Raw genomic sequence first — 143949 nt, forward strand, 5'->3', positions numbered from 1 at the left:
GACATCACAGAACTATCGAAGCCTATTGTCCAATTTTCCAAAACATACATTTCGGTGTACAAGAGCATATTGTATGTGGTTAACCGATGATATTGATGTGATACGACTGATGGGGGTATACTCTGAAACCGGTAGTCCTTGTATATTTCCGTCACTGTTCGTTGTAATCTATTTCAAACTATCGTCAATACAGCAAATACCAAATTGTCAGGTGTGTTTGTCAGATTTCAAAATGGAAATGGTTTTGTTACTCTAGGAAAAGGTAGATGACCAAGAGAAAATGTATTGTAACACTGGGTAAACGCCAGATCTCCAAAGGAAAATGATATTTTTACTCAGGTAAACGACGACCCGCCAGGTGAAAATGGTTTGTTGTTTGGTGAAAATGGTTTGTTGCTCAGTGAAAAAGGTTTGTTACCCGGAGAAAAAATATATTTCCAAGTGAAAAAAGGTTTGTTACCTAGAGAAAAAATATATTTCCAAGTGAAAAAGGTTTGTTACCCAGAGAAAAAATATATTTCCAAGTGAAAAAGGTTTGTTACCCAGGGAAAAAATAAGTTTCCAAGCGAAAAAGGTTTGTTACCCGAGGAAAAAAGATATTTCCAAGTGAAAAAGATTTGTTACCCACGGAAAAAAATAGATTTCCAAGCGAAAAAGGTTTGTTACCCGAGGAAAAAAATAGATTTCCAAAGAAAAAAGGGGTTTGTTACTCTGGGAAACGATGGACCCCCGTGTGAAAATGTATTGTTACACTGGGTAAACGCCAGATTTTCAAAGGATAATGGTATTTTTACTCAGGTAACGGCTGATCTCCAGGTGAAAATGGAAATTTTACTTGAGTAGGTATCGTATGTTTAGTGTCGTTGGTATTGTTAAACGTTGTCGCCGGTAGCCGTTGGTATACTATTACGAGTGTGAAAAGGATTTGCACGTCCTGTGCAGAGTATCGCGATAGTGAATATATTTTTCCACGTGATGAAACAAGATCGCTGTTTAAATTTTAATGCATTTCGATTACCGAGTTGCTGTACAATAGAGATGACTCTACATTAGACCGTACTGTGTACTTCGATTAAAACCACAAGACCACATGTAAATCTATTCGCACAGCTCGATGATGTTGATATAGTGTTACTTGAATTAATTATTACCTATTTACACAACATAAAATAACAATTCATGTCGTAGTAAGTAAGTTTCTTGAACTCGTGCTTGATGAAAACGAATGGCGACAAGTAGGTTTTTGTGTTTGAGTGAAAAATAATTATTTAGAGTAGTGACATTTTGCGGTCAACGAATACAAATCGATCATGATATTACAATATACGTCTTCGTCAACATAACGACTTGGTGTAGAAATACTTTCACGTTTTTTGAATAACTGGATTCTCGAGACTTGTTACTTGTACGATGTACCATTGGTGACTATAACGGCCATTTTGTATGATAGTATGTTTTAGTTGTATTGTTGTGAGGACAACCATGTGATGACTCAGCACTTTTCGTTAGCAAAGTAGATTGATTTGTGTGTAAGATGTAAGCACCGTAACTAGAAAACATATGTACTCTGTTGTTGGAGTAGCTGATTTATTGCTATGACATGGACATATCCTGAAGCCTTGGTTTGTTGTCTTACGAAAGATGAGGCGACCTCGGTAGCGTAAATTGTGTTAACTAAATCGGATGGATACCACAATTGTGCTGGACTTACACATGGTATTCGCATACTGTACACATACAAACTTTTGTGTAAACAACTCTGGTGTTTCTGTTAATACTAGTTCTGTGTTGAACTACTTGATTATTAAGATACGTGACCAACCATTCAGACAATAAAGTTCTTGAGGTATCGAAACATTTTGAAAGCGTAGTCGACCATTCTCTAGTATCGAATGACGTCGAATATTTTTGTGACGTAAATATTTTTCATATGCCTTTGGTAAGAAATGAGTTATGCAGGATAATCATACACAACCTACAAAAGTAAAACTTGTTGCGTTTGATTGTATACTTTATATCGATGTCTTTGTGATGTTGAAAGACGGCTGTGTTTACATTTGAATATAGTAAGCGGAGTAACTCAAGTAATAAATTTTACTCGTTTGAAAATACCGAACAAGGGATAACAGTATCAATATGAGCGGTAATTATTTTTCGTGATATACAACCAATCTTCCAAGCATAACTTTTCCAAAAATCGTCGTGTCATAGTCGGTTGTTACGAACTCGAAACAAATGTACTTCGATTATCACGTCAAAGGGGATTGAGATCAACGCAGTATTTCGGAGGTGAATGTGTATCGTTTGGTATGTTCAGCAATCACTAAATGACAAAAAATATCGAACTGTGCATACAACTCGGTTAGGTAAACGATACAGTTACAAATCGGATGTAAGCTTGATTTTCAGATGACAGCATGATGATGTAAAGCTCAACCACTCCATTGTGTTTATTGCAAAGTATTTGACACAGACAAAATATTGAACGAAGGCCCACCACTTGGGTTCATTACAAGGTGAGTGAAAATTGTTTTCTGTTGGCTAGGTATGATTTGCATTTAGAAAAAACGATCTACGCCGATTAAGTGACGCTGTTTAATATCCGATGAGTGAGTGAAATTTCCTTGTGGTTTGATTTAGCGGGTTAATTACCAGCGATTCAATCACATACAAGTAAGATCTTTTACGGGATGAGTATTGTGACAACATATACTTTGATGAATGACCATGTGGGGAAATTTCCGATTTCTTTGGTCGTGAGCGTTCTACAAATATTTCTGGCGTACATTTAGCAAGCAACCTACAATATTCTTTTGTTATGGTAATGACTTTCGCAAGTTTGGTTTTATGATTACAATTACTTATTCAAATGATAATTTATGATCACTAACAACAATACAAACACATTTTGTAGATTTCAGTGTAGCGCCTATTGCGATTTTGTTAATGCTATGAGTTTTGTGTATTACTCAAGTCTAGTAGAATAGGATGTATCCAGTAAAGATACTCCAAATTGTTTTTGTGTTGATCAAAGTCTTGAAGTGTAAATCTGTAGACTTCACAACGCCTTAGAGAGTGTGAACGGAATTATGTATTGATCGCACGCTTCAAACGGTACTCGATACCCAAAGTGATATTTTCACACTCTGTAAGTTGTGTATGTTTCAATGCGCTGTCACAAATCCCGACAATAAATCGTATCAATTGCTGGATTCAATAGTAACGACGTGTCATTGTAATATACTGACTCTACACTTAGTCGTTTCAATTATCCGTTGTGAATCGGGATAATAAAGCATTTTGTATCGGATGTATGAATACTGGAATAATTACATCTTTAGCGCTGTTTATCGCAAACGATAGATTTTAATAATTGTACTGATTGTTGAATGATACCGATATTGTCGTTTCATCTTTAGTCTTGGTTACTGGAAATATTTTCTGATATCCGCGATACGCAGAGTGATTTTTACCAAGGTGGAGTAATTTTCCTATCAAGAACATTTCAGACACACATAGTTTTACAGCTTAATATGTTAATAACATTGGTACTGAAAAGTTTGTTGCTGTCATAACATTTACCACAACGCGGGGTCTAATTAACGCAAATAATTTAATAATCAAGTCATGATAAACTATTACATATGTCAAATCATTGTGTCAATCCTTATGTTCACAGCATGATAACTTTCAATGTAACACCGGCGTTTGATCGTAAGAAATGAATTCTTAACTACATTGGTCAGACATTCAAATATCATATACTCAAAACATATGTTAATCCCAAGTCACCGACACCGAGAAGTAATTACTTTTGTCTTACAAAATATACCAGATAGTAATTACTTTATCTTGCGGAATAGTAACGACTTTTACAGTTGAATAAAATACGATTTGGCGGTATATGACTACAACCGAACTCGCTATGGATTTTGGATTGTGGTGATTACTCGCGTAGTCTTGTCTACTTTTCATAAGGATACTTTTTGTTTTTGGTTGGGTAAGTTACAAACGGATTGACTTGACAAGGCTTTTTGTATTTTACTCTTTTGAGTATGGGAAGATGTTGAAATGTTGAGTTGTCATAGTGATAGTATTTCTGAAACTCTATTTTACAACGGAAACGGAGTCGTGAATAGAGTTGTCAGTTTCAAGGATTGTTTCAAAGTATAATCTTGAAATGTGACTGGGTGAAAGTTCGTAGTCATGTTTGTCAAACCTATTTCAATTCACGCAATGTCAAAGTCCAAATATTTCATTCTGGATTATCTGGATTTAGCTTTAGTACATCCCACGAATGGATTCCGACGCCGCGCTATAACATTTTTGATGATAAGGACTCGAGGATTTTCATGATAGAGTTGACGAGTGATAAGATGCGTGTTTTTGTTAAGAGTTTGATTTCATGTTGATAAAGACAATAACTGTATAATGCACATACTTGTGATTCTTGATTTTCATACAACTAGTTGGTATTGATTCTATAGGCGAGAAACAGCGGCGTGGAATGTGTGAATAATTCGATGGGGCTGAAAGTCGGTGTCGGTAATATTCAGGTTACGTACGATTCAAAAGATCACGAAAAGATTTCTCAAAATAATTAGAATTGTACCGAATTAACACATTCAGATACGAATCAACTTGGTTTGTGTAGTAAGTTTCATTTCAAGTTGACAAATTGACACATTACTTGTATATTCACATGATTCTTATCATACAACTAAAGTCAACCATGTTCCGAAGTGTCAAAACATATAGCAAGCACCAGAAATTGTCAAATTGTTGGTTTTCGAATCACCGTCTGCGACGGCTCTGTGACAAACTAATTACCGAAATATTACCTTGTGAGCGATCGGTATGTCTTTAACACCAAGTCACTAAAATGGTTATGCCCGAGACATTATCTTGTTAGTGATCGCGGGATTTGCAATCTATTTTACACTTTTTGAAGTGTTAATTTACGAGTGTGGTTATTTGCTGGTTGCTTTTTGTGTCACTGCTGAATACTGAATACTCCTGAATGTAATAGTGCTGACTGGATTAGTGTAATAATCGATACGATAGTGCGCGTTCGAAATCCTCACAACAGATCGCGTTTCCAAAGCGGACGTAGTTAGTGGGTCACACATATCAAAACGCGGTCGCGAACATCTGTTTTTCAAAATCGCACATTGTACTGTGGTTTAGTGAATTTCCTGTTTAGCGATACTCGTGACTATTTACTTGATACATATTCAACACCGTGTGAGAGATGCCTATACTAGAAAGTACGATTCACGACCGCACCCATAAGAAACAATGGCACATCACCAGAGATCACGTAAGAATACATGACAGACACATTATCATCGTTAGCATGTCACCGCACGTATACCTAAAAACATTAGCATGCGACCGATCCCTATCTCCATAACGCTATCATGCGACCGGAGCCTATACCCGAAAGTACGAATCATCACCGCACCCATAAGAATAACGATATATCATTGTCGCACTCACCGTAAACGTTAGGATCAACTCGAACCGGTCATATTTAATAATTTTGGGTAAACACATTAGGTAACGATCAATCACGTGACTATTTACTTGATACATATTCAACATCGGTCGAGAGATGCCTATACCCGAAAGTACGAATCACCGCCACACCCATAAGAACACATGGCGAATCACCACAGATCCCGTAAGAATACACGACAGGTGAATCACTGCCTCAGTCTATACCTGAAATTACGACTTACCAACACGAGTATTTCAATACGGTTCACCGCTGCAGCCTATACCCGAAAGTACGAATCACGACCACGAGTTTTCAATACGAGTCACCGCCGCAGCCTATACCCAAAAGTACGACTCACCACCGCGTCCATAAGAACCCATTACGAATCACGGCCGAGAGGGGGGTCTGAAAGTACGAATCACCACCACGAGTTTTCAATACGAGTCACCGCCGCGCCTATACTACCCCATGCAAAAATCACCAATGTGCCAGCGATCGTATATACTACTTTCCATTATCATCATATCACAAACTGCAACCAGAATGCTAGCAATCCCAGCGAATAATTTGATGCCATGGAAGGTGGGGACAGTTGATAGTTGAATTCTCAAACATGCAATTAGGACTATACACAAAGCAAAGAGCAATCGAATGGTCGTAAATCGCACTGAGAGCGAAACAAATTTGTCAGTTGGCCGCAGCTTCGCGCCCCCCTTCAGATGCTTTCACGCCCCCCATCCTAGTTTGAGAACCACTGCACTAGCTGGTCGGTGCGTGGCATATGTTTGCTCACAGCGCATCGAAAGTCGTGCGTGGCGCAGCAAGTCGGTTTCGTTTCGTCGACTTGATAGTCATCAGAGAAGAAGTCCTTGCTGGCACTACCACGTAGAAGGGTAAATTAGCTGGGTAATAGCGTGAGAAGCTAGAGTAGAGTACCAGGAGGTCATGCTAGGCCTGAAGTTTATTGGAGAACAATCTTTGTGTTCAACCCCACCTGAACTAATAACTCTCTTCGGTCGAAAAAAAATAAAATCTACTCGCGTACCACCTGGAAGACTTTCGCGTACCCCAGGTTGGGAACCACTGCCCTAAAGTAAAGGTTAAGAACCACTGCTCCAGGATCTAGAGCCCGAATACAATGCTTGCATTTTTACCCCGAGCAATTGTTTTAAACGTCATTTCTTATCGCTTGACACGCTATGTCATCGGAATTTTTTGTTGCGGCTACGGACCTGCTTGTTTACACACTGCATAATACTGCCAAAATAAGAGTCCAAGAATAAGTTCAATTTGGATATAATGATATGAAGTGAATGAGTTCGTATACGGACTTGAATCGGGGATAGGGTTAGTATACTTAGAAATCCTACACCTCTTTTCTGTGCTACTCACTATTCAAATAAACTTGACTAATCCTTTCCTGGGCTCTGCCCGCGCAGATTCGAATCCTGCCGACGATGTGTATTTTAGTACATTTGACGTATTCCTCTATATTTGTCAATAAGGCATTCTTAACCGTTAGCAGCCTGTCAAACCCTACACTAATCTGGAAGCCTTCTGCAAAGCACATATTTTCGCTACTAGACAAAAACCAAAATCGAACACATTATACATATGCCTATAATCAGGGTTGCCATCGACATTGGCCCAAAAATAAGGACAGTCGAAAATTTAGATTACCCTTAAAAAGTGTTTTTGTACGTGCTTTGCATTTACACGAGCCGTGGCATATCATATTCCATACTTTTTGCCAGAAATAATCTACTCCAGCAACTCCTTGTTATCAGAAAGTGCTTCATGGATCTCACGACAGCTCAGGTCTAGATTCACCTTTAATTGTAGCTGGGATTTGACTGTCATTTCACTAAGTACGTTCCTTCCATTGGTTCACTGCGCCAAAACAAGAGAGAATACACTTTCCGCACGCGCATTGTTGACAGGAAGGGGAAAATGATGCTAACTATCTTGTAGAGCAGTGGAAAAGAGTCGTTTCCGGTAAAGATCTTCGTCCTACCAGTATAGCTTTTGAAGTGGCTACCAATGTTCCCTCTAATTTTGCGCGAGCCTGCGCGCAATCACCAACTCACGGCGCGCTACCTTGGAGAACACTGCGTAACGACTGAAAAAAGGTCATCATTTCGGATTTTTTTTGTGCGCAGCATAGACTTTCTGGGCGCAGAGACCGTGTCAAAACTGCGCAATTTACCTAAATCACGGAAGATTTAGTCCTACAAAATAAAAATTTTGACATTTTTGACTTGATTTTGACATAACGAATGCAAATTAGGTGTTTTCCCACATAATGTTGGAATTGTACTACTTTTCTTCATTTCTGGTTGGAAATGTCTGTCCTTACTTAGTAGATGGAACTGAAAAAACTTTTTTGAATAAAAAACTGACGAAGTTTTGCTTGAAAAAACTTTATTCTACCAAAATATGGCCCTATGAAGATTTCCAGTAGTTACATCACGTATTATTGTAGAAATAATTTAAATCTTTTGCAGTACAACGAAAGATACTTTCCTACATTCTCGGATAGAAAGTGCCTGCCAATAATGGAGAAAGAACGTTCAACAGCAGCAGTTGTTGGCTGACAACACCGAAGTTGTGCGTACACTGCTGGTGACACACCGTGTTGCTTCATTCTGACAATGTTGTCTACACTACATCACAATTTTTCATCAAGCACTTCTTGATATAAGAACCATGCCATGCCCACGCAATCTTGCTTCAGTTAGGATATTGCGGTACGTTGAGCATAACACCATGTCACCCAATTTGTTTCTTTGGAATGTTTATGATTCACAATGAGCAGACAATAGGCAGGCCGTGTTATTTTTGGCATATGCCAAAACTGCCAAAAATAACTTATTTTTGGCATTTTTCGATTTTTATTTTTGGCAGTTTTGGCATCGTCCTCTAAATAGATAGTTTCAGCCTCGAATTAGTCACAAAAACGCTTTATTTGGGCTAGTTTGTCAAAATCACCACAAAATGTTCAGCATTCACGTATAATCAGTGCCAACAAACAATACGAAGTAGAAAAAACCTAACGATTTCATAGGTTAATAATATCAAACGAAACCACAAAATGTGCAGTATCCATCGGAATCGGTGCCAATAAGCAAAAAAAAGAAAGAAAAGCCTAACAAACACGCTTAACAGCTGATTGTTACAGCTGTTGAATAGACTTAAATCGTTTGCAATGTAACACATTGACAGTGCTTCCAAACTCAGGTCAGCTAAGTTTCTCCTAAATTCTTTTCTCGCCCAGCGAATCTGGGAAATATCGGCTTCAACAGTAGCCGTTGAGGAAAAGAACGTTGCCAGTCATCCACAAAAGGTTTCCAGAGCTTCAAAATCTTTGGAGGGCCGAACCGGCTTCCATGCATCATGAAAAGAGATCACTTCGCCAGTGCCATCGATCTCATCGCGGAAAGAATTTTCTTCCCGATCCTTTTCCAGGAGTTTCCTGTGTTGCCTCTCAACACATTCATTTAGCAGCCCGACTATCATTTCTCCTTCAGTCTACCGATATATTTTCGGAGGACTTTTGCCACTTCAGGTGGCTTTAATATTACCAACTCCGCAACTCGCATGGAAGAGTCCTGGGAAGGTTACTAGGTTAGCTTGTTTAAGAACATTGACGCAACAAGACTGTCTGGTACAACGAGACTATGCAGCTCCGAAATAGCCAGACAGTTTGTGGCGTCACAATGTTCAACTCGATCACAATGCAAAAATTGTGGTTGATTATGGGGGTTCCAGTTCCACGAGCAGAATATAATTTAGATTTTAGTATACAGTACTGCGGCAGCTTCTCATTGATACCCGTTTTATCAAATTTAGTGCTCGACAAGCCGGTCAAAAATGGTTGTAAAATTGCCTTTGGACAAATGGAAAGTATGACGTAAACCAAATGCAGTCAGCCGTTCAATCTCGCTGTGCCCACACCATTTAGGACACCATGCTTTCACCCCTAATGGGTGGGCTGGACCCAGATTAAGAAACCTGCCTTTCACAAACGCTCTTCTCGCTTGTAACGAGGTCCTGCTATCACAACACCATGAACGAAATACACTATTTGGCAGGCCGTGTTATTTTTGGCATATGCCAAAAATTGCTTATTTTTGGCATTTTCAAATTTTTATTTTTGGCAGTTTTGGCATCTGGCTCCTGAAATGCCAAAAATAACACGGCCTGACAATAGGTCTACAACGGTAGGCCTATAAAGTAGGCTACAGGCTGCAAAATGTCAAAAGATAAGTTTGCTGACAATGCGAAATCTACGATACAAACGAAATGCTTATTGCGAAATTTTTTTTACTTTCCAAACAATTTTGACATTTTTGACAATTACGCTATAATTTTGACTTTTTTGGCATGTCAAAAAAATCGCCCTACTGATGACTAGAGGAAATAGTTAACAAAGGCTGCACACCGAGTTCAGACAAAATCATATTGAGCGTATCGAGCAAGAACTCCAGTAGCAATGCTTGTAGCCTTGGTCATGTCCGAAACAAACATATTTGCGATGTGCAATCGTTGGTGAGGAATGACTGCTGGTGTTTGACAGTATGTAATGCCCAGGTTCCAGGTACCCTCAGCAGCAGCTGCCTCGGTAGTCTGTGGTCATTGGTGCTGATCGGCTTGTGAAAAATTATTCATCGACTGACTCGAATTAATCAATATGAGACACTTCTTATGTTTTTGGATATCAATGTGAGTTGAAATAGCGGTCTTTGCTGTGGGCTCCAGGTTATAATGCCACAATTGCACATATTGCAATGTGCGAAACACTCGCCTTTGAGCTCCGTCTGATACCGTTGAATTCTCTCTCAAAATCGTCACGAAAAACGCTTTTACGATTGCTCTTTTTATCTTATCAGATTAGCGCTATTAGTAGCTAAAACTATACGTGGAAAGTAAATTAGATACATTTATCAATGATTTATAGCTTTACTACTTTTAACCCAAGTGTCGACTGCACTGCGCCCCTTTTCACTACCCAATGAATGCTATGCCTTCCCCACCGCTTATTCTGCTGTAGACTGAACAACTGAAACATATACTGCTGTTTACTGATAAAACGACGTCCGCTGCGATGGCTTGGTACAGCCGAAACTGCTATAACACTCACTGCCCCGTGGAGCTCCTTTCATTTATGCTGTCATAAAATCTCGACGCAAAAGCATAATTTTAAAATATTATGCAGCACGGATGCCCGGGGAAAACGACCGAAGTTCTGTACTTGTGGAAAATAAGACAAAATAAGGACGCAAGTCGGAAACAAGGACATTTCTTCGAAATAAGGACAGTTGAGTTTTCTAAGACCTGGCCCTTCGGAATAAGGACAAATCTTAGAAATAAGCACGGTATGGCAACCCTGCCTATAATACATTACTATACAATACAGATGCACAAATTAAACTGTGCATCAACAACAGTGCTAAAAGAACGATATTGTTAAAACATGATTTCCACGCATAAGCAAAATATTATGTTGAATATTTACTGCAGATCAGTGTGACTTGTGATGTTTGAGTTGCGTGTGCCGTGACCTCCGCAAAACCTCCGCGACTCCTGGGGTTCCTTTAAATCCCGGTTAAGAACCATTGGTCTAATATCGTCAGTGGATGAGTATCCACGACAGAATATATTATTGGTGTTATATATACAATGTATGATGTGTGCTGAGACTACACAGTAATTTGCATAGAATGCAAAATGATGAAATAGCTGGTATCGAAAATAATCTCTCATTTTGCGACGCGATATAGTATTTGACTATAGAAATTAAACATGGAACGGCAACGACCGATTTTGCAGCTTCGTTCCGCTTCGCTGAGGCTGGAGTGGAGAATTGTTTTGCGTAAGCGACTGTAGGATTTCTGGCAATCCCAAAGTTATCTTCCAGATCGCAGAAATTACTAAATCTGGTCATAATAGAAAGCTATTGTGCACTGATTCCAAAAATATGAATAAAAATATGGTCACGCTTCAGTCTTTGACGAAAAACCACCCTCAACATCTGAAATGTGCATTGCTCAGAACAATCAGGTAACCGCGACACAATGGCCATAACAATGACCCGTTGCGACTCTCCGATTGTTCGAACAATGCCGATATTTCAGACTTGGAGGACGGGTTCTAGGTAGATCAGTGCCTGATCATATTTTGATTTATATTTTCGGAATCGTTGCAACAGTAGCTTTCGATCAAGACCAGATTCAGTAATTTCTGCGCTCGGGATGATAGCTTTTGGATTGCCAGAAATCCTACAGTCGCTTACGCAAAACTATTCTCCACTCCAGCCTCAGCGAAGCGGAACGAAGCTGCATGTTTAATTTCTATAAGTTGACGCTGTTGCTGTAGTACAGGGTGGGCGAACTATTGAGCTCGGCGCCGCATTAAATATTTGACTTTATTCGCGGGCCGCATTACATAAAATTGGGATACTAATCCAATATTCTATATCATTATTTGATTATATGGTCACCGAGGACATGCAAATAATATATACGTATTTGTATATTTAAAACTAACCCAGCATTGATTTGATGATAACGAACACGAGAACTTACAAGCTGGCCGTTCCCACTCATAATAAGGTTGAAAGTCGGGTGCCCCGATTCTTAGAAACTAGATATAAAATTAAGTCTGTGAGCAGCGATTTGTCCATAGATTCGCTGGTTGTACTTTTGGTTTAACCTCAGAACACACAATGATCACAGCATCATACCCACGTTACCTTTAAATACGCTTCTACAATATATATATTTTATGAATGCAAATACTTCTACACAGACAAAGAACGAATCTATCTAACTAACACACTTGGGAATCGGGATTTCCAAGTATAGCACTGACAATAATAAACTTGCTCGTGTAACGAATCTAATATCACACTCGTGGTCCGAATTACGGCATTTACGTTTCACTTTCTGTGATGCTTAGCAATAGAAGCCTTACAAAATACATGGGCCCCGAGGTCGGGCTATAGCGCCATCAATAAAATGAAAATAAAGAATACTACGGAAGGAATATACCTTATCATTATCATGTTGAAATATAGTAGGAAAAGTTTAACCCACATCAAGGACAAAAATAAACTACGTCCTTTCCTTTCCTTCCACAGTAATTTGATTTTAGCACGCATTTTATCAATAATTTTACAGCGTTTCGTGTGGTTTTCACGAGCCGAACAAAAGGTGTTGCGGAGCGCATGCGGCCCGCGGACCGTAGTTTGCCCACCATTGCTGTACTAGTTTCCCTGGCCCCTGTACACACTTTCGCCATATAATGTAACAATCAACCAGTAATGTGCAATACGCAAATCTATTTCTCGCATGCATAGCCCGTGTTCAATTTCAAACACGAGGGAAATGACACAAGGAAATCACCGAACATAGAAGGCGCGGTATATAGGCTATATATGCGTCTGGCGAGATAGCGTAGTGGTTAATCTACAGCTATCACACCAATCGGTTGTGGGTTCGAATCCGACCGAGCTCCACTCCAGAATTCCTACCTCAAGTGTTGGGGGTTTGTTTAGGCTTCACCTCGCGGTGTCTTACAAAAAGCCTGAAAGTGGGCCGTGCTACAAGTCGTCAGATACGGAATAAAAAATAAGGAATATCGGCCTGGCGTAAATGACCATAATAGCCGACAAACATCATGAACACGACAAACGAACAACATAGGCTACACATATGCACAAATGATGAGAGATACCTTTTCGAACTGAGCAAGCAAATATAGGGAGGGATGCAGTTACATTTTTCGTTCGCGATGCCGTGGGTAACATGAAAATAGATTCACTGAGTGTATTTTGAGGAAAGTCCATACAGTTCGTGCATCTCATGTCGCAAAACATACTGTAGTTGTGGTAGTAGGTAACGAAACTTTTTCACGATGCGTGCAGACGTTTCACCTTGTTTGAATCGTCGGATTCCATAACATAGCATGGAGCTAGCCTAGCTCTAAAACACCAACGCACTGAACGGGATGCTATCGGGGATATATGTGTATTGCGTATCCTTGGACGTTATGCGTATGTATCTAAAATTCGCATACAGCCATGAGAGGTGCGTTTGACTCCAATTTTACACATCGAAGAAGCGACATTATTTCATCACATTTTGTGCACGTCCCTGCCCTGAATAATGTTGATGGTCACACCCAGAAGACATTTTCTGCGCGTGCTTGTCAAGTTTCGCATTTGATTCTTTAACATAATTTTAATGGTGCTCCAAGAGTGACAAACACGTCGCACTATAAACTCGACGCTGATTGCAGGATATATACCCGAGAATATTGCCTATCGCGACTGTGCGGTTATTCCATCAACGACATTGCTCAGTTGATCGTCTGTGCCTTTTCGTTGGATTCCTCCGCTGGAAGTATCTTGCGACCGTCGTTTTTCCGTCGAGTTGTTTTTGATTGCAACGCTTGTTAAGCACGGAAGCTTGAAGAACATACGTTTGCAAGCCTGCTGCAGCCCGCCCATGTACTTGATCAATATTATGGGCATGATTAAGACATGTGAAAACAAAACGATGAGAGTGGGGTTTATGTCCCGTATTGGTCCTGTAAGAATTACAAAATTTTTGTTAATAACGGTCTGTGTTTCAAGATATCCTATTCTGCATATAGTATTGTACTCTTGCTGTAGTTTGTGTATTGTATAGTCTTGTTTGGGGTATATAATCTTCCATGAAATGGTTGCAGTTAGCTATGCCATTTATTGGTTTCATTTCTGACTTCGGTCCGTCACGGGTATGTAAAACTATGTCGTATAAGTCAGACTCAAATTGTAGAACTATAATTGAAGGGATAGTTCCAAAAATAAAGTATACTAACCTTCTGGCGCAACCACGTCCGCGAAACATACCGATATACATGGAGTCACTGACAAGATTACACTTACAGTGAGTGCGATCAGAAGCTTTACTGTGGCGTGAAATGACACATGCGTCCAACAGCTTCCTGAACCACCATCAGTCTGAAAATATCCGACGTTACTGTGACTGTAGGCAGATTCTGACTCGTTGCCCTAACTGTCACTACGGCAGGAATTGAACCCATAGGCTACAAGGTAAGACTATATGGGGAGGATTTTTCGTTTCGTACCGCCTAAATGTAAGACTTCGTGAGTTAACTGTGGAATGTGGACGCTAGTCACGGTTGAAAATTATGTTGTCCGAGACCTTATCCTTGGCTTCGGTAACCGGTTACTCTTGTAACGCATGTTGTATTAGGAAACGCACCTGCGTTATAGACGCGATATTCCCCACAAAAAGCACTAGACTTACTAATATACTAACTACATTACCTCTGATCCAAGTCTCGATGACATGCCATGTTCAGATGGAGAACCCGAACGTGAACGCACCTTTGCTTCAACAGGATCACGCGGCTCTGCAAGGAACAAAAGTACGATGTTGAGATTCTGCGTAGCTCGTGTGCATCGTTTATTTATATTCACCTGCTGAATTTCTAAGAGATGCCGTCCCTTGATATTGTCTTATCACAAACATCAGTGTAATAAGCATATATATCACAGTTACAACATAGATTGATCCCAACACAACGAAGAAACTCCTCCTCATTGGCAACCAGACACGTGAACAAACAACGGCTGGATCGTCTGAATAAACAAGGCGAGGAAGCTATGGAAACACTTATGCGTTTGCAGGTTTGATTATTCCATAGGTGGACAAACTAATGCCGCATGGCTCATGTGAAAATATTCCTTGCAGTTCGCAAAAAAATCTAGTAAAATGCAAAGAAATGCTGACGAAATTGAGTTGAAATGTATCAGCTATATACAACTTATTTCCAAACATACTTCATTTTGGTGACAATTATTTGCAATCCTAATCAGATGTGTCTCCACCGAAACTAGGAAATGATGTCTATGAGGCGTAATTCATATGCGGGGAGCAAATGGGATAACAGAAAATAAACTAATGTGATTTCCTCTTATCACACCGCATTGTGAACAATGCAGCCAGAAGCGTCGTTCTGATTTCTTGAAGTCTACATTGCCTTGGCAAATGTTACTTCCAGGTAATGACTAGCCCTTATGAAATTCGAAAACCGGTGCTTTGGCTGCTTGTTAGTTTATTTTCTCTTTGTGGTCACCAATTTCAGGGGTAAATTATTTTACGTGTGAATAATATCACCATCGTTCTAATTGGCTATTTCAATGCAGTTGACAAATTTTCAACCAATCGGTTTACAACTATGTCTCATGCATTAGTGATTTCTATATCCAAACGCTATCACAGGCCCTATTCAAAATGGAAAGTCATCGAAAAGGCATCACTCTCGATGCAGGCATGCGATTATGCCATAATTTTACAACTTAAAAAACACAATTTTGTGTTTTTAAGAAGGCCTCTGTTTAAAACACTGTTTAAAACATGCTTTAAACAAAGTGTTGCAAAACATCGTTTGTTTTAAACGCAACCCTAATCATATCATATTAAATAAAATTACAATACAGTGTCCGGTAAGGCTAATTAATTCACGACAGTTAATTGAAGCTTGAATATAATAGCATGTTTTCCTGGATCTCAACTCTCTAGACCAGTGGTTCTCAACCTTTTTTGGACACGCCCCCCGCCCTTTATGATAGTGAAACATTCGCGTCCCCCTTATCGTCATATCACAAAATTTAACGGGGATGCTAGCAAACCCAACAGATTGTTTGATGGCATGGACGGTTAAGACTGTTGATGAGATAATTAAAAAATATGAAAATCTGTCTATGTATAAAGAAACACACGTGAATTGGGGGTAAATAACGCAGAGCGCGAATTTATTTTTAAGTTGAACGCTACTTCGCGCCCCTTTTCAGATGCTTTCACGCCCCCCCCCCCCTCTCCAGGTTGAGGACCACTGTTCACATGTTCAGGGTCCAGGGAGACGGTGATAGTGATCTTTGATTCTCTACCATACATGCATCGCAGGGGTGTTGCTATTGAGTCAATTCAAAGGATGATGCAGGGAGAGAGAGAGAGAATCCACATTGCAAGTCAAATCACACACAACGAAAATGCAATACGGAGAAATGCGACCATGCAAAGTAGACGGAAGGCTCGATATGGCGTCTTCTTCAAAGCCGAGTCACCCAGGCCGGGAGCAATGATCACAGTAGATGTAGATAACTAATAAAAATAACTGCGATATAAAAACTTGAAGAAAAAGAACAACAGCACACAGCGTCATGGAGCAATTCGGAATTAAATAGGGCCATTTCAAACACAATTTAGCGGCAGTTAGGGATCAGATATTTGAAATATTCATCACAAACCTGATTCACATTCTAAGATCTCCCTGTAGCTGGGAAGGCATTTGCAATGGTCGATACAGTTCCACTCGAATGCTGTTGGAATAGCAATACCAATGGGAACAAGCCATGTCACTGTTATTATCAGAGCTGCCTCGCAATCTTTTGAAAGCTTCGCTGTCTGAAAAAAAGGTTGGCATTTTTATATTAGTGTTATGTTACTGAATTCATCCACGAAAATCAATCACTACCACCCTGCTCTGTGGCCCAGCGCGGGGAGGTAAAACGTTCCTTCTTCTCCAGAAGAAAACATTGACTAATGTATTGTGACGGCCTTTGTTCGGGGTACGTCACATTGAGCTCACGTAATAAGAAGACGAGTCACGGATAGACGGAGAGGTTGCGAACAAATTGAGGCACCTCTGTTCGAAATATTCGTTTTCTGAATATATTTACGCAGCCTTGTGCAAGTGCGCAATTGCGCATGCACAAATATTCCTGTACAGCTAAACCCCATCAATGGGTATAGAATATGGGATATGATATCTTTTCACTGTGCATCTGTGCATCATTTGTAGCGGAGATTAGAGTACACAAATTGAAGTATTTCCTCATCATATTCAGTTCAAACGCGCAAAATTTACTTCAGAACTTTCTAGGTGCTTCGAATTTTATGAAATTGTTTCTATTCTTTTGTAGTTCTATTCCAGTGATTCCATATTCACTATACAGTCGACTCGGGTTAATTCGGACACCGGATGACCAAGATAACCACTTTATTCGGTAAAAATGCTCGGGAATCGAGCAAAAGTAGAAATTGCAGTTATAAAGTATTAATTCGGACACAGTGTCGCAATTCTTGTTTTTAGGTGGTCACTAGGGCATATTTTTGTTGCACAAAAATCGCGAGAAAGTTGCACTTAGTTTTAACAAAAGTTGCAATAAAATGATGCATTTATAATTTTTTTTTCAATAATCAGGGTATGGGATACTCAAAAGGTTCCGTTGTATAACCTAACAGTTTCGGATTTGCAGGAACTTACATTTTTTCCGGTACACAGCAAGAAAATAACGCAATGCTGAAATAGGTATCCCCAAAAAGTCAAACAGCATAGCGAAAACCTATCCCCCCAAACAAGTCAAATACCACACCCCAAACCCCTAGGTCTGCAAACTTAACCCAAGTCATTGCAGCAAAACTCACTGTTGGCAACTTTAAAAAACAATAACCTGTAAAAGGTGACCCAGTGAAAAAGTCATTTTCGGCGGTCTCGCATGGACGTCTATAAAATTGAAACTACATTATAAACTACTGAATTACACTCAAGCACACCCTGTCCATTAGCCCAGCTGTAAAAGCTGTAAATTATGACGAATTGCCAACAGGAGGAGATTTAGACGTCATCGGGGGACATTTTCAATATAATTTCCTGAAAGAAGAGGAACAATCCTCCCAAAGGAGGTCGTATGGCGGTATAATCCACAGCAGCAACACCAATGGGTTGCGGGTTCGAGTCCGACCGAGGTCGACTTCGGAAGTGTTGGAGGTTTATCTAGGCTCCTCCTCGCCATATCATCCGTGTAAGCGATGCCTTATAAAAGCGTAGAAGTGGGCCATGCTAAAAGTCGGCAGCTACGGAATAAAATTGAAGAATATCGGCCTGGTGCAAATGACCATAGTAGTCGACAAACACCATGAATACCATAAACAACAACAACCCTCTGACATAACAACATTATTTAAATCACCTTGCTCCAAGATGGACACTAACAGTTAGACTTGGACAACCATTAGAATTAGAATTACAGCTGCACAGTAATTTATAAATTAGGAAAAATAGAATTATAGCAACATGTTTTTTTTTAATTAGATTAGAATTAGAATTACCGAATTCGCAAAACCTTGAACATAGGATCAAGCTCCGTTAATGTCAAATCATAGCTCATTGTTATGAACATGAGAATAGCAAATGTCTGTACAGCAAGCTTGGTTAGTTTCGCAGTATACAGTCTTTACTTTTACAGGAATCCCAGGAATTTGATTAGAATTATAGCGAAGAAACATTTCACAAGTTAAATTAGAATTGGTTAACCGACATTTCCGTCGAATTAGTCTAATTGGACAACTAGAATTATCTAGTTGACAAAGTTTGCTGAGAGTAAGCCTATCACCACACAAAAATATGCATTCCGTGACAGCCTACATAAATCGTGAGTAACTAAATTCATATTTTGGATTTTGTGTATTGCGACTCTTTTAAAACTATATTTTGCGATAAGCTGCTCGAACATAAAACAGGTCTAGTCATCCCTGGTATATATTGGGTTGCATTTAAAACAAAAATCAATTTATAACAAACCTATTTAAAACAACGCCCTAATTTAAAACATGTTTTTTGTTTTTTCTAAGCCATGACGTCACGAATATTCAATTGTGACGTGAAACTGGATTAGCATTGACAGTTGAAAATATAGGGTAATTACAGCTCATTTGATGAAATATCTGTACTATTAATGTTGAACCGGCTATTTTGAGGGTTCCAACCATCCCATATCGATCGGCTATATCGGGTAGTAATTGTCCGTATGCTCATACAACATGTTTTTGGGAAAATATTTAGACAATTATGGTATAATTTTACAACTTTAAAAAAATACAATTTTTTAAGGGCCTTTGTTTAAACCACTGTTTGAAACATGTTTTAAACAAAGTGTTTTAAAACACCGTTTGTTTTAATTGCAACCCTAGGTATATAACTTACCCATTTACGCATAATGCGATTATACAACACGCTGACTCTGCTTTGTCCGGAAACTGAGTCATCTTTAATCACAGCGGCCACTACGAATAACGACCTCTTTGCGGCGTATATGAGCACCACAACATTAAGCTCGATGACCAACTGAAAGGAAGCCGTGAGACCCTTACGGAAACTCCATGATCGCATCGCCCAATTATGACGAAAGTCACTCCGGTTGTAACTGAAAAAGGAAGAGATTTCACTCGAAAAACAATCTGAGGACTGCGTTTCTAGAGCTATGTGCCGGATAGGTCTGCCGTTTGTGGACAGTAGCTATTGTCTAACATAACATAACATATAACATGGTTGGGTTATATTTTTGATCTGAACAAGTCACACACAATGTACAATGCGATAAGACATAATGCGATGTCATGAACAGATAGGAGGATGTTGAACGACACGCATCAGTAGCGATCCTTTACTCTAACATCCACCTCGGCCTAGAGTGCCCGATGTCACAGTTCTTTTTTCGATGTTGATCTCTTTGAAGCCGCGGCCCTTTCTACTGGTTCTTTCCATTCACTGTGGGTGCTTTCTTTTCGTCGGTCTCGGGTCGGGTCTATGCCGAAATTCAATTCGACATTCATGTACAGCATGGGTTCTTAATCTTTTTATACCCATGGTTTCCCTGGGCTGCTCATCGCCGACGTCACTACTATACGGTAGTGCATTGAAACGTCCAGACTGAAAGTGAGCCGTGCTACAAGTCGGCAGATGAGACCACGATTGGGGCGCATGTTAGTGAGAGAGACTGAAGATTGACTGGGAGAAGAGGATAAAGCAGTCCCCAAGATTACGAAAAAGCAAGGACACTATGAACATTATCACAATTCTTGTCTTGGCAGCACATAACTTGAAAAAAGCGATAAGCGCCACTGTGTTGTACCAATAATAATAATAATAATAATAAGACCCCGAAACAAATCTGTGTTTTAGTGCCACCTCGCGATTGTTACGGGCATGTGTGGCATGGAAAATGCGCAGAAAACAGTTGTACGAGGCGCAGCTCTGTGAAACACAACATGTCTGGCACAAGGGATCCCAAATGCGCTTTCATTATTTTCCTCCGTGGGTCGCATTTGTGTTGCGTTTGTGCTACTGTCTGCCCAGATTACAAGGATGGGACTATTCGGTGCCGGCCATTTCGACGACCGGACTTATCAATATCGAAGGTTTGGTCAACCAGCGACTGTCATGTTTGTCCAAGGTTTTATGGCCGCCGATATTTTGACATCGTATTTTTGCCCAGTCGTTGACCAAAACTTCATGCTTTCATGCGTCCCGGTGCGGAAAGGGTCGGCCCGGAAATACCAGAAGAATGAATGTCGGACAAATCTTATCAGGAATTCAAACTAATTTTTGCGATACAAAGGTCGGCCGATTTTCATTATCAAGCCGTATTGTGGTAACTTTTCTAAGTATCTCGCTTGTTGGTTATAGTACCCAACGCAGTGCCCTGGGGTGTATACAAATTAACCACGCATTACAGGATATCGCGAGAGGCGAGAGACTTTTTTTGCAATAAATTCAACAAATACTCTACACATATTAAAAGATAGCTCTAGTGTCTTTGCGACCCAAATTATACCCTTCGCGACCCCTACTTAAAGACCTTCAATATATAGCCTTGTGTTGTGTGCCTCGTAACTTGGAGACAAATGAATAGAGGAATTCCTAGAGTGTGAGTGACTCATAAATACATTTAGAGAATGAGAGCAGTGTTGAACAGCAGATACGCCACAACTACGAAGTATTAGCTGGTTTATTGTCAAGGCAGGAACGCGAGTTACTCACACAGCAGCAGAAAACAAGGAATAAACACGGTGTTAAGATAGCACGTGCGCAGTAACGAAAAGGGGCAACACTAAAGGTTGCTGTCCAGCACAATCAATTAATCATGAATCATTCACATTACAGCAAACAGTTTTCGAAAATCTAAATAACACGGTAACTAATATTATCACCATGATATACATCCTATTTCAGTTCCTGGGTGTCGTATATGATGAATTCATACCTTCGAAAGCATATGCAGAACAAACTGTATATTATATAGTCCTCTACTGCTTACCTAAATATTAAACTGTGAACTGTATTAGCATTTTAGTATACAGTTTTGGCTCGTAGATCCAATGCAGAAGACACTCACTTTATTACCAAATATTATGGCGTATACCATGATTCCTGATTCATGCCTGCTATAGCCGTGATAATTACCGAAAAACGAAACAAATAAATCTTACTTTTGCAAAACTCCGCCCGCAATGAACCCATCATCAAAATGATAACGAGTGTGTAGTATTTCATAAAATGCAATGATGCTGAAGCTAATGACCGAGAGGAGGCAGCTCAGCAGGTAGACGTATATTCTGTTTTGACGCAACGTTGCCCAGTTACAGACAATTGTCAGAACTAGCAGACTGTTCCATACAATCTGCAATCGATGATATTGTAAGAAATATTGGGAGGTTAGAATTATGGGTAGCTTAAATACGAGTCCGCCTGACTACTATGGGCAAGAAGCGCCTAAACGTCCGTTCTTAAAACGAAGTTGTAAGGTCCTGGGAATTCCACATCCTAGTACACTTTCTTAATTGGATGTCAGTGACCAGAGGCTTTTGAGCCATTCTCACATTGCTACTGCTGCTGATGCAGGGGTTGTTCCTACAGCTATTGCGAGGTCTTTTCACTATAGTTAGCGTGGACCTTTCGGTAGCTCGCGCAGCAATACTGAGCATAGGAAATATGAGACGAAAGGGCGATATTAACACCAAATCTAACACGACAACCCAAACTAATATTATGTGAAGTAATTAGTTACGAGCTGCGTGTTGACCTTGTTAATTTATGAATTTATTTCGGTCAGCGAGCGCGGGACACCTGAACTAATGTAATTTGCCACCAACTGTATGCTACCATGCAACTTCACTCTGCGTTATAGCACGTCAAAAGTGATGTGGTTCACTCAACAATAAGTCCGGTCAAAATACCCGTAAAAAACATATTCCGGAGTAAGTGATAAGCTGACAAATCAAGTTATTGTCTGGTGCTATATTTCTGCCCTGGGTCTTTTTAGATAGCTTTACAAAAGAGAGACATAACAGTCTTTGTCATTCGCGTCAGCACAATTGCAGTGCTTTGATGACGGAATGCGATAGAACCTTTATGTAAGTTTATCGAGTTAGCACCAGCATTTTCCTCCTCCATGCTGTTTCGAAATCATGAACGTCTAGCGCAGTGTTTCCCAAACTTTTTTGAGCTACCGCCCCATGGACAATGTATAAAGTGCCAGCGCCCCCGACCCCCCTCACCACACCAATAAGTCACAAAAGGAAAGTTGTTCTGAATTTATTACAGCTAATAATGTGACGGTTGAAGCTAGTGTATTATTACCACCATCCTCGTCAGATTGGGTTTACGTTTTGATAAGAACAATCTCATTCTAAAATTTCCAGTCTCCACGTCCAGTAGGCCTACCGTCTAGTCGGTTTCTGCTGTGAGTCAGAAACTTTGTCACCGCAATGAAAATACGTTCCATCAACTATGAGCTGCGATGGTCAACCCGACTCCAGTACTGGGAAGGAAAAAGTCAACCCGACCCCAGTGAAAGTATTTCTATTTAATTTAATTGTGTATCCAGAACGATTGATTGGAGATATTGAACTTAAAATTGTTCTACACTACAATGTAATCAGTTAATCGATCATTTCATGCTCGGAAACTTTACAAAATGGTGTGATTATTATTATTATGACATCAGGTACAATTGCAAGGCCAACCAAAATTTGATTAGCATGACCGCGAAATTTGATGATGACTAAAAGAACAGTTTTGACGCATTGACGTATATCCAGGGGCCAGCCACATTTATCCCAGATCTTCGTATACGACCATAAAGTAGAATATTTCATAGCAGATTTATTTGAATTGAAATTTTTCTCGGTACTTCGCATGATTCATTGTTACAAGAATTTTTGCATTCAGTATTTGAGCCCCCATCTGAAAATTATAAATACATATTAATCACAGAATTGAGTCTAACTATATTCGCAATTAGGAGATAACGTGTCGTCCAACATGCGGCTTCGCTTGTGCACTCGCAGCGAGGTCGACAAAACATTTGCACAAAATGATAGAGGCATGTTCACTGATACCGTCGATTTTGCTAAGTCTAAACGTCGAATAATTCTGTCCTTGTCAAATGAGCGCAGTGCTATACAGATGCGACCCCCAATGTATGTTAGCAACATATTTATTGATATAATTCAGTAATTGTCTTGCAAAAATTTCGCGCTTCGTGCGACCAGGGCCTGATTGCGCACTGCACAATTGCATGACATATTGTTATCAATTTTAGAGCGTATTAATACAAGTCTCGTTTGCAATGTTACCTAATTCGGTTCGCTCCCATAGGACGACTAAAAACAGGTTATCAACATTCTAGTTGCCCGCGCAATGGTTCGTAAATCTCATGGGTCCCTTTGGCCGAAAAAGTTGCCCACCCCTGATATAGATAAAATTAGATATTATGCAATATGCGTTTTCTCGATGCAGTCAAAATTGATGCAATTTTTGGAATTATACCATGATACTGTGACAGAGCAAATGCATCGGCTGGGTTTGTAAAATTGTAAAAATTATGTAAATATGGACAAAACGATGCTTCCCACTTGACAAAATTAAAAATATTTGTAGTGTAGCTTAGCTGTTTGGGTCGAACGAATGATTAAGAAAGACTGCAAGTCCCAATCCATGAATATTTGATTAAGTACATGTAGACTAGACATAGGATATGGTATTTGACTACTTAACCAAATTCCATTTATGACCAATGTCTATTAGTAGTAAGAGTGTGTGTGCTTGTAATCAGGATAGTGTGCAATTACAAAATTAGTAAGTTCAATCTCTTTATTAGTTGCTGACTCATACACAAGAGCTACACTTTGATTTTTTATCTACATTTTTATTATACAGGATTGGATATCTGCCATAATTGAATGATTCATATATTTCAGGATATTAGAGAGTCCATGTTACAAAAACTTGAAAAAGGAAGGATATTTAGGAATTCTTTCTTTCATGGTAATTGCATAGTGGATAATTCGAGGTGTGCCACAATGAAACAATTTAGCATGCCACCGTTAATCATATGTTTAATGGTTGTATTATAGTTATTCAACCGACAATGTTGCATATAATTTTCGAAGTAAATTGGTAATAATGCTGGAGTCGGAGTCGGGAGTCGGAGTCGGTACGTTTACAGACCCAGGAGTCGGAGTCGGTACGTTTAAAGACTCAGGAGACGGAGTCGGTATATTGAATATGTGTGGAGTCGGAGTCGGAGCCGGAGTCGGTGGTAAAATTTAACGACTCCACAGCCCTGCTTGCAATGAGCAATAACTTCTCAAATGCTTCGTAGCTCTAACAGCACACAATGAATGAACCACGCTTTCTAGGGATTCTGCCGACTGCTAAATTAGTCCATTGATGAGCAGGATCAACATTGTCTAGTAACAATGAACTTTTTCCGAACAGCTGATTTAAATACACGGGCGGCCCTAAATTGACTTGACACTTGACTGAATTGATTTTGCATTTTACTGCGTATTTAGGTGCTTTATTAATCAATCGTTTCACCACTACGCAGCAGTTGCCTTCTAAACCTACACGGACCCCATTTGCTCTCGGCGCCCCTGTACCGGTGAATTTTATAGCCAGCGCCCCCAATCGCTCATTTCATGGCCAGCGCCCCTTCACGCCCGCGAATGCCCCTAACCGGAAGGCCGCGTATGCCAGTTTTACCTTCAAGTCTTTAGTCTGGCTACGCCAGGGATTGAACCCACAACCTACCAATCAAGCTGAGAGTGTTTCTATTGTATTCAAACACTATCTCCATATAAATGCAGCTTACCAGAAATGCTGAAAACGACAGAAATATGGCAAAATAATAGCTTCTCGGATCCTCAGTCAGACACGTCTTTTCATTTGGACTTCCTGCGATCCCGGGATCATATTCTTTAGCGGTAGTATTCATATCGAATCGCTCTTTGAGACACGAAATTGTTATGGAATATTTTGCTGTGAAGGATAGAATAGACATATGCAGGTTAGTGGTATGCAAGTGTACACATTTGAGTAAGAAATATCCAACTTCAGGTAGTGTTGATTTCGTTTGGAGGAAATGCTAGCGATAATCATTTAAACGAAATGAATCAAAACCAGGTATGGTAAGTTTAATTTGAAGGATAATTAAAGTTAGGTTAGGATTGCGGGCTTGCCTACGTTACGGTTCGCATAAAGGGGTTGCGCATGGCGGTTAGATTCGATTAGGGATTGGACTCGAGTTTTCGAATAGATCTTGCCAAAGGGTCACTCGAAATATGTTTATTTCTGTCACTCAAACGGTTACTGCGATACTTTTCAACATACCACATAAATGAGGAGTATTTATATCACTCAAACGAGCTGCGACTTAGTTGTTGAACAACGTTATGCAAGGTAATACTCCTGACACGATCACGAGATTCAAGAAATGTATAACCTGAGTGCTAAAACTGCTGAACCAACGACGATGTCGTGGGTTATAATCATTCTATATCGTCCACGTTGACTAGTCTTCCAAAGAAGTGAAAATTGAAACTTTGTTTTGAATGGCATTTGTTTAAAACATTGTTTTAACTGCAACTGAAAATATATACCAACGCAAAACGCAAACAACGCTTATACAACTTTGACTCTTTCACGATATGGTATCGTTTGACACACAGAGATACTGCGAATCGAGAGCCCTTGCTGAATGCGGCAGAGGAACTTGATAGCGCATGAGAAACCAGACGATTCAAGCCATGCTTTATATTAATACAATGATTATGTGATACTTAGAAATTCAAAGCCCCTTTTCAAGAAAACGAGCAGTCGCATAATACACAATGTGTACATTTACATTTAGAGTCATGGCAAGCCGACAAAAATAGTGACTGTTCACACGAACAACATGAGTATATCTAATTCAGGAAAGAATTCGTAAATGAGAACAACTCGTGTAGATTATCGTGATGTGATTGGGCGTATATATCGACGAAATTATCATGACCGCCACGCAGTTTTTCACGTCAGTCCATTCTATTCCGGTAAGACATATTCTGTAACTCGGATGACATTATAACGCAGAGGTTCCTAACTTTTTTATGGTCGCTACCACAAATTTCGTTTTGAAAATGTTCCGCGACCCCACCTGGCGTGCTGATTACTAAAAACTGGTCAGCACCTTCGCATAAACCTACACACGGCCTATGTGGAAGGAAGCTGGCAACTATGTGCGCAGTAAAAACATTTATGCAATTATGAACTCGTCAACATCCGTCAATCAAGACGATAGTAATGTGTATAGGTCTTTTGGAACGATTTCTATCTAGATCCTGTCGAAGTAGTGAAGTACAGTCACATGAAATTCTGCCGTCTTCAAGTTATTCGGACACGTTGAGCGAGTTTGTGCTGTTAACTGCTAGCACTACCGGTCACATGAAGTTTGTGGCGCTTTAAAATGACGCTTCGACTGATCTGTTAATTGTTATTGTTGTAACTGTTATTGCTATTTAATTATCGTCTCCGCGACCCCAGAGAGCAGGCAAACGACCTAAGTGCGGTTGCGAAACATAGGCTGGGAGCCCTTGTTCTAGCGCCTAGGCATTCGTGTCTTACATCTGTTACTTCATAGTTCATACATCACAGACGACAACCTCTCCGACCACGGAACAGTGATGACTTTTTGTCTGTATCGTTTACGCGTATACTTAGATGAGTAGTCTGCCTGTACTGTATAAGGACAGGATCGGAAACTTTTGGGTGCTGATGACCACATTAATAGCATCAAAAGTTTCGGCGGTAAACATTATTTTTCATTTTCAAATTTCGTATAAAAACGTCACGCACATGACTGACGATATGTCGAGCGGGAAGAGCATTATATGTAAATAATCATTAAATGGGGTGAATCATAGCATGTTTGCACTGAACACGTTGTCTTTTCAATTTTCATTTTAACATTCTCCTTTATGATTCTGTAGCGGAACAGATATGGAATGGGACCGCGTACGTACATTGTATATACTACACTAGGTTATTGAGACCGAACCAGAACATTGATTGCAGCATGGAGCATAGGTTTATAGCACATATTAGTTTTTCCATCCCTTCTCGATGACCTCCTTTCCTCGCCTCGGCTATAGATCTTTCTGTTTGATATTTTCTCTTTCCGGATTCAGTACAATCTCATGATCCTGTCGGGGACATGGTGGTAGGCTACCACCGACCCCATATCAGGCTAACAGATCAGATTCTAAATTTCTCCAGATGGCAATAACAAAACATATATTTTGAACTAAAGCATATGGGGAACGATCTGGCAATCGAATATTGTGTTACTACTTTTGCAATCCCTTTGAGACAGACATTGTGCACGTGGTGAATGACGCTTTGTTGCACGAACAGGAAATCAAGTCAGCCACTTTTATTCTTAGAAATCAATTATAAATACCAACAAGTTGCGTTTATTTCGTGGGCAAATTTATACAAACATAATATTACGCTATACCGAATACTTTTACGGAATAACGACGTGGGTCACATGCCACAGCACGTTCCCCGCCCATAATTGCAATATGCAACATCTCTACTTGCACCAATTATATATGTCCAATCAATGCTGCTATACACGAAGGCGCAACAGGTTGAGGTAGGGGACTCATGTTTTCGAGGTGACATACAATCACAATGCCCTTAGAACAGTGGTTATTAACCGGTGCACCATGGAACAGTAACGGGTTGCTGGTTTTAGTCCGACGAAGGTCGACTCAAGAATTCCTACCTAAGTGTTGGAGGTTTATCTAGGCTAGGGTTGCCATACGTCCGGAATTTCCCGGACATGTCCGGAATTTCACTGAAAAATCTGCGTCCGGGAGGAATTTCTAAAATATGCCTAAATGTCCGGAATTTTGAAGGCTTGAAGTAGGCTCAAAAGTTTTTCGTAAATCAACATAAACAGTATTATTTGCAAGCATATTTATGCTATTCAAAATTCTTCTTCGCACCGCGCGCCAGTTAATGCGACGTTTATTGATATTAGTATAGGCACCAGGCATCACCCTCGCCAAAAATGCAATCAAAATAAATATAATAACCATCATTTACTGAAATAAAATCTGATTGTGGTGGGCCGAAAATCAGTGCTTTTCGAGGCGGAAGGGGAAAGAAAAATTGTTGTTTCGGACCTGATTAAAACAAACAACTGGATAACCGCGCCGATCTAACAGTATAACAGGGCTGTCAAATATCATCCCAACACGCCGGACGATTTCATCCTGCCTGTGGCGAAATTTATTGCAGACCCTGAGCAAGTAGCAATCACCAAAGCTCACATTACAGATGGCCCAATTCATGACCTATGTTCCACTCCATTCGCATACAGTAGATGGCCAATGCTTTGCTTGTGTGACTATTGACTATAGATAACTAACCTCCGTGGGTTAGTTATCTATAGTGTGACGTTATATTGATAGACCATGTGTAACATCTTATTTTGAATCCGCTAGTGGGCACCAAAGAGTGTCCGGAATTTGCTTCACGAAAATATGGTAACCCTAATCTAGCCTCCTCCTCGCCATCTCATCCGCGTAAACGGTGTCTTGAAAAAAGTCTAGAAGTGGGCCGTGATACAAGTGGGCAGATGCGAAATGAGGGATGCAGAAAATCGGCCTGGTATAAATCACCATTGTAGTCGACAAACACCATGACTACCCCAAACCAACAAACAACCAACATGGAACACTAAGGTTTCGGGAGCCTGTCTCATGGGTCTGCTGGAGGTCGAGACACACTCTCCACTCATACATATGATATGTGATAATACGCCCGTCTTGGCCCCATCAGTACATCCAGTAGTCTAATTGTGACAGTGTTGGCGGTAGGTTGTGTGCAGCGGCGTACGCAGATTAGGTTGGGGTTCGAACTTGAATCCCGTCCTTCTGAAATCGCAATTCTATATCCAATATTTATAAGGCTCATTTATAATTCAGTAATCAGTATCACGCTGCTGAGTTTCGACAAAGCAATATACGATGAATCATTCTTTCCTGGGTTTAGCCTCGCTTATCTGAACTGATATCTGGAAGGGAACAACGAAACTCATTCCGATTTGCAATAAATATTCATTAAAATGATTTCGCGTTGTGTTAAATTATTTTTTATTGGTTTTGTTCATCAATACTCCGTCGCTGCAGAGTTAGTTTTGTAAACTTGTAAGCTACAGTAACGTATTACATGTTTATTGTGTGGGATCTTTGTTTTCATGACGGTGAAAATGTGAGCTTCAGCGGAGGCTTGCGGATTAGCGTAAGTGTTCCCCTGGTTAGTAAATGTATTAGAATAAATCTGAAATCTTGGCGCAGAGGCGAATAGAATGATTTAGACTAATGGCAATTATTGTAGCCTTTACTAGTTCCAACCTCAGCCTCTCTAGTGATAGGCCTATATATACATATTACTAAAATAGCACTTCGTCAAACTACAGTAATCACAGGACTGTCATTTACACAAACCACCTAATACAACTTATCATTGTATATAATTTCGCACATGCGGGCATCATGATTTCATGAATCTGAGTTCCTGACAATAAGCTCATGTTGATATCTGCTGTGATTATACGCCGACTATCCTACCACTATTGCTGCATTCGCTCCGGTCATAGAATAAGCATAATGACGTCGAATTCTGAGAGAACGATACGATCTTAAAATACCAACTTGATATGGAGCCTAGCATGAAAATGTTATCTTATCGCTACATGCTACTCAGCATGTTGGTGAAAAGGTCACTTCCGTAAGTAATCTTGTTGGAGTTGGAGTTTCCCGCTTGCCTTTGCTGCTGTTGTTATTGACATCTTTGTGTGTCTCTATCGGGTATAGTCTACTTTACGTGTGTGTGTGTGTGTGTGTGTGTGTGTGTGTGTGTGTGTGTGTGTTTATGGGGGAGTGGGGGTCAGTCCATGGGGTTCCCTGTAGGTGACGCACTCAACTTGTACATATGATTTGTGATGATGCGCCCGCCTTGGCCATTATAGGTTGCAGGCAATTAACCCTGGTCAGAAGACTTCACTACACAGACATTTGGGGGTCCGCGAAGGCTTGTATATTTACTGTATTAGCTTAAATGGCCCGCAAGTTCGTAAAGGTTAAGAGCATCTGGTCTGGAGCCAGAAGTTGAGGCTAAGTTTTTACTCTGAAAATCTTTTCATTGTGCTTTCCTAACGCTAGGCACGAAATGTTATCAGATAATTATCAAATATTTTTCTAATTCGTAATAAACTTCCTCGAAAAGTAGGCCTACCGTCGGTTTCGTAAAATGGTTTCGGCACCAAAACAATCTCATTCTAAAATTTTCAGTGTCCACGTCCCGTATAATCTCATGTCGGTTTCTGCCGTGAGTCAGAAACTTGGTCACGGCACCGAAAACACGTTCTATCTTATATGAGCGGGAAAAGGCAACGACGAAAAGTAAGCCCGACCCTAATAGGAGTATTTGTATCTGATTCAATTGTGAATCCAGAACGAATGATTGGAGAAATATAGAGCTTAGGGTTGAATTGTTTTACACTACAATGCAATCAGCTTCTCGAATATTTCATGCTCGGGAACTTCACAGAATGGATAGATTATCCAATGAGGAATTTCTAATTGGAATATCTACTGGAATCAAATCACCATCCTCGTGCAATTTTCTGAAATTATGGAGTTATGTCTCTACATCAAAATCGGGTATTCGAACGGACTTCTGTTCGGTTTGCTGATTTTTTTTCGATAACTCGTAACCGACCAGACAGCAGTGTTGACTCTAGTCAAGTAAAGTCATTTTAGATTTATTAAAGTTAAGTCACGAGTCAAGTCTGACCAACTTTAAATGTTACTCAAGTAAAGTAATCTCATATTTTCGGAATTTGAATAAATTTCAAGTCGTTCAATATTCTCTGTTGCTATCGCTGCTGCATGATGTTAATGTACGGTTTCATCTGCATAATTGCATATCACATATGTAATAATCCACGGTAAACTAGTAAACTTGGTTACATGCAATTTCGAAATTAATCATCCTAATCACGTCGCGGGCTGGATTTATCCCGCGGGCAGTGAAATGCGTGAAATGTGAGTTCAACGTAATCGACGTATATTGACAGTGATAGTGCATGTAGAATGAAGACTATAAAAGCGGCGCCATCATCATTATTGTGTAGGAAATAGTACAATATTTATCGTCTGTAAGAGAAATTTGCCATCAGATTTCAACAAACTCTCCGCGAGAGGACGAACTATATATTTTACACAGCTGACTAAACATATTTGCGCGTAATTGCCAGTCAAGGCAATTATGACAGCATGCTGAAGTTATTTTGTCCTTGATATAGCTTCTGATGGAATCAACTAAATCGAAAACGGAATCCAATCAATGAACCGTTAGTATATTGATCACGCTGCTTTGCGATGTAGAACGTTTTTTGACTTGAAAAGTAAAATTTGTTCTACGCCGAGTACGAGTCAAGTCAATTCATTGTCGTGGGCTCCATAAATCGACCTCACGGGTGACTTGTTTAAGACCCTCTTCCTACTTCAACTTTGCTTTTCTTACTCGTGTGTAGAGGCGTTTAATAAAATAGAATTCTCATTATGATATATGCACTGTATTTACTTAGTTGAAATAAGTTTGCTCCTTATCATATTGACGATGACATGAACAATAGTAGACCATATATTTTGGTGTCTCCGATATTACTCGTTTGCCCTCTGAGTAATACATGTTGTCAAACAATGACGGTGTGAATGTCACAAAGCTGTGTTGTGGGCTATAGGCCTGTGCCTATAAAGAGGTTATGAGTGGTCATCGAGCCACTTCGAGCCACTTACCGAATTGACTTGGGTTTGATTGCCAGTAGAACCGAACAGCAAGTGACATATCCAACAGAGCTGAGTGTGGATTTGGATTTGAGATAACCGGGATTGCGCTGGTCAGCGTGACTCAATATCACATAATTGTTACCGAGTGTATCTCGACTTCGGGCTATAGGCTACCTTCACCGGCGCGATGCGTTGCCCCAACCCTAACACGTAACACCAAATCAGTCAAATTAATAAATAGCATAATGCCCGGACATGATCCTCGCTAGATCGCTCAGGGTTACAAAAACGTTAGTTTTGAACATCCGTATGTGTACAGCTCCGGTGACAGTCATAATAGCTTAGCTTTGAGAATCTTTTGCTTGATACGTGATTCGGTGACCAATGGCAATGAATTGCCAGTACCAGGATTGTGTTCAGGGTTCACTGTCAAAATGGAACTAATAACAGGATATGGAATCACAATTCACAATTCACCTATCAAATAAACTAACAGTTATTGCAGGTTATGGTTTACTGGACTTTTGGTTCAGTGTGTCGTTCGTATGTGACAAGATAGTAGTGAGCATCTTATCTCGCTTTTACATGTAAACTTGCGTTAGGTGTTTGAGTATTTGCATCCCATCCAGTGTAGGAGCTTCTAGAGAGCAACGCAATTTATAAGACTCTCCCGCAGTAGCATCATCTACCGCCGAGGCTACCCTGGTATTGCACTTTGATAAGGTTCAAATATATGGCTGTATCATTCTTCAGCGTGACTCACTATTAGTTGTCAAAGTTAATGGCTTCAATTTTTAAATGTGATTTGGCGTCGCCTTTCGGCGTATTATCGAGAGGTCGTCGTGGCCGAGTGGTTAAGGCGACAGACTAGAAATCTGTTGGGCTCTGCCCGCGCAGGTTCGAATCCTGCCGACGACGCACTTTTGTACATATGACTATTTTCCTATTTTTTTCTACTACAGTGTTTCTTAACCTTCACTAGCCCTGCTAGAACTTTGCTGAACTAGAAGCATTCGACGAACACTAGATTTGGGCTGATATTCACGCAAAAGCATGATATTGTAATAGCGAGATGGTGTAATGGTAATGCGTCCGGCTTCTCGATCGGTAGGTCGTGGGTTCGATCCCCGGCCGGGTGTTACCAAAGGCTCGAAAATTGGTATCCGCAACTATGCTGCTAAGCGCTCAGCAATCGCGGATGTAGCATGGAGGAGGAAAAACGTGGGTGCAGACTAGATGACCTCACGGGCGTATCGCAACTCCGTCGTCAAAGCATCTCGATGGTGCAGGCGAAAAAGAGTATCATCTCTCTCCCCCCTCTCTCTCTCTCTTATAATTATTATTTATTCTAAATCAGCGTGACTTCTGTTGTATTGTATTGTTCGCACGTGTCTTTTAAAGTTTGTACAGTTCATGCGGCTCATGTCGGATACCATAGTTGGCAGACGTGTCTAGTAACGAATTACTTCTACTACCTCCACCCAAAAAGAACTCTGCTCTGTCTTGATTTACGAAATATTTTTGAATCACCTGCGAGCTTTTTCTACTTTGAAAAGTCGTGTAGGCCTATCATTTTTTGCAACAAACATGGTTACAAAATCTCGTTTGCGTCAAATCATTTAGCGTGTCATGAAAAATCACATCGCGCGCAAATTTTGGCAATTATACCCGGGGTTGCCGGTCCAGTGTAAGCCATGATTCGCCCGGATAATTGTTTATTCCTTTGCGAGCTTGGAGAGAAGTGACGCCGTTTCGCTTCCAACTAGACCAGCGCTCCCCAACCGGGGAGTCGCGAATTTCTAACTTTCGTGTTCAATTTTTCAAATATGACAAACACTCAGTGGCGGCTCGTGACAATATCGGGTGGTGGGGCAAGGGCTGCAAGCGACTTTTTATTAAGATGACGTCACAATGGCGTTTTCCAACGTAAACAAGTAACTTAATGATGGTACGGTAACATGAATTTGCCGGCAACAGTGGTTTTAACGTATGTGCCACGAGAGGTCCACCGGTGAGCTGTGACTTGAAGTGTGGTAACTGCGTAAACGGCGTACGGAACAGAGATTCAACACGGTTCATGTTAGCACTAGACCTGGAAATGACTAGAACTCGAGAGATAACGTAAGCCTAACTGGAAAGGTCAACGAGTTCGGACAGATACGCAATTGTTATCTCATAGATTGGGCCTGTCATATTGAATCCAAAACATCATTCTGAAGAACTAAGAATAGCAGCCTCGGAAATTCGGTCTCGGTACTGCATAGGAGATTTTGGCCTTGAAACTGGAGACTGTAACACGACACATACGGCTTTATTACTGTCTATAGGTCTGCTGCGAAATCGCCTTTGGAAAATATATTACCGAATAAATACGTGGATGAAAGCTTTAAACTCAGTACACTGTTACATGACATCATCGAGAAGTGGTCTCATGGCTCTTTTCGGTATGGTACACTGTCAAAATTAATGCGAACAGACCAACACCGAATTTTGCGCAAAATTTACTGAGGAATAGGCTGATCAAGTGATCAGCTGTTAGCCGCCATCGAAAACGAAATAGCTATCGCGCTTGACAGCAGGGGGTTGTGAGCAAATGGCTTGAAGGCCACAATTTCACGGTGAAGTTGACATTGGAGAATATAATATCAAAGTAAATATTTGAATGCAAACTGAGAATGATATCATCATCTAAGTCAGTGGTTCTTAACCTTTTTTCTTCCAGCGCCCCCTTTCAAAAATTATCGTGCTCCAGCGCCCCCCAACTTCATATTGTGAGGAAAGTAATAAAGACAATGAGTAAGAGGGAGGGCCGTAAAAGCACTTCGTCAGCCCCCCTATAAACTATTGCCTTGCGCACCCATAGCGTGATAAACCAAACTTCTGAGGGCTTCGCCCCCACGAACCCCATAGCGTGATTTCGATGGTCAGCAAAGTTTGTGTGGCCTGGTCGCCAAAATCTCCTATAATGCATGAATGAATAGGTGGTAATTACATATATAAGTCGCTATAAACTTTTTATCCTCCCAGCCCACGTAATCAGATTTACCAGTAGAGCTGAGTGAACTGTTGTATAGGAAAATAAAGGGCCCGTAAGTAATAATTAAACATATTCGGGCGTGCCCGTAGGTAAAATTATTCGTTACCAGGGCCGTAACAGCACTTCGTCAGCCCCCCCCCCCCCCCCAAACAGAAAATGTTGGTCCTGGGCCCCCATCGGGTGATAAACCAAACTTCCGGGGGACTTCACCCCCAGACGCCCATTCGGCTGTCCGAATGCTGATACTAGTTATTTACATTAGGTGTCCATTTACTGAGGCAGCTAAGCTCACCTAGACGCGCGAAGCGCGGAAAATTGCACTAATTAATGATTGAAATTGGTCAATATGATCGGGAATTGCATGTATATTGAGATCAATTTTTATCCTCTCTCTGCTCACGTAAACAGATTTACCGGTAGAACTGAGTGATGTGTGTTTGAAAAGGTAGGGCCCCTCAATAATAATTATACATCTTCGGGCGTATACCCGTTGGCAGGAACGAAACGTCACTTCGTCAGGCCCCCGAAAAACTTGGGTCTCGGGCTCCCATAGGGTGATAAACCGACCGCCCCCCCCCCCCCATCACGTTGTTCGCTTTTGCCACGGAATCAGCTGTACTGTTTAGCGAGCCAGTGCGAAGCGCGAAAACTTTCGATAATTCATGCTAAAGTCGGTCAGTAAGACCGGGGATTGCAAATATATTGCTATCAATTTCTTGTCCTCTCTGCTCACGTTACCAGATTTACCGGTACAGCTAAGTGAGATGCAATGTTCCCTCAAAGCTGCGCACGTGCGCAGTGCTGACACCGTCTCTGCGCACAGAAAATCTACGTTGCTCACAACAAATCCGAAGTTATGACCTTTTTTTAGTCGTTACGCATTGTTGTCCAAGGATCAGCGCAGTGAGTTGTTGAGTGTGCACAGACTCATCAAAACTTGAAGCGAACATTGTGAGGTGTCTTGGAAACGGTAGGGCCCGTAACTAATAATTAAACATATTCGGGCGGGTGAACTCGTTAATATGACTTCGTTGCATGATGTTATTTCGTGACCTACTGTCTGCAATATCAAAAAATATAGAATCGCCTAACAGGGATATCACCCAACAGGAATATCCCTGTCGCCCAATCGTACTAAACTAAGAGACACACACGATTTCAAATTGGTATTTCTTCACTGGCATATAATTTTTCTCTGGCAGATGGAATTCGTGTTCTTGGGTTCAGATTACCAAGACAGGAACATTCGGGGACAGTCATTTAGGCGGCCATGGACAATTAAACCTATATGTACTTTGAAGGCTATATATAACGAAGTTTTCGGTGTTAATTTGCTCTGAATACTCATTAAGGATATGTCCTATCACCACATCATCTACTGCAAAGCCATTTTTCTCCAGCTCCCCCCATACCGCCCCCCTGAGCCCAGCGCCCCCTATATCGCCCCCTGAGCGTTTCCGCCCCCCTTCAAAATCGCCAGCGCCCCCTGGGGGGCGCTGGGAGCAAGGTTAAGAACCACTGATCTAAGTTAACGTTACCGCAGATACACCGGCTTTTGCGTGAAATCCGCAATGCGTTGTATGCTAAAGTGTCAGATCGGAGCACATCTCTACCATACTCGACCTTGATAACGAAATTACTGCCCTAATCACTGAGTGTCAACCTTGAGACTTGGCACAGCGTTCGATACTAAAACCAAGACATACCGTACAAAAGCTTATGACGGATCTAGGTAAGGAGCACCGTTAAAATCAATAGATACCAATACCGGCTTTGCGTATAATCTGTTAGCGATAAATGACGAGTCAGCTCTCACTCGAATTAGGAAACGAAATTACCACTAACACAGTTCAGTGACAAACTTAAAACTTGGTACAGCGTTCGATACTAACATTAAGACTTACCGTGCCAAATTTAATAACCGATCTCAGTATTGAACATCGTCAAAATCAATGGATACCAATACCGGCTTTTGAGTAAAATCTGTTTGCGATGCATGACGGATCAGCACACACGCAACTTCGGAAACGGAATTACTACCCTAAACTTTAAGTAGAAACCCTGAAACTTGGGGCAGTGTTAAATACCACCATCACGACATGCCATACCAAGTTTCAAGAGTTTTCATGGTGTGAAACACCATCAAAATCGACCTATACCAGCAAAGGTCGACTCAACGCATATCACGGTATCCGAGTTCAGATATAGATACGATTGTTACATCACACCTTAGGGGCGACAGGCATATATGCCCCGGTTGCTCGGCCATTTTACGAATAGGAGAGAGTATATCACCGTTTCTTAATTGTGCGCGACTTTGAGAGAATAGATAGTGAAAGCTTGTTATGAGAGCTACCGGGGCAAGCCCCGGCTAGGCATTCACAAAGCGAAAACACAGAAGAGACTTCGATTTTCGCAGAGACTTCTCTATGTATGGGCATTTGCAAGCGAAAGCACAAGAAGAACGCGGGTTTCGCTGTGATCTCGGTATATATTGAGAGCTGTGCGTCTATAAATGGTTAAATTGTTAGTGAACAAAATTTTAGGTGGGGCAATGCCCCAGTTGCCCTATAGGACGAGCCGCCACTGCAAACACTTCATCTTGTCATGATTCGACGAGCAAATACACGTTCTCTCCTTCTAAATGAAGTTGTTTTTACCCCCATAATCGCCGCGAGCCAGTACCTGTGCTCACAATAACTCGGGAACCTGATTTTCGTGATTGTCATTTTGATGAGAGCGCGAAATTGGACAGTGTGTTATTGTGCATGCCAGAGAACTGGAATTATAATTCCTTCCTCCAAAGGCTTTGCGAATATTGATCGGTAAATGAAGTCATCCAGCCCGATTTGTTATTATAATCAGCAAACAACTGATGCCGTGAAGCAAGCTACTCAGAACGCTAACAATTTCAAACTGGATATGCGGTTTCTCAATTGTAATCATCTGCTACGCGTATTAATTCTTGTTTACTTGATACACTCGAATTATCGCGTCTGCCTAAATATATGTGTTGACCAAAATAATGTATACTATAACTATAACCGTCTACTTAAAATGAGTAATCTACTCCGAATGAAAAATGTAGCCATGATTCGCCTGTATATTTGTTCAATCCTTTGCGAGCTATGAGAGATGCCGTCTCGCCGCAACTAGACTAGAGTCTATAGCTCTATACTTACTATACTTACTAAGTAGACTATACTCTTTTAAGATACCAATCACAGCAGGTCGATGGATTATTGCAGATATCTTCACGTGCATTTTTGGCTGTGTTCATTAAATTTATCTCACTGGAAGTTTCAACACTTTCGACCCCTTATCGTTACATGTAGGGCGCGGAAATGGTGTCGGAGACAAGGAGGGAACTTCAAGTCACGGCACAAGATGAAAAGAAATGGACTGTGAGTCGATTTTGCTATCTGTAAGAGAGATGAGATTTGGTTGAGTTGCTGAGTTCCGCACCTGTACAAACTACTGGATTTTCGAAATGCTCGACTAGAACTAGAACTAGAACTAGTCGATTTTCAAAATACGCAGACAGAAGTAGAACTGCTCTCATTTCGAAACTAGAAACTAGAACTAGAACTAGAACTAGGTCTATTCAATTTTCAAAACTTCCAACTAAAGCAAAAATTACTCACGTTTCAAATTACGCCAGAGTGGGATGACTCGAGTCACATCTTTTTCAAATGACTTGACTTGACTCGAGTCCCTTTGCTAAAATGACTTGACTTGACTTGCCTCGACGTATCAGAAATATGGATTGACTCGTGACTCGGACCAAAATTCACGTGTCAATTTCAAGTCATCAAGTAATCGGTGTCGATAAAAATCACTGAATCTTGCATATGTTCGGATAGTTCCGAAACGCTGGTGTAACCGTGAAAGCGACTAATCATTCAATAATCGTGCGTTTTACTGAGTCTCCATTGTTCCCTCACAAATAAAATGACCGCAAATGAAGCGATCGAAGCTTACACCTTACGTTGCCGTAAACTAGTATAGTAAAGTAATTAATCTCTGTTTTTACCTTAACCAAACCTCTTGTTTTATTGAAATTGAATTCGAATATATAGTTTATGCAGTCCGCAGGCTCGAATTGTATCATATCGATGTGTAAATGGGTAATGTGAATTGCATCCTATCAATTCGTTTCTATTCTCTATTTTAGCTGGTAACTATAAACTGCGGTTTAGCAGTTCTACGTATAGGTATATGTGAGCGATACAGCTCCTTCTTGTGTGTATATTTACCTCTATATTCGTTCATCAGTTCAAAATGAATGACCACTCAGTCTGTATTTCAGACAGCTAGCAAAATGCAATGACGTTATCATGCCCCATACTTCGAAAAGGCAACTTAACTTGAATTGTGACTTGACTCGTGACTTGACTTGACTTGACTCGAGTCACTTTTGAAAATCGATTGACTTGACTTGACTCGAGTCAAAATATGCAATGACTCGAAATGACTCGTGACTCGAAGGCAGTGACTTGATCCCAACACTGAATTACGCAACTACAACAAGTGAAACTACTCGAAAAACCAGTAGTCAGTTGACCGTCAACTCGCTGTATTGTTAGTTTGTACAAGTCTGCCAAATCCCGTTGCAGGCTTTCCAGGAAATAAAATTCGGAAACGTGGATTTCCACAGAGGTCGGGATGAATACGTGAACGGATTCGGGACTCGTGAAGGATATCTGGTTCGACAGGATAGCTTAGAATTTCATTTACTTCCTTCAAGTTTTAGGATTTTGACGATCTGCACTTGGTAATCACATGAGTAATAAAGCGGATTCTGTGATGAATAATATTTTCAAGTAGAATTGAAAATAGCTAAATTATAGCCACATGGTGCTGTAGTGCAAGTATGCAAGTGCAAGTAAAGTAGAGCCTCCTTTATTACTGACCACGCTCTTAGTGAAAAGACTTTATATTCCCATCAGACGGTACGGTACACGAAACAGAACCTAACTCAGAATTATATCGCGGTCACATAGGTTATCCTACGTGCCCACGTGAATACCCTCCTACCAGAGATGAGCGGATTTGAAATTTCTATTTCCTTATCCAATACAAATCCGACGTTTCAAATCCTAATCCAGAAACTTCGTATATTCCAATCCTAAGCCTAATCCGTTCAAACTTAGAATTCCACTTGGAAAGCCTACATCTTATGCCTATAATTCTGAAAAAGGAACAAAACTTTGTCGCCGTTCGCCACAGGACACCAATCTCCCCGAAAATCGGTAAATCCAATCCTAATGCTAACACATTGAAATAAATCTCGAATCCTAATCCAATCCTAATCCGTCAAAATTTCACTAATCCGGTTTTTCAAAATCCTAATCCTAATCCATGCTCATCTCGGGTGTATATTCACACCCGTACATCTCGAGTGGTACACGGGTCTAAATTATATAGTGGGAGCGGGTCGACAGATTCTCTGGTCCTACTCCGATCCTGTTTTTAAAGCTCTGGTCCTAGTCCGATCCTGTTTTTAAAGCTCTGGTCGGACTCCTAGGTCGGATTCTAGGAATGACCGCGTTCCAGTCCGAAACACTGTGATAATAATTATCTACTCACAGGATGGTATTGAATATTGATTGAAAGAATAGGAAATTGGAAACTCAAGCACACCCTTGTTTGAATCGTCAGAATCCGTTACCTAGCATGGAGCTAATTTAGTGCACCACGAAAATCCACACAGGTAGCGTTACGGGACACATTGCTCGCAGTGCTATCGGGGATATATATGTATCTGTATATCCTTAGGCGTTATATGTGTTGAGCATATAGCCATAAAGTGCGCTTGACCGCAATTTTACACATGGACTACGCGGCAGTATTTCGTCACGTTTTGTGCACGTCCCTGCCCCTAATGGTGTTGGTAACCAGATCCAGGAGACATGTTCTGCTCATGCCAGCAATGCTTCTCATGTAATCACGATTTTTTTTTGAAAACAAACATGATTTTAATGATACTCTAAGAGTGTGAAACACATCGCATTTAAACTCAACACCGTTCGCAGGATAGACCCGAGAATATAGCTTATCTTCATTAGGTGCCTCTTCCGTCCACGACATTGTTCGGTTGCTTTGTGCTTTTTCGTTTCATTCGTCCGCTTGCAGTGCCTTGCGAATGTCGTTTTTTCGTCGAGTAGTTTTTGATTGTAACGCTTGTTAAGCACGGAAGCTTGAATATCATGCTTTTGCAGGCCTGCTGCAGCCCGCCCATGTACTTGATCAATATTACGGGCATGATTAAGATGTGTAAAAACGAAACGATGAGAGTGGGATCGATGTTCGGTATTGGCCCTGTAGGAGTTACATAATATTATTAATGTGTATCAACATGCGCAATACTGCAGCAGTCTTGGGTGGGCAGTAAATATGGAAATCCACTTTTTTAATTACTCAAGCAATTTTCCACTACTTTAAGTACTTGCCGAAACAAATCGATTTTTACCATACTTCTACTTCGTAATATTTTGTGATTTACTTAGTTAGTTTCCGGCATTTACAGTTTGTCAAGTAGAGGTATTATGTTGTTCAAATCACCGAGAGATAGAGAGACAGAGAGAGGCAGAGATTGGGAAATTCGGGCGCTATAAGTTATCAAGGAGTACCAACAAGACTTTATTGTTCACAAGCATTGATGGAAGTCGAGAATTGTCGTTGTGCTTCCCGAAATGTATATGGAGTGACAAATGTGTTTTCATGAAAGCTTCGTGAATTTCGACAATTATTTTCGCCCATACGACATGTTTCATCACAGTAAATATGAAGCAGCAAAACTAAAGTTTAGAACCGATTTTCCATTGAAAACTATCATTGCATCCCGTGATGCGGTCGAATTCGTACGCTGTGAAACATGTATTGTATATTTCCCAGCTCTCTTCATCGTCCGCATAAATCAGAGATTCCAGCTTTTCACAGTACATCAGAGAGGTATTTATGACGGCATTTCAGAACTACTAGCGAGTTTGCGAGCTACAAAGTTTGACCCAACGGGTATATAGTGTGGTCTCAAGATTACTGCATATGTATGCATACAAACCTTCCGGCGCAAGTACATCCACGACACTTGCCGTTATGAATGGAGTCACTGACAAAATCACGATCACGGTAAGTGCAATCAGAAGCTTCACTGTGGAGTGAAATGACACATGCGTGCAGCAGTTCTTCAATCCGCAATCCGTCTGAAAACAGCTGTTGTTACCGTGGCCGTATGATGTAAATCCAGGGTTGTAATGACTTGAGTTATGGCTCGACTTGAGCGGCGATTGTTGGTTGATTCAACTTGACCCGAGTCATTTCGTTAAATGCCAAAGATGACTCGACGAAGTCATATGACTCGAGACTCGGGCGGCCGAGCCAGGCATTTCAGTGTAACTTTGAAGAAAAGTGAAGTTCCACATTATTGGTATTTCCTCTCTCAGTAATCGCACATGAATATTAGGGCCATAAATTATTCGGAATTTAAAAAATTAGCATATAAGGAATGGAAGGAAATCTATATCACCCAAGCAGGGTTGTAAAAATTGGGCTGAATATTACTTGAACTCCGACTCGAGTCTTAACACGATGACTCGGAATGGACCATCCGCACCCTGACTTAGACTCGGACTTGACTCGGTAATGAATTGAAAAGGACTCGACTCAAATCTATGAAAGTAAGATTGAATTGCGATTCGTAACCTTGTGACTTGGTTACCACCATGCTTAAAACCAAGGGGGTTGCCGTTTTACCCATCCTGATGTCAGATTCAGCGAAACCATTTTCCTATTCATGACGCCATAGTAGAATCGAGACGCTCTATCTGGAAATCTTTCTTTTCGTTCAATGAGCCAGATAATGAACCTGTATTGTTTATTGTAATTCCCAAGAAGCCATATCATATTGTCAGTCAACTTTATTGTTATGTCATGGGGGCACGAAATCGAGGTTCCCCACATGGGATTCGTGCTCCTAGTCATATTGTCAGTAATAAAAGCTGTTATGATGTTGTAGCACCCGCACTAATCAAGTCATTTAGTCAGACTTCTTGTGTCACTATGCGATCAGTGCATGCTGTGCATCACAATATCGCTTTCCACTAGATATCGAATAGTTGAAGATTTGATATTTGTGCGTTGACTAACGGTTCGAATTGGAATATCGAAAGTACTGATTACACACGTCAACAAAATGATTTATTTTTTGGCAGAACAGCAAGGAATGTTTTCTGTTTTTTTAAGGCTGCTGATTACTATTATTATAAATATGACATTACTTTTGCAAGATTGGATCTAGTTTACAAGATAGGTATGCTCCTGAATAAGTCCAAATTTCTGTATTTACCCATAAATATTTCACATAGTAGAATAAGTAAATTATAACCTTTTCGACGTCTATAATGCGGATAAAAATATAATTGACTATGGCGAAGTGTCACGTGGCTCTCGGTTAATCAATCAATCTGAACTCGTCCTGGTGCGAGATGTTTCTTTGTCAAAAAAGCAGTCTTGTCAAGCCTAAACATCGTACTTTTGTACAAAGAAAATATATTTTCTCCTGTACCAATCGGTCATTCTACCAAGATGAAAGAGAAGTATGAGGCTGTCAAATTCGACGTTTAAAAGCGTAACTACAACACTCATATATGGCTGATTTCTGTTGACTTTTACCTAGTCAATTTTCTGCTGGCCAACAAAATGGATATATACCAAGTAATCTGTGTTTTTAAGTTTGTGGGACGTGAGGACGAGAATGAAGCACTGGCGCAAAACGTACTGGCCAGAATGAACCAGTCTTCCAGTTTGAACAGTTGTGTAACCAATGAGCAATCAGGACCGTAACTGCCCCCCCCCTCCCCAAACCCCCAAAGAGGTGGGCGAGCTCGAAGGAGGGGGGGCAAAATTACTTCGTGAATTAACATAAATCATATAGTCTTTTTCGGAAATTTATGCAACAGTTTCATTTTTTACGCGCTGCTCGCGCTTTAATGTTGTCGAATATCTTGATTAATGGGTACCCTTACCCAACAAAAAATAAGCATGATTTATAGAAATGAGCACTTCGGTGTCGGCCATTACCGCACCACGACGCACCAAATCATATTAATTTACAGGCCATGTGACATACGACTCCGAGAAGTGTGCCAGAACGATCAGTAGCGAAAAGACCTTGGCCGAAAAGGACTGCCCTTGTGCTGACCGAAAACTTCTATATATACAATACATATATGCAGAGGTGGTCAAAGTAGTCCAGAAAGCTACTCAAGTAGACGCAGAAGTAGCGACGAAAAAATCTACTCAAGTACGAGTAGAAGTACTTCTTCCAAGAGCCATCTAAAACTACTGGAAGTAGAAGTAGAATTGACTGACTTTAAATCTACTCAAGTAAGTAAGTAGTTTTGAAAACAGTCTTAATTCGTTCGCATGGACTGTCAAAAGCTGGAAATTGAGCTACGCGAAAGGTGCACAGACTTGATTCGTATTGATGCATCCGCCCAGGAGGTATCAATTTTCGACAGAATAAACACTCTTTCGCATCATGGGATGCAAATTATAGTATTGATATGAAAATGCGATACTAACTATTTTTTTACTAGAAAACCCCATTTTAGACAATATCATGGCATGGCGCCCTATACCCCATATTATAAGGCACCAAGTTTAGGCGAAGAGCAATACGGAAAAGCTGTATCGGATACGGTTTCAACACTTTGCGCGCGATTAGTATACGTTAATAACAAATATTATGGATCGTAAAATTTATATTTAGTATAGCTTTATTTTAGGAAAATAGAGGCATTACTACACTTGCTTTTATGCTTCAACATGTATGTTCTGCAGACAAAAGAACTGAAAGTAATTAGAACGCAAAGTATTATACTCGGGATTGAAAGTGAAATATACAAATACTACTTCTAAAAAGCGGAAAATATATTTCATGTCTTTTGTCCATAAAGCTTCAAAGGTGAAATGCTAAAACAGGAGTAACGTTGAAAAAGCCGGATTTTCCAGATCAGCAGGACACGTCATGGGCTGCTAGAATACGATACAATACGTAATTGCTGGATTGCGAAACGGTAGTTTCAAACGTTATGGGAGGCCATATTTACTTTGATGAAATATTTGATATGGGCGACAATGCGGTGTGAGTGGAACCAAGCAACCCGGTACCTAAATACTTTCGTGAAAACATATTTGGCACTCCATAACTACTGCGCGCGAAGCACAACAAAATTTCTGGGCTTTACTTGACTTTTATGAATATTAAAAGTTGGTACTCCGTGAAAACAGCCCCGAAATTCCTCAGGCTATCTTTCGTATGGGGGGATTAAACTACTCCTACTTGACAAACTGAAAAAAGCGAAAAGTAAGTAAGTAGATCACAAAATATTACGAAGTAGAAGTAGAAGTAGAGAAAATCATATCTACTTGATTAAGTACCAGAAGTAGAGGAAAATTACTTGAGTACTTCCAAAAGGTAGAAGTACTTCGTTACTGGCCACCTTTGCATAAATGTTTAATTGTCCACAGGCGCCTAAATAGCTGGCGCCGAATGTTCCTGTCCTGGCGATCTGAGCTCCACAAGATAAATGCCATCTCGAGGGAACATTATTTACCGGTAAAGAAATACGACTTTGAAATCGTGTACGTTTTTTAGTATAGTACGTTTGAGCGATTTCAATATCTTTTGAAATAGCAGATAGGAGGTCACGAAATAGCATCATTTAACGAAGTCAGTAAACCAACGGGTACGCCCGAAGAAGTTTAATTCTATTATTCAGGGGTCCTGCCTTTTCCAACACACCTCACTCAACTGTACCGGTAAATCTGATTATGTGAGCAGAGATAGGATAACATTTATAGCAACCCTGATATGCCAAATCATTAATTATAGATATACATGCATGAGTATATGTAATTGGTATTGCATATAGGCAGGGCCGTAACAGCACTTCGTCAGCCCCATAAAAAAAAAAAAAACTTTGGTCTTGGGCCCCCCACAAGGTTATAGACCTAACTTATGGGGGGCGTCGCCCCCCAGACCCCCCTCCGGCGATACACTCTTTGCCGCTATTTACCATATTCATTGGGACTTTGTTTAGTGAATCAGCTTTTGTCGCCTAAGCGCGGAAAAATTTATAGAATTCATGATTGAATCGGTCAGTATGATCGGGAATTGCCTATATTGTTATCAATTTTTATCTTCTCTCTGCTCACGTAATCAGATTTGCCGGTAGAGCTGAGTGAGGTGTGTTTGAAAAGGTAGGACCACTCCATTAATAATTGAACATCTTCAGGCGTATACCCGTTGGCAGGAACGAAACAGCACCTCGTCAGGCCCCCAAAAACGTGGGTCTTGGGCTCCCATAGGGTGATAAAACGACCCCCCCCCATCTCGTTGTTCGCGTTTGTCACGAAATCATCTGTACTGTACTGTGAGCCAGCGCGAAGCGCGAAAATTTTCGATAATTTATGATAAAATCGGTCAATCAGATCGGCGATTGCATATAAATTATGCTATCAATTTATTTTCCTCTCTACTCACGTAATTAGATTTACCGGTAGAGCTGAGTGAAGTGTCTTGAAAACGGGATGGCCCGTAAATAATAATTAAACGTTTTCTGGCGGGCGGACCCGTTGGTATGACTTCGTTACATGATGTTATTTCGTGATATCCAGTCTGCTATATCAAAACATATAGAATCGCCCAAACGTAGGCTTCTAAACTAACAGACGCACACGATTTCAAATTGGTATTTCTTCACTGGCATAATTTTTTTCCCAGCGGGATGGTATTTGTCTTGTGAGGTTCAGATTGCAAAGACAGGAACATTCGGCGTCAGTCATGTAGGCGCCTATGTACAATTAAACCTATGTGTATTTTATATATAGAACGCGGTCTTCGGTCAGCATAAGGGCATAGACCTTTTCGGCCAAGGTTTTATCGCTGCCGATCGTTCTGGCACACTTCTTGGAGTCGCATGTTATAGGGCCTAAAACTTGATTGTAGGTCTTGGTGGTTCGTAGCGCGGTAATGGCCTAATAGCCAATAATAAATATAAATGGCTTCTTGAATTCGCGCGCAGCGCGAAAAAATTTTGAAAAATTGGCATAAATTTTCAAAAAATACTTTATGCTTTATGCTAATTCACGAAATAATTTTGGGCCCCCTTCGAGCTCGCCCCCCCCAATTGGGGGGTTTGGGTGCGGCAGTTACGGTGCTGCATATAGGCCAATGTATATGGCTGTCTGTATAATGTATGACAGGCGTCGCCAACTCAAATCGGGTCGCGGGCCACTTTTCAAATTTCGCAGCGGCCGCGGGCCGCATGAATTCAATATCGGTATAAACTAGGCAACCATCGTTTTGAAACTCTACGTCAGTACAACGCCGTGCTACTTAATTTAGGCAATGGGCGTAGTGACCACAAAATAAGTAATATTTTATCAAAGGAATACAAATACAACAAAAAATCATTATCATTCATTTCATTTTATTTTGAAGTCTGAGCTGTGCACGATACTGGAAACGATTTTCAGCGAATAAGGCCTCGATATTGGGGCTAGCGAGATACGTTACTAGCTGAAATACCATCTCCATGTAAAGTTTGATATTGTGGGGAAGCCCTAAGCCAGTGGTTCTCAAACATTTTTAGACACCCCCCCCCCCCCCTTAATGATACTGAAAACTTTCGCTCCCCCCTCATCGTCATATCACAAAATGCAACCAGAATGCTAGCAATCCCAACAGATAGTTTGATGACATTGAAGGTTATGACTGTTGATATACACAAAATATAAATTTGATGTAAATCGCGCGGGGCGCGAGAAATTTTTCAGTTGACCGCAGCTCCGCGCCCTCTTAAGATGCTTTCACGCCCGCACAAGAGGGGCGCGCAGTCCAGTGAACCACTGCCGTATGCCGTTTTATAGGCGTCTCGATCTTGGCAGTGTTTTGGCCATTGCACGTCAAGGCAATATGCCCAGCCCATTCATTTCAGCAGATTATTCTTCCTCGATGGAATGCTGTTGCCATCTCCAAAGCCGTTTTTGCTAGTAACGAATGGTGATGTTGGGCAAAGGAGAATAAGCTAAGCTATAGCTTATTTCGAAACAACAACAACTACAACAACAATGCTTGAAACTGCATTTCAAAATCGTTTTCTCAGTTTTCTTCTGAAATCTCAAATCACGTCGCGGGCCGCAAAATATGACCTCGCGGGCCGCATGCGGCCCGCGGGCCGCGTGTTGGTGACCCCTGATGTATGAGGTGACCAGATGACTTGAAGGCCTGTTGGTCGTATCGCTGGCCACGATTTCACAGCATTACTTTATTGCACCTGGAAATAAACTTCTGTCTGTCTGTCTGTCTGTCTATCTGTCCTATTAGGTCTTACATACTAACTCACTATTATTACCTCCGACCCAAGTCTCGATGATATGTCGTGTTCGGATACAGACCATGAACGAGCCTCCTTTGCTTCAACAGGGTTCCGCGGCTCTGCAAGGAACAAAAGCAGGAAATTCGTAACATGAGTAGCTCGTGTGTAGCTATTATTCATATTCACCTGCTGAAGTTCGAGGAGAGGAAGCTGCTTGATATTGCCTTATCACAAAAACCAGGGTAACAATCATATACGCCACAGAAGCAAAATAGATTGATCCCACCACAACGAAGAAACTCTTCCTCATTGGCAACCAGACACGTGAACAAATGACGGCTGCATCGTCTGTGTAAACAAGGTGATGCTGCGAACACGCTTCTGCGTTGCAGGTTTATTTAGCTCGGAGGTGGGCGAACAGAATCCGCACCTAAATTGGCTCTGCTGAAATTCCTCGCGCTGTCGTTGCAGCAATTTAAAAATGCCGCTGAAATTGCGTCCAAAATCTAGTCTTATTTGAACTTCAATATACAATTGAATAGTATATTCATATTGAAGTGAACCCGAATACTTTCGGCTGACACCTCGTAGAGGGTAATCGTCAGCAACTAGCAGAGAATTGGAAAGAATATGGTATGTTTTATGGAAATTGAGGATAATTAATTGTAAATAATTTTAAAATATATACATGCTTGCCACATGAAATAATTAGGTAACATTGCCTAGAACGTAACAGTATATGACCAACATCATCTCAGTAAAGATATATTGTAGAATTCTAGTGATTTGTGTCTGTGATTACAAGAGCCCGACAACGGCGACCAAGCATGTTAAAGTGGTTTCGACTGCTTAAAATCCCAATACCGCGTAGCGGAAATGTTCGAGTTATATCACCAGTCACCATTTAAATGGGTAACTACCGGTAGTTGTTTAGCAAGCCAGGAAAGTTATTATAGTATCAGTGAAGCATTTAGTTATAAGACTGATGCTTGGTTTGTGGCGATTCAGTCACAGTATGCGATGGCAGGTAAAGAAAGTCTGTAATAAGCTGGTCATAGCAATCTGAAAAGCGAAATGTGGAAGAAAGGCTTTGTATATAGCTTTGACAGCCCGGCTACTGGACAGGCACAACTAATAACCGCCATAAATGACGCGAAATGACGCGTGGATGTTCGGGCGTTTTTTAGTTAATTTGATCAATACCAAAGCAGCATTATTATAAGTGGGTCATTCGGGTGTCGAGTAGGAAAAATTACTTTTTTTCTAGTCTACGCAACAGGATTTTCCGTAAAGAATTTTAGAATCAGCAGTTTTCTAGTCTAGCAGTCTAATTTTTGTGATTTGTAAATAGTGTCCAAATATGGTAACCCTAACGACATGGGTTATGGCCTTTGTAGTCCATACAAATGATGATGCATCACTAACCTGATATGCACGTTGAGATCAACTTGAAGCTGGGAAGACATTTGCAGTGTTCGAGACAGTTCCACTCGAATGCTGTTGGGATTGAAATACCAATAGGAAGAAGCCACGTCACTGTTATTATAAGAGCTGCCTCGCGATCTTTCGAAATTTTGGCTGTCTGAAGTATTAGCATAATGACGAATCAAGGATAATTAGGCTCATGTAATTATGATCAAAGTCACAAAGATGAAGCTTGTCCAGTCCTTTTCGCATTTGATTCGGTTTACTGGCGCCAAATTTACTTCAGCACTCATAGTTCAGTTATTCCCAACCTCGGCTCTTATTATTCCAGGAAAATCCCACGAAAATATAATAGACAGTTATAGTTTGGTTCTGTGAATAGTTCTCGTCAATTGCTGTATGGCAATGCTGAATCAAACTAGAAATGTCTATTATATATTTTAATTTGGTTTTAGCCGCTCATTGCAGTTTCTGAAAGCCGGGAAGAGAATTTCTGCAGACTACAGTACTTATTAACTAGCATTAAGCGCATGGATGGATACCCTTCAGATAATTTGATATATCTTGAATTTTAATGGGGATAGACCTTTATAGATTATTTCTGTATTGAGCACATCCCCATACAATTTTATTAGCATCAAAATGACGGCTACTAGTCAACTATAAATTGCAATAACTAAAATATGCATACGGTGTATACTACAACTTACCAACTTGCGTATAGTGCGATTATACAACGCCATAACTCTGCTTTGTCGGGAAACTGGGACATTTTCAATCACCGCGGCCACTACGAATAATGACCTCTTTGCGGCAAACACGAGCACCACAATATTAAGCTCCATCAGCAAATGAAAGGAGACCGAGAGGGCCTTACGGAAACTCCATGATCGCATCACCCAATTATGACGAAAGTCAGTCTGATTGTAACTGAAAAGGAAGGATGGATTTTTTTTACTCGAGTACCATTCTGAGGATGATCTTTCTGCTGCAATGACAAGTTGCTCAACCCGGTATGCCGAAATCCAATTCCACTTTCATACAACTCATATAGTCTTGTAGCAGATCAAAAGCAATCATTATCACCATCCACCCCATGTCAGTAGGCTACCCAAGTGTCACGGGAATGGGTGGATTCACACCTTTAAAACGTACAGACCAAACTATAAAATCCTATTGTTTTCATTCAAAAGTAAATTCTAATGCCATGTTGAATTGACTTTTACTCCACAAGACACTCACTTCACAACCAATTTCAATTAGGGTATGTATTATGATTCATGAAGTCTACAAGCCGTGCTTGTTACCAAAAAAAATATGTCTTACTTCTGCAGAACTCCGCCCGAAATAAACCCATCATCAAAATGATAACGGGTGTGAAGTATATCATACAATGCAATAATACTGAAGCTGATGACCGAGAGGAGACAGCTCAGCAGATGTACATATATCCTGTTATGGCGTAACATTCCCCAGTTGCAGACAATTGTCAGAACTAGCAGACTGTTCCACACTATCTGAAATGGACGATATTGTAAGAAATTATAACAGCACAGTCCAATATATCAGGACTCAGGAGTGACTAACTTCCGTTATATTGGAATTGACCGAAATGTTTTGCAAGACCGGCGATCGATCATTTGGTTAGAGAGAAGTGTCACTGATGTACTTTTTTTCTGATACTTGTACCGTGGAATAATTCATGTTACCTGTTTGGGGTTTATCTAGGCTACTCCTCGCCATCTGATCCGCCTATGCTGTGCGTAACAAAAGCCTAGAGGAGGGATTACCAAGATTTCAATCTCGTGGATCCCTTCGGCGAATATTTGAACCGAAATTACCCCCTAAGAAAAAGTAGCCCGGTGACTAAAAATGTCATCTTTCCCGCACAAGCAGTCGTTGACTAAATTCACCGATTTAGCTTAACGTCATGTATTTTAAATCGATGAATTTGGCATATTTGTTCTTGGCCGGGAAGACGTTGACTTGAGAAAAGAGATGAACAGTTTCACATGACTTTTACGAGCGTAAGCAATTTGGTCGAGAGGCAGTCGCGTGACGCACAAAATCGTCTCGCAAGCCGCAGTTTTGTTAAATTTGGGCTGGTTTCAAAAACACACTGGAAACGAAAACGGTAGATTTTAAATAGCATTTAAACATACCGGAAGCTATAAATCAGTCAAAAAGCACATTCATATGCAATAGTTTGGCCATAAATGAGAAGCTTGATGAGTCCATAGGTGTACCTTCCATTATAACCCGACAGTCAACCCCCCCCCCCCCCCTTTAGTGGGGAATCTACGGTTGGGAACCACTTGGCCTTGATCGAAAGTGGGTCGTGGCTACAAGTCGGCAGATCAGGAATCCCCTGAAATCGCCTTGGTGTAATATGACCAAAACAGTCGAAACACCATGACTACCAAACCAACCATAAGAAAAGTAAATGGTCGTTGGCACACCTGAACTAATCTAATTTGTTACTTATGGCATGTTACTATGGTATAGGTATGTACGGACCATGATTTTTTTTTAGAATGCGGGTCCAATCCTGTTCGATAAAATGAAATCCGGATCCAAAAATTTTATGCACAAGTTTGAGCATCTATTTGCTCCTGTCGTCGATATTTTATAATCACACCTCGTCAATGCATTTTGATTTTCTATTAGTTATTTTTCGAAATGCTGAAGTCAGCTGAGTCCAAGTTCCTACAAAACATCGAAGTAAACGAACATAAAGTCACTTCCATGCACTAGAAATTTAGAATCCCGTCCTGATCCGGATCATGCAGTCGGGAAAAATGTGAACCCGGATCTTGGATCCCGGAACCCGAAACTTGCCGGATTCTTGTCCGGTTGTAATCAAAAGTCATGATCCTGTAATTGTGTACAATGTACATCTCCAGTCTGGTACTCTTGGTGGCGCCCAAAATTGATATGGTTTACTGAGTGCAGTTAAAAGCCGACAATGCATTGTATCGTATGTTGCTTCATTTCTCTCCTGAATCTTTTGACAGCTTTACAAACCCAAATCAAGTGCTTGTATATTGTTTCAATACTATTTCCATATAAATGCAACTCACCACAAATGCCGTGAAAGACAGAAACAGGGCAACATATTGGCTTCTAGGATCCTCAGTCTGGCACGTGATTCCATTTGGAAGTACTGTCGTGGCGGAATCATATTTTATGGTGGTAATATTCATATAGCATCACTCTTTGTTACAAGTGATTGTTCTGAAATATTTGTGTGCAATCGATATGCAGATGTGGATTAGGTCTACAGCGGGATACACGTTGAAACGAGCGGCAGCTCATTTGAGGGACCTATAATTCAAGTCAGGGTAGGTTCAATTTGATTTGAATGACAAATCAAAGATCAGGCTAATAAAACCCATGGTTGCGGGTTAACTACGATGATTCAAATATAGATCGCGCCACTTTATTCTCAAACGGTTAAAACGTTACTCTTCAAAGTGTCACTTAAATGAACCGTATTTATATCCCTCCCGTGAGCTGTCACTCGATCAGTTGCTGCATGTCCAGTCCATATGCAATGTGTTTATTTTGTTAATATCATTTCATGATATGTACTACGTTAGATCTGATGTCACTAACGGTTACCTAACGGATAAAAAGACTACCTTTCTTCCTGATCTATGATAATAGTAATCCTTTCGAAACCGAGAGAGATATTTGCTCTGAACCATGTGTATCAAATCGAATTGAAGATGGAAAAGTCCTAGAAAATAAAGCATTGACTCTTTCTTAAAAATACGTCTTTATGGTGCACTTTTAAGCCTAGAGACATGCTATGGATCTGAAGCCTTACTGCGAGTATCGTTGGCATTGCATGAGGACATAAGAACATTTATACCACGCTTCGCTTATATTGATGCACTCGTGCTTTGATTCGTAGATGCGCCTTCCCAATAAAATAAGCAGTTGTTCAAATGCATGTACGTTAATACTATTTTAAGACATTGCAAGCCGAGCGAAACAGCGACTGTTCATCTGAACAGCCTTTCGACCGCTCTGCTCGGCATTCAGTATCTAATTCGGAGATGCGTAAATGTCACGCCGCGTGCGATGACAATAAGTCGTGCAGACGATCGTGATGCGATTGGATCGACATATTCGCCATGAGCGACACATAGTTTTTCGCATTGAAGCATCTCCTGCTCTAGCAAGACATATTCTGTGACTAGGATTATATTCTAGCGTCTTGGTTTTCTTGACTACACGTCACTTCATTGTAATATTGTTATATCGTTCATGTCAGTAGTTTTTATGAGTAATCATATCCGCGGTCTACCTGTAGTTTAGAAAGAAATACAACAAGAGTCGGAAACCCTTTGAGAACTGCGGGTCACATAAATGACATAAACATTTTCAGCGGGCCATAATAGTTTTTTTTATTTTAAAATTTTGTACAGAAAGCCCAACGGCCAACATGTGACTATCGAGCGGGAAGAGCTCTCTCGGAGATGGGTGAATGATCGTTCCGTTATATCAGTCATATTGCGTTCACTCTAACTCAGGGATGGGCAAACTTTTGAGCTCGCGGGCCGCATTCAACATCTGAATCCATTCGCGGGCCGCACTATATAAAATTGAGATTACAAACCAAAACGCAATATTGGTATTTGATTATATAGTGAGGAAATGGAGATAATATATATGCTTTTTAAAACAAACTAAACATTGCTTTGATGATATTGTACACGCGTCAGAAACAGTGGCGAGATTTATAGGCTGGTCGACCTCAAAACCAATTTGTCAAAACCATAGCGATAAAAGTCTTAGAACTCTTAGAACAGGGTTGAAATTTAAATCTGTGAGGAGCGATATATTCATAGGTTTACTATATCCACTTTTGGTTCAATTCCAAGACACACAATGCCGACAGCATCATAACCATGTTAGCTTCAAACACGCTTCTACTATGTGTAGATAAAATATAAATACCCTGATTTTACGCATACAGATAACGAATCTACCTAAGACACGCGTGAATCGTTTTTTTATAAGGTAATTATTTAAATAATTAAAACTGGAGTGGCCAATCTAAAATCACACTCGTGATCTGAATTATGGCAATCTCATTTAGGATTTCTGTGATGTTTAACAGTTGAAACCTTTCAAACTGCATGGGCCTTGAGATCGGGCTGTCGCGACAGAAATTAAACATAACAAATAATATAGGAAGTACCTTAAAACAGTGCTTCTCAAACTTTTTAAGACACGCCCCCACCCTTATGATGGTGAAAGATTTCGCACCCCCGTATCGTCATATATCACAAAATGCAACCAGCAGGACGCTCGCGAACCTAACGGATAGTTTGATGGCATGGCAGGTGATGACTGTGGATGAGAGATTTTGAAATATGAAATTCAGACTAAATACAGAGCCATAATTATGAATTGGATGTAAGTCGCGCGGGGCGCGAAAAAATTTCAGTTGAGCTCAGCTTCGCGCCACCATTCAGATGCTTTCGTGCCCCCAAGGAGGGCGCGCTCCCAGTTTGAGTACCACTGCATTAGTATTATCATGGTGAAATATACCAAGAAAAAGTTTATTCAAGTCCCTGCATTGATGTGATTTTTAGTACGCATTTTAGCAATATTTTTAATAAGTTTCTTTAGACTCTCGTGAGCCGCACAGAATGGTGTTGCGGGCCGTAGTTTGCCCACCCCTGCCTAACTGAACATGTTGCAATTTGCAATTTCCATTTCAACCTCTTCATAATTATCGCTGTTATGGAGCATAAACAGAATTGCAATGTGCTGGTTGCTAAGTCCGAGCCCGAATGTTCTTGCAGCACTATTTGAGTCCGTAAACCATTACAAAATATGTATATCGTTGTATATCGTTAAATATTCGAAAAACTATTAACCTTAGTTGGGCTCGACTTCCACCTCTGTTCTGCGGAATGACATGAGGAAGAACTCCACAAAACAGTAGTAGTTTTTTATCCCTCTCAAAGACCTACCTTTCATATATATCTTTGGATTTATCATTTCTCTTCTAGGAGTTAGCGTAATCTGACGACCCTGCCACTAACACGGCCGTAGTGCCACTGCCAACTATACACCGTTTCATATCAGGCTATGCAACCACGGTGCTAAATATACGAATAACATACCTGGGTCGGAATTTGTACAGATGGCATGACGAATTCGTAAAAATCGACATCCCGAACGATCTAACACTCGTAAATTGCGCTAATACCATGACAGTCCCCCGTTGAAACTGACATCATTTACATGCACACGATAAATGGCGTTTTACTGCAAGAACAGGCAGTCGGGAGATTGTGTCAGAAATACAGACAGTGGCTGAATGTGTCACATGTTTTGCGGAAGTTCTACGTCATCAACAATTGGTTTAGTTTATTCCATGGACAAATCTGTACGAAGCGATTTATTTGACTATGCTGAATATTTTCGTAGATACGTTGCGGGTGACATGTAAAAGCAAGCGAGTCACAGGCTTACCACTTCCAATTAAGGGGATGCAACGTCTCAATCTGATCTGTATGCGGTCAAGCAATACTGATTAGCACGAAAGTGCAGCACGTGGTAGTAGGCGACTGATGTTTCCGAGGTTCTGTAGAATAACAATGTCAATGCAATACGTCTAAAGCCCATAGGGTAAGCAAATCGAATCATTTCGGTTGTAGTAAATTATATCCCTTTCAGACAGTTTTCCTTTTGGTATGCGCGATCGAATTGCTTGGACGATGGAGATGAGAATAGACCGTTAGGTTATGGGTTCAGCACTCCCATTTTCATCTCCTCGCAGTACATTGTGCGTTCCTGATGGCTAGCGGAGAAGCCGCCGATATCGACTTTGAGATCAGGTGTTTGGTTTGACCTGGCCGGGGACTGAACCCACTGCACACTGATCAAGAAGCTGGATGTTGTACCATTACGCCATCTCGTCGCCTTTACGATTTAATCCCCAACATTTCCAGTGATACCCAGGGTTGTAACCTAGTCACAAGGCTCCGAGTCACTAGTCAATCTCACTTTTATAGTTTCGACTCGAGTCAAGACGAGTCATTTTCAATTCACCACCGAGTCAAGTTCGAGTCCAAATTATGGTAATACGACTCGAGTCCGAGTCCAAGTCATTATTTTGACTGATCAGTTTTCAGTTAAAGTATTGATAAACCCACTTTTTATAACTTTGTTTGGTGATATCGAATGGTTCGCATTTATTATATACTAAATTTTCCTCAGTTTTAGCAGTTTCGGTCGCATTTTCAAGTACCAATACCAATAGACGAAATCCCAATAGGGTGGATACTTTACTATTCTTCGAAATTACAATGGAATATCGGTCTTGGCCATCTGAGTTTCGAGTCATACGACTTCGTTCGAGTCATGCGCAAGGAATCGAGTCCAAGTCGAGTCAATAATACACAGATTGACTCGAGTCGAGTCGAGTCATTTCCGTATTTTTAAAAAATGACTCTGGTAAAGTCGAGTCATCAGAAAATCGTGACTCGAGCCATTACAACCGTGGTGATACCAGACTTGTAGCCTACTAAATACATGTTTTCTGAAAATGCGCAATTACAACTAGAACGGCGGTTCTCAACAGGAGATCCGCGAGGCCTCTAAATTTGAAAATTGATTTATAACCTGATTTGTACTTTTAATTGTAGGGAAATCACGATGCAGTTTCGTTTCGTACCCGCTAAACTTCAGGACTAACATGAGATGAAACATCCTACTATATCCAGACGTGTATTAATTGTCAAAGTGCCAATAGCCTACTGATACAAGCATATTGTGGTTGATGGGTGTTTTGATGGAATTTGTGGAAAAAAATAGCAAGTTGCAGTAGTAAAGTCAATCAGGGCGACTTCGAAAGCTTATCATCTTGGATTTGAAATCGTCAGTGTCAGCAAATTAGTGAACAGTAGTTTGAAATAGAAATTTCGTATTTCTATTTTCCATTTTCATCTGTGGGTTAATATACAATACCACTATTCCAGAATAAATTCAGGGTGAGCTGCTACATGGAAAGGACTTTGCGAGATAGCGTAGTGGTAAAATCCACGGCTGCAACACCAATGGGTTGTGGGTTGGAGTCCGACCGAGGACGACTCCAGAATTCCTACCTAGGTGTTGGAGGTTCATCTAGACTCCTTCCCGCCGTGCAATCCACATAAGCGGTGTCTATAAAAAGCCTACAAGTGGGTCGTGCAACAAGTCAGCAGATACGAAACAAAATTGAAGAATATCGGCCTGGTGTAAATGACCATGAATTCCACAAACAAACAAACATGGAAATGACTGGGCTTAACGTTCATTAAAAATCTGTTTGTCAATTTTGGTGCTATATATGTTGCTATCACACACAAAGGTGTCGTCGGAGGCGTTACGCGTGAATATTACATCCGCCACCTGCCCACCACCTATCTTTATGGAAATGGGTTCCAGCAATCGTTTATATCAAATCGACGGAGCGGATTTCCGAGACGCGACTGCGTACTGATACCGAAACTTTATACATACTATGATATTATCTCCACGTAGAGTAATCTTGTTGCTATTTATCACTACCCTGTGAGTAATATTTCCACAAGACAGATGACGGTTACTTGATAATCGAGATAAATTTCGACTGAAACTTGCGGGGGTCCGCGAGGGTTCGTGATGGTCTAATAGGGGTCCGCGAAGACAAAAAGTTCGAGAACCAATCGTTGCTGCCGTGAGCTCAGTCGAAAGTGTGCTCCTATGGATTTAGCAGCTTGTCGAGATGAATGTATTGAATAATTATCGAAGGAGAGTGCTTCTATGTTGTGTACAGGGTCTATATTGGTTGTACGAAGAAATATGTGATATGAGAAGGTGAGTTTACCGGTAGGATGTGTAGATACGTACCAGACGGCATGCCGGTATGATGGTACTGCCATGCAGTAATCTACACTCTGCAGTAGCAACCAGTCGTTTTGTTATGTATGCTCGCCAGTTGTGGTTATTCTATCTTACTATGCGATGAGTGTTTTGCGTCTGGCAACGATATTGCGATTAGGCTGACTCAGTTGCACATGTTTCTACAGCAGTCTGTTTTCTGCATACCTGATAAATCACTGCTTGTGATCACAGGGCTGCCTGCTATTCACTTATTCTGGTTCAATGTGTGTGTCTGATTGAAGGACTGCTACAAGTTATTTCATAACCTTGTTATCCTTGTATATACGTAGTTGATGTTAATTATTTGCATTTGACATTTTAACCTAGAATTCCATGTCCTGTGTTGTGATTATCATGTATCAAATGAGTACCTAGCAGGGATGAGCGGATTTGAAATTTCTATGTCCTAATCCAATCCAAATCCGAACCTTCAAATCCAAATCCAAATCCTAATCCATAACTTTTTCATAGTCAAGTCCATGTCCAATCCTAATCCAATTGCAACTGGAATTTCAGAAAAAATACTAATTTATGCAATGGAGGGATTCGAAAATTTTCTTTCACAACCAACGATCCACTTGATTCAAGATAACTTAGTAACCATAAGTACATTAATAACTGATCTGAATAAAGTTTGTCGCCATTCGCCACACGACATTTCAATCTCCCAGAAAATATGTAAATCCCATCCAAATCCTAATCCGTTCTGAAAAAAATGTCTAATCCAAATCCAATCCAAATCCGACAAAATTTCACAAATCCTGTTTTTTCAAAACCTAATCCTAATCCATGCTCATCTCTGGTACCTAGTTGGTTGATAGAAGCTGGTAATTTATTCCTGCAACACTATTTCATTTTATCAACTAAAATGAGTTCAGATTCACATTATATTGATGCATGCATTTTTACTACATAATGGTGTCTTTTCAATCTTACTACATCTGTTTACAGAAATTGTACTCTATAATCCTTTCCACTAGTAAAAAATCAGGCCAGTTGTTGATAACAGCCTACATCAACATCAATTGCTGATGTACTGCAAACATCTGGTATGTCCATTTCCATTCATTTCTAATCTTCATTTTAGTATTACTGCTGTAATTTCATTCAGTGGGGCAAGTGAAAACTCGATGGTCGCTTTGAGGAGCAATTTTCGGGAAAGGGGGAAACATATTCATTTACTCCTAGTTGAAATGCTGCATTTGCACAAGATAGGACGTCATACTAGCAGAAAATGTTTCTCGCATCCAACGCAGAGAATAGGCCGTGATAAAGTATAAATTTTTAGCTTCTTTGTTGACCATACTCATCTGTGTATCACTGTTGACAACCTGCCAGATATTGAAAAAGTTCACTACTCTGATAGTTTGATTACTGCAGCAGAATAAGTTGAAGCAATGATTGGTTGAAGTGAAAACATCAGATATTGTGAATTGTGGTGTATCTTTGCATGAAGTAAAATTCCTTATGGCATATTAAATTTCAAAGGCATTGCTGTAACATAAGCTTTCAAATGTTTTAATATTGGGATTTAGAAACCACTGCGAGAGACAAATGATGTGAAACCAGCTGATGTGTAAACTAGCACTGCTACGTGATCATTTTGCGAACTTTATGGCGGCACAGTTGTGAGTCAACAGAGGCTGTGTGTGCTGCTGCAATAATGAAGGACATTATGCAAACTTTTCCAAGTTTATGATCACAAGAACCAGTTGAAAACTAGCACTGTTATTTCATGCATATGTTTTGTCTATTATGATTATTACTGCATCGATTTAATTGGCACCGTTGTATTGCATATTATTCTTGTTTCTTTCTTCAAATGTATACATTCTGTATTTGCAGATGTTGCTTTCAAGTGTAACCATTTCATTTTATTGTTCATCATTTCTTCGTATAACATGATTGAAAATTCAATTCTGTATTGTAAGGCACACTTGATTTCTCGGAATGATCAGGAATAGGTGACTATTTATCCAAGGTGGTCAAAATATTCAGCGTTGCTACTCATACATTAGTATTGCTGTAAAGTTGTACTCGCCTTCAAGTAGAATTAGCAATTTCAGAGACACATGGAAACTACTTCAAGCGTAGGAAATGAAGAAATGAAAGGTGATCAAGTAGTTTTAAATAGTAGATTTGGTTGATAGCTCGAATAGTTTTAACAGAGGTGGTCACTTTTAAATTGCAGGGTGCATATTTGTGACTATCGCAAACTGACCTGTGACACTACGAATAGGTGCAAATATTACAAAGTGCAAAAAGTAGATTAGTAATGTTGTTGCGTGAAAGTGATATAAAACCCAACCTATTGAAAAAGTAGACAAAACCTCTGAGTACTCCCTACCTGAGCTTTATATATGTCTGTCATATTTCAATATGTTGAAAAGAGGCATAGCAAACTGGAATGGAATCAGGGTGTACCGCTTGCAACCGTGGTTGATCGACCGCGGCAGTGTGAATATACGCCCGGTTGGTCGTCGCACGGCTACCGTACAGTGATCGCGTATAATCGCGAGTCGTGAATGTGTGAATTGAGTCTTGCGATACGTGCGGTACGCGCGAATTTACCGTGCGAACCGGGTATGTGTGAATTCGCCTTTAGAACGAACGACCGCAACTAACTATAGATTAAATTCCAAAGCAACTTTAATTATTTTTATTTTACTGGAATCGAATCGGCTAGCCACGTTAGCATCAGTTCAAGTTAGAAATGGAAGGGAATTCGACCCTCAAAATCCACCTTTTGGCTACGCCACTGTATGTGTAGTATAGCCCATAGGTGTGATAGCTCTAGTCGAGCAATGGCTGCAAGAACATCGCACAACAGAACACCGGAGAACGACAGCTGTTTTCAAGTTGTTCGGCAACCAATTCTTTTAAACTAGAACAACTCGAACCAGGATACTCGCTTTTCAGGATCGGGAACCACAACTGATAGAGCTACTCAAAGTCTGAGGGGTTCCATAAAAGGTTACTGACGTTTTGACTCCGTATATACATATCAAAACAATGTTTTATGCAGACTACTACATGTAAGATTCCCTTCCCGCTAGCTAGTCGGAAGACTATGCAATACAACTTTACATGGAATAGAATTTCGCAAGCTCATATATCACGATTCAAAACCAATCGGAGTTCTCCGCAATATTGTCATGTTAATACTTGCTATGACTATACGCCAACTATCCCATAACCATACTTGCATTGTCTCAAGTCATCGCATAAGCGCATGATATGATTCTGCGGGCAACCATTACGGCAAAACGATACGATATTAGAATACCTACATGATCTATCACGTAAATCTGTGGCAAACTAAACAAGCTACTGAACGTGTCGGTGTATAGGTCACTTCCGCAATGTTGTCGGAGTGTTGTTTGACTAATCAACTAATCTTCATATTATGCGCCAGCGACCAGGAATACATTCTCTCTATGCCAGTGGTTCCTGACCGGTGTTCCCTGAGCCAATCTTAGGGGTTCTAGTTAGGTCAAGACACTTACTGAACATCGGTGATTTACTTGATTTATTCACGTAAATGTTTTAATTAAATTATAAGCCACATTTCCTAATAACTATAGATTCGAAACGCAATTAATTACACTGAGATGGGCGCGAATGGAATTAGTACGGTAATCCAATATTTGATCGTTGAAACTTGATTATATGCGTGGAGCTAGCCTAAACACATAACTTGGCAAACTTGATTACTCCCAAAATGTGGGAGTACTCCGTCCCTTGTCACCCTTGTCGTTTTCGTAGTTTCAGTTTTTCGAGCGGCTGACATGAATGTTAGATCGACAGGCTTTATAGAATTTTCACCTTGTCAAATTTGGTATAAATAGCGAGAGATTTGAACCATATCGCCTACCTAAGCCTAGATGATTGAAGTGCATGCAAAAACTACTTTTTCTATGACAGAATTAAGTATAGGTTACCACTCTAGTATTTCTGCATCAAAACGGTTTAGCACAATACGAAGCAGTAGACGAAAAATCTACTTGAGCTGACATACGTTGTTGCAAATGAACACTGGCATTTACCGGGCAGACACATGTCGAGCTTGAAAGGGAGAGATGAGCAAAAAATAGTTTGAGAACCACTGATGTAAGCTTCCAGTCACGGAAACGCTAGCTTGAGCTGAACGTGACTCATACCCATACGACGTGTGCGCGTATGATTCAGAGTAGTTTTCTGTGATTGGAACTTTTGCTATATTGTTCACTCGCGGAAATCCCGTTTCCATTGACGACCGGTCTTTTGTCTTTAGCTTCTGTGATATGGCGTCTTCGACTGTACGTTTTGAAGTAGAAATTCAAAAATAGCACGGCCAGAGTTACGGCATATAAGAAAAGGAATTTGTTCAGCCAGGTCGGGAAGTCACATTGAACTCTCAGGTTGTTCACACTGAAGACGCCTAGAATGAAGAACTGACTCTGAAAAATGATACAAAGAGGTGGTATTAGGCGAAGAATAGCGAGATCTTATCCGAATAACTATTTATAAACCAATGGTACACCCACACAACCATGGTAACTACATTGAACGTGTTGACACTAAACTGGATTGATTCTTACATTACTTATAACCCATAATTATAAGGTGGCACGAAATAACACGACATAATTGTTAGATTAATTAGATTAAAGCTTCTCAAAGTATTCCCACATTTTTGCTCAATCAGATGGTGGTATTTCCATTGCCTTTAATACTCAGGATTATCAATTGGCATCGTTGGAAAAGACTGTGTGACATGTCAATATAAATAAAAATTGTTAACAAAGTAAAATATTTTTGCAACCTGCATTTCATTTGTATCGTAGATGTTTGCATTGTTGGTGGTGTCATTCGGGATGTATACATCGGGCTCGAGCCAGATGGTATGAGCGCGTACCCAATGGTTGTTATAATAGTCTTGCTTCGATCCCGAATATAGCGCATACAATTATGATATCGTGAATTAGTCGAGTGGTCCTCGGGCGCGATTTAATTTATTCAATTTAATTTATGGCTACTTCAACATGTGTCAGTGCTAGTACCTAGTTACCGCCACCAAGCGATGGTTTACATTGTAAAATTCAGACTTATCATCGCCATATTGCGGTGAATCCATTGATTTATTAAAGTGATGTTGCGTTTTACAGGCTTCGAAAGGGGTAAGTGGTTGAATTATTCCGTGATCGTATTACTACAGTGAACATATCGTGTACATCACTGGAGGCCAGCCCGCTATCCGCGAGCTGGTTTTGCGTGACTCGCGTGGTAATTTCATTAAAAAAAAGCTATATTATCGAAAAAAATCACACACGCTATGTATTGTGATCTTGCAAGATCAAGCAACAATATGATTAGCATGGGAAGAGTTTCGACGCATTGGCGTAGCCAGGAGTGGCGGACAGGTTCATGCCAGATGCTAACCCCACATTCATAGTAAATCATTAAAATTGTGTCATAAAGTAGACTATTTCGCGGCAGATTTCCTGATGTTGAATTTGTTGATGGCTATATCCGCTGTTGCAGGCCCATATGTAGACCATTCGCAGGTTTCTTCGTTTCATGGGTGTACCAGTTTTTGAAGTTTTGTCCTTGATCTGTGTATATATTCGAAGACGCATAATAATCATATAACCAATCTACTTCTTGGCGTGCGAAATTCTTGTCGCCCATTTACGGCTTACGCAGAGCCTGTATATCGACTCTAAGTATGTCATTGAGTTCATATTGAATACGGGTCTGCGGTTGATTTTGTTAGCGTCAAAACACTGCAACACATAATCTATTTTGATAATTGTGAGCGGATTCATGCCGAAATGTGTATTCGTTGCACTAAGTACAAACAGGATGATGAAGGCAGTATAATGCCGTATCAAGAATTACAAATTAGCGAAGGAAATTGATGCCGATGTCCGCGATTGAACTCAATCAGTAATCCTTCGTCAAATATTAACTTTCCGGTTGTCAGGCGTAGAACGGGATGTCGTTCACCAGCTGTGCGTTGCGTAGGAACGATCGACATATTGCGTTGCTGCTTTTCCGGAGACATTTCGCGTGCGTTACACACAATTCAAAGCACAAATATCTAACGGAAAGGCCTAAATGAGATATTTGCAGAGGTGATCAAAGCAGCGTTCATACTCAGGTAGAACTTTAATAGCGTTACCATACGTCTTCTTTTAAGAGGATTTGTCCTTTTTTTGCAAGTGTCCTCGGAGGACGCCCAAATGTCCTCTTTTTTGAGCTTTTGTCCTCTTTTTTGCGAATATTGGTTAAATATAGGGCCAAATCCGACTGAGATACAGTAAATCAGTTCCGGCGGCTATTCCGGGAGCTGAGCCGGAAAGCTGACCTTTATTTAGTCAACCAAAGGATAATGTGAAAGAAAAATTGCATTTCGGGACTTTAGCCGGTCGACCCTTTTTTTATTCAACCGACCACGAAGTGGGGAAAATCTACCATTTTTCAGGATTTTCCTCCGGTATTAGAAGTGTTAAAATTTTGAAAAGGTGTCCTCCTTTCACATTTCCAATATATGGTAACCCTAATAAGCAACTGTATAAATTTATACTGAAGTAGCCTACAAGAAGAAATACTGATTTCAAGGACAGGTCAAAATGATTTAAATTGGGAGTAGACATGAAGATCTGTAAAGAACACAAGTAGATTCGGTCGATGTATCGCATACTTTTAGCGCAGGTAATCGGGGGTGGGCACTTTCCAAATTGCCTGGTGCATCTTCGCGACTATTAAGCCAAATGACCATAACTCTACAACTACGCGCAATTATCAAAATGTATTCAGTTACTGCAGTGTTTCCCAAACTTCTTTTTCAACACAACGCTCCCTTGGGTTGCACATCAGGTGTCAAACGGCTCCTAACCCCCTCCTACACCAAACAAGTTGTTTGGTTCCTTCTACTGTCACTACGTGGTTGTGTAGACTTTTTGTGTTGATCCAATTTATTGGCATCCTGATATACGTCATGTACGTTATATATGAATCACATTTTGTTCAAATTTCTGGGACAGACCCAATCAGTGAAAACATTCGTGCCAGACAATTTCTCTTCCAAATAACCGTACTTCGTTTTGATGTGATCTGCGCTTAAAGTGTCATCGTTGTCGTTTTTCGTGCGGTTAAATGTTTGTACATAATTTTCGTTCAATATGTGCCACAGAATAATTAGCCTATTCTTGGTTTGATCCATTCTTTGTTTAGTTGTAAACGAAATGTTTTACAACAATGAACATTTGCGGAGAGCGTTGGAGACGATTTTCGATTAATGCACCTTGTACGACCGCGAACGATGTGACCAAATATTAATAAATCTGACTTTGGTGCACAGAGAGAGCTAGGAACGACCAGATTTTCCCATATTCCATAGCGCCCACGTTTACTCTCAGCGCCCTCTTACATGTCGCAAACGCCCAAAAGGGGGGACGCCGGCGCACACTTTGTGAACCACTGAGTTACTATGATACAGGGACTCTTTCGTCCAGTTGTCATGATAATAACTAAGCAGTACAAATAGGCCTACTCGAGTATTGAGAATAAGTAATATTACTTTGTTATTGACGAGTGACCACCTCTGTGTGTAACGTATCCATGAAGATCAATTCATTACGTGGGCAATTGTGGGCGAGTTAAGTTAACCAATGCGAAGTATTAAGTCGGACGATAAGAAAGTCTACCAACCCATTCAGATGATCACGTCAATAATCAATGGCTCACTGTGCGGAAAGAAAAATGAGATGCGGATTATTACCAAACGGAAATGCTACGAAATTGATCGTCAGCGATTGAAATATCAAATTTCGAGATTTCAGATGGGGCTAGGATTGGATTTGTTGCCTGTCGCGTATTTACATTATCTTAGCGCAGTGATCGAATGTATGAAACCTCTAAAATAAGTTATATTTGTTCTCGGCTACCCATTAACTAGCTTTAAATCGATATCGCCGAATTCTTCATATATTCACCATTCTCGTAATTGCCATATTATCTATGGATAGGTGACACTCAGAAATCCGAGTCTCTTCTAAATTTGTTCACGTTGTAGTTTCGCAATTTCACGACGGGATTTTGCGTTATCATCATTGGGATACAAAGAGCAAAGCATTTGAACTATGGTGAATCACAACTAGTGCAGGGGTGGCAAACTTTTTTGCCATTCACGGCCGCATTTCGACTACTCATGTAGCCTACGGCCGCATTCCAGGGCATAGTCGTAATGAACGAGCTGGACACCAGATACCCATGTTGAAGTGTCTATGTCCATTTCCGATGAACTCCGGAAACTAATCTATTTTAAGATGCAAACACCGAAATCGCAAACGGTCACTGGTAATGTTAAGGGATCGTACATAATCGCGCCAGGCGCGAAATTGATTTCAGATTTATCACTGAATTTCGTCATTAATATTAGTAGTTTTACATATTACTATCAAATATTTTTCCTTTCTCGGCCCATGTGATCAGATTCGGCGGTAGACTTCATGGAAGGGGTATTTTCGAAAATTTAGGGCAAGTTATACATTATGATGCATCTTCAGGAGGGCCAATTGTTTTAAATCACTTTGTTGCATGCTGTTATTTCTTTATCTCCCATCAGGATGGTCGGTATAAGGAGAAGCAACACGATTCCGAGTTGGTATTACTATATGAGGCGCATCATTTTCCTCTGGTGTTGGCATCTGAACTGTGTGGCTCTGGTTGCAAAGAGCGCCACTATATTAAAATCGAAAAATGGAGTCACATTGAATCGGGATTTAATAAAACCTTCCGAGTAATCGGGAGTCAATTCGAAAATTCAAATTGCATGTCAACGGCCCCCAACACATACTAATTTAATTATACGTGTCCACGGCCGCACAAATTTCCTTCTACGGCCGTAGGTTTGCCACCCCTGATCTATATCGTATCTTTCACGTACCAGTTGAATAATCGTTATATACTTTTTCCACCAAAGATACTTTTGCATGTGCGGTCCGACTGCACTCAATCCGTAGTACGTGTACATGATCGCATGAACAATTGAGTTGATCAATCCGAATAGAAACGCTGGAACAGAAATAAACAGATTGGGCATCTATCCCGCCAGTTGTATCTAAACTTGTACAGTCTACTGGATTTTCGAAATGCACAACTGCAACTAGAACTAGAACTGCACACTTCTCAAAACTCAGAACTAGAACTAACGACATTTTAAAATCATCGACTATAACAAGATTCGATTACGCAGAAACTCATACATATTCATTTGATCGGAAACGTAATAAGTATTAGTGGCTGAATCACCATTTCAAAAGGGCGGGGTTTCCTGTCTGAAATGGGCTGGATTTCGACCTCAAAAACCCACCGCTGGCACCACCCCCACCACTGTTATTAGTGATGACCCCGAACTAGAAACGGTTGCAAGAAAATCACACAGCGGAACACCGGTAGCACGATTCACGCCAAACGACGTCATGTGTTTCCATTTGTTGAGAAACTATTTTTTAAATGCGTAGCAAGAACTACTCAAAATAAAGACAGTAGTTCGTTGACCGTCAAATACCTAGATTGGTGGTTTGTACAAGTCTGGTTGGGTCCATTCGCAACAAGAAGATTATTAAAGAATCAAATTCGAATTTTTCTTGAACTTTCAGTGGATTTCAATTTACTACAGCATTGGTTTCGCTTAAACATTATGCCCTACCTCGCCCAGACATTGCTTCACTGATCATTTGCTACCATCGCTTCATCTTTTTTTCTATTTTTCTTTTTTAACTAAACATTTTACAGTCAGATTGTTTAGAGTCAAGTGTACCTGTTTGATGCTGGTGTGATCGGACTAGATCACCTTCACGGTCTGTGCATGTCTATTTTTTGTACCACCAACATTGCCGTTTGTTATGTATTTTGGTTGGATGAAAAATAAAGACACTCTATCTATATATATATATATATACGTCCCAATTGTATTAATATTCTATTGGGCGGCTTGATAGGCTTTACTATATAAATAACCACTCGCTGTCCAGAAAGTTGACTTCCTACAACTGATTCCACTTACTCTGTCCACCCGCGACATATTTCACGCCTGACCACCAGAGTAGTATCATCGAAGAATGGTGGTAGACGTGCAACACTGATATTTGATTAAATTTCTTCCTTAGAGCGAAGAACAACGTTTCCAATAATTCCACGTATTTTGAAAAGTAGTAGCACCAACACACCCGAGCCATCTAAAAAATAGGGAAATATTTATCTAAAATCATGCGCAATGATTGTGTGAAACTCTGAGACTCCAACGGTTTTGTGAAACTATGAAAATATAAGCTTTTACTGAATAGGCTTCATTGCCTTCGGACGAATACAGACATGGCCAGGACGGCCGAAGAATATGTGGACGCGATTTATCCACTGTCTATTTTTGCTATTCATGGTGTGTCGACTACATGGTCGTTTTAAAACGAGGGGTTCCCAACTTTATTTACTTTAAAACCTTCGAAATATTTAAATATACTATTTTAATTTGAAAAAACCACTCTTGCATACGCTAATAGTGGAGTGGACACTTGAGCGAGTAGCTTCAGTAAGTAAATCTTTAAAAGTTGTTAAACTCGGCCGACAGAATGAAACTTGATTGTTTGCCAGGAACTATTTTCAAAATAATTACGAGTGGTGTGAGATTTCTTCATTCATGTTCCGCAAACGTAGTGAAAATGTTATAAGAACAATAACGAAATGAATTCCGATTTCTGATCATGTATAAGAGAAATACAATCACCCTGAATTTACTACGGCATTGTTCCTTTTAATACCATCGATAAAAGTTCAATGTTGATGTACGTTGATGTATTCGATATGACTACAAGAGGTTGCTGATTTTACAAATATCGTTAAGAGGCGTTTCTATAACGGTTGAGCGCAACTGGCTTAGAACATTAGTAGTGTCCAGACGTATGCATTTATCCAATCTTGATCGAATACATACCCGCAGGGCCAACGGATTGCTGTCGTAGTCGACTGGTTGACACGTCAAACTATATCTTGCATAATAAGCCGAGAAGAAAAACTGAACAATGAAAGGGAACGGTTAATGGTATGCAAAATTTCAGTGTATGGATAACATACCTCATACGTCATATACAAGGAAGCTAGCACCATAAAGAAGTTGTACAAAACTATGATTGATCTCAATTTTAAAGGGTGCAGTGCGCGCGTAATCTCTCTCGCGTTCCAACATATCACATTGTATACAACGACGGTGAGTATCGGCCCCCACGGACTGTGAACCAACAGCCAATCAGCAGTGCGCGGATCTGAAAAAATTACTTGCTTATATATTGGATAATATTGCTTGAGCTTGAGATGCCTAGTGGGACCGGTAACCTTTGATAAAGTGATAGAGTCTATAAAATGCGCGGGAAAATAGCGACGGTCATTTATGAGTGCAAGTTTTCGCAGCTTTTGTAACTTTTTTTACAGCTTCCTAGATACTCAGAATTCATGTACTATGATGTTTTAAGGTGTTTGGAGGGATCTTATAGCGCAACTTTTTGCAACTTTTCTCTATTTTTCATGTCAAGTTTTACTGCAACTTTTATCAAATATTGCGTAATAATGTGAAAGACTGATTTAAAAACATGCTGTAAACTATTTCTAGTATGGTTCTATTCTCTTTGATTTGCATAACAAAGAGGTATATGATGGGTTAGCTGCATCTCATTGCTATATATGACACAATTGCTGGCAAGCAAGAAGTTCAACTCCCCCAGCTAAGCACGACCGTGGCCGAACAATAAGTATAAATAGATCGCTTTATTAATTCAGTCGTTTAAATTTTTGAGGTAGTTTCCCATTTCACAAACGCCAAGGCGAGACCTCCGAAAACTACATTTTCACTTGGTCACTTTATTCAGGTTATTGATTTTGTTAAAGTCGCCGAGAGTGAGTTTTTCCGCAATGCCTTGGGTTAAGTTTGCAGACCTAGGGAGTTTGGCATATGTTATTTGACTTGGTTTAGGGGGCTATCGCTATGCTGTTTGGCGTTTCTTGATGTATATTAATCCCGCATTGCGTAATTTTCTTGCTGTATGCCGGATATAAATGTCATTTTTGGTGGTTTCGGCAGTTCGTCCGTGAAATGGCAAAGTGAAAATAAATTTGACAGCTCTGTAGGAGGTAGGTTACACAACGGAACCTTTCGAGTATCTCATACCCTAATATTTCAATAAAAATTACAAATGTAACTTTTTACTCCAACTTCCGTTAAAATTAAGTGCCACTTTTTCGCGATTTTAATGCAACAAAAACTTGCGCTATTTATGACGAAATATAGATCGATAGATGATGTCTTGATTAATTAAACATTACACTTGAGCAGCTGTTCTTATTCGGTGTTCCCTGGAAACCCAGAGATTCCCTGAAGGTCAATTCAACACACTCAGCTCATACACATGATTTGTGATGACCCGCTGGTTATCGGCGTCATTGGTAGTAGGCAATTAGGCCCGATTAGTAGACGAGTTGTGACTGCTGCGGCGGCACGCCGTGTGCAATGACGTACCAGAAGGAGGTTACGTTCGAAATCGAAACCATGTCCTTGTGAAATGCCAGTACAGTGCTTCAATATACAATTGCATAATATATATTGATATTGAAATGAACCCGTCAGGGATAATCGTCAGCAACTAGCAGAGATGAGCGGATTTGAAATTTCTATGTCCTAATCCAATCCAAATCCGAACCTTCAAATCCATATCCACATCCTAATCCATGACTTTTTCATATTCAAGTCCATGTCCAATCCTAATCTGATACCAGCTGGAAATTCAGAAACAATACCAAGTTATGCAATGAAGGGATTCGAAAATTTTCTTTCACAACCAACGATTCACTTGATTCAAGATAACTTAGTAATCACTAATCATAAGTACATTAATAACTGATCTGAATGAAGTTTGTCGCCATTCGCCACACGACATTTCAATCTCCCAGAAAATAGGTAAATCCAATCCAAATCCTAATCCGTTCTGAAAAAAATGTCTAATCCAAATCCAATCCAAATCCGACAAAATTTCACAAATCCTGTTTTTTCAAAACCTAATCCTAATCCATGCTCATCTCTGGCATCTAGTAGAGAATTGGAAAGAACATTGTATGTCAACAATCGTATCACAAAAGATGACGTCACCAGCGATGAGAGCGCTTAAGCTCAATGTACTATTTTTTGATGGTACACGAACTCTTTATGTGGGCACAGACTTGGTTGGCGTATTTTGATATAATTCGATTCGAAGGAATACAAATGAAAGTGTGAACGGTCTCTCCCGACAGCAAGAAATCTATCGTCCCGCTAATTTGTCGAGTAGGATTATCCAACAAATGTTTGCCAATGACAGAATTTATGACCTTGTTCTGTTCTGAATCAAGTTTCAGGGGATGGGTCAAGGACAAGGGTGAGCCTTCCACAGAGCGTGATGCGCGTGTTCTAATAAGTCTAGGGACGTGCTGTTTTATGCAGTTCTGCAAACGTTGCTGCGTTTTCCTACGGAGCCACAATCACAGTGACACCTATATTCATAAACTACATTACTTTGTTGACGTGCAGGAAGAACGTCTTTGCGTGTTGCAGTGAGCAGTTGGGTTGTCGTAAAAATAAGCCTATCCGCAATTGAGCAATTGCAATCACGATGTTGCGTTCCGAACGAACAGTACTGGTGGCATTTGAAACAAACGGCGTTTTAAAACACCTTGTTTAAAACATGTTTTAAACAAATGCCTTTATGTAAAAAAATGCGTTTTTTCAAACGTTGTGTAAGTATGCCATAATTGTGTAAATACGTCCAAAAACCATGTAGTATGAACCTACAGACGATTTGCACCCAATATAGTCAACGTATACGATACGAAATCGTCGTCGGTCCAACAGTTTTGCTCGTAGATATAGATCATTGGAACGGAATGGGTGTTCTAATGATGATGACCGCCGACCGTCAAAAATGCAGTGTAACGATGTAGACATTTTCGGTCTGTTTATGACAGTGATCGGAAAGCCCTTTTCGTCGAAGGAGCCATATTTATTGTATATTTCCAATTGTCAATGCAATCCACTGTGACGTCATAATTGAATATCCGTGACGCCAGTGCTAAAAAAGCAGTAAAATACATGTTTTAAACAAGGGCCTTGTTTTAAAATAGTTTGTTTTAAATGCAAACCTAAACAATACGATGACACTTTAAAGACGAAGCCTCGCGTTTCCAAACTGGTATCCGAAAGTGTACAGCAGAAGTCACACTGTTTTCCAATAAATATGCATTATAGTGTTTTCCTTTTGTGTGAAAATCATCCTATATTAATGGTTTTGTTCCTTTAACATGGTTCACGCACAGTTCATTTTGTGCACCAGTAGTCTATAGTAATGTATTGCACGTGTACTTGGTTTTATATCGAGGTCGATTTTTGTTGACTCGGTGAAAATTTGGGATTTGCGTCGACTTGCAGATTAGCGTAAGTGTTCCCAGGGTTAGTAAAAGTTAAGCGCTGCAGTTATTGCCCAATGACCGGAACATTGTCAGTGTCTCAAATCGGATATTGCGAAATATCTACCCAAATAGAGATATCCAAGTGTTGAGAGGTGAATGTACGATACAAGTAAAATCTATCCCGTCACGAATAGGCTATTGTCGCGAAAGTGACAATGCTGGTGTGAGTAGGAACTGAGCAACCCCGTGTCGACAGCTGTACTGAGCGTGGCCCATATATATGGTGCCCTTCCTTTAATTGTAAACTTGCATCCGTTACAATTATCAGATACCGTTTATAGCATTCGTAAGCATTCAGGTGTCATGTCCGCAATCCTCTCGTGAAAGCAATACACAATATGTAATTATTTATATATGGTTGGTTATATTGACCGCACTCATGGTCACATCAAATAAACCACTAAACGATTGCTCTCACCTCCACGCTCTTCCACAGCAGTATGATACGTACTACGTATGGTATGCCAAATCTCGGTCATAATAACATACAGCTCTTAATGACCTGGCTCTTCCCACTATAGCCGAAATGGATCAACGTCAAGCAATCAATTGATTTATCCAACCGTTATGAAGCCAAGCAGCTATACTTATACAGTAATATAACGCCTTCAAATGGAGATGATATATACATTATACACCTTTCTACACAAAATTGATGAACAACGTCTATTTTCTATAGCACTATAAAAGTAATGAACATGCATACTGAACAAAATTGCTTTAGAAACACAACGCCGCTCATGTTATAAAACTGCTGTCTGCATTATATTATGTCGACGACTATATCTAACGAACGTTCCTAGCCCAGAACTTCTGCCTATTAGCCACGCTCCTGACGATATCAAAGCTTGAGCAATGGGACATCTACCCGCTGGCCAGAAATTTATTGGAATGTAAACTTTCCATATTCTCCCTGTATATTTGCCCAACAGTTTTGAGTCATGATATGACGATTAATGTACGGTCGGCGCTAAACACTCACGATTTGATAATATAGTTCAGTCTTCTACAGCATATCTCGCCACGCTTGATGATTTACCTAATCTCAAATACATCCCACCGCCGTTGCCGCTTCCTGCATTCATTTCCACGTATGTAAGCGCCATTTCGATAGCCGAGCACAATGAGCAGTGAGCGATAACTCGCATACCAGCGGTATCGCGTAGGATTGCTGAATCGAGATACTTCCCGGCCTCGTACATTTGAAAGGAGTTTCCTAGGTTTTTTCCTATGATTCTCGATCAGCAAATGTAGTGATTAAAAGAATGCGTATGTGTACTATACTACTATATATTTTGAATATTACGTCGGTATCGACGAGTCAGACAATACCTGTCTACAGCTCAGGACTACTAGTATACAAACAACATATTACACCAGGGACGGCAAACCCGTGGTCTGCGGGCCAAATGTCACCGGCGACAAGGTTTCGTGTTGCGCGCGAGGTAATGATCGAAATTAGTTATAACATCAGGTAAAATTGCAAGGTCAACCAATATTTGATGATGATGACATCAGTTCCGACGCTTTGGCGTAACCAGGGACCAGCCACATTATCGCAGATCTTCGTATATATGACCAATGACCATAAAATAGAATATTTCGTAGCAGATTTATTTGACTTGAAATTTTTCTTGGCACTTCCCATGATTTCATATCACTCGATTTCTTGCATTTAGTATCGGAGCCTCCTCCTGGAAATTATCCATAGCCCTACGCGTAATTTGCAGAATTGAGTCTAACTATAGGCTATTCGTAATTTAGAGATAACGTGTCGTCCAACATGCGACTTCGCTTGTGCGCTCGCAGCGAGATCGTCGGCGATGAAACATTTGCCCAAAACGATAGACGTATGTTCATGTTCACCGAAACTCTAGATATTGCTATATCTAAACGCCGAATGATCCTGTCATTGCGAAATGAGCCCAGAGGTATACAGAGGCGACCCCCAACACATGCAAGTACCATATTTGTTGATCAAATTCATTCATTACCTATGAAAAAATCGAGCGTAGCGCGACCAGGACATGAATGCACGCTGCACTGCACAGTTTTCATGTCATAATTGTTACCAATTTTAAAGCGTAGTAATGTAAAGTCTTGTTTTCAACTTCACCTAATTCGGTTCGCTACTATCGGTCGACTAAAAAAGGGTCATCAACATTAAAGTGGCCTGCGCAATGGTTCGTAAATCTCATGGGTTCCTTTGGACGAAAGGGTTGGCAACCTCTGCATTACACAGCAGAGTTGGATCAATTACATTATTTCAGCTCAATTACAATTACAATTACTTCCATGCATGTTTCAATTACATTGCAATTACTCCTTGCTAAAAATATCAAATTAAAATTAAAATTACAATTACATGAAAAAATGTAATTAATTACATTCAGCCAATTACAATTACAATTGTGTGTACAATGTGCAACTTTGGATTTGAGTACTACCTGCTGTTTTAATGTCAGAGCTTAATGAATGACTTCTCAAGTTTTAATTTATACCTTATTTGGTCAATGGAAAATAATGCCCGCTGCTTCACAGCGACATAATCTGGTATTTCACGACCAGGACTATTTGTACACAAGCAAAACCCCGAACATTGAAATAGCGCTGATAAAGTAATCATCATATTCAGTGAATGACTGCTGACAGAACTAATCCGAAATCGACAATGGGCTACGGAAAAACTCATCACCGCGGCTGATGAGCAACATAAAATTACTAAACCAATAATTCTTCGAAGCGATTAACGTTATACAGCATCAGGGTCGAAACAGCACTTCGTCAGCCCCCCAGAAAACGTTGGTCTTGGCCCCCTACATAGGGTGATGGACCAAACGTCTGGGGGATGTCCTCATCGCACGAAAATTTTCTATAATTCATGATTGAATCGGTCAGTAATATTGGTCATTAGTCATTACATCTATATTTTGCAAGAAATATTTCATCCTCTCAGACCCCACGTAATCAAATTTACCGTTAGAAATGAGTGAGGTGTTGTCTTAGAAAATTTAGGGCACGTAATTATTAATTGAACATATTCGGGCGGGCCCGTTGGTATAATTACTTACTGCCAGTTCAAGACACCCCAACTGGTTGGTCGTTCGGCATCCCCCTATATCTGTTCATTACATCGCATTGTGTATCTTGTATATCGCATTGTACATTGTGTATGTGTCTTGGGCAAATGAAAATATAATCTGTCGATTGATTGATTGTTTGACATGCTTCTATTTTGTACTTTCTGTCTGCCGCATAGTTAAAAAAATGTTGAGATCGCCAAACGTACTAAACTAAAAGACCCACACGATTTCTAATTGGTCTTTTTTTACTGGTAAGAAACTTTTCTCTGGAGGATGGTATTTGTCTCGTGCCGTGCAGATTGCCAGGACTCAAAAATTTGTCGCCAGCTATTCAGGCACCTATGGACCGTTATAAATATATATATATATATATATAGCAGTTTTCGGTCATCATTAGGTCAGTCCTTTTTGGCCAAGGTTTACCCGCTGCCGATCTTTTTGGCACACTTCTCAGAGTCCCATGTTTACCTAAGCTTCATGTCTTGGCACACCGTGGTGCAATAATTGCCGATGCTGGAATGCCTATTTATATAAATCAGAGGTTTCAAACAAGCAGCTCGCGGTTCGGATGCGGCTCGCGAGACTATTTAGTGCGGCCCGCGAAGGCATTTTGGAATTTCAATTATTTGACAATATATTCAAATGTCATATATCTTTTTTAGATTTAAGAACTTGAAGTTCACTCTAAAACTACTACAAAAACCTGTAACCTCAACAAACTTTACTATCACATCACTTCTAAAATCTACCACGCGGTGGAAGATCGCTATTACGGCACATTTCTAGTTCATAATGATCAAACATGACCCATTGATGATTCGTGACTCAAAATTGCGATTTTGTTTGGTGCGACCTTTCGTAAAATTACTCGATTTGGATAAACTGGGTGATAAACTAAACAAGACACGAGTTGAGTCGGGTCACACGTTGAGATTAGAGAAGGACTTGCGCGTCGGAATAGTGACTTGGTAATCCTACGGACGCAACAATCTATATGAAACTGTCATGGGGAATCGTAATATATCAAAAGGCCGTAGCTTGCGTTGCGTGGGATATATAGATATCTAATCAGGTCAGTATGGAAAAGATTGGTATTCTGTGGCCCCCGTGACGTATATTTGGTTAAATCCAAAGTATTGTTTGTTCTCTTTATCCATTTTATTATCAGTGGCGAGTAAGGTAGTGTTACGCTCCACAGATATAACACCAATGGATTCCTCGGCCATTGGACATTCTATTGGAGGGGTTCTTAACCAGGGGTCCGTAGCCCCTTCGCGGTACGAAGCACCACATCTGGGGGTACGAGATGCATCCTATATGCTGTGGAATATTTTCTGGGCCAATTTATTCAATTGAAAAATATTCTTTGCGATACGCGCGATTTTATGTGAATGGGCTTTCTGATTTTTATATAAGTACCATCAGAAATTGTGTTGAAAATGGACAGGGGGCACGGGAAATATTATTGAAAGCACAAGGGGTATGATCGCTAAATAGGTTAAGAAACAATGATTTTACTATGGCACAATAATGATTATATTTAAGCTGTTATTGATCTGTTCCAATATTAATCGAAGAAAATCTAATGCTGGTTTAATTTGACTTTGGCAATGGCAGTAACAATAGCCTACGTATCACGATTATATCAGAAACCCGGATTAGGCTACACCGCTCACATGCTCTGATACCAGATCAATCTTTAGTAAATTATAAAATATTCTACATAAAATTGTGGCCCGTCAAAGTTCCACCAGCTGCAATATTAAAACCCGACAGCCTTTACGATGCCATCACGCGTCCTCTCGCATGATGTCTACAACTCATTATTTTAACAAATTATGCCCGGCCAAAAATTATTTTAATCAAATATTTGAAAATATGATTTTTTCGTTCCAAGCGTGAATAGTATAATGGTAAATTACATTTTCACGATGTTTATTGAATGCCTGTCTGCAAGTAGCCGTCAAATAGGGCCTACTTGGATATTATAGATTGAATACCCCGATTATTGATGCTGCGGCCCGCGGCGTCATCAGAAATTAGGAAATTGTCCCGCGAGTACATCTGAGTTTGAGACCTCTGGTATAAATCATGCATAGCTTTTCTTGGGGGAAGAGTACCCAAAAATCAATACACTTAGCAGCATTAAATCGGCATAAATTGAAATTTTTTGCAAATTTCAAAAGAATACTCTATTATTCGGGTTCATTAACGACTTAGTTTTGGGCCCTTCGCGAGCTCGGGCTTCCCCCAATGATGCCGTGTGACTAATAATTGGGGGGTTTTGGGGGTGTGGCAGTTACGGCTCTGCACAACAAACAGCCCAATTATTAGTCACACGGCATCGCGGCTCAAGCCCTAAGGGCTGCAGTTGGCAAGCCCAAGCTTTTTTCTCGCTTGACACATAAACCTTGAAATTGTCACAGTGACTGTGTACTAGGTGAATTTGCTCGCGTAGCCTACTCCAGTTTGATGATCCCTGACCTAGACGATGTAAAGAACAGGCATGTACACAGTGAATTAAAAGCAACAGAAGATAACAAAAAAGCAAGCGACGGAAAGGAAGTGGCATGTGTAGGAACCCTAATATCTCCCAACCGTAACCCTAATATCCCGCAACCACAACACCAATGCCTACGCGAAAAACAACTATTTACGTTTATAAATTTTGACATGTTGATGGGCAACAGTTATTAGTGTCACGGTGAACACTGATTGGCTGTTGGTCGTTTAACGAAGAAGCGTCAATTATTTTGTGTTGTAGGGGAGATGTGGTACCGATGGATCACTGGGACCGAAAATAATTTGAAAATTCTCTATGATAATTCCATGATTACACTCCGTGAACTTGTCTACAATTGCATGCTGTCAAAATCTTTCCTCCCATACAAAAAAATTTGACGTGCGTGAGCCATGGGGTCTCTCACATATGTTTTTTGTTTTGGGGGGTGTAAACTAAATTTAGATCGACATATATATTTTTCTTTGTAGCCGTCAACACGAACAAACCAGCAATCATTTTTATTGTGAAGTTTAGGGCTTGTATCAGGCTATATAATGGCAACTATTATTTTTTCAGTACTTTCCTTGAGTGGAATTTTTTTCGATTCATGTATAAAATTCGTAGGGTGGGGACCGATGATACAATAGCCAAATCAAGCAAATTAATCAAGCATACTTATCATGAAACAAATGAAACATGCCTACGTACAGAAAATCTTTATGTAATAATTGCATATGATGTTTTATCGCTATAACAAGGTATTTGGAAGTCACACTGTCGATTTTCGGGCAATATGTATGTACCCTCAAATTTATATGTCCGAGCCTGAATCGAATCGTGATTTTATGACAACATTTGAGTTAATATTTATTTTATTTTTCGACGGTTGCGATCAAACATTCTTCGTTGGCTTGCTGTAGCTTGGATTATTGTACTGAGCAAGAAAAGTTGTCACATCTGAGTTTTTTAGTGTATATGTGTCATAGGTCCAGACATGGGGTAATCGCGATTAGTAATCGTAATCGATTACGACGATTACAGCATTCTGAAGTAATCGTAATCGGAATCGATTACATTCGGAAAAAATCCGAAGTAATCGTAATCGACTACTTCCCATATCTAATCGATTTCTTTGTGAAAGAACGATTACTTTTTACTTGTACAAGGACTATGACATTAACTGAATATTCGTGAACAAGAATGAGACCACGTTAGCGATAGCACAAACGTCTGATTTTCAAACGCCACTACTCATTTTACGTAAGAAGTATTAGCTCCGCTCGTCATTGCGTAAGAAGTAGGCTATCTACACATAGTAAACAGACATGCGATGGAGACATTGTAGTATGATTGTAAGAACACCCCCGTGGTGTATATCAGGTTATCAATACACTACAGAAGCCCCCACCTCGCAGCAGGATATTGATCACCACTCTGCCTAAAGTTTCAAATAGTAACTTATGTATTGATGTTTGGTTGAGCTTAGTTAAACGCAGTTTCATCGTTTCTGCTTGGCGAGCAGTAGGCCTACGTACGCACGTACCGCTGACAAAAATTCGGAATTTTGTACTCGTCAAATAAAACATTGCAATTTCCAAAACGAAGCATTACAAATAAACAGCTGCTGATATATATCATAACCGAGCCGTGCTTAGCCGTTTCTCGTAACAGCAGCTCGCAGTATCTGTATTAAGTTGAATGCAGAATTTTTGTGTTCACTATATCTTATTCTCATATAACTACTTGAAACGGGCGTCAATTGTTATTCGCAGTTCGTTACTCAGCATTTGGACCTGCCGCCAGGGCTTCGGAGCAGCCATAAATTTGCATTGCTCCAGCTCCGGCGCTCTCTTCTATCATACATTAGCTCCGGCTCCAGCTCCGGAGCCGCATCATTACCACTGCTCCGGCTCCAGCTCCGGCTCTGAAAACTATCGAAGGTGTCTGTCTGTATCAGGTGTGAGCAACCCGCGGCCTGCGGGCCATATGGGGCCCGCGAGAAGGCTTTAAGTAGCCCGCGAGCTATGTTCCCATTATATTATCGAAATTCTATTATATTATCGAAATTGAATTGCTCAGATTTTGAACTCGCTGGGCCAACCAAAAATATGATTAGTCTGGCCGCGACACTTGGGATGTTGATGACTGGACTAAAATATCAGTTAAGTCCGACGCATTGGCAGATCCAGGGTCCAGTCACATTTTTAGTAAATCGTCGTACATTACAAAAAACTAAAAAAGTAGTTAATTTTTTTTCACGCTTCGCGTGTTTAATTGTCATACGATTTCTTTCTCTGTAGCCTATCCCCACCTGAAAATGAAAAAATGCCTGATTAACCGATTGAGTATAACTATATTCGCAATTACGAAAGAAAGTATTTTCGCGTTTGCGCTCGCAGAAATGTCGTCAACGACTAAATGTAGGCACAAAATGCAGATGCCGAATAGTCCTGTCCTTGCAGACTGAGCCCAGCGGGCGGTTTACAGTCGACACGCACTATACTCAGGTAATAATATTATTAACTTGGAAAATTTTACGCGCGTGGCGCGGCTAGTATGCAGCGCACTCGTTCGTTAATTTCATGTGGCCCTTTAGCCGAAAAGGCTGGTCAATGGTCACCCCTGATCTATATAGATTACTAATTTACCAGTAAGTTAGTTATCTATAGTAATCTAGAGTCTGTCAGCCGTCAGTAACATCGGATGCAGTAACGAAGACATTTGTGCCGCCGACTGCCAGCTTGTGACGACACAATGAATACTTGTCAATTGTCGATAACATCATAGTTGCACTAGAACACACTTTACTCCGTGCCTATAGGCTACAGCATTAAAATTCTGATGCGGCGTTTTAACACTGGCACTGTACTCGTTAACATTTGGCCATACTGCTCAATTCAATCTTTAAATGTGCGATTATTATTCAACTGTAACTGTAGTTAGAGCAAAATGGGCGGATATAACGACGTGATCAATAGAAATTCGATTTGTACCAAATGACCAATGGTTTGACGTTCGATGTTGGTGCACTCGTTACCAGTCCATCCCGTGTCGATCAAGTCTATCGGAATAATCGAATAATCGAATTAAACACTGTGCCATGCACATTGCGCCATGCCCATAACGAATTAAACTATGCGGTCCGTGGACATATTAGCATGCGACACAATAGCAAGCGACATTTGAGCATAGCGACTTTTGGTCATGGCGACTCGTGGGCATGTAGACATATCAGCACAGGGACATATTAACATGAAGACATATTAGCATGGGGACACATAAGTATAGGGACACACGAGCATGGATACACGTGAGCATAGGGACACATCAACATGGTGACAATTTAATAAGTGCCACTTGAGCATGGTGACACATGAGCATGCGATACATGAGCCTTGACGACACATGAGCATGGGTACACAAGAGCATGGGCACACATGCGCATATGGACACATGGGCATGGGGACATAAGAGCAAAGGTGCACATGAGCATGGGGTCATGTACGCATGCGACACTTGAGCATGCGACACGTCTACATGCAGACACTTGAGCATGCGACACGTGGATATGCAGACACTTGAGCATGCGACACTTGGGCATGCGACATTTGGGCATGCGACACTTGAGCATGCGACACTTGAGCATGTGACACTTGAGCATGCGACACTTGAGCATGCGACACTTGAGCATGAGACACTTGAGCATGCGACACTTGAGCATGGGACATTTGAGCATGTGGGCATGCTACACTTGAGCATGCGACACTTGGGCATGCGACACTTGGGCATGCGACACTTGAGCATGCGACACTTGAGCATGCGACACTTGCGTGTCTTAAGCTACTTTTGAGCATGCGACACTTGGGCATATGAGCATGTGACCGTATAGATTTGTCTGAAAAGCTCCAAATATCACGGTAAAGCGATAAAGGTTGTCATTGCTCCACATATATTGGAATCGTTTACACGTATCAGACGAACTAAAAGAATATATCTTTTTGTGAGACGAAAGCGATTGCAAATTCGCATTTCGACACGGTACTTGTTATATTATTTTAGTTTTACGTGCCGTTGGTGGGTAGGGGGGACATTAGGGTTGGAGGTGGGTTAGGGTTATGATTAGGGTTAGTTTAGGGTTAGGATTAGGGTTAGCTTAGAGTTAGGATTAGGGTTAGGTTAGGTTAGGGTTATGATTAGGGTCCATGTTGGGGTTAAGGTTTCCCAAGATTAGGGTTGGGGGGATGGATATTAGGGTTGGTTAGGGTTAGAGTCAAGGTATCCCAACATTAGGGTTGGGGGTGATGAGTATTAGGGTTGGGAGGGGGATATTAGGGTTGGTTAGGGTTAGGGTTAAGGTATCCCAAGATTAGGGTTGGGGGTGATGAGTAATGAGCATTAGGGTTGGGGGGGGGGGGGGGTATTAGGGTTGGTTAGGGTTAGGGTTAAGGTGTTAAGGTATCCCAAGATTAGGGTTGGGGTGATGGGTATCAAAGTTGGGAGGGGGGTATTAAGGTCAAATCCATGATTTTGACGCTAGTTAACTACACACTAAGAAATGACAAATTCTCAAGTGTCGCATGCTCAAGTGTCGCATGCCCAAGTGTCGCATGCTCAAGTGTCGCATGCTCTAGTGCAGGGGTTCTCAACCCGCGGCCCGCATGCGGCCCGCAGACGTATATTTTGCGGCCCGCGACATCTTTCATTATAAACGCAATTACTAATGACACGGTGTTGTTACAAATTAATTTAGATACTTGGCTCTTTTATCGCACCGTCTCTGTTTCGTTTGATTACTCAATCTTGAAGACAGTGGTTCTCAAACTGGGGGCGCGCGCCCCCTTTGGTGCGTGAAGCATCTGAAGGGGGCGCGAAGCTGCAGTCAACTGAAAAAAATTTCGCGCTGCGCGCAATTTATCACCAATTCATAGTTATTTCTCTGTGTAGAGTCCGAATTTCTTATTTGAGAGTTCTCTAATCAACGGCTATAACCATCCATGCTAGCATTCTGGTTGCATTTTGTTATATGACGATAAGGGGGCACGAAATGTTTCCCTATCAAAAGGGGGGCGTGACTAAAAAAAGTTTTGAGAACCACTGTTTCAATGTGTTCTCGTTTCTTGATATATGCTCGACTTCAGATTGTTATTGTTTTGAATCAAAATTCGGCTGGACTCCGGTTCAAGAGAATCCAGCTACTTAGCAGGCCTACACTTTTAAAGAGTGTTTGACTCACTGCGAACGGTTGTTGAGATTGCCGACGACGTTAAAGACGCATCGTTTAAAATTGCTTCGAATATCGCTAAATCCAAGAAATCTGATATAGAAGGTGTGATTTCAATAAAATCGTAACATACTTTGCGAATATTTGCTGTTTCCGGAACTTAGCAGCAAGGACAACATCACCTGACAAATTTCGAAGATACAATCGTTTGATTCAATCCTGACCAGACGAGTAACATCTATATCAGTCAATCTTTTATCGCCTGTTCTGAAACACGTTGCCGCGTAGACTACTTTTACACAGCCTTGGATGAATCCACCGACATTGTATAACTAATTATCTGGTTGAATTTTATCAGAGTGGACATATACGCAGAGAAATGCTGGCTGGGAAAACGTGGGGAGGGGACCAGCGAAAAATATCAACTTGACAAAGCTGACTTCTGTAGCTATTGGTACAGGGCCCCAGGCATGAACGGAAAGGTTGAATGGTTTACTCAGAAATGCCCCCCAACACCAGACTTCTTCTCATATCACTCGCAGAGCTCAATGTGATAATGGTCTCTGTAAGGCAAATGTTATATTAATGTTATACTTGCTCGCCCACGCTTTGGAACAGAGAGTTCGGCTCTCCGGTGGAAGGATTTAAGTAACATATACCGACTTGACAACGAATGTAATGCACGCTCCAAGGGATTTACATGCGCCGCTAGAAGATACATATTCTCACAAGCAGCAGCTGCAAACTTACGAACGCTGTTCATTATTACTTTATAATGCATAGAAATGTACTAAATGCCGGTATACGACTGGTAAATAGGCTACAGTAGCCTAAATTTAATAGTAGCCCATGAATACAAGGTAACATTGTTCTGCGGCCCGCAGCGTCTTTTTCTGTTAAAATGCGGCCCGTTATACAAGGGAAGTTGAGAACCCCTGCTCAAGTGTCGCATGCTCAAGTGTCGCATGCTCAAGTGTCGCATGCGCAAGTGTCCCCATGCTCATTTGTCACCATGCTAACATGTCACCATGCTCATATATCACCATGCACAAGTGTCAACATGCTGAAGTGTCCCAATGGTTATGTGCCCCCATGCTCACTTGGTACCATGCCCATGTGTAACCATGTTGATTAGTCCCCATGCTAATGTGTAACCATGCTCAAGTGTCGCATGCTAATATGTTTCCATGCCCATGTGTCCCCTTGCTCATGTTTCACCATGCTGATATGTCCCCATGCGCATGTGTCCCCATGCTCATGTGTCCCTATGCTCATGTGTTACCATGCTAATGTGTCCTCATGCTATAGCGTCGCATGCTAAACTGTCGTTTTTCATTGTGTCGCATGCTCATATGTCGGGCAACCAAACTATGCAGTATGCACATTGCACATTTACAAGTTTACGAAACAGATGATTACAAATTGGAAATCGCGTATCAAATCAGTATAGTTTGTCTCCAACATAGAATACCATGGGTTTTGGGCTACTCTTCTGTCATCCCCTATTTACGCTCGAAAATCCTTACTGGAGTGAATGACAATGATGCGCAGTAATGAATTTCAATTAGCATGCATAATTGCATACTCGCAATAACACTATCCAATTTCGCGGCCCGACTAAAGAACTATCACGAAAAAACGAGTATTTGCTCATACGATTCATAGCAACGATGAGATCGAATTTCTCGGCTCGTGCTCGTCATATCGACATGTGCAACAAAATCACGTTTTATCCTCTCTCCCATTTCGCGTAATACATAGTGGTCATTATTTTCGAACCGTATACAATTGGCCAACAAGGTTGTGCTGATGATGAAATTGCGGGTATGCCGAATACCCACATTCCCACAATATTCACAGGCATATTTCGCATACCGAGGTTCGGCACTCATGTATGAAAATTGAACATTGAACAATGAACATACGACTGCTCTGATGTTAAACCCCAGGAACATGGTTAGTCGGAAAAGGTAACGCCAAAGAGGAAAAGATTCCTAATTTCGCGATGGCCTGCAGTTGAATTATGTGAACTCAGCAGATATGGTTGTTGCATATATAATAGCATCTTATGAAATACGTCGGAGCCGGAGCTACCCCTCAAATAACTGGCTCCAGCTCCGGCTCCAGCTGAATTTTATGTAGAGCTCCGGCTCCAGCTCCGGTAAAAATGCACGGCTCCGGGGCTCCGGCTCCAAAGCCCTGCCTGCCGCCATAACCATCCGCTTATATAGCCTGACATGTTAGCGTGGGATATAGCTAGAATCAGAACCAACAGCAATTCGTCCCCCAGTCCAACCGTTGGTCAACTTTCAAAACTGAATTTCGTCAATAATATTGGTCATTGCATTAGATTACTATTCATTTTTAACCTCTCTCAGCCCCGAGTGTCAGATTTATTTGTAGAGCTGGGGCACGTAATTCATAATTATAGCATCTGGTATGTTGTTATAATTACTCTATTGTAGGTTGTTAATTCGTGACCTCCAGTCTGTTGATTAATCAAAAGATATTGTACTCGCCCAAACGTAGCAGACTAAAAGAATATCTTTCGTGAGACGCACACGCAAATTGTCATGGCTTTATTCCTATGTGGATGCGCAGGGCGGCATTTGCATTGCGGGCTCAGATTGGAAGGACAGGACTATTATTAGTCACGCCCACCCAGCGCGGCTATTGACAATGGACGAATACCCTAAGTTTCGGCCAAGGTATTTCTTTGGCATCACATCCCATTGAGTTGCGTGTTGGCTGAAACTGCATATGTCTTTTGGTGTGTTGTGGGATCGTGGCGCGGTGATGACCGGCTCCAAAATGCCTGTTCCCATAAAATAGCATATGCATGTTTTTTCTCTAGGGGGAGAGGTAATGCATTTCAAACCCAGCTATCTACTGGCGCAGGGGTCACCAACCGTTTTGAAACAAAAAACTACATCTTGTGTAGTGTGTACTGATTATTGCGACGACCGACGGATTACCTCTTGGCTGTTACTCCCGCCGTTGATCCGTGCTCAGTTGGATTTATTCACTTATAGTAAGACAATCAGAGCACTGGGCCGGGTTTCCGTCCCTTACCAAGAATAAAAAACGCTCACTCGCCGGGACTCACACCAGCTCCTCTTCGAGGAGTTTGAGTCCCCTTCGAGCACGCTCCCCACCCTATTAAGGAATTTGGGGTGCGCCAGGTAAAGACCTGGCCATAATGCAAATCGCTGGACGCGATAAATTATCCCAATAAAGTTGGGCAATTGGTATATTATGACATAATAAGCAAATGACGCATGATGTATGAAGAGACTTGATATTTCATTAAGCCCTGTCATCGCAATCCTTGTATTGTCTTCCAATATATCCTTTAATATTATAGTCCTAAGAAGCAAAACAAATGTAATCGTGAGTAATCGTGATTACTTTTCCAATGTAATCGTAATCGACTACTTCCTTATTTTGCTGTAATCGTAATCGTAATCGCGTGATTCTGAAGTAATCGTAATCGCAATCGATTACATTCATGAAGTAATCACCCCATGTCTGCATAGGTCCCCGGGTCGTGTGCCATTGGACCCACCGGGTGGGGACCGATGACACGTTCGAGCAACAAATTTTGAACATCCATAAATATTTTTTGAAAAGACGGAAGGATATTCATGTATATGTGCGCGAAAGGTAGAGCTTGTATCACAGTGCTGAGCCAGCAAAAGATCTGCTGTTTTCGGCTGAAAATTTTGGGGTCAGCGATCATTTTCTAATTTTTGATCCATCGGTACCACATCTCCCCTACTTCTCAGGTCCCAATAACAATGTACTGTAATTGAAATTGTAATTAGGCAAAATTTTTATCAAATTACAATTACTCAAAATGAAAATGCTTGAATTAGGGGAGACCGGGGACAAATGTAACTAGGGGCAAATGTAACAATCGACCTCACCGCTAGTAGGATGGAGAAATCAGCTTGATATTTCAAGTGCGCATGCAGTAGTTATCTCTCCTATTATACCTGGAGTTACGTTGAGCTACGATGCGAAACCCCGGAATAATTTGCAAAAAACGAAATTTTTGACCCTTGAGTAAAGTTTTTCTGGTCTGGAATAATTTGTCTGGACGAATAGTACCTCAAGTAGTTACAACGTAATATGTGTAGCTGGAACAATGTTACTATAGTCTACCGTGGTGATGGAAAGAATAGGACTTGCATCGCCGGGAAGGTACCATACTGAGACATTAATCATGGTCGAGCGTGTCAGGGGCAATCGTAACACTCTGTTACTTTTGCCCCGTTACAATATGTTATCAATTCTGATTGTCTTTGTTCATATGTTGGTATTACCATTCATCTACTGCAGAATAATCTTGCAACAGCCGGAAGTTCACCAGAACAGATACTGCCTTGCGATACCAATTCTAACATGATCATCTGTCGGAAAGGCCATACAATAGTGATGATGTGAATCTGACGGTTCGGTTATTTTCGTGATTCAACCACCCTTTCTCATGTTGATCGACTTTTGGTGTGTCGAACTTCAATAGTCATGTCTTAATTCTTGTCCTCTGACTTTGATCATGGCCCACTTACATTTTGATATTTGATGTGAACAATTTATGTTAATTTTCTACAGCACAGATAAATGTCATTATAGCTTTGACGCCACACAATGTTGCGTCCTCGTTTTACTATACTATGATCGGCCCATTCAACCAAGATATGTTAGCCAGGTCGGTTTCGCACCTTCGCAGGTGACCGAATGACCAACCCATTATGCCCGCTGAACAATAGAACCTTGGTAGAAGAGGCCGAATATGTGTAGGGAGATGATGGAATGAATGTGTCTCTTGTACACTTTAAGCTTGAACAAGACACGGAGAGTGATATTGCATTCAGATGCCATAAATGCGATGGGGCGTAGCCTGGAAGCGTTCAAACGTCTCTTCCTTTAGTTTCATGCAATATTACAATTTGTGCTTTCGTTTTCGTTGTTCATTCAGTTTGTGTTTAGTTATAAATAACACTGTTACAATTGCCCCGCAAGGGTGGTACAATTGCCCCTGGGTACGGGGCGATTGTAACATTTGAGCAGCGATTTTTGCGACCCAAAATTTCCATGATTGATTGTTGATTGAGTTCCAATTTAGTTTTCATATCAACTATCGAGTTGTTGGCTTCTTTATATAAAACTTTGGAAGTGAAATTTCCACGAGAAGAACACGTAATGTTGGAAAATACGAAAAGTGTTACAATTGTCCCCGGTCTCCCCTACAATTACATGAAAAAATGTAATCATTACATTCAGCTCAATTAACAAATTACAATCACTCCAAGTCTGTTACACAGTAGGGTGGAATGAAAAAGAAAAAATTGATTTTCAAAAAATGCCTCTAATATTTGGTCCCAAATCTAAAATGAATAACTTCTATCATGATTCTGGTTCGTGCGCCCTCTAGTGGATGAGCAATTTCATCAAACGAGTCGAAAATTTTGCCATCTTGATAACCCGCTTATGCTAAAAAGCCAGGTTGGGGTTTAAAATCTGCGGACGGGACATGTTTCTATCTCCCTTCTATAGAAATATGTCTTGAAAATGTACAGAAAAAAAGTTACAAGCAAAGTGTTGTTTTTTAGACCGCCAATAAACATGTTGCTTGGTTGTACCAAGTCTGCAATTCCAATTAGCATGAGACTGTTTGTTACATTGCTGCTTCAACAACAAAATCTTGTTTGAAGGACTTATCAGACGATTTTTATATCAACCTAGCATAATTTGGACAGTAGAGAGAATGATTGAACTTTCTTCATAGTTGCAAAGCAGCTACATGATCGTTGGATTTGGTGCAATGTATTTTCCATAAATGAGTTTCCTACTGTGCGAACAGTCAATCAACTGATTCTACAATTTAGTGAACTAACTCGGTGCCCCAAAAAATCTAGAACATCAAATTCTTATGGAGAAATGGAAACTACATTCTTGCAAGATATTGATAAGCTTTTTGACATCTTCTGCTGCGAAATGCACTTCAATGTGGCTAAAGGAGGGCACCGAAGGATTATGCATTTTATGAAGATGAAAAAGCAGAGCGCAAGGGAAAATGTTTGGTTGACATCGTGCCTTTTTCATCAGCTGACGAAAGATTTCGAAGGCAGTGTAGCAGACCGCTGGTCCTTTTGATCCAATGTCCCTAGTTGACGCCAGGTATCTGTTACGAAGGAAATATACTGTGCTGTGCTTGTACTAGGATTTTAGCATATCATGACAACTATTAGAACTCTACTAGTGTTGCGCAAGCTTCGTAAGCACTGTTACGCCAAACATAATCCTAGCTAGAGTACTGCCTTTTTCCTGTCACTAGAACTTTACCAACCCGTTGTCATTGGCTAAAGCATTACAATCTCATTCATTGTTACGCATTCTCGGGTATATAAACTCACGTTTTCTCTGTGACGGCCCTTGAGATCTGAGATTCACCTCAGCGCCTGACGTACTTCTCTCTGCAATACATCCGACCGAGTGAACTCGTGTGAGTTAAGGAATCAACGCCTAAGACAGCAAGCTACAAGCCAGTTGTTCAGCTACCTACTGCTCCAGCACGACACAGCCTTACTGTTACAGCAGTCAAGTTCAATCCAACAACCCGATGCTTCTAATGCAGGTACCAGCACTTCTATTGGGCTTTAATCTAAGTGATTCAGAGTCAATGTAATCTCAATCAACATATTCTGGTAATGATTCAACTTCTATGGGAGGTGCTCAACCATCAAACCAAAACTGTGTGTTGTGGACCAACTTGGCAAGAGTTTGTGAGCGGTATCATGTATCGGAGCGTACAGGAGCTGTCGTTGCAACTTGTGTATTGCAAGATGTTGGAATAATCGACGAAAAAAGTGATTCGTTTGTAGTAGATCGCGCCAAATTACGAGGAGAGGAAGGTGCAGAAATGAAATACAAAGAGGAGAAGCAGAAAACTTGAATCTTGTGAATGGACTCTACTTTGATGGAAGAAAAGATGCCAATTTGAATATGGTTGAGGCACCCACCGGAAAATGCTCTATGACAACAAGGCTGGAGGAACATATTGTTTTAGTAAGATAATCAGTGGGTATTACCTCTCTCACTTGTCATCTCTCAATTGAAAAGGTCGTGTTTTGGCAGAAGAAATATATGAGTTTATTCCCAACACCGAACTCTGGAAAAACTTGGCTGTCGTGGGATCAGACGGTACAGCTTCAATGACAGGGAGATTCAAAGACTGCATTCGTGCAATGGAAGAACTTTTACAAAGACCACTTAAATGGGCTATCTGCTTGCTTCATGGTAATGAGCTGCCATTACGACATGTTTTGACACCAATGCGTAATTCAAACACGCAATATAATATTATAAATGACAACTTTCAAGGTGGATATGTAGAATGGCAGCTCATTACCATGAAGCAAGCAGTAGCCTATTGTTCACGTTGTCAACGTCATCGTGATGCAACACCGACTTCATACCGCCGCTGCTGAACCAGGTCAACTGCGATTGGACGAGAGCAGCCAATCAGAGACGAAAGATTTGGACGCTGATTTTGATTTATCGAAAATCTGTCTTCAGATGACACTCGCCACATCGATGACGTCGTCCAGGACGTGTTTGCACTACAGTATGGGAGGAATCATGACGACGTCTCTGTTAACATGAACAGAGTATTGGCCTAGGTTTGTGCCTCGAGGCTGGAATCCCTTGACATTTTTCGAGGTTGCGATCCCCTTAGGTTGCTGTAAGGTAAGGAGCAGACTTTTCATGTTGAGTCTTGTTTATATATTCATTTCAGGACTTGTTCCAAAAAGGATGGATCATGTTTTTTTGTGGTGATAGTGCCGGGATTAATTTATTGCGACACATCCAGTCCGGAATTCTTAGTAAATTTCAGTTTCCTGAAGTGCCGGTGGAGTTAGATATGACCTGTCACCTGTCATTTTTCTGTTTGTATGAGGCGTAAATTTCATAATGGCATGCCATTCTTGAAGCATTTGAAATCCCATCTATGAACGGGACTAGTCAGAATTCTCTTGTTTCCAAATACACTATACAGCACGCGCTACACTAATCCACTATCAAATTAATTTTTGAGTGAGATTACAATGGTTCTTCATGATTTTGACGTTTTGCCGCATCCATCAGCCGAAACTGTAAACTGAAGTGGAAAACAGTGAACGATATGGGCGTTGAAAAGGAGGAGGATCTCAAGTTAGCCCTGAAGATTTTTTTGTGTCATTCATGGCGTTTGTCGACTGCTATGGTCATTTACCCCAGGCCAATATTCCTTAATTTTGATTCCGTATCTGCCGGCTTGTAACACGGTCCACTTCTAGGCTTTTTGCGGACGAGATGGCGAGAAGGAGCCTGGACAAAAAAAAAACACTTAGGTAGGAATTTTGGAGTCAACCTCGGTCGGACTCGAACCCACAACCCATTGGCGTTGTAGCGTTGGATTATACCGCTACACTATCTCGCCACAACCGCTAAAGATGATCTTCCCTCAGTATTAAATCGGATATCTGCTAGAAGATTATAAGCAGCCTGGGCCAATCTCCCGTCAAAAATATCACATCGTTCAAGAGCGAATCTGATTGCTTATTTTCTTCGAGGAGTGATATGGCTTGGTACACTGACTTCAGTGTCCTTTGGAATCAATTCCCTCCGGACCTTATGAAGTGCTGCCGAAGTGGACGACAGTTCTCCAGTTGAGACAGAAGGGAGCTGATCCGAGTTGTTTCCAGTACTATATTACAAATTGATGAAAAACCGAAGCGGAAAGAGTTGGAGTGGATTTGCCACACCATTGGTAATCAGTAGGGCAAGTTTTTGTTGCAGTCAAATCCGTGGAAAGTTGCAAATATTTTTCACAAAAGTTGCACTGAAGTAAAAAGTTGCATTTATATGGACAAGTTCCTTGAATTTATTGAGTCGTACGAGATACTCGAATCCTTCCGTATCCAAGGCACTGCAGCAAAACTTAATTTTGGCGACTTCAATAAAATCAAACATAGCCTGAAAATATTGACCCAGTGAAAGTAAAATTATCGGGGTCCAGCCTGAATCAGAAAGGACCTCAGATTTAAACGACAGTGAAATAATCAAGCGATCTATTTACATATGGTGCCAAATATTTCAAGTAAAAAGTTGGTTGCGTGAAAATGAAAGTTACGAAAGTTTCGTGAAAAAATCGAAACAATTTGAAAAAAGTTCCCTGAAAAATCGACAAAATTTCAATAAGTTGCATGAAAAAAAAACTAAAAAAGTTTCAAAAAGTTGCGGTATGAGATTCCTCCAAACAGCTTGAAACATCATATTACAAAACTTCTGAGTATTTAGGAAGCTGTAAAAAAGTTGCAAAAACCCTTGTAATCAGTACCCAAGTAGCTACAAAGATATTGTTGATTGGCAAGTTATTAGCACTGGGCACTTGTCCTTGCAGAATCAACTGACTTGCCGAATTGAGAATTTTCAAAGACAACTGAGGAAGTCAGCTCCAAACAACAAAGGAGAAGAAGGGTTAGACCAGTGGTTCTCAATCTTTTTGTCTTCGCGAACCCCTTTCGGACCGTCGCGGACCCCCACGAAGTTTTAATTCATATTTAGCTCAATTATCGTGTAATCGTGATCTATGGCTTGTGCAAATGATTACTATTGTAGGCTTAGTGATAAACAGCAACGAAACGACTTTTCTTGAAAATAAGATCATGCAATTCATGTAGAAATTTGGTTGACTTTTATTATTTCAAAGTGAATTCTTCAACTGCATTTCTTGAAATACGAGGTCGTATCTTGAAAATCCGCGCCTCAATTTGATAAGAACAAGTGCCGAAAACCAATATCCACAAAATAGGTGTCGACAAATGTAATGTTACCGCTTAACGCTTCCGACGACACTTGGGTATGCTCGCGACAAATATGGCACCAAATTTGACAAACCAAATTTTTTAGATGAAAATATTATGTGATGTCAAGCCTGGTTATTTCTATCTAGCACAAGGGCCGCCAACCCGTGGCCCGCGGGTTAATGATCGAAACAACAGTTACATTATAAAAAATAAATTACCTAGGTAATTTATTGTGAACTTGTAAGGCCAACCAAAAATTAGATTAGTCTGACCGCAAAATTTTGCTGATGACTAATATCAGTTCCGAGGCATTGTCGTATCCAGGGGCCAGCCACATTTTTCGTAGATCCTCGTATATGATGATAAAGTAGACTATTCCGCGTATTCGACGAAATCTCCGATATTGAAAAGTCCAAGTGCCGAAAAATCGTTGACCTTGCCTAATGAGTCCAGCGGTATGCAGAGGCGACCCACAACCCCTGGCTTTTGTTTTCAACGGATAACAATCCGCAGCATATGATACATCAATGCTTGAAACCTAGACAGTGGTTACATGATAAAACAATAATGCTAGCAATAGAAGTATTTTTTCATCGAAAAACCTTGGATGTTATTTTTCAACTTGTTACTTTACAGATGTGCAGAACATAATGGCAATGCATTTAGTAAGGGCATTTTATGGAATATATCACAAATCTGTGAACTATATTGTTACCAAACAATTTCTTCACCAATATGTATGTGAAGGTATCTTATAACATGTGTTAGATTGTTGAAGTTCAACTCCTGTTGAAAACCCAGAAAACAAGCTATCAAATTTGACAAATTTGAAAAAATAAATTAAAATTAACTGTAAATATTATCATCATTCAAATTACTGTTTATTTATTATAATTTCATTTTATTAGCATCCGTACATAATTTGTAGTAGGTGTTAGAAAATAAGGAGACGAGCAAGCGAAATAGAGGTGGAATGTTAAAGCCAGTGAAAACACCGCGGCATTCAGATCCTTCCAAGTAGTTCTAAAGTTCGTATTGTCCACGTAGCAATGAAGATTCTTCTACTTTCAGATCTTACTGATGTAGATCCAATTTTCCGCTACCTCTACTTTTGCAACGTCATATTCTGTGACCTTTTACTTTTCCACTTACTTTTCCTTCTTCCAATGAGAGAAGAGAGAGTGAGTGATAGGCTGTCACGGAAACATTTAGGTGCTTTTTCCTCAGGGAGCTTGTTCTAATCGCCCTACGTTCAGGAGAGACGTTGCAAAAACGCGATAAATGAGAATTCCTGTGGGCAATTATAGCACGATCTCTAATGTATTATCTACCTTTATCTCTTCACGGACCCCATTCGGTCCATCAGGGCCCCTGACCAGAAATGGTCAGTAATTGCATACACAGTTTTATTGAACAAAATTGCAATAAAAAAATAATACATGTTGCAGCGATACGATTAAGTGCTCAAGTAGTTAACCTAAAGTTCATATAATTTTCGCCTACTTCTACTTCATCATATTTGTGATATACTGATTTACTTCCGCCAAATTCGCCTCAAACTCGTATATTTAACGTTTTCTCTGATTTGAAATATCTTCCGCTACCCTCGGTTTCTCGCTTTTTCGATTCCTTACTCCTTGGCCAGTATGTTATGTCAGTATCAAAGTCCGCTATGTAATCGATGATCAATCTTCCATCAGACTCGCATGATTAACTTTTCCTCTTTTTCCGTCTTTTACGAATCAGCATTTGTAATGTTTCCGCGTTTTAGAGTTCGTTTTCCGCTTTTCCGTCTTTTCGGGATGCCCGTAAAGATCTATTCAGATATTCACAGACGATCTCTTGGGCTATTTAATCAATCCTGAGAAATATGACAAGAACTTTTAGTTGTAATATATCACATTCAGAGTTAGACAACTATAACATGTTCAGATTTTCCAATTAAGATTAGAATTAGATTTACTTAATTTGCGAAAACCTGGAAATTTAATCAAGTTCAGTTCTTATCAAATCAGAGTTCATAAACAGGTGCATGCCAAATAGCTGCATAGACAGCCTGGCTCATTTTGCACTATGCAGTTCTCCTGTAGCATTGACAGATAATATCAAGGTTAATGCACTAACTAAGCGTTTCCAAAATGAGACCATCGGAGCCCGGCGAACTACTTGTGTTTAAGGTCACCAGCACTCCCGCTACCTCCAAGGAAGTAATCGACTCGTCGTCAACAGCAGAAGCCAGGTTGCCCTGGTAACTGTGCTGAGTCATCCAGCAAGGAAAAGCAGCGTCATTATCAGAAACCTCAGCGGCGGCGTCAGCACGAAATTTCCGCTCGATGACGTCAGCAGGAATTTCGCACCGTTTACTGCCAGAATCATCCTCGATGATCTGTCTGACCGTTTCCTTTTGATTGCGCCAGAAAGCGGACCGCAGGTGTTGTGCTGCCCCAGGTCGACACTCGCGCTGGCCATTCCATTGATTGACCTTGGCACGTCGTTGTGCTTCGCGCGAGTATCTATTCCTAGGGCGTTTACGGCCGGGAGGGCGGCTGCAATCAGAGGCACGGTCAGTCCAGAGCTCCAACTCACGTTCAAGGTGCCCGAAAGCCTCGGTGTTGTGAGGACATCCGGACACCAAGTCCGCAAGCTCCGAGCACAACTCGCGCAGATCGACTTGTGCACGAGGTGCGCTCGGTTCGGGAGAAGGCACGTCGACATTTAGTTCGTCACGTGCACTTACCGAAGGAGACCGTCTCGTCGGGCTTCCACAGCCATCGACAGCTCCGGTAACTTCGGAGCGGCCGACCGCTGATTCAGCCGTCACAGAGCGAGTCTCGTCCGCTGGTGGGCGCGAGGGAGACACGCTCTGACCGACGGGAGGCGAGTCTACGGTGTTCGGACTCGTTCCCGCCGACGATATCTGTTTCAGATCATCGCGTGTGGTGGGGAAGGGACTTCCCCGGTCCAACCCGGCAAGGAGCTCTTGAGTAGAGCTCGGGCTGTCGGGCAAAGGTGTTTTAAACAATTCCGAAAGCGGTGGAATAGGGCCTAGTGAAGATACAGGGGCCAAACGACTCTTCACTAACGTTTGGGGTGGGGAGGGAGTAAAATCCCTTGGGGGGGGAACCACGATTTTGGGGGTTGTGGTACAACGGCCTAGGGACTGTCTACTATCTCCGGCAGTCCGAAGCCAGGCACGGGCGGCAGGTAAGGCCCCAGTGACTGGCCTACGGACCGGGAATCGGCTAATAAGAATCGGGGACGGGGTTCGGGGCGCAGAAGAATTTGGTGACGTCACGACTGTTGGCGGGTCGCGCAGCCCAGAGGAGGTAGTAGAAGAGACGGAGCTATCACTACGAGAGGAGGGATAGAATCTCATGGACTTTACTTTATTTTTGGAATTTTTACAAGAATTTACAGAGCCTCTAGATTTATTCGAAATGGGCGGCAGGTAAGGCCCCAGTGACTGGCCTACGGACCGGGAATCGGCTAATAAGAATCGGGGACGGGGTTCGGGGCGCAGAAGAATTTGGTGACGTCACGACTGTTGGCGGGTCGCGCGGCCCAGAGGAGGTAGTAGAAGAGACGGAGCTATCACTACGAGAGGAGGGATAGAATCTCATGGACTTTACTTTATTTTTGGAATTTTTACAAGAATTTACAGAGCCTCTAGATTTATTCGAAATCCGTGACCAAGGCCGAGATGATACCGTCACCATGGAAGTGGTGTCCGAAGAAAATGAAAAGTTGGCCACGGATAAGGCAGGGTCCGGTATAGTACCGGGAAAGAAAGTAGTAGAACTTTCTGCTGCGTCAACGGCAAAGGGGACTAAAGAACGCGAAGAAATAGGGGAGATCGAGTCGACCCGCGAAGCAGTCGTGGACGTCAAAGGGGATAAGTTACTGGAAGCAGATACGGCTCCCTGTACGCGGCAGGTGGTCCAATGGTTCTTGGCAGAGATCATGTCTGGTTGCGCAGGAATTCTCCATTGGTCACACCTGCCGCACACGACATCGTAATTTAGTGCGTTTTTCGCGATGTCGTGCTTGTCGAAAAGATGACGCTGGAGAGACTTCAGCGACTTGTACAGGAAGCCCTGCTTGTTGCAACCAGTAACTGAGCAAGGATACCTAGTTGCATCCTTGCCGTCATATTTAATTGGGACTGTCAAAAGAATTTAGGAGGGGATACCAGTTGGCTTAAAAGCCGAGTCCAAGGGGATAGCAAACTCGGGGTGACAGGACTTAAACTGCTCCTTCGCTTTCGAAATCAGATTAAAGCACATTCCACAAGGTGGACAGGCATACCAACTATGCTGTCGCGCGCCCTTGCACCGCTTAAAGTGACAGGTCATATTATGTTCCGAATCGGAAAAAAATACACATTTCATACACTTCATATCAAACCTGTCACGGCGGTGCGAAAAAGTCAAATGATCCGTTAATTTAACAGATGCTGCAAACGACATACCGCAATTTCGTTTCGGACACGCGACAACAACGCTCGTTCCTGGACCGTGGTACGGGACAACGAGAGGACTAGTGTTTCCACTAGCCACCGTGAAAATATGCGAATTAAAGGCCTAAAAGTGACCGAGTCGCGACCTATTACAAATAATATTAATATGGCTAGGATCAGTATTCGAACACAATTAAACGTAACGAAATAAGAATTAGGACAATAGGAGGAAGAAAAGACTAAGGGGCCTGCACCGGCGTTCGCTATTAGAGGGGACAGAAAAGGCGACAATATAAACGGACAGTAACGGACAATTACAGGTACAATACAAAGGTTAACTAAGGGTGCAGAAAGGAATAGCGAACGCGTTAGGATACAGGCCAGACGTAATTGGTTACACACGCCGGACTTGATTACTCGCGCACCAGCAGCGCTACTGCTACGCCCTACACTAGACAGCGCAACAATTTCATGGGGTTGACAGAAAAATTTGACAAAAAAATATTTTGGCATCTCTTGGTAAATTCAAAATTTTCAAACTGTACGAAATCAGCGATTATTGGTTGGAATGAATTAAAATTTGGTGTGCGTCATTTTTTATGGCAACCTAACGATTTAATCACGTAACCCTCAAGATTCAGGAAAAAAAATCTATTTTTGAACAGCCCTACCCTACACGTATGTTAACGCGAACGGTAAAAACGAAATTTACCTTACGAATGCGCGTTAACACCCGGGTTTTCCTCGCCTTTGCAGATCGACGGCTGTCTGTTGATATAGATCTTGAATTCGAACGATTCGCCGTCGATCTTACGCCGTCCTTTCGAAGCGGTAATGATGTTGTTGATATTCCGCTCCTCATGATGTTGTTTTGGACGGCGTGGCAGTTCGTCTCGCTGCTCTGAAGTTGCTTTGCAGCGAGGTGGCGAGGAATCCCGACGTGTAGGGCCTCGACCAGAGTTGCACACGGCAGCCTTTCTGTTATAGGCGAACAGTTAAGGCAAGCGATCCCAGATCACTCCGGTGGTTGAACGACGTGTTCAAATCACACCGTACCGTGGCAAAAGCAACGGAATTGACAGGCTTCTTCGTTGCTTATTCCTTGTTGCGGCGTAGACGGCTACGCTTTAGTTGGGCAACAAGGAATCTCTGGCCGGCGTTGGAGTTGTAGCTCCGGAATTACTAACCGTTCCGGAGATTCCAACGTTGTAGCAGGAGATGGTTCTAGGTGGCAGGCGGCAGAGGCGCAGCAAGCGACTGCTGGAGCGGAGGTCGTCGAGAAATCTTCTTGCGGAGTTCGTGAGTCCGGCGTGTGCAGCGTCTTCGGTGTAGGAACGTAGGAGTCGTCGGAACTTGATCTTAGCCATAAAGGCAGAGAAGCGATTGTACACTACGTATTGACCCCCCATACCGAATGCCAGGTAGCAATGTGTCTAGAGGAAAACATCATATTTCGATGGATTTGCTCATTTAACTGAGCAACATGCATATTATAGTATGGAAATGAACCGTTGGGATTTCAATATCAAGGGCTAAAACTTCTTCTATGTCCGTATAACTGTCATTGATGACTCTCAGTCACTGTTTTACAGCTAAATCATAAAACTTTGAGTGAGATAGAGGATATGGGTTTTTTCAACGTCCAAATCTGGGTTTTTCCAAAATATCACAGTGGCATCTCTGATATAATATCCATGTTTATGTTCTTTTATAAAGCTAGAGGTTAACCAGGTTATGAGATGTTCAGGTAGTCTGAAACTTTGCGGTATTGGCCCTATCCCTTGAGCAGCAATTTACCGGTATACCGGTATTATACGATCATTTGGTCGCCTTCGGAATATCTCTGCTTCTGTAGTATCTTATGTAACATGTTTTGCTGCGTTGATGATCGTTGAAGGAAGATAACAGAATGTAGAAATGTTTCCAACGATAACATTGATATCAGCAGTAGGATTTTGATTACGCCTTGCGGTAGGATTTTGATTACTCCTTGCGGTATGTTTTTCATTACTTATGTTGTGCGATATAAGGTATGTCACCATCCAAGGCTGTACATTGTACAAGTACGAGTGTACATTTACATTGTGCCGTGTCGACTATGAAGGCTACCGTTAGGAGGGACTTCGTCCGTTACGATCTTATGCTATAGATTAATATGTGAATATGCAGGTTGTGCTGATATTTGCAGGCTTATTCCAGATAATTGCTGGATTATTCCTAGTAAGAATTGGAGCCACTGAGTAGACTACCGGTATGCAAGATTCAAGACGCATTTCAAACATAACCAAACATTTGAATCTAAAACATACACAACACGTCCAGGTCGTTGCAGTTGTAAGTGTCCATAACACCTGTTATAACAACTGTTGAATCCAATCTCTTATTACAGATACTATTCATCAGTTGCATGTCTGATAAAACAAGGCAGGCATATGTTTGTTTATGAACGGCACCTTAATGCTACAATATTATACATCAACAGAAGTGCAATGTTGTGAACTGTCAATGTCTGACTGCCAGAATATGGCCACAGCATTTGTTGAACATTTGTTCTTACTGAAGCCTTGAAGATGCCCACTCCCTTGAATGGATAAGCCAACACAATCGTCAGGACAGGATACGACCCTGAGATATGGCCTGTCTTTACCATATAAACACTTATAAGTCATAGGCCTGATGCAGATTATATGATATGTAGAAATTGAACACATTCATGTTTTACTGAAGTTCAGCGTTGTCATACTTTACTTGGTTGGCTATACAGCAGTGTCATACTTCACTTGGATGGTTGAGATGTGGGAAGAATGTCTACCTTGCTTGCTTACTCACTAACTATTCTGAAAAAGTTTGAGGATCATTATTCCAGAAACAGCTGTATCGCTAGTTTGCAGAAAAGTGGAGATTTCGAGGTAGATTGCAGGTAACTTTTTGGACCTACTTAGGTAAAGGCCCAGAAGATGTCAGCCATCCCAGAGTTCTATATATCCCTGATCTTTGAGTTTTGCTGGTCATACAAACCTTTATAGGTGGTTCCTGTGAAGAGTAAATATAGATTGTCTCTGTGAAGAGTAAATTTCGACATAATTTTACTGGCATCAAAGTATCCGCTCATAACCAATCAAGTATAAATTGCGATATTATCAATATCATTCAGCGGATAATCCCCTTCAAAATTGTACGTGCATTAACTGCTGAAATGTATGAAGAGCTATTACATAGCGACATATATCTAGTATGCTGTAGTAATGATATGCATTTTTAGTTCAATGTATAGCTCTCGCCACTCTTCGTCTAACAATGCTAAAATACCCGATATAGAATCTATAGATTTCTGAAGCATGTGTTACATGTCATGACATTTGAAATGTACCATTCCACCAAGCCGGACATCTGTATTGTCCATACTAATATACTAGGGTTGTACAAGGGCAAAGGGCCTTTGCACTCGTCTACGAGATGAACCCGCGGGGAAGATGGAGCTGGATCTTGTAAATTGAATGCATATGAGGACTGAGGGCATGAGTGCATTATGTTTAGTCAGACCCTCTCGAGGAACAGATTTATGGAAGTCATGAGCTTTCTATTGACATAGGGAGTAAAAATGGTGTAGATTCAGGGAGTAAAAATGGTGTAGATTCGATAAAGAAAAATGGTGTAGATTCGATAAAGATGTTATTGTTTTCGTTTATTACATGGTCGAAATGCCACCAAATAATTATGGTAAAATGTCAGATGGTAGACGCTGCTGCTACCAAGTATTTGTACAAGGGCGTCTCGTATTTAGGCAAGGATAGGACAGGACAACTATTCTATAAGCTATACATTTGCCAAGCATAATAATGTCAAGAGTCTGATCAGTGTTGCCAGGTTATTTTACAAGAACAAGCCAAAAAGTCTAAAAACTAGCCCAAAACAAGCGAATTTTTAGCCGAGACAAGCCCAAACAACAATTTTCATAATGCAAAACATTGTATTTACAATACAATTAACTCAGATATAGGCCTAACATGTGAAGCGATGTCATTTTCCTGTCCATCATCCACAGTGTCCTGATACATGCTTTCATTAAACCGCTCCAGCATGCATTTCGTAGGTTTGAAGTCGGAACAGCAAACATATTGTACGAGGGTATCACAAACCTTGACACCAACGAGCGAAAGAATAGTAACACATCATCCTGTATTTTTAGATGATCTCCAGATTCGGACTGAAAAAGCTTGTTGATTTTGTTGCAAGATTGGTGTCAAAAACTGCAAACACATCTTGTTAACAGGCTCACCATACATGTTTGATAAAAAATCAAACAAGCCCAAAAACAAAGCAACCCGCGACTCCTGAAAATAAACCGCGAATCGCGAAAACGACAAGCCCAAATTCGCGGGAAAACCGCGAGGTTGGCAACACAGAGTCTGATGTAATCCATCTCGAAACAATGTTACGTGAATGTGGCTGTATACGCTTGGAGAAGCATAAGAAGTCCCAGTTGACACTATTGTCAAAAGTTGCTTGAAGCTACCCAGGACCAGAAGGAACACAGGCAGCTTCCTGTAGCCACACTTTTCAAAGCTATCATCTTGTTGATAAGCGTAACGGCGTAATGCCAGTGTAGAGATCGAAGTTGTACACATGTATATTGAGTTCAGTCCAACCGGAGGTAACTGTTTCCTTCAGAAACAACACAAACAAGAAACCAGTGACGGTTAAATGTTATAACGAAACAAAACCAGGGGTATATTGGCCAGGTTTCAAAACAGTATTCTATGAATGTACCAACAAGTCGATGGTATGTGCATGTTTTCTTAGAATGTGAATGATCTTGCCGATACTATAAAAATATGCAAATCGAGGATTAGTTGCGTGATTGAATTATGCAAATCTTATCTGATAAGCTTTGTGATATGTCAGCAATAACCAAGAATGGTGATGTGGCTAAAGCGGATCTGGAACCTACTCCAAATTTGTAAAGAACGTGCTCAAATACCAAATGCGCACCAGTTCAACACTTATATGTTGCACCAAAAAAACGGCGATTTGTTATTATAAGCGTTGCACTAAGGAGTGTCTAAAATATTGCAAGTAGCTGTGAAAGCAATAAACAATGGTTTCTGATGCCATTTGTTGAGATTTGTGATTGGTTTCTGATGCCATTTGTTGAGATTTGTGATTATTTTTTTCAACTCTATTGAATGCATGTAATCGAAGAAAATTAAGCATGCGTCACAAGGTGGTTCGAAGTTCCGGTAGTTCTAGTGTTAAAGAATTACTTGGGTTCCGGATTCGTTATGATAGTCTCAAGTCAGTTATGCAAAGTCCTAAAAAAGTTGAAAAGTGGTATGCACATACTTTCAAAAAGAGTTGGACGACGAGAAACTGAAAGGGTGGCTAAAGGAGGATGAGAAAGAGAAGGGATGCAGTTTTTTTTTGTGTTTGCTGTGGGATCAAAATAGGAAATGCCAATAAATCGATGCTACTGGCACATAGCAAAACTGCCAAGCATATGCAGAGCATGAAAGTAACCAAATCTGCACTGAGCATTGATTTATTCATGGAAAAGAGGAAACCGAGTGAGGCTGAGGAAACGGCAAAAGCGGAACTTCTGATTACTGCTTTTATTGCAGAGCAGCACGTGCCATTTTCTCAGTGCGATCACTTGGTGAAAGTCTGTAAAAATGCCTTCAGTGATAGTAAGATATCAAAGTCGATGAGCAAAACAAAAGCTTCATACATTCTTCAGGAAGGAATTGCTTTTCATGAAAAACTGGAGATGAGTGATATTTGATCATTGACGAAAGCACAGATATATCAGTGTCCCAAGTGTTAGCCATTGTCGTGCAATACTACTTCGACACCGTGAAATCAGATGTTACAGATAGGCTACTAGATTCGGTAGACGTTGATTCAGGAACTTCAGCAGGATTATACGAGGCAGTTAAACGGACTTTGGATGAAAAGGGGATACCTATCTCCAATATTGTTGGGTTTGGTAGTGATAATTGTTCCACAATGATGGAGCGAAAAAGTTGCTTCCAAGCTTTGCTGAAGAACGAAATTCCGTCAGTATTTACTGTGGGATGTGTTTGTCATTTAGTAAAGGTATTGCCATCATACCTTGAAATCTTCATGAAAGACATATCCTCTTACTTCTCACCAAGCATCAGGCGATTGCATGAATTCACGGAAATGCAAGAGGTATCGAAGACAGAGCAGCACCGATTGGCTCGAACGCGTTGGCCACAAATTTTAAGTAAACATAAAGGTGGACGTGCAATCATTCGTGAACCTCATGTGGCCCTATAAATAAAACGACTGGACCCCCTGGTGTATTGCGTGGTACGGAATGGCGCGGAGCCACAATTTTACCTTACCATTAGGACCTAAACAGCACTTCGTCAGGCCCAAAAAACGTTGGTCGAAGGCCCCTAGGCATCCGCTTCATGCCCCTTTTACACCGGGCCTTTTTACCCCTACCCCAGCAGGACCGTAAATGCCGCACCCCAAACCTCCCAATTGGGGGGGGGCGACGTCGAAGTGGGCCCAAAATTATTTTGTGAATGAATTAACATATATTATAAAGTATTTCTTGAATATTTATGCAACTTTTTTTTTTAAATTCAGCGCTGCGCGCGATTCAATGTTGATTATTATATGTTGATTATTTGGTACACCCCCCAGAAAAGGCATGATTTATTGAAATGGGCATTTCGTATTCGGCCACTACCGCGCCACGACGCACCAGGGCATATTAAGTTTTAGGCCATGTAATGTGCGACTGCGCGAAGTGTACCAGAACGATCGGCAACGAGAAAACCATGGCCACGCCTAGATGGCTGGCGCAGAATGTTCCAGTACCGGCAATGAGAGCCTCACAAGAAAAATGCCATCGCGCAGAGAAAGATTATTTTTCAGTGAAGAAATACCAATTGGAAATCGTGTGCGTCTTTTAGTTTTGTACGTTTGGGCGATTTCAATATCTTTTGACATAGCAGACAGGAGGTCACGAAATAACAACATGTAACGAAGACATCATACCAACGGATCCGCCTGACGGTAATTAATTATTATTTACAAGCGCTGCATTTTCCAAAACCCCATCACTCAGCTTTACCGGTAAATCTAATTACGTAGTAGAGAGAGGATGGCCGCATGGCGCGGTTGGGCAATGAAAGCAGTACAACAAAGCTCGATGATAAGTAGCGACAAAAACGTATGGGATCTGGTGGCGAAGCCCCCATAAGTTTGGTTTATCATCGTATGGGCTCCCAAGACCAACATTATGTAGGGGAGGGCTGACGAAAAGGAAACTGACGTAGTACATTTTAGACCATGATGTTTATTTGAGGCAAATACAGCGACTCGTGATATACATATACATACGCATACACACGATCAGTGCATATGCGAACTTGCGAAGTGCTATTTCGGTCCTAAATGTGCTGCAGGCCTGACATAACAAAAGATTAGAAACTCGGACAGTCATCGCTCGAACAATTGAACTAAATAATCGCAATTGTATCGTTATATAACAAATTCTGCTTTCGATATTGTGATATCCAGTGGCGGCTCGTCCTATAGGGCAACTGGGGCATTGCCCCACCTAAAATTCTGTTCAATAACAATTCTTATCCATTTATAGACGCACAGCAATCTATATATACCGAAATCACAGCGAAAATCGTATTCTTCTTGTCCTTTCGCGTGTAAATGCCCAATTGCCCATATATAGCGAAGTCTATGCGAAAATCGAATTCTCTTCCGTGATTTCGCTTTGCGAATGCCTAGCCGGGGCATGCCCCGGTAGCGCTCATAACTAAGCTTTCACTGTTTATTCTCTCAAAGTCGCGCACAATAAAGAAACAGTGATTTACTCTCTCCTATTCATAAAATTACCGAGCAGGTGGGGCAACATAGCCTGGTTGCCCTTAAGGTGTGATGTAACAATCGTATCTATATCTGAACTCGGTTACCGTCATATGCGTTTAGTCGACCTTTGCTGGTATAGGTCGATTTTGATGGTGTTTTACACCATGATAATTCTTGAAACTTGGTATGTCATGTCGTGATGGTGGTATTTAACACTGTCCCAAGTTTCAGGGTTTCTACTTAAAGTTTAGAGTAGTAATTCCGTTTCCGAAGTTGAGTGTGTGCTGATCCGTCATGTATCGCAAACAGATTTTATACTCAAAAGCCGGTATTGGTATCCATTGATTTTGACGATGTTCCATACCGAGATCGGTCATGTCATTTGGTACGGTAAGTATCGAACGCTGTACCAAGTTTCAAGTTTGTCAATGAACTATGTTACTGGTAATTTCTTCGTTTCCTAAGTCGAGTGAGAGCTGACTCGTCATTTATCGCAAACATATTTTACGCAAAGCCGGTATATTGGTCTCCATTGATTACGATGCTCCTTACCTAGATCCGTCATGAGATTTTGCATGGTATGTCTTGAGTTTAGTATCGAACGCTGTGTCAAGTCTCAAGGTTGGCACTCAATGCTTAGGGCAGCAATTTCGTTATCAAGGTCGAGTATGGTAGAGATGTGCGCTGATCTGACACTTAGCCTACCTAACGCATTGCGGATATCACGCAAAAGCCGCTGTATCTGTGTTAACGCTAACTGTGTTCCATACTGAGATAGGAGATGAGAATCATGAGATGATGATATCATGAAACAGTTTACTAACATCCTCGGTTTGCATTCAAATATTTACTTTTATTTTATATTTTCCAATGTCAATTTCACCGTGAAATTGAGGCCTTCAGGCCATTTGCTTCCAATTACAACCTCTTTCAAGCGCGATAGCTGTTTCGTTTTCGATGGCGGCTGACAGCAGATCGCTCGATCAGCCTATTCCTCAGTAAATTTTACGCAAAATTCGGTGTTGGTCTGTTCGTATTAATTTTGACAGTGTACCATACCGAAAACGGTCATGAGGCTACTTCTCGATGATTTCATGTAACAGTGTACCAAGTTGGCTTTCATCCTCGTATTTATTCGGTAATATATTTTCTAAAGGCGATTTTGCAGCAGACATATAGACAGTAGACACTATAGACCAGTGGTTCCCAACGTGGGCGATATCGCCCCCAGGGGGCGATTTGGCGGTCTAGGGGGTCGAAAATAACGAAGGGGTCGATAGGGGGGCGAAAACGGACGAAGGGGGCGAAAACAACGAAGGGGGCGATGGCGCGTTAAAACGGCTATATTGGAGTCGGGACCGTAACTACCGCACCCCAAACCATCCAATTGGGAGTGGGAGGCCCGAAATCGAAGGAAGCCCAAAATTATTTCGTGAATAAACATGAATGATAGAGTATTTTTTTAGAAATTCCTGCGACTTTTTCAAAAATTCTACGCGCTGCGCGCGATTTCATATTTTCATGTATCTTGATGTTGGGGGACCCGTCACCCAACCAAAATACGCATCATTTATGGAAATGGGAGACTTTGGCGTCGGCCATTACTGCGCCACGACGCACCAAGACATATGAAGTTAGAGGCCATGTAACATGCGACTCCGAGAAGTGTGCCAGAACGATCAGCAGCGAGAAGACCTTGGCCGAAAAGGAATGCCCTTGTGCTGACAGAAAACTTCGATATATATATACATATATGTTTAATTGTCCATAGGCGCCTCAATGGCTGACATCAAATGTTCCTGTCCTGGCGACATTAAACCTACAGGACAAATGCCATTCCGCAAGGAAAAAATGATTTGCCAGTAAAGAAATACCAATATGGAATCATGTGCGTCTTTTAGTTTGGTACGTTTTGACGATTTCCATATTTTCTGACATAGCAGATATAGGAGGTCACGAAATAGCATCATGTAAAGAATTCAATATAACAACGATTCCGCCCGAAGATGTTCAATTATTATTTAGGGGTCCTACATTTTCCAACATACCACATCGACCATATTGACCAATTCATACATGAATTATATAAATTTGTCGCGCGTTTAGGCGAAATACGGTGACTCACCAAACAGTACATGAAATAGGGTATAGCTGATATGTAGCGACTAGGGATGGTGTGAACCTCTGAAAGGTTCAGGTTCGTGTGAACGCGAACCTTTTTAAAAGGTTCTGTGTGAACACGACCGTGAACCTCATGACGTCACGTGACGTCATATTGCTAATTCCAACCCTATCTTTCAATGAACTTATAGCCTAAATTAATGTACACGATATACCTTATGACGACCTGAGCCACATAATGCAACAATTCTGAAGTACATATTGGCGTTTTAAACGTCGCTAAATGTATCAACTGAGGCAATCAACTGAGGCAATCAAAGGATATAATACTTCCATAAAATCAACATCTTTCGTCGCTTTGCCAACAATTTCGACGAGGACTTACCAGGGAATATACGCTTATCCCTTAACGGTCTAGGCCAGACCGGACAATGTATTCGGTGTCTGAGTATTGCTACATTGATTTTGAGCAGAGTGTAAAATGGGTTTATATACTTGCTACCGATATTACCTCATTAAGAAGTTATACAGCAGTAGCCAACTCCTCAATCGCACGGATTTGGTTTTAATGATGCAGTAAAGTTATGAAGTCAAGATTGACCACATACGCCTTCTCGAATTTTTACATCAAAAAACGATATCAATCTTATCGATTGGTTCAATAAGCATCCTTCGCTGACTATGTATTTTGCTCGTGATGTTGTGTGATTGCGGGTCAAACTCACAGCAGAAAGTCACTAAATATTCACAAACGGAAAGCTGGATATTTCGAGCAAACTTTTGTAACAAAGTAAGTAAAACATTTGAGATTACCAAGGTGCATGCTCGTTTACTGTTGATTGTTACTGCTGCCAGCGCCATGCATAGAGTGGCCCGCAGTTGAAATGCAATAAATTTGAACCAAAGATGTTATAATGAAGTGAAAATTGCAATATATGAAAAAGGTTCACAGTGCAGAACCTACCGAGGTTCTGTTGTGAACGCGAACCTCTGAATTTCCGAGGTTCACACACAGAACACGAACGTGAACCTCACGTTCACACCATCCCTAGTAGCGACCAATAGCCCACTGGCTGAGGGGGGTCTGGGGTTTGATTTATCACCCTATGGGGCCAAAGACCAACGTTTTTTTCGGGGGGCTGAAGAAGTGCTGTTTTTCGGTCCCCAATATTTGGGGGGCGATAATCGGTGTGGAGCTTCAAAAGGGGGCAATGATTCCATAAAGGTTGGGAACCATTGCTATAGACCGTAAGCCGTATGTGTCGTGTGACAGTCTCCAGCCTCAAGGCCAAAATTTCCTATGCTGTACCGGGACCGAATTTCCGAGGCTGTTATCCGTAGTTCTTCAGAATTATTATGTTTTGGATTCAATATGACATGTCCATTTGTCCAATCTATATGAGATAACAATTGCGTATATATCCGAACTCGATGACCTTTCCAGTTAGGCTTACGCAATCTCTCGAGTTATAGTAATTTCCATTTCTGCAGATAATTAGTCAGGAATAGTGCGAACATCAACCGTGTCGAATCTTTGTTCCGTACGCCGTTTAGGCAGTTACCACACTTCAAGTCACAGCTCACCGGCAGACCTCTCGCGGCACATACGTTAAAATCACTGTTGTCGGGAAGTTCGTGTTACCGTACCACCAATTAAGTTACTTGTTTACGTTGGAACACGCCCTTGTGACGTCATGTTGATAAAAAGTCGGTTGCAGCCCTTGCCCCACCACCCGATATTGTCACGAGCCGCCACTGGTGATATCTGGTATCAAACGGAGCCGAGGTCACGTACATAAACACGATATGTCCTACTGGATGATGTCACGTCACTTTTGATAATTACAGGAGCTAGTTAGGACTGGTTTCTGTATATCCGAATGAAGTTGCCAACACAAGGTAGATTAGTTGGTCGTTGTAGTATTTGAAGTGCAAATAGCATTTATCTACTATGACGAAATTATGCTTCCATCCGCTACCATGTTGAGATCGTTCCAAGGGTGAATTATGACGCGACTGTCGGGCAAATGTTTGAGGAAAGTGTACCACGTCAACATGAGTGTTTAGTAGGGATGGTGTGAACCCCTGAAAGGTTCAGGTTCGTGTGAACGCGAACCTTTTTGAAAGGTTCTGTGTGAACACGAACGTGAACCTCGTGACGTCACGTGACGTCACAATGTTTATTCCAACCCTACATTTTCGTGAAGTAGTAGGCTACATCAATGGACAATTGTACAATGTACGTACATACCTATAGCAGGTATAGAGACGACTCAGGCTACATTATGAAACCATTCCAGCGATATCTATTAGTACATGTCGATATTTTCAGCATCACCAAATGTATCAACTAACAATCAAATGCTACAATAATTCCATAAAACCGATATATTATCTCCCATCGGTTGTCGACAATTCCGACAACGGCTCGCAAGGGAATATATGTTTACGCCTCAACGATCTAGGTTAGACTATAGATCACTAACCTTCGTAGGTTAGTAATCTATAGTTAGACTGTACAGTGGACAATGTATTCTGAAGGCGTCAGACGATTGGTACATTGATGTTGATCAGAGTTAAAAACCGGAGTCTTCACTTGCTACAGACATTACCTCAAAAAACAAGCTATAGCTGCAGTAGTCAACACCCCAATCAATCAGATTCGGTTTTCCTAATACAAAATACAATAAACATATCAAATCAAGGTCGCTGCCGGACGCCGTTATAGTGATTATATCGCTACTACGGATAGTTCCGTCATAATGACAAATCATGCTAAAATTTACGCGCAGCCTTTGAGTTCACTCTTCATTGTTAACCTATTGCGCAGGCTGGTATATCGTCGGGTGTCGGTAGTATTGTAAAGGCTATTGAATCGGATCTACGTGGCAGTGAGTGATGACATCCTGGATTTGGAGTCATTTTAAAACCATCATGGAAGACAGTCGCAAAGCAGAATGTCAAATTTGCCACAACATAATTAGTCGCGGAAAGGACGCAAGCCGTCTTACTCTGTCCTCGTTAAGAAGGCACTCGAATAATGTCCATAGCATCAAGAATCCGAAAGAAGCGGAAGAGGGTTCGTCGTCGAAGTGTGCATCTGACTCACGCCAGCCGACAATAGTGGAAACTTTAGCAAAGAAGCAAAAGTTGGACCTAGCTAGCCCCAGAGCGATTAAAATAACCCGATGCATCTCTGAGATGATTGCTGCTGATTTCATGCCTTATTCAACGGTCGAAAACCGTGGATTTCGTCGAATCCTAGATCTTCTGGAACCAAGGTACAACATTCCATCGCGTGCTTATATAAGTCAAGTTGGAATTCCCAAACTGTATGAAGATACGAAGGCTTACATATATAAATTATCAAGCAACGCTATTGGAGGCATCTGTTCGACCACTGATATATGGTCAAGTCGGGAATGCGATTCATTTATGAGCGTTACAGCGAACTTCTTCGCTTACAACAAGCATGGGGAGATTAAACGATACACCCCAGTGCTGAGCTGCAAAGAGATGACTAGATCGCACAATTCGGAAAACATATTACTGCAAATGACGCAATTGGAGAAAGACTGGGCGGTGAAGTTTGATGCTGTATTATCAGACAATGGTGCTAATGTGGTGAAAGCTCTTGCCGATGGTCAATATTTAAATATACGATGCATGGCACACACTATAAATTTGTGTGTTACCCACTCATTGGCTTGTCAAGACACGGTCAAAGACGTGATCACTGCAACTAGGAGTATCGTAGGCCACTATCACCGCTCATACCGCGATGCTAGGCTGCTCTCCGAATGTCAGAGGCGAATGGAATTCCCGGAACATAAACTGATACAAGATGTATGCACAAGATGGAATTCCACATATTATATGTTGGAAAGATTCCTCGAGCAGCGCGAAGTAATTAACGATATGTCTTATAGAGGCATAAGTAATACACTGACCAGCAGTCAGTGGAGATTAGCAGCTTGTGTAGTCAAGGTGTTAAAGATCTTCGTCACGGCAACGAATGAGCTCTCATGTGATTCAGCGACTGCATCGCTTATTTTGCCGACCATTATGAACTTGATAAACAGAGTGGACGAATTCACTGTTGATCCTGAGATCACCCATCTAGAAGAGCTATTGGAAGACTTAAAATCACAACTGCAACGGAGATTTGTGAGACCGGTAAAGGGTGTACGACAGAACAGAGACGCGTACTTCAAAAATAGGAAAACATGGGAATACTGTGCCGTTAGCTCTGCACTAGACCCACGCATAAAACATTATTGGTGTTCTAAATCAGAGAGTTCAGAGGTGGAAGAACTCTGCTTAAGTTATGTAACTTCTAATATTAATGTTTCCGGTGCAGAGTCCTCGGAAAGTAATGGAGAGAGTTCATCAACTTCGAAAACTGAGGATAGCGTCGCGTTTCCACGGGACCATGGCCGGCAAAGAGAAGATCGGCGTCAGAAAGATCGTTTGTCTGTCGTGGTCTCAACTCTACGTCAGTACCTGGCGGAAAAGCCTATTTCAAAGAAGAGGTGCCCGGCCAAATTCTGGGAAGATCGGTGCAGCAAAGACTGTCCACATCTCGTTAAACTTGCTCTAAAATTTCTTTCTTGCCCAGCCACATCAGTGGAGTCAGAGCGGCTGTTCAGCTCTGCTGGGAATATTGTTTCACCTCTGCGCAACAGACTCACTCCGAAGAACGTTGAAGTCCTGACATTTCTCCATGTGAACTTGCACAAGCTGGACTTTTTGAATTAGAAAACTTACCTTATTTGTATCAATTTCGTTGATGTCAATAATTGAGTGAGCGCCATTCACCGACTAGCTACATGCGAGTGTATTTCGTTCTAGATTTATGTGATTGCCGGCCATGCCCACAGCAAAGAGTTGCTAAATATTTAAAACGCAGAGCTCAAAATTTTGGGCTAACGTTTGTAACAAAGCAAATAAAGTGTTTGAAATCGGCAACGTGTATGCTCGTTTAGTGCATATTCACTTTTTGTGCTGCCAACTCCACACAGAGAGTGGCCCGAAGTTGAAATAGGAAGACTTTCAACCAAAGCTGTTAAAGTGACGTAAAAAATGTAATTTTGAAAAAGGTTCACAGTGCAGAACCTACCAAGGTTCTGTTGTGAACGCGAACCTCTAAATTTCCGAGGTTCACACACAGAACGCGAACGTGAACCTCGCGTTCACACCATCCCTAGTGTTTAGTAGTCGTTGTTAGTCGTTATTGAGTAAGGTCCATATCGTCTCGTAAATCATGCCCAAAGTCAAAAGTGGAGCAAGTAAAAGGAAAGAAGCAGCTGCCTTAAAAAATCGCATATCAAATTTGCCGAAAGTGACGGAATATTTCAAGGTCAGGTCAGTAAAGCCTTGTGCTAGTAAAAGTATCATCCTCGCCGCTGAGCCTAACGATTCTACTGAGGACAGCTGCCAAGAATATGCAGAATTGAATGAATCAATCAATCTAGATTATGCGCATGATTATAAGGAACATTCGGAAACGTATACCCTGCCATCGCAGGATGTGTTACATTACCGACAACCTCAGGAATGCACGCTATTCTCGGTGATGATCCCGGGACTTGGCCAGAGAAAATATCCGAAAATCAGAGATGTGACATAGTAAGGCGCGGTCCACGTCAGGTACATTATAACCTTCGCGTTTGACGATTCCGTCCCATGACGGCGCTTTACCTCAGCTCACTACCAACGTATTTTAAACAACGGTGAGAATGTTCCGCGTTCATGGCTAATATATTCTGTAGAGCAGGATAGAGTGTACTGTTTCTGCTGAAGCTATTTGGGGTTGGTTGGCATCCATTTTCCATTTGAATTAATAAATGGGAGGGGCTATCAAAGAAACTGAAAGACCATGGAAATGGAAATATACATCAACAATACTTCGCTCAATATGTGGCACTTGAACAAGGAATCGCAAGGTCTTCCACGATAGACAAACGAGAGATGGAGTATATAAATACGAGCACAAATTTTGGAGAAACGTCCTGAAGAGGTTGATCGATATAATTTCTCTTTTTGGCAGAGAGGAATATGGCGTTCAGGGGGTCGAATGAAATATTTGGATCGCCGAGCAATGGCAACTTTCTAGGCTTAGTTGAGCTTATGGCAAAACGAGATCTATTTTTAAAAGAATTAAAGAGCATGAATGTAATTATTTGAGTCCTGCAATTCAGAACGAGCTGATAGAAACCGTGGTAAAAGAGGTAGTGAAGGAAAATCTGGGGCAAGTGAAGAAAGCAAAATACTTTTCAGTTATTTTAGATTGCACTCCATATTCTTCACACCACGAGCAAATGTCTGTTATTTTAAGATATGTGGAATGTGACTATCGCACCGCGGCTGTGGTGACAAGAGTCATTTTTCGGGTTCTTGAAGGTAGATTACACCACAGGGGAGGGTTTGCTCAAAGCATTCCTCGAATGAGTAGAGGAACTTGGGCTTGATTTGCAGGACTGCCGGTTGCAGGACTGCCGGGGGCAATCATACGGCAATGGTTCCAATATGGAAGGGAAACAGTCTGGTGTTCAAGCCCGAATGCTCCAAATCAATCCCAAGGCAATGTATGTGCCATGTGCTAATCATACGCTAAATCTGGTTTTGGTAGAATCTACGTCTTGTTTTCGTCCTCACCACAACGCTGGACTATTCTGAAAAACCGTGTCAAGCATTCACTCAATGCACCGCCAGACACACGCTGGGAAAGTCGCATCAAATGTATCAAGCCTATTCGATTTAATCTGAATGAAGTTTTACTGGCTCTTAATGTTTTGCAAGATCATTGTCTTTCAAAGAAAGATGGAAAAACTGCTTCAGAGGCCGGATCTTTATTTGCGTTAATGAATTCATAGAGCTTCATATTGTCACTGATTATTTGGCATGACATTCTCCGTGAAATTAATAAAAACTGCTACAAAGCAACGGGGTATCGCTACGAAAAGCAGTGACGGAGGTTGAAGCTACTGCAACCTTTTTACGCCAATATCGCGAAACCAGCTACGAAAATGCGGTTCCATGCAGTCTCCGCATAAAGTCGATTTCCAGTACGCATTTTCTCAGCATTTCTAAAAGGGTTCTTGGTGCGATCCGGGTCGCATATATCGATGTTGCGGGCCGCATGCGACCCGCGGGTCGTTGATTGCCCATCACTGGGTTAGCTTCTAATTAAGATGCGAGCTGCCGAACGCAATACATATATATATATATATTGCAGTGTAAAATATTCCCGTTATATTGGCGACTACGCAACCAATACCGTTTCGTCACGCACCTTGTGTAAGTTGTGCGATAAGACTATCGCAACGTCGTACATATCATTGCATTGGCGCAAAACACACAAGAAAGAGCTGGCGGATGGCCATGGCATTGGAAGCGATTTCTATGCGCGCAACTACGCAAGAGTCCGATTCCAAGGGGACCTTCGCACGGTGATTATTCAATAATGTTATGTTCAACACGCCCGCTTACCATAACACGTTCCATTACGACAGCTTATCGACACATGCCGTGACGCACGTCACCTCGATCGGGCCAATACCGCCATGATGCTGTCAAACCCAACTTATTTGTTCGGCACCTTGCTACGGGATGATCCAGATCGGTTAATGCGATACGCGTCCAATAACGATGATGGTGGACGGGCTAAAAAACGATCGCCAAACACTATATTCAACACATTGACGACAGTGCGAGGATTTATTGAATTCGGTCGTTCGCACTGCCCAGAGTTGTTAGGCAAAGTTGTCGTTGCCAAAGACCAACTGCGCCTCCTGCAGATCGTCGATGTCACTAGGAGAGGTACGAACCTTGACCGACAAAAAAGGGACCAGCAACATCTAGCAAACGACATGGTAGTAATTAACGTCCATTGGCATCAATTCAAAACGTATGAGTGTTGCGCTTATCGCATTGTATTTCAATACTTGTTCAGGATTTGTATTTGCATCGTAGAATGATGGCATCGGACGAATTCAAAGAGGACTTAACGCGCGTTATCAACGACAACTGTTATCACGCGTGTCTGGCGGCACTCCTGATTGACGTAGGAGCATCCACCGGGACACGACTGTCTCATTTCAGACGGGTCACCGCCGAAGAATTAATGAATCCCGGCAAGCTGATCAGCGACCAGGATCGAGTAATCGTACAAGTCAATCAAACAAAAAGCAAATCGCTCGTCGGTATGATTGCGTTTGAACACGACCGCTATGAACGATTCAAATTGGTGAGCATTGAGCATGCTATCTATATAGGCTATTGCTCATGTCGTCATAAGTGCAGAACTAGCTTGCGGAATGCGTTAAGCAGTGACGTACCATTACCAAGTACTTTTAATTGTGTTACAGTTATGCGCTCACCACAACGGATCCATGAGCCCCGCTGAGGCGCCTGCTCTTCGTTCTACGACAGGTCAGCCCATACGGCAGCTGTCTAAATGTGTCCAATCATATCTGACAAGACACGGAATGCAAGGACTATCTTACCAGCATTTACGAAAAATGCTGGCCACTATGGCAAGCGGTCTGTCTCTTCGGGAAAAGGATGATGTAGCTGCTTCTTCATCTCACTCGATCGGGGTAGCCAACGTGCATTACGACGGAATGTCCCGCAATGCAAGTGTCGCAGCGGGTGCAGCCATCGGCAGGAAACTCTTTAATCGTGCGTTGGCCACACAGCACGAAACTATACACGCAGACGCCGCTAGGTGCGCTGGAACGTCCCATGATGATATGGAAACAGATCTCTCGTACGGAGGTAAATTAACTCGGTAAAGCCTTCACCGTATTACATACGCGTTTGCTAGAGGACATATAACGCATTGCTCGCAAATAAAAAATAAAATTATGGATGACTAAATTGCATGCTTGTCTTTGCAGTGAATGAAACTACGGAATACAATGAATTCACGACTGCCAGCCGCCGTCCCACGCGTAATGATGCCCAAACTACGTCCGGGAGCGTCCAGTCGGCAGCCCGTGCGAAACATGAACTAAGCGTCGTTGCGCGACCACGATCCGATCCTGTCACGACACCGACATCGATAGCCTCATCGGATTACGCGCATCAAGCCTCTTTCCAGGATATGGCACCCAGCGGTACGCATATGGCTATCGGGATAGCACACGGATCTGTTACTATGCCAACTATTTTCAGATAACATCCCTATTGCAGCCGCACGCCTTGCATTCAAAAGGCAACGAATAACGAGCAAGAGCCCTATATCCATTAACGAGGATCAGTTCCTGTGGCTTTGCCGTCATCCGGACCTATCCTTATTTTTGCGGCGAACGGGTCCGATGCTCAGTGAGTCTTTGCGACATGCTGCTACGCGATGTGGGTTAGCTATTGGCCCCATGCGCAGCAAACTGAGACTGTTGCGGGACTGCCACAAATGATAGGTTTGTCGAGAGACATGGTATGAGTACGTGACTCTTAATGGTGGAGGTCGCTTGGTGATGTTGATGTGGGTGTTGTTTCACGAAAAAATATAGACATTATTGCAATATGGTGTCGCGAATTGATAGTATATCGTCGCTTGCAGGTGTATATATATGTGCATAGTCATCTAAAGAATTTGCAACGCACTTCATATTAGACGCTGAAACCTGCGTAGCGTACATAGGCGTTATACATGAAGCGATAGGCTGTCAGATAAGTACGTTGAGGTCAAGCACGGGTTTGTGCTGAATGAAACTTACATGTTGACTTCCGAATTTGAAGAAACACATTACTAATTTATATCGAATATAGTCAACTGTCCAGTGCAGAGGCATAACTCGTACCCAATCGATTTGCATGTAGAACATCAGTTCGTGCGTCCGCTGCGTGGTTACACAACCAACAGTAAGCTTCACGTCCAATATCAACGCTGACCATGTCATATTCCTAATAAATACATGCGTATATCCGTTGTAGTGCGCAACAAAGTTGTTGTGTGTTAACTCGAAAGGAGACCTTCATATCAGACGATACCGACCGATAGTTAGGTGTCGAAGAGCCAGCATATGTATCGGTTACGTCGCCTTGTGAACAAGAGTTGTGAGCAAGGAAATTCACGAAGCGCATGCTAAGATCACGTAGTTCGAACGTCCATTTCGAATAGGGTCTGATTCGTGTTTCATCTGACTTGTTACCAGCAGTTGAAAACCTTTCACACCGCAAGCTGCGCTCATTGTCCCATTTAGTGTTTGTTGTTGAATTGTATAAACATGTGTATTCTGATTGGTATGAGTAAGAGTGCAGCAATGTAGGATGATATGCCGAAGTGAGCGTAAAATACACTAGGCCTAATAAGAAACATTCCGGCCCGCCATAAGTTGTACACCCGACATTTGGCCCGCGACCAGCAAAATGTTGTATACCCCTGCGGTAAGGGGTTATTCACCCAACTATTGGTTTGTAGGTGTGTATTATTGATCAAGGCGAGCCGTACCCATATGCTGTTCGTCGAGTCGCACGTTGCGCAAAGTGTGACGACGTTCGATAACCTTGATGAAACAGCGGTGTTACAACATCACTAATATCGCCAGTCGTTTTACCATTGCAACAACGTAATTATGCTTCGGCGCCAGTATGCAACGTGTCAGTATGGCGATCCCAACATATTGGTTTGGTATCGGCTCGCTACACGCGGTTCATCGAATGGTGGGTCACGGCCACGTACAGATACTGTTTGCACGGCACATACACATTGCACATGTGTAGCTCAGATATATCAGGCGCGCGACCCGTGAATGCATTTCGGCCTTTCCAGTATCCCTTAGTAGCCTAGTGTGTGATCGACAGGTATGAATCAGTGCGCATCAAATCAAAATAAGTTAGTGACCTGTCAACGCACGTGTTTCCCGGCAGGCATATCGGGGTAGGGCCATTTAATGATCACACGGTTATAGACACCTTGCGGTAGTGACCAACCGAACATCCGCTGCATATTACCTTAAACGGAAGTAGACCGCGCCGATCACTTACCACGTCGTTACTTCAAGACATCCGTGCGTTCTGAGTAAATTATTACATAACTCCCCCCCCCCCCACCAATACCCGCATATCGGAAGTTATACGTCGCCTCCTAGAACACAGTGGCGAATAAAATCTAGATTGCGCTCTCGCCAAACACCCACGTTAACTAACCATGTCGAGTGTCCATTGCTAGTTCACGGACGTTTGACTCATATGCGCACGGAAATCGTGAACATTCATGTTCTGTATAGTAACAGGGATAACGTGCCCTAAAGTAGGTAGTCACTTTGCAACATGCATGAGCATCTTGACGGCAGTTAACACATCCTGATCTCACGTAATGTAGACGGTCGCATAATTTTTTTTTCTCGATTTCCGTCCCTCGGATTAAATAATCTATACCGGGGCGAGGCAGACACTTTATTTGCTGAAAACCGGTATCTTAGCAAAGCCCACGGTGTTCGGAAGCCCGACGTCGTTTCTAATTGCCTTAATGATGGCAGTGGTGGGCCATTGCACATCAAGGCGTTATGCCCACGACTACAACAATATGTTGACAATGAACTCGGCGTCAGCAGTTTGAAATGCTTTACTAAGCGTTCTTCAGCAATCTTACATCACGTAGCGGGCCGCGAAGTAAGACCTCGCGCGACGCGTGTGTGTGACCACTGCTCTGGAAAACTCAGCGATATCCACGACTCAATACCAAATGGCATATAACGGATGACACGGCTGGCTGTTTTTCTATGTAGATGACTCGGCTTTAGACCGCTACCTATTGCATTGCAGCCAATACCGTTACCTGTGCCAACATAGTTGCCGACCCATTCATGCGTCACTATGGTTACTATTAGGTAATTATGGAGAGCGATGGGAGTTCAATTGCCAATTAGCATCGCGTTCATTGCGCTTTGACGATCATCATGCACGAACGTTTCATACCAGAAATACGAGAAAATACATATAGTAACGATGAGCACCCAGACTATATACCCGAAATTCGGGAACTGTCCTGCACTGAACAGGAGCCTGAACCTTGCTCGGACACAGCTCGCGGGTAAGTCATTAGTTCGGTTATTACATGTAAAAGAGCATTGAGGCGTTAAAATATGTGCGTTGTGTCAAATCACGTTGCGTCTCTGCTCATTGTGATAATACTGATTCCAAGGACGACCAGTGAGGGGTCCGGTCCAGGAGAAGAAATCTACATGTTGGAAAGCGACACTCGCAGGTTTGCAAGATGTCAACATACACAGTGTCCCACTAGTCATGCACCGCACGTTAAGACGCAAAAGCATCAGTTCTGACTTCATAATCACGGCGCGTGGCATATGTACCACATAGATGCGTCGTCGACGGCGAGTGCTACTTTAACTTACTAGTTATGGGCATGATGTTGTCCTGTGCACAACACATGATAATTTCACAGTACGTCGTCGGCAGTCGAGTGCGTGGGCGAGATTGTGGTCACCAACGTCAGGTCGCTTGCCATAACGGTGATCGTCACATGCTCTGGTACGTCCTGGACCAGTGACCTTTGTTGCTAACAAGTCACGTACTATGAATGTTCATTACAGATGTGGACGATGAACACAATATAGCACAGGTCGAAGATTGCGAGCTCCGTCACGGTGATATTATTGTAGAGGGCGTGTGCCTTGACTTCACCGATTGAATTTCCTGGTTGAAGCGTTTCGTAGTTCTTGACATAAAACACGACATACCCACCATTCGTGGTTGACCTATTACTGCAAAACGTTGCCGTTCGAAGGTACTGTAGATCGCACGTAAACACGAACAGATACGAAGTAGGCACCTTACCTGTACGGCAGTGTTGGGATGACTCGAGTCATGACCTGACTCGAGTCGGAATCGAGTCAACTTTTTCGTATGACTTGACTTGACTCGAGTCACTTTGCGCAAATGACTTGAATTGACTTGACTCGGAGCTTCAGAAACGTGGATTGACTCGTGACTCGGAGCAGAAGTGTACGAGTCAATTTCAAGTCATCAAGTAACGGTATCGATTAAGTCACCCTATCTTATGTATGTTCGGATTGTTCACGATATGTGGATGTCACTGGTGAGAGCAACCATTCATTCACTGATTGTACGTTTCACTGATCCTCCATTGTTACATCACACATAAATTGAGCGCAAACGAAATGATCACAGCTTACGTTGTAGTAGTGTAATAATCTAATAACAACGTATCTTTGTTCGTATACGACTATGCTTATGTGCAGTGCTCAAGTTTACCAATCCCCTTTTATAATAATTTAAATCGAACGAACATAGTTTATGTGTTTCTATTCACAGGGATGTGTAGATGACGTAGTGTACCATATCGATTTGTTTCAACTTTTCAAGGCTTCGTATTCGATCCTCTATTTAATAAGGACGTACTGTAGCATGTAGCTATACAGCTACTCATGAATTTTATTAGTACTTCAACGTGTGCGTGAGGGATACAACGCATTTATGCATGCATATTTAACCTTATATTCGTTATTTGATTCAAGACAAATGGCCAATTAATTTGTCTTTCACCCAGTTAGTAAAATGTAATGACTTTGCATCGTCACTCATACTTCGAAAATTCAATTTGACTTGAATTGTGACTTGACTCGTGACTTGACTTGACTTGACTCGAATTGACTCGAGTAACCTCCAAAAACTAGTGACTTGACTTGACTCGAGTCACTTTCGAAAATCGCTTGACTTGACTTGACTCGAGTCAAAATGTGCAATGACTCGACATGACTCGTGACTCTAAGGTAGTGACTTGATCCCAACACTGCTTTACGGTCACCTGTTGCAAGTTACGTTTCGCCGCTGCCCGCTTCACTCATAGTGTCAAAGTATGTTACATAACAGACTTGGACAACTAGATAATTCTAGTTGTCTAATTTCACTAAATTATAGCGAAATGCCAGTAATCTAATTCTAATCTAATTTGTGAAATGCTTCCGTGCTCTAATTCTAATTCTAATCTAATTTGTGAAATGTTCTTATGCTCTAATTCTAATTCTAATCTAATTTGTGAAATGTCCGTATTCTCTAATTCTAGTGATAATCTAATTATTGTTTTCCTGAAAATGCCTCTTTGTCCGATGCATATTGCACTATTGCAGTGAGTTAAAAAGAATATCCCTCTTGCGTAGGGAAGTCCAGTGCCAAACCGCCATCGCCTTACTTACACCGTGCAGTCACAGTAGATATTATGACGAACAATAGCCTGCTAGAGTAGCTTGTAGCCTTCGAACAACATTCTCGTTTCTAAAACCTTACGTTAGTACATCGCCATTCTGACTAACATGGGCGATGCCCACAGTTACCATGAAAGAAGTAATATTTCAATAAAGTATAGTAAAAATCAAGCCAAGCTTGGTGTCCAGAAGTTAACCATTCTCATGGTTATGGGAATGCACTGTTGTTGTTGTTTATTAAACAAAAAATATGTGGCGGTTATCGCCTCACGGTCTTTTGCACCACGCACTGTGATTTGACGTGAACTGCATTTTGCTGTATTATTTCCCATATACAATTTCATTCAATTTCCAAGTTTCTGCGAACTAAGTAGCACTAATTCTAATTCTATTCTAATTTGAGAAAAGCTGTGTAGCTCTAATTCTAATTCTAATCTAATTTGGAAAAACCGTGTAGCTCTAATTCTAATTCGAATCTAGTTTGAAAAAAACTGTGGAGCTCTAATTCTAATTCTAATCTAATTCAGAAAAACTGAACATTTTATAGTTGTCCAAGTCTGTTACATAAGTGGAAGATATTGCTAACAAATACGAGCTAGCCATCCTCACTCTACCTACTACCGATTTGTACACTTGGTTACTGTTGTAACGCGCTAGTGCTGCCGATTTCAGTGACATTCTATACACTTACTTCCTGATGTAACATCGACATACACAAAATACAATGACAATCCGGTGTACACTAAAACATATATTGGCACTTTTTTCAACACCGCGGAACGCGACGGCACCCATCGCGTAAATGAGAAGTAACCAACGTGTGCGCGGCGCGCATGAGTTCAAGTGTTTCCCTAAAATGGATCCTGTACTTCCTGGCATAATGAAAGGTCCATGACAAGGCTGGTAACCCTGTGGCAGTAATCTGGCGCATTACTGTCACGTTGCGTTTCATCGAATTTAGGGCGACGGTTCGAGTCGCCGACGTCGTCGCGTGGACGGGGTAGCGCATCCTTGCCAGCTTCAGCGGTATGTGGGTCGACGGATTGGCGTACCTGCGAAAAAGTTGCATGGATTACATGCCATCATCATCGCACTACGACATATACAACTGATACTACGCCAGCAACTCTACTTTACGATATGCATAATAACGGGTAGCAGACTCACATTCTGTTAATGTATGCGATCGGCTCGGTCACCACCAATGGCGTTCGGAATTTAGCCTTTAGCTCACTGGCAGCCTGCAGGGTTCTCTGGACGTTGGTGCTGGTTATGCGTCCGGACATGGATAGGCTTTTAGTCTGTATTACATCGTACGTAAATTACCGTTATACTGACGGTAGACGTCGGCATATTAGCTATACATACACGACTACTCACCATCAAGAAGCCGTCGCACTGTGCGTCAGCCCGTCTCCCAGGTTTCTTGCCACCGCAGTACACGTACACCGTGTTGTTATTGAGGTCCCGGAGCAACAGGGCCATACAGGGTACACTGCACCTGAAGGACCAGAAGTGTGCCCGTATTCGACGACTTTCTAGTACGCTCATACTGTACTCAGGTAACTCTGTAACCGACGTGTCTGCCATGCTGCTGCTGTCTATTAACAGTAGCATTGTCCCCTTGCATCTATAAGGCGACCGATGCGACAGGTACGCAACGTGCGATAATGATTGCGCGCTCAAGTCGCCAGCATTCATCATCATCATCATTGCATTTGCTGATTGCACAATACGATCCATCGCATATTGCTACGTCCGTTCAGTTCATCTGTAATGCGAGGATGCTATATCAACACTTAGGCGGTTGCTCAGAGTTTGAATAAGATGCGGAAGCCACACGAGGATGAGTACTGCGATGATATACGGTAGCTGTACGATACGCGTATTACACGTCAATCAATCATAACATACCAACTTGTGGTTGGGCCGTATGACTAGTTATGTAGTGTACGCCACAAGGCGCCATATTATACGCAATTGCCGATTTTTCACGTGTTTTATTAACGATGAACAGTTATGCGCAACACGCCCCCTACTGGGATTCATTCAGACCGATTGCAAATGGACGGCGCCTTTGGTGTAGTAATGAACCATCGACAAGTCACGCCCATTAATGGCATTTACGAGATGGATTCATACACAAATAAGTGTTATACGTTGCTTCAGGTAGGTGCAATACATCATAAGGCGCGTTAATGTAACTGTTGCACTTGTTCAGTATCTTATCCTTTTGCATTGCATACCATGCCTTATAATGTAATATTATGTCGGATATAGATATATAGGATCACTTAATAGTCACCCGTGCGCCTAGCATTTCTAGTTGCTCTAGGGCGTTGCCGATATTACGGCGCATTGCTTTTCAACCTTCTTTAGGACCATCCGCCATTTGCTTGTGCAATAAACGCCATTCGCACGAACTAATCCGAAATGCGACACCAGACCAAAACGAAACAAGCCTACTCAACAGCATGTTCGTTCGGATGTGCAACAAATTGGCAAATATGTAGCTTAAGCTATCAAGGGTATCATCGAAAAGTCAAATGTCGTCGCTCGTTTTGCTTTAAATTGCTTCACTAAAACCGTCCTTAGTCAAACAATATTGCTGAAAATTGGTAAAATACGATCTGCTATTGCTTGAATTACCTGGCCTTATAAGTACATACCGGAATCAACCTCCTTCGTTAGAAGGAGCGCAGCATTACTATATCAAAGTAATGAGGCAACTCGCATTGAACCGTGCATAGCACGGGATAAATTTCAATAGAAATTAAAACGTCTCCTAAAGGATGGAGTCAATTTGCAACAGATATCAGCATATTGAGACCCGTGAACACAACCTGATCTAAGTTCATGTGGACGGTCGCACAAGTTACCCTGTACTGTCGTCGACTTCCGTAACTCGGAATAAATTTGCTATATCGGGGCGAGGTTTACACTCTAGCTGCTTGAAAACGGTCTCCTAGCTAAGCTTAGTCGTTGCGGAAGCCCGACGTCAGTTCCTAACCGTATTGGTATTGTAGGGTTACCATATTTTTGTTTCACAAATTCCGGACGCTCTTCAGCGCCCACTAGCGGATTTCAAAATGAGGTGTGAGCGCATTGTCGATCAATATGACGTCACACCAGCAACGCTTTGTCTATCGACTAGAGGTGGTCGCGATCCGGTTCAATAGTATGTGGTTGTGTATTGTATGCTGTAACCTGGGCCGTAGCCACATATTGCAGCCCCATCCCACCCAAATAAACACTGGTCTTGGGCCCATCGTAGTGTATTCGATGCAAATTCTGGGGGTTTACTATATGCATCTGGTCGTTAAATGATTTGAATGAATTGTGTCAATAATATTGGCTCTTCCATATATTACTGTATAATTTCAATGCTCTCTCCGTCCACATAATCAGAGTCAACGGTAGAGAGCTGATGTAGAATGATGACTTCGAAAATGCAAGGGGCGTAATTATGCAGTCAGGTTCATGTCACGCCGATAAGATTATTTATCAGCCTAATGCGGGTGTGCACTTCACCACTGATCTATATAAACACCGCACATCCGGTGTTTTCCAACCTTTTATGGTCGCGAATCTACCCCCCGGTTTAGAACCAACATCTTTGAATAAAGCATCCAAACGACCTAAAACGACGACTCTATGAATACCGATATCTTGTAATTGCGATTACAATTAGACTTCGTTTTGTAAACGAATGTAATTTTTTATTTATTTTTTGATCGCAGTTTTTGCGAGGGCGGTAGTCCCCATATTAAAACCAATATATATGATACTAAATCGCGCGCAGCGCGAAGAAAAATTTCATGTAGCAAAAATCTGCCCAAAAATAGTCTTGTTCAGATTGATTTACGAAAAAAAAAGATATGAGCTTACTTCAAGCCTTCAAAATTCCGGACATTTAGGCATATTTTAGAAATTCCTCCCGGACGCAGTTTTAACAGTGAAATTCCGGACGTATGGCAACCCTATGGTATTGGCAACGGTGCGGCATTTCACATCAAGACGCCATACCCACGACGACCACAATATGATGCCAATGAAATTGATGTCGACATGTAGACATGCTTTAGTAAGAGTTCTTCAGAAACATCAAATCACGTAACGGGATGCGAATTAGGACCTCATGGGTCGCGTGTCTGTAACCCCTACTCATTGAAAAATGTCAATATATGCAGTGTACCACCAGCCATGCAGTGTACGGTAATACGGCAAACGCTTCAGTATTATTTTATACGCACGACCAATACGGGAACCGCGTACACTTCATCATGCTAATGCCAGCCCCGTTCGGTTCGATAGCGGTATGTCGTCACAATGGTCAAGCCAATACCATTTCCGGCGTTGATCACTGACGTCCAAGTGCAGCGACTGAGCCAGTTACGACAAGCAAAGATGGAGAAACACGTAATTACACCGGAGTTCATAGAAATTGATAGATTCGGGACGGAACTAAGTGCGGTCACAGAAGAATGCGTGCACCCCTCGGCCACCGCCTACGCCCTCCCTACGGCTGATGAGTAAGTGCTTTTTTGTGTAGTACTTGCATAGACACTCCTCAGTCGAGATGGGTTTGAAGGTGAAGAATGTGGAAACACGCAGGTTTGTACACGCAGTATGTCGCGGTATGATATGCAGCTATCATATATGATAATAATAGGCCTAATGTTTTATTACAGCTGGACGACGGACGACTCCTCATTCGAAATGGGTTTGAAGGTGAAGACAGTGGCAACACGCAGGTTTGTACACGCAGTATGTCGCTTAACTGTCCTGTATATATAAACGGTGGTGCGTTTAGTCGGGACTCACCGCTTTCAACGGGCGGCACGGGTAACGCCAACCATGGCGAATACGAATCGTGCGCATTGATTGTACGATAACATTTGTAATGGCCTCAACTATTATCAATACATTGCAGCGTTGCACCCGTTTCCGACGAAGGATACCCCAGTGGCGAGGCGGATGAGGTCGTCGAGGATGGTACGTCGTATTGGAACATACAATGACAGTCATGACCAACTGACTACGTTACATCTTGTTCCTTTCAGGCGAGACGGGCTACGATTACTCGGTCGAGAGACTTGAGAGCTCGACCCGGATTGTACTTATAATTCACCGACGCCAGAAGGATTGACTGAGCCGTATTAATAAAAACTACGTTCGATTATGACTTTTCGATAGTGCAACTGGGTATACTGGACAGACGGCAAACTGTCGTCATTCGATACGAGCATAATTATTGTGAATGGTTTTCATTACGTATTTTGCGCACTTGCACAGAAATACTCGCAATCAATATTAATGATAACCGACTGTATACGCCCGTGGTGGTGTCGCTTATGTGCATAAGCGCTAGGTCAGTGGTTCCCAACCGGGGAGGAATTCCCCCCTTGGGGGGAATTTTGCAATTTTTAGGGAGGAATTCCACTTCAGAATTGGATTTCCTAAATTGTTCACGTCCGAACTGTCATGTAGTCAACCAGTTATATCCGAACGTATGCTCCTTATGTTTTTTTTTTGTTTGCTGAAAGTATGTTTGAATGCTATTTGAAATCTCTTTTTCACATACAAATTCCCCCCCCCCCCCCCCCCATTTTTTAAAATTAGTTCAGATGTGCTGCAGTTCGCAAGATAATTTTGTAGGCCAGCGACGGCCTCTCAAATCAAATATATCCTAAGCGAGCAATGTCGTGCCGTATCTATCACAACAAGGCCTCTAGTGAAAGTATTTATCTTATATTTTCAAGTCAACATTTTCAGACAGTGACAAAATATTCCAACGTCATCGATTCAAGTCAAAGAGATCTCTAGCCTTGCTTTATTTTTAGTGAACAGCAGCTACCCGATCGAAAAAAGACCTGGTAAACTTGGTGCAATGTGGCCGAAACGTAATGGGTGTCCTAAATTTCAATGAGCTCCAGCAGGGAATCTGATCACGTGTATGTTATATATCAAGGCTGTAACCAAATCACGAGGCTCCGAGTCACAAGTCAATCTCACTTTCATAGTTTTTACTCGAGTCAAGTCGAGTCATTTTCAATTCACCACTGAGTCAAGTCCGATTCCAAGTCACCGAGCAGAGGGTCGAGTCCGAGTCATGGTATTATTTCTCGAGTCCGAGTCCAAGTCACACTCCAGTCAACACTGTTTGGTGATATTGAATGATTTGGATTTATGATATAATTTTCCTCACTTTGAGCAGTTTCTTGTCGCATTGTCAAATACCAGGATCAATAGACGAAATTCCAATAGGGTGGTCACTTTACTGTTCTTCAAAATTACAATGAAATGTCGGTCTTGGCCGTCTTATAGTCTCAAATCATATGGCTTGGTTCGAGTCATGAACAATGACTCTAGTCCAAGTCGAGTCAATACCCAGATTGTCTCGAGTCGAGACGCTTCCGTATTTTGAGAAAATGACTCGAGCCAAGTCGAGTCATCAGAAAATGGTGACTCGAGTCAGACTCGAGTCTGATCAACCGTCCTATATGTGAAAGTACCAATATTATTGGCCAAATGCATACGCAAACTTGAGAAAAAATCGCGGGACCAGTAAATTTATGCATAGTGATTTTTCACAACAGTTATATTAGCGATTGGTGCATGGTAAGCCGAAAGCACAAATGGAAGTGTGGGGGTCTGTTTAGTCAAGCCTTCCAGAATTTGTTTGATTGGGACCAAGACCATTGTTTTTGGAGATCTACAAAGTGTTATTACAGCACAGCTAGAAACAAACACTCGGTACCGCCCGTCTTATTCTCTCAGTCAACAGGTGTTTGCGCGGTAAAAATGACCTTTTTTAATCATCGGGCAGATTTATCCTAAGGGGGGAATTTTGGCTTAAATTTCGGCCAAGGGAGGCACGAGATGAAAAAGGTTGGGAACCACTGCGCTAGGTGTACTACCACCATGTCCATTAACTCATACAGTAGTGCCGGTATCATCGACAACGGTATGGACTTGATTGTTGGTATACTGCGGATGCCTCAAACACGCGGCCCGCGACGGCGTTATAGCATTTCAGGCATTCACCAATATATTCCAGTGCCGTATATGTTTTGTAGATCTAATAACTCAAAGTGCAGGCTGAAACTACCATAACATTAACGAAATAGCTAACTTCACTATCGCATCACGTTTGGAAGCCCTCATGCCGTGTAGGAGATCGGCTTATTACGTTTCATGCTAAGTACATAATGATAAGACATGACCCGTTCGTGCATCGTGACTGCAAATCGTGATTGTGTTTGGTGCGACTTTTCGTCACTCGATCTCATACTGACTAGGTGATTACATTGAAGTGACTCGAGTGAGTCGAGTCAAATGTCAAACCCAGCGAAGGACTGGCGACTGGGAACGGTGACTTGGTTGAAAATCCTACGAACGCAAACAATCTCTGGTACCGTCATAGGGAATAGTACTATATCGAAAGGTTGAAGTTGCGTTGGCGGGGTACATAGGTAGCTAGTCAGGTCAGGGTGACAGCCATTGGCATTATGTGACATCCGTGACATATGGTTGAATATATGCTAGCAGTGTTGGGATCAAGTCACTACCTTCGAGTCACGAGTCATCTCGAGTCATTGCAGATTTTGACTCGAGTCAAGTCAAGTCAATCTATTTTCAAACGTGACTCGAGTCAAGTCAAGTCACTCATTTTTTGGAGGTGACTCGAGTCAAGTCGAGTCAAGTCAAGTCAAGTCACGAGTAAAGTCACAATTCAAGTCAAATTGAATTTTCGATGTATGAATGATGATTCAGAGTCATTACATTATGCTAGATGTGTGAAAGACAGATTAATTGATCATTAATCTTGAATCAAATAACGAATATCTAGTTAAATCTACATGCAAAAAGACGTTGTATCCCTCATCACGCACACGTAGAATTGCTAATAAAATACGTGATTATCTGTACAGTACAGCTACATGCTACAGCGAGTTATTATCAGCCAAAATGTAGGACCTAATACGAAGCTTCAAAAGTTGAAACAAATTGATATGGTACAATATCCCACAACACCTATTTACACATCCGTGAGAATATAATCGCACAAACTATATCTGTTCAATTTAAATCATACAAGAGGGTTGGTAAATGTGAGCAGTGCGCAACGTCATGCATTGAGCCGTCTAAGGAACAGAAACACATTGCTATTTAGATCAATCTTCTACTACTACTTCGCCAACGTAGGCTGTGCTTGTTTAGTTTCCCGTCAATTTATTTGTGATCCAAAAATGGTGGATTTCTGTAACGTAGAATCATGAATTGTTGCTCTCACAAGTAACACCTGCGTACATCGAATAGTCCGAACATACACAAGATACAGTGATATATTCGACACCGTTTACTTGATGACTTGAAATTGACTCGTAAATTTTGCTCCGAGTCACGAGTCAGTGCACATTTTTGAAGCTCCGAGTCAAGTCAAGTCAAGTCATTTTTCCAAAGTGACTCGAGTCAAGTCAAGTCGTATGAAAAGTTGACTCGAGTCTGACTCGAGTCAAGTCATGACTCGAGTCATCCCAACACTGTATGCTAGGTGTTGTTTGTGCTCGTGATCCATGTGACTATCGTTGGCGACTAAGGTAGTAGCACGCTCTCCAGACGTAACACCAATGAATTCGTCGCCGAGTGGCCAGGTCAATCCCAGGGGTTCTTAACCAGCCGGGCCCGTAGCCTATATCGGGTATCAAGCACTACAACAGGGTGTACGAAATGCATTGTGGAATTAGGCCTATGTGCTCTGGAATAGTACTCGGCCAATTGATTCAATTGGAACATATTCCCCGCGTTACGCGTGATTTCAAGTGAATGGGTTTGCTAATCCGATCTAGGTGCCATCAGACACTGTGTTGTAAATGGACATGGGCGATCGCATTGAAAACACAAGGGGTTCGATCGGTAACAAGGTAAAGAAGCAATGGTATTGCTGTGCATCAAAACTGATTATATTCAAGTTGTTAATGGTTATTGATGGATTACAATAGAAATAGACGGCAGAGTCTAACGCTGATTTAGTATGATTTTGGCAATGACAGTAACAACAGCCGATACTTATGACCACGGTATCAAAACCAGGATTAGGCTACACCGCTCAAATGCTCTGATATCATACCTACTTCCGGTAAATGTAACATTAGGTTACATATAATTGTGGCACGTTAAATGTCCAGTATATGCAATTTTGTAAACCGACATTAGGCATGCCCTCGTATGATAGCTGTACCTCTTAAATTAACAAGATTATGCCTGATACGAAATCAATTTTAGCGAAATATTTCACAATGTGTCACTTTCGTATCAAGAATGAATAATGCAATAGCAAGTTGCACTGCCACGAAGTTTGTAGAATGCCAGGTCCTGTCAAATAAATAGGGCTGCGCAAAATAGAGTACATGAGGGAGTCGATTTCGAGTAACCTAATATGCGTCGAGTCGAGTCCAGTAATCGAGTATCACCCAGCATGACGTCATACTACATCGCGATCTGTGTAACTTAAATATGGAACTTTATTGTATCCACAATAACAGACTCCCTGTTATCGGTCGCTATAAAGACAGTTTGTTATTGTTAGAGCATATCGAGTTTATTGCACTCGGTAGCAATGTTGTGGAACGATCGCGGCTTCGAAACATACTAGATCCAGTACCGTTCGGAGCTTTGTAATATGTTTCATAGGCTACGATACGACCGATAAAGGTTAAAAGACTGTAACAGGCAAAGTCATTGTTTGACCTATCGTTCTCGTTGATGAAATCACCTCCAGTTGCGAGAACAGTCTAATTCGAGTACTCGAAAAACTCGTATTTTACTACTCGACTCGACTCATCACCATTATTACCCGAGTCATATTCGAGTACTCGAATCATTATGCCCAGCCCTACCAATAATGCCCATTTCGAAATTATGCTTTGAATATCGCTACGATTGGTACGGCGGCCCGCGGCGTCACATAAATCTGGGAGATGGCCCGTGAGCACGTTCGAATTTGATACCACTGGTCTAACAGATGGTGGTGCAGTGGTTGGCGTGTCCCTTACACTATGTATACTGAGCCTGCGTAGCCGATAGAGATCCTGAATGTTCGCGAGGTACCGATCGTTATTGTCCGATACGATTATCTCCTTTTGATGTGCAATACAACAAATTTGTTGTGCCTCAGACTATAGATTACTAACCTACGGATAGATACGCAGGTCCCGTCGTTACGCTCCGGCAAGCAGTTACACTTGTTGCTGAGCAATCTAAAAGCAGCATATTTGGTGGTGTTATAACTTGCGACCCGAGAGGTGAAATTCAATGAAACTGGTCTTAATTGAGAGCTACTGTCGCACTGATTCTGAGAATACCAATTAAAATCTTGTCGGGGAAAGGGAACCACGTCAAAACATCCCTTGAAATATGAAAATCGGCATTGTTCTGAACAATCGCTTGGTGAAATTGCAATTGTTACGTTTATCGTGTTGCGGTGGTGCCATTGTTGGAACAATGCCGATTTTCGGATTTTGAAGGCTGTTTTGAGGTGGTTCCATATCCCCGTCAAGATTTTAATTTGTATTTTTGGAATCAGTGCGGCAGTAGCTCTCGATTAAGACCAGTTTCATTAAATTTCAGCCCTCAGGTCGCGAACTATAACACCACCAATTATGCAGCTTTTAGATTGCTCAGCAACAAGTGTAACTGCTTGCCGGAGCGTAACGACGGGACCTGCGTATCTATCCGTAGGTTAGTAATCTATACTCAGACCGGATATACGCTTGTAATAATGAAGATAACCTGATCGACGTTGACATTGAATGTGAAGTTTAGTGTTAAGTGCGTAACCGGCGGGCGCATGAGGTGATTTTACATAGCACATTTATTGGATACGCACTGGGCCTTTGAATAGATTATCCATGAAGCAGTAAAGTGTTTTTTAAACTTTGACGGACGCCGTCCGTATTGAATCTTCATCACGTAATAGGTTCGTGTGTATTTTGTTACGCAACTTGTCGTTGATTCCTTTGTAATGCGGTGAAGCTAACTGGTATGAAATGTTGCCTAAGTTGTAAATGGTGTCATATTTTCGGAAGGTACATCGGCGTAAAGTACTTCTCGGTACGACATGGTATGGAACGGAATGGGATTTGTTCATACTCCATTCCCGCCTAATCGATCCATACCCTACTTGGCAACTCTCAATACCGTAACAACGTATTCCATACCCGCTTTGATACTTTTTTTCCATATAATGTAGCGACTTGCCCGACCGTTCAAGTACTATACCATTTATGTTATGTGGAGATATTCCGTCGTTGGAAACGCGTTAGGTTCTTGCGAACACTTACCGATAGGATACGTCGGAGGTAGCATGGGTTACGTACATACTCAGTGCCGTTGCCATCGAAATTGCCATTGCTATTGGTCACATAATACCTACATCAATGTATGTTAATACTAAACGGTGGAATGTACTATTGCACATGTCAAGTACAGTACGGTCGCATAACGGTTCAGTTATCACTTGCATACCGCTCCATGTAGACACACGACTGGAACGTCATCCCAAACACTAGGTACCAGTGACTAACTAACGATTAGCAGGAACTCTGTCAGTATGACACACAACAACGGGATACGTACATTCAAACTAGGACGAGGCCGCTAACAATTCCATTTGTGTGCCTTGGAATCAACTTTTATCAAAATACACCAACCAAAACTTTGTCAACAAAAGGAGTTCGTGTATCACCTAAAAATAGTACATTGAACGCTATCTCTTTCATGCTGGTGACGTCATATTTTGTGATACGATTGTTGATATACAATGTTCTGTTAAATTCTCTACTAGTTGCTGACGATTACCAGTGACGAGTGTCAGCCGAAAATATTCGGGTTCATTTCAATCTGACAGTGGCGGCTCGTGACCAGAGATGCCACTGGGATATTTCGGAAAAACCCAGATGTGGAGACGAAATAAACCCAGAAAAACCCAGATCCTATATTTCACACAAAAGACACGAGATAGCTGTGAAAGCGGAGCCTGATATTCGTCAAATACACTCATACAGTCATTGAAGACTTTGATATCGAATTTACAACAGTTCATAATACACATTTTGCTTGGTTAATACTGCGAATCGCACAATAAACATGTTGTTTTCCTCTCGACATATCGCAATGAAACAATTGATGCGCATCGTGAATACTTAATAGTGTACCGGCACTAGTTATATCATCGCGCTGCGAAAGTTCAATGCAATGCCATCCATTCCCTATTTCTAAGGATGATTTCATTTATTTTCAGCGACCTGGACAGATTGAAAGTAGCTTTCGATTGATTAGTCCTACGACAATCACTTTTATTTGGAATAATCACAGACCAATGTATAGTGAAAATAAATACCGTAACTGCCAAATCATGAAATTCAGGGTTAGGGTTCGAATGTGTTGATAACCGACACCTCTGATTAACTTGCTAACTAACTAACTCTCTCTCTCTCTCCCTCTCTCTGAGTGTCCCTGTTGGAACTGTAAATATACTCAGATAACAATAGGATTATATTAGTCGAATCATCACTTGGTCTGTTCATGTGCTTGTGCATACCATGCAGTTACATGATATTATTGATACATGCCGAATTGTTCACCAAGTGCCGAGTTCGCTACTGGCAATCGTCATATATGAACATGACTTTCTGCGACCTGGAAGTTACCATTCAATGAAGCTCCGTCGCATCAAGCGGAAGCCTCTTATTTTAGTAGTGAAATAGATTCTCAACACTTTGTCGTTACAATAACAGCAAAATCCATCGACGATGGCGAACTGAAGTGCGTGGATTTTACGATATTGCGAGTTTCGACCATACGAATCTAATAATAATTTTTTAGCGTAAAACTGAACTGGCGAACTGGATGTTGAAAAAACCCAGATTTCAACTTCGCTATGTATGGGCGTTTGCAAGTGAAAGCACAAGAAGAACGCGGGTTTCGCTGTGATCTCGGTATATATTGATTGCTGTGCGTCTATAAATGGTTAAATTGTTATTGAACAGAATTTTAGGTGGGGCAATGCACCGGTTGCCCTATAGGACGAGCCGCCACTGCAATATGAATATACTATTTAATTGTATATTGAAGTTCTGTACCTCCAAGAAGCTATTCATACATTCAACTGTATCTCACGGGATGGCAGCCATAGGACTACCAATTGCGTTGCGTATTCACGATCATATATCGACACGATTTGTCCCGTGCGCGTTATCGATATCACACGTCGTCATACCGATTAGGGAAATTATGTGAAACTAAGCGTCATAATAAAGACAGTTGCAGTGTGTGAAGCAATTCCATATCCGTCTGATTCCATCCTGGAGTTCGTTGGTTACGGTTCAGCGAATATCTGTCGAATACCGTTGTCATGCCAATGGAGAAGAGATAGCAATTAGTCACATGTTACATGCTGGTCACATAGTCATTCGTGTTTGTCGTTATAGATAAAATGGATGCCTGCTGTCTGCAGCATGGCTAGTCACTGTTAGATTCGTTATGCTGTAGGGAAGAATACCCGTGTGCGATGGATGTAGGTATGCTGATATCCGACTACCGGTCGGTTGTCAATGTATTACGTGACTGTGCGTTACGCAATAGACCGGAACTGCAACTCAGTCAGCAGCAATCCGGTGTATACAGCTCGACTTGTCGACGGTTACGTTATGTGCATTATAAATGGCTGCCTAATCGGATGACGAACTAGTACGCCTTTCAAGAGGCAACTAAATGGCTGGGATATATTGCAAACATGCGGTAGTTATAATATATCACCGGTTGTGTGCGTATACATAGGTGCAAGGTGTCCGCCCGTTATTTCACACATCGCAGGCGTTCTTGCGTGCAGGTGAACCATGTATACAGTTCCACGCTATCTAGTTAACCGCCAATGAAGCGTTGGTGGATTGAAATTAATCTGATATGGACTACGTCACGTTGTTACCAGAACATGATCGAGACATGTGTCTCGATATGACTGTCATGAATTGAAACGTATTCAGTGTCCAGGATATAGGTATCATATAATACCGTATTGCTTCCATGTGTTGCGTACCGTCGCAATACCAGTACGCACTGAGTTGATAACTAGGCATACGGTTCAGACGTAGTCGCACGTATATATTCGGGCTGTCGTGTACGTGTAACTGTTAATCGGCGGCTCACTGGTTATTTCAGGAGGTACATTAACACGAAAGGGGCACTTTATCAATTTTCACGGGTTTATGGTACTTTACATATTGTTTTACTAACGTAACGGTAAACTGAATTATTTTCATACATAACTATAAATATATGGCGTGACATATATTGTTCGAGCGTGTTTCTATATATATTATTGTCGCTTAACATACCGTGCCTACCGTGAGTTAATAGTAACCGCTAGTTATGCTTAATAACATAATTGGATGTAGTTGATGTTAGTACAGAGCTAGGTATGTCCACGTTATTTTAAGTGCCTATCATATTTTGTAAAGCATGCCCTCAAAGTGAGATACGGCGGAGGGTCGTTAACTTCATCGTTATACATGTAATACAGTAACAGTCTCGTATGATTGGCTGAAGTAGTGAAATTATAGTGATACTGTATAGTTATAAAATTACATCCGACATAATCGAAATACATTCGAAGCAACGAGCACAGGATGGTGGAATCTTGTGTGACCATCGTCACGTGAATGAACATCCGGTATTTGAACACTAACATTGAACTTTCGGATTGCATTTCCTTTGATTTATGTAGTAAAATAGCATTCCCTGTAATGGTATCTACCGACCGAAATGTGTAAGTAAGTGACGATTTACAATTATATGGCATACTGTATATTATACGCCCGTTGCTCATATAGTAATAACGGATAATAGAAAACAACGTTTGACTTGACCTGCACAATGCACATGAATATTGAGAGTAGTTTATTTATTGAATAGATGAGAAATGAGAGGCTTACAAACATATAAATAGCAGTCAACAATATCTCGGATTTCAGTGTTCATAACGTTCCTTAATGACCGTGCGATAACTGATAACAATCATTAGATCCGCAGGGAGACAGTAAATAGGGCAGATAGAATGTGTTAATCTGAAAAAGTACAAGAGAATATTAGAAACTACGAAGTGTCGAGAGCATATATAAATCAATATGACGTTCAATAAGAACTAAGTGCCGGTAGTGCTATGCAGCTGCGCTAACAGTATAATACACAATTGCAGGCTCGGCGCAGTCGAATAATAACTTATAGATCGTTATCTGTATTTCTATCTATTTAACTTAGGCTAATTCGATTGGATATAGATAGAAGTCGCTTAAAAATACTAATATATGTTTCTACATTCTAAGGAAGGAGGTTGACGAGCTACTACGCACATAATATAGTCGCCAGCTTCACTGGCCTTTTTTAGTAACCAGCACGCCAAATTGAGAGGTGGGGTCGCGACTACAAAAAGTTTGGGAACTCCTGGTCTAGATGCTAGCGACATAATTGAACACTATCCTGTATTGAAGGATCAAAAGTGATCGGAGTTGGAATAAGCTGGTCGGATAACCAATTACTATACAATTTATGATGCAATTCAAACATGTAGCATTGCAGCCTAAGTACTACACATCGTACCGCACTATAGCATATTAGAAACTACAAAATACACACTGGAGTCGATGTTCAACTTGATAGCGACGTACAGTCATTATAACTACATGAGAATTAATTTAGACTAGTCACGATTACGATAATAATGACCCTTACTTAACCCGATGTATGGCTGTTACGTAAGCCGTAGCATCACAGCAAACCACCAAAACATTCTGGGTTGATTGATTGTTATCTACTGATTGTTATTCAACCGTAAATGATTGACAGGCCACGCAGTTACCGTTCTATCCCATTCAGTTTTCCATAATTTATCATTTCCTTCTTTGCAATGACAATATGAGCATTCAACAAGTCCAAAATTTGCTGGCTTTGTCCATGCAGAGCGTTCATTTCATCACGGAATTCCTCTTGATTTCCACGCATAATACGCAATTCCTGACGCAGTTCATTGTTCTCCTCACGCAGAACATGCAATTCATGGCTCATGCGCTGGTTTTGACTGCACATCTGATTCTGATTTTCAAGCAAAGTGTTCATTTCCTGGCGCAGAATCTTCACCTCTTTCCCCGATTCAACTGCTACGATTCTTGAACTCTCTGCATCATTTTGGACTTTTGCAAAAGTTCTCAATAACATAGTACCAGTATCAATTTCTTCGTTCTCGCCGCCTACTGCAAACGGTTCATCTCTCTCATATTCAGAGTCAAGTCCTGGCGTGCTCGCCATTGTGGCCGTTCTGTCTTTGTTCCTATTATAATCTATATACCTCACAGAAGATGATGCCACTGTCTTTCAGGTTCGAGACTGAAATGAGAGGTTCCACTGAATGCGAACTCACAGTATGTATTTCACAAAAGAAGCAGACAAGTACCAAAGCCAGCGCAGCAGAATACGAATAATACTAGTTCCTCATTTTCCCGCCGGCGTGCTCTCCTAACCGGAGATCACCCAGCCTCCGGATCCGAGCGGTTACAAAGGGCTTTGACATACCGTATCAAGCATAGCCTGGGCGTACATTTACGCCTCTTTACTGCGTTATCATCAAGGACATTGACAACACCGCCAGGTGAATTCAATTTGCTGTAAGCATCTGAAAAGTGCCAGGCATAACACGCTGATTCATTCGATCCCTAGAGCATTCAAAACGTCAACTGTATACTACAGCTTGAGCTCAATAAGATTACACAAAGTATAATGTCATTGTTAAGCTTTATATTTGTATTCAATGATGATGAATCCCTTCTGAAACGGGGAATTCGTTCACCAATTGCATGAGCGCCTTTGCTTCCCCTCTATGAAAACATAAATCGCTGTTGTTTGTTCATCATGTATTTCGTACCTCAACATGTCCTGAATTAATCTTAGGCCCTTTTCATACCGGGGTTCCGGGAATAACATTTCTCGAAAATGTTTACCGGAACCCCTCTATGTGAACATAACACTGGTGATTCGGGGCGGTATGAACGCGCTTATTTTCGGAGATTTTTACGGGACCGATTGAGTATGAACACGAATGGCGCAGCTGGGTTCCCGGAACGCTGTCAATCAAACTTTTAGTTACCGTAACGCGCTGTTCATTCAGGCTGCTTGTATTTCGAGGTCAGATACCTGCGGCGTTTTGATCTTCTTGGTAATGGTCTTGGGAATGCATTATTCTTGGATTTATATTCTGTATGCTCACAATACGTAGTCACTGACTACTAGTCAACTTCTTTTTTCTGTGGTTTTGTAAACAGAGCACGGCTTATAAGGTAGACCACCTTCTCCAAATGATGCAGCATTGGGTGAGTTGCCTGAAAACGTTAGCACTTCAACACTAATTTGGTAGGTGATCTTAACCCTTACCAAATTTGTTACATCAAATGCAAGTTTCTAATCACAGATATGCTGTGTGTAGGTTAGTCACCGTCATATACGCCTACTGAAAAGGGAATTTAGTAACATCTGCTTTGATAGTGGCAGCACAGCAGAGAATGATGTCCTTAGCTCTGACTCACTAACCAAAATTCAAATTGTACCAACGGGCTGGTAAGCCATCGTACATCATCCAAGCCTTCATTTTCTTGTTACAACCGAGTCATCCCTTTGTTATGCAAGTGTAACTTAATTTGATCTTTTCGCAGGTCTAGATGGAGGATACTGATGAAAAAAGTGAAAAGGCGGAACTGTGCAAGTGTGCATTAAGTTATAGTTTTGCTCATGAATAAAATGAAACAGCACAAACACATCTCGTTAAGCAAGAGTATATTGTTTATTGAGAAAGTCACACAGGGCATTTCCGACGTCTGGGCCAGCGATACTTGGATCACCACCAGGTCTTGTCTTCATTGCGTATACCATCCTCTGTATCATTCTGGCCTTAGCGGATTGCAGTTTATGAGAAAAGCTGAACACCGCGCCTTCAGTCGACCAAAATATTTCAACCTTCATGTGTGCTTTGCCAAGTTTCTGAAAAAGCAATTGTGAATTTTAAGGGCAGCAGAAAGGGAATTTATATTACATATTTGAAGTTAGCTTTAGCTTATGCTCTGTTTGTGTTTCAGGGAAAAGGCTTCATGAGCCGGGGCTGAAAGGGATAGGCTGCGTCATCAGTTATGTAGGCTAGTACGCAACCCTCTATCCCAATCATGAAGTCATCCTGAAAAAACTTGAATGCAGCAAATGCATGTTTGGTACAAATGTTGCTGTTGTAATTTTTTATCCACCCACGACACTCAGACTTGTACAAAGTACTGGAATTTCAAAATGCGCAACTTCAACTAGAACTACTCAATTTTTCAAACTAGCAACTAGAACAGCGGTGGCCAACCTTTTCAGCCAAATCACCACATTCGATTGACGAACTATTCTGCCGGCCACTAGCCGCGCGAAGCACGAAAATTTTTTGAAGTTGATAAATTAATAATATTGTCACTTGACTATATTGCAAGCCTGCTGTATATCGCTGGTAAATTGATAATATTGTCACTTGACTATATTGCAAGCCTGCTGTATATCGCTGGGCTCAGTTTGCTAGGACTGGACTATTCGGGACCTGGACATATCGATATCGAAAGCTTCGTCCAACATGCGGCAATCATTTTGTGCCTAGGTTTCATAGTCGACGGTCTTTCTGCGAGCGCAAACGGGGAGGTCGCGAATATATATATAGTTGGACTTAATCTGATAGATTAGGCGTTCTTTCATTTTCACAAAGGGGTAACAATATTAAAAGCAAGAAATCGAGTGACAAGATGTTGCGCTAAGCGTGTAGAAAATTTTTACTTTTGATTAATCCAGTGCTTTTCAACCTTTTTGAGCTCCATTCGCACTTTTTTTTAAAAATAATTTCATTCGCACCAGTCAGCCAAAATTTAGTACTCGGAAAAGGCAATGAAGATATTTATCACTTTTGTATTCGAGGAGCTTCTTGGAGGTACAGAGCTTCATTATTTTGCATTCAGCGTATCGTATTATTGACTAATCAAGCACTAAAATCACTGCAGTAGAAAAATCACAAGTACCGCACGCCCGTTGTTCTCAAGAAGTTCGTTGTATTTTACGAGGGTATCGTGCAGTTATTTCCTTGGAAGCTTAAAGCGCGAACCCAAGAACAATATTCTCTCGCAACGATATCACTTTGCCACTAAATCCACATGTTACGTCATCGCGGTGTAAATGTGTGTGCATTTAGAACGCACGAAATAGTGAAACTGCACTTGAATCGTAGCATCAATGTTGCGACTAGCACCTTTGGTTCATATTTCTGACAACATTCGAAAAGATGCTTCGCGTACTAAGGTATGTTAGATAGGGTTACCATACGTTCTCCTTTAGGAGGATTTGTCCTCCATTTTTTTAGGAATTTTGGTCAAATTTATAGCAAAATTCGACTGAGAAGCCGTAAATCAACACCGAAGTGACGCTCCGGATGGTATTTCGGGAGCCGAGCGAAAGTTGACCTTTTTTTTATTTTAGTCAACCGACTACGAAGTGGTAAAAATTTACCACTTTTTCAGGATTTTCCACCGGTATTCTGTGTTTGAAAATTTTGAAATAGTGTCCTCCTTTCCCGATTCCAAAATATGGTAACCATAATGTTAGATGATTGGATCGTACGGTGGGCGTTAAAATCAGGAATGCATTGCTATACAAACCCACACAATCCGAGTAATTGATGACTGTTGTTTATAGATAAGCTTAGAGGCTTCATTCACTTCTTATCTATGCAGTACACAAATCAACATATCTTTCAATAACAATGCTCGGCATCCTTGTGTTGTCAAAGCACTTTCACCGTCTTGAATAATTATTACTCACATAGATTCATGATTAACACACACTTATATCGGCCTGGGTAGCCAACTGCAGGATGGCTCTTAGGTCAATCATACAATAATGAAAAACTGACTGAAATAATGCCAAATTCACTTTACTATCCCACATATCCTTATACATAAAGAGTAATAAGGTTCAACAGTCTAATTAAGCTTAAATTAGGCTGCATAAGGAATATCGTAAGACATACGGCTTGGTGTATTTGATTTTGCTCTGCAGAGGGTGCTCAACTGCTCAAGCTAAATCGGTAGAGTTCGCAGTATTACAAAGTTTGTAGTACAAAGGCGGTACGAACACGAACTAGGCAAACTTTTCCTATGGATCAGCAAGCTTAGTGGAATCACCAATATGTTATATAGGCCTGTGCCTTTACGTACGATCTAGACTTGGCCAGAGATCATCAGTCCAAGAACAGGAAAGCGTGTCTAAGCCTAAATTGTGGAGTTCGCATTACAAACAGGCGATTGCACTGGTCAGCAGATAAACTGCCCAGTGACTTAATAATTCGATGTGATGCAAGATGAATATTCATTGGACGTAAGACACTAATGTGCTTACACTAATTTTATTAATAACAGCATCTAATCCTTGGTTAGGTACACGAGTAACCATCACTTGTTATAGATCGAATGTGCTAATTGTTATAGTTGAAGAAACGCTAAATTCTGCTGTTAACCAACATGAATGTGTGCCAAAATTCCAATATTTTGCATTCAAATATGCCAAATCTCAACACTGACATCAGCTACTATTACCTACATTCCTACAAGGTCCGTATACAATATCCATACACGGATGTTTTCCGAGCAAGTGAGCAACTGATACCGATTGAACTTCTTTTTTCCATGCAGT

At 41.3% G+C, this 143949-nt stretch overlaps 6 protein-coding genes, 2 long non-coding RNA genes and 1 other non-coding gene across 9 annotated transcripts; 5 read left to right on the forward strand and 4 right to left on the reverse strand.

Annotated features, from left to right (window-relative positions):
- Positions 1 to 12819: 12819 nt before the first annotated feature.
- Positions 12820 to 29633, reverse strand: LOC145443240 (uncharacterized). The gene is made up of 8 exons (XM_080321230.1): positions 25512 to 29633; positions 21844 to 22034; positions 19559 to 19778; positions 16821 to 16977; positions 14988 to 15149; positions 14835 to 14920; positions 14363 to 14504; positions 12820 to 14089 (listed from the first exon to the last, which is right to left on the reverse strand). Exons 1-8 carry the CDS (start codon positions 25698 to 25700, stop codon positions 13821 to 13823), a joined length of 1416 nt encoding a protein of 471 aa, XP_080177356.1. The 5' UTR covers positions 25701 to 29633; the 3' UTR covers positions 12820 to 13820.
- A 3747-nt stretch (positions 29634 to 33380) lies between these two features.
- Positions 33381 to 33462, forward strand: Trnas-aga (transfer RNA serine (anticodon AGA)). The gene has a single exon. It is a non-coding gene; the product is annotated as a tRNA-Ser (tRNA).
- Positions 33463 to 41542: 8080 nt separating this feature from the next.
- LOC145443561 (uncharacterized) lies at positions 41543 to 53722 on the reverse strand. The gene is made up of 8 exons (XM_080321503.1): positions 53472 to 53722; positions 51718 to 51908; positions 51102 to 51321; positions 50392 to 50548; positions 49153 to 49314; positions 49003 to 49085; positions 42645 to 42786; positions 41543 to 41902 (listed from the first exon to the last, which is right to left on the reverse strand). The coding sequence occupies exons 1-8, from the start codon at positions 53592 to 53594 to the stop codon at positions 41646 to 41648; spliced, it is 1335 nt and encodes a 444-aa protein (XP_080177629.1). The 5' UTR covers positions 53595 to 53722; the 3' UTR covers positions 41543 to 41645.
- Positions 53723 to 62825: 9103 nt separating this feature from the next.
- Positions 62826 to 74758, reverse strand: LOC145442762 (very long chain fatty acid elongase 4-like). Its single transcript, XM_080320749.1, has 6 exons — positions 74270 to 74758; positions 70438 to 70625; positions 70298 to 70378; positions 69374 to 69545; positions 68252 to 68379; positions 62826 to 63758 (listed from the first exon to the last, which is right to left on the reverse strand). The coding sequence occupies exons 1-6, from the start codon at positions 74328 to 74330 to the stop codon at positions 63504 to 63506; spliced, it is 885 nt and encodes a 294-aa protein (XP_080176875.1). The 5' UTR covers positions 74331 to 74758; the 3' UTR covers positions 62826 to 63503.
- A 12099-nt stretch (positions 74759 to 86857) lies between these two features.
- LOC145443273 (uncharacterized) lies at positions 86858 to 87367 on the forward strand. The gene is made up of 2 exons (XR_013916366.1): positions 86858 to 87247; positions 87310 to 87367. It is a non-coding gene; the product is annotated as an uncharacterized LOC145443273 (long non-coding RNA).
- A 23886-nt stretch (positions 87368 to 111253) lies between these two features.
- Positions 111254 to 113777, forward strand: LOC145442813 (zinc finger BED domain-containing protein 4-like). The gene has a single exon (XM_080320826.1). The coding sequence runs from the start codon at positions 111848 to 111850 to the stop codon at positions 113705 to 113707; it is 1860 nt and encodes a 619-aa protein (XP_080176952.1). The 5' UTR covers positions 111254 to 111847; the 3' UTR covers positions 113708 to 113777.
- A 1587-nt stretch (positions 113778 to 115364) lies between these two features.
- Positions 115365 to 118617, forward strand: LOC145442836 (uncharacterized). The gene is made up of 5 exons (XM_080320857.1): positions 115365 to 116858; positions 116924 to 117197; positions 117319 to 117727; positions 117850 to 118068; positions 118127 to 118617. The coding sequence occupies exons 1-5, from the start codon at positions 116515 to 116517 to the stop codon at positions 118366 to 118368; spliced, it is 1488 nt and encodes a 495-aa protein (XP_080176983.1). The 5' UTR covers positions 115365 to 116514; the 3' UTR covers positions 118369 to 118617.
- Positions 118618 to 123872: 5255 nt separating this feature from the next.
- LOC145442883 (uncharacterized) lies at positions 123873 to 127298 on the reverse strand. The gene is made up of 3 exons (XM_080320920.1): positions 124522 to 127298; positions 124309 to 124442; positions 123873 to 124193 (listed from the first exon to the last, which is right to left on the reverse strand). The coding sequence occupies exons 1-3, from the start codon at positions 124882 to 124884 to the stop codon at positions 123908 to 123910; spliced, it is 783 nt and encodes a 260-aa protein (XP_080177046.1). The 5' UTR covers positions 124885 to 127298; the 3' UTR covers positions 123873 to 123907.
- A 12407-nt stretch (positions 127299 to 139705) lies between these two features.
- On the forward strand, positions 139706 to 141005 carry LOC145442990 (uncharacterized). Its single transcript, XR_013916245.1, has 2 exons — positions 139706 to 139846; positions 140904 to 141005. It is a non-coding gene; the product is annotated as an uncharacterized LOC145442990 (long non-coding RNA).
- Positions 141006 to 143949: the final 2944 nt, after the last annotated feature.

Source organism: Botryllus schlosseri, chromosome 7 (genome assembly GCF_051294905.1).
Source record: "Botryllus schlosseri isolate E-star chromosome 7, Bs_hap1, whole genome shotgun sequence".
In the NCBI taxonomy this organism is placed as follows: Eukaryota; Metazoa; Chordata; class Ascidiacea; order Stolidobranchia; family Styelidae; genus Botryllus; species Botryllus schlosseri.

Excerpts from the sequence above, each read along its gene's own strand:
- LOC145443240 (XM_080321230.1), bottom strand. The coding sequence starts at position 25,700 with ATGTCTATTCTATCCTTCACAGCAAAATATTCCATAACAATTTCGTGT. Across the intron at positions 22,035-25,511 it reads TGTCGTTTTCAGCATTTCTG|ATTGTATGGAACAGTCTGCT; the intron begins GTAAGCTGCATT and ends CATCGATTGCAG. Across the intron at positions 14,921-14,987 it reads ATCTCTTAGAAATTCAGCAG|AGCCGCGTGATCCTGTTGAA; the intron begins GTGAATATAAAT and ends TGTTCCTTGCAG.
- LOC145443561 (XM_080321503.1), bottom strand. The coding sequence starts at position 53,594 with ATGAATATTACCACCATAAAATATGATTCCGCCACGACAGTACTTCCA. Across the intron at positions 49,086-49,152 it reads CTCTCCTCGAACTTCAGCAG|AGCCGCGGAACCCTGTTGAA; the intron begins GTGAATATGAAT and ends TGTTCCTTGCAG. Across the intron at positions 42,787-49,002 it reads CATCGAGACTTGGGTCGGAG|ACGGATTGCGGATTGAAGAA; the intron begins GTAATAATAGTG and ends AGCTGTTTTCAG.
- LOC145442762 (XM_080320749.1), bottom strand. The coding sequence starts at position 74,330 with ATGACCGAGATTTGGCATACCATACGTAGTACGTATCATACTGCTGTG. Across the intron at positions 69,546-70,297 it reads GCAATCCGTTGGCCCTGCGG|ATGGCTCGGGTGTGTTGGTG; the intron begins GTATGTATTCGA and ends CCTATTTTTTAG. Across the intron at positions 68,380-69,373 it reads ATATGTCGCGGGTGGACAGA|CGTTTCTATTCGGATTGATC; the intron begins GTAAGTGGAATC and ends TTTCTGTTCCAG.
- LOC145442813 (XM_080320826.1), top strand. The coding sequence starts at position 111,848 with ATGACATCCTGGATTTGGAGTCATTTTAAAACCATCATGGAAGACAGT.
- LOC145442836 (XM_080320857.1), top strand. The coding sequence starts at position 116,515 with ATGATGCTGTCAAACCCAACTTATTTGTTCGGCACCTTGCTACGGGAT. Across the intron at positions 116,859-116,923 it reads CATTGGCATCAATTCAAAAC|AATGATGGCATCGGACGAAT; the intron begins GTATGAGTGTTG and ends TTTGCATCGTAG. Across the intron at positions 118,069-118,126 it reads CCAGGATATGGCACCCAGCG|ATAACATCCCTATTGCAGCC; the intron begins GTACGCATATGG and ends AACTATTTTCAG.
- LOC145442883 (XM_080320920.1), bottom strand. The coding sequence starts at position 124,884 with ATGGATCGTATTGTGCAATCAGCAAATGCAATGATGATGATGATGAAT. Across the intron at positions 124,443-124,521 it reads AGTGCGACGGCTTCTTGATG|ACTAAAAGCCTATCCATGTC; the intron begins GTGAGTAGTCGT and ends GATGTAATACAG. Across the intron at positions 124,194-124,308 it reads ATCGCATACATTAACAGAAT|GTACGCCAATCCGTCGACCC; the intron begins GTGAGTCTGCTA and ends ACTTTTTCGCAG.